This window comes from Setaria italica, chromosome VI (genome assembly GCF_000263155.2).
Source record: "Setaria italica strain Yugu1 chromosome VI, Setaria_italica_v2.0, whole genome shotgun sequence".
In the NCBI taxonomy this organism is placed as follows: Eukaryota; Viridiplantae; Streptophyta; class Magnoliopsida; order Poales; family Poaceae; genus Setaria; species Setaria italica.
In genome coordinates this window covers 35,339,922-35,441,364 of record NC_028455.1, presented here as the reverse complement: position 1 = coordinate 35,441,364, position 101,443 = coordinate 35,339,922, and the positions used below count along the sequence as shown (strand labels likewise).

At 46.3% G+C, this 101,443-nt stretch overlaps 15 protein-coding genes and 1 non-coding gene across 18 annotated transcripts; 9 read left to right on the top strand and 7 right to left on the bottom strand.

Moving 5' to 3' along the window:
• Positions 1-3,939: 3,939 nt before the first annotated feature.
• LOC101753733 (zinc finger protein GIS3) lies at positions 3,940-4,620 on the bottom strand. The gene has a single exon (XM_022827811.1). The coding sequence runs from the start codon at positions 4,618-4,620 to the stop codon at positions 4,126-4,128; it is 495 nt and encodes a 164-aa protein (XP_022683546.1). The 3' UTR covers positions 3,940-4,125.
• A 5,828-nt stretch (positions 4,621-10,448) lies between these two features.
• On the bottom strand, positions 10,449-11,383 carry LOC101753322 (probable E3 ubiquitin-protein ligase ARI8). The gene is made up of 2 exons (XM_004974864.1): positions 10,773-11,383; positions 10,449-10,719 (listed from the first exon to the last, which is right to left on the bottom strand). The coding sequence occupies exons 1-2, from the start codon at positions 11,381-11,383 to the stop codon at positions 10,449-10,451; spliced, it is 882 nt and encodes a 293-aa protein (XP_004974921.1).
• Positions 11,384-12,426: 1,043 nt separating this feature from the next.
• Positions 12,427-13,895, bottom strand: LOC101752912 (probable E3 ubiquitin-protein ligase ARI5). Its single transcript, XM_004974863.1, has 2 exons — positions 13,092-13,895; positions 12,427-12,984 (listed from the first exon to the last, which is right to left on the bottom strand). Exons 1-2 carry the CDS (start codon positions 13,893-13,895, stop codon positions 12,427-12,429), a joined length of 1,362 nt encoding a protein of 453 aa, XP_004974920.1.
• A 1,611-nt stretch (positions 13,896-15,506) lies between these two features.
• LOC101766555 lies at positions 15,507-21,319 on the bottom strand. Its single transcript, XM_004974116.3, has 9 exons — positions 21,027-21,319; positions 19,844-19,917; positions 19,574-19,751; positions 18,495-18,571; positions 18,116-18,422; positions 17,905-18,023; positions 16,950-17,468; positions 16,626-16,838; positions 15,507-16,386 (listed from the first exon to the last, which is right to left on the bottom strand). The coding sequence occupies exons 2-9, from the start codon at positions 19,910-19,912 to the stop codon at positions 16,045-16,047; spliced, it is 1,824 nt and encodes a 607-aa protein (XP_004974173.1). The 5' UTR covers positions 19,913-19,917; positions 21,027-21,319; the 3' UTR covers positions 15,507-16,044.
• A 1,083-nt stretch (positions 21,320-22,402) lies between these two features.
• TRNAE-CUC lies at positions 22,403-22,475 on the top strand. Its single transcript has one exon. It is a non-coding gene; the product is annotated as a tRNA-Glu (tRNA).
• A 93-nt stretch (positions 22,476-22,568) lies between these two features.
• LOC101767252 (dihydroneopterin aldolase 1) lies at positions 22,569-24,070 on the top strand. The gene is made up of 2 exons (XM_004974118.2): positions 22,569-23,034; positions 23,660-24,070. Exons 1-2 carry the CDS (start codon positions 22,823-22,825, stop codon positions 23,853-23,855), a joined length of 408 nt encoding a protein of 135 aa, XP_004974175.1. The 5' UTR covers positions 22,569-22,822; the 3' UTR covers positions 23,856-24,070.
• LOC101752501 lies at positions 23,924-29,199 on the bottom strand. The gene is made up of 3 exons (XM_022827842.1): positions 29,047-29,199; positions 28,575-28,671; positions 23,924-28,088 (listed from the first exon to the last, which is right to left on the bottom strand). Exons 2-3 carry the CDS (start codon positions 28,625-28,627, stop codon positions 24,629-24,631), a joined length of 3,513 nt encoding a protein of 1,170 aa, XP_022683577.1. The 5' UTR covers positions 28,628-28,671; positions 29,047-29,199; the 3' UTR covers positions 23,924-24,628.
• Positions 29,200-34,815: 5,616 nt separating this feature from the next.
• On the top strand, positions 34,816-39,478 carry LOC101767645 (probable protein S-acyltransferase 19). The gene is made up of 9 exons (XM_004974119.4): positions 34,816-35,081; positions 36,043-36,156; positions 36,251-36,649; positions 36,807-36,875; positions 36,947-37,018; positions 37,127-37,252; positions 37,456-37,536; positions 37,623-37,817; positions 37,941-39,478. Exons 1-9 carry the CDS (start codon positions 35,037-35,039, stop codon positions 38,955-38,957), a joined length of 2,118 nt encoding a protein of 705 aa, XP_004974176.1. The 5' UTR covers positions 34,816-35,036; the 3' UTR covers positions 38,958-39,478.
• A 555-nt stretch (positions 39,479-40,033) lies between these two features.
• On the top strand, positions 40,034-47,055 carry LOC101768044 (peroxisome biogenesis protein 1). Of its 2 annotated transcripts, XM_004974120.3 has the most exons (18): positions 40,036-40,437; positions 40,875-41,048; positions 41,149-41,248; positions 41,392-41,841; positions 42,007-42,651; positions 42,770-42,861; positions 43,010-43,083; positions 43,189-43,411; positions 43,563-43,656; positions 43,743-43,897; positions 44,121-44,351; positions 44,488-44,688; positions 44,900-45,025; positions 45,136-45,197; positions 45,494-45,611; positions 45,908-46,192; positions 46,279-46,355; positions 46,493-47,055. In XM_004974120.3, the coding sequence occupies exons 1-17, from the start codon at positions 40,225-40,227 to the stop codon at positions 46,315-46,317; spliced, it is 3,282 nt and encodes a 1,093-aa protein (XP_004974177.1). In that variant the 5' UTR covers positions 40,036-40,224; the 3' UTR covers positions 46,318-46,355; positions 46,493-47,055. The 2 variants fall into 2 exon arrangements, 1 of the variants encoding a protein (XP_004974177.1); XR_002678121.1 differs by lacking the exons at positions 46,279-46,355; positions 46,493-47,055 and having other exon boundaries at positions 40,034-40,437; positions 45,191-45,197; positions 45,908-46,050.
• Positions 47,056-47,560: 505 nt separating this feature from the next.
• LOC101768444 (NADH dehydrogenase [ubiquinone] iron-sulfur protein 5-B) lies at positions 47,561-49,280 on the top strand. The gene is made up of 2 exons (XM_004974121.2): positions 47,561-47,867; positions 48,832-49,280. The coding sequence occupies exons 1-2, from the start codon at positions 47,718-47,720 to the stop codon at positions 48,940-48,942; spliced, it is 261 nt and encodes an 86-aa protein (XP_004974178.1). The 5' UTR covers positions 47,561-47,717; the 3' UTR covers positions 48,943-49,280.
• An 815-nt stretch (positions 49,281-50,095) lies between these two features.
• LOC101768844 (phosphatidylinositol-3-phosphatase myotubularin-1) lies at positions 50,096-60,727 on the bottom strand. Its single transcript, XM_004974122.4, has 19 exons — positions 60,551-60,727; positions 60,119-60,202; positions 58,973-59,047; positions 58,661-58,729; positions 58,447-58,516; positions 58,077-58,120; positions 57,687-57,967; positions 57,518-57,591; positions 56,578-56,641; positions 56,428-56,493; positions 55,930-56,029; positions 55,680-55,811; positions 54,566-54,729; positions 53,376-53,460; positions 52,800-53,027; positions 52,216-52,275; positions 52,075-52,139; positions 51,337-51,616; positions 50,096-51,187 (listed from the first exon to the last, which is right to left on the bottom strand). Exons 1-19 carry the CDS (start codon positions 60,596-60,598, stop codon positions 50,696-50,698), a joined length of 2,481 nt encoding a protein of 826 aa, XP_004974179.1. The 5' UTR covers positions 60,599-60,727; the 3' UTR covers positions 50,096-50,695.
• A 594-nt stretch (positions 60,728-61,321) lies between these two features.
• Positions 61,322-62,629, top strand: LOC101786648. Its single transcript, XM_012846906.1, has one exon. It carries the CDS (start codon positions 61,322-61,324, stop codon positions 62,627-62,629), a length of 1,308 nt encoding a protein of 435 aa, XP_012702360.1.
• Positions 62,630-72,800: 10,171 nt separating this feature from the next.
• LOC101769259 (vignain) lies at positions 72,801-74,400 on the top strand. Its single transcript, XM_004974123.4, has 2 exons — positions 72,801-73,380; positions 73,476-74,400. The coding sequence occupies exons 1-2, from the start codon at positions 72,921-72,923 to the stop codon at positions 74,114-74,116; spliced, it is 1,101 nt and encodes a 366-aa protein (XP_004974180.1). The 5' UTR covers positions 72,801-72,920; the 3' UTR covers positions 74,117-74,400.
• Positions 74,401-74,772: 372 nt separating this feature from the next.
• Positions 74,773-77,329, top strand: LOC101769662 (protein-L-isoaspartate O-methyltransferase 1). Of its 2 annotated transcripts, none has more exons than XM_004974125.3 (4): positions 74,773-74,929; positions 75,455-75,728; positions 76,301-76,465; positions 76,895-77,329. In XM_004974125.3, the coding sequence occupies exons 1-4, from the start codon at positions 74,924-74,926 to the stop codon at positions 77,143-77,145; spliced, it is 696 nt and encodes a 231-aa protein (XP_004974182.1). In that variant the 5' UTR covers positions 74,773-74,923; the 3' UTR covers positions 77,146-77,329. The 2 variants fall into 2 exon arrangements, with proteins under 2 accessions (XP_004974182.1, XP_014660872.2); XM_014805386.2 differs by having other exon boundaries at positions 74,801-75,007.
• Positions 77,330-77,982: 653 nt separating this feature from the next.
• Positions 77,983-80,025, bottom strand: LOC101770348 (28 kDa ribonucleoprotein, chloroplastic). Its single transcript, XM_004974126.4, has 4 exons — positions 79,517-80,025; positions 79,002-79,103; positions 78,344-78,625; positions 77,983-78,186 (listed from the first exon to the last, which is right to left on the bottom strand). Exons 1-4 carry the CDS (start codon positions 79,958-79,960, stop codon positions 78,124-78,126), a joined length of 891 nt encoding a protein of 296 aa, XP_004974183.1. The 5' UTR covers positions 79,961-80,025; the 3' UTR covers positions 77,983-78,123.
• A 7,188-nt stretch (positions 80,026-87,213) lies between these two features.
• LOC111257593 lies at positions 87,214-92,319 on the top strand. The gene is made up of 3 exons (XM_022827447.1): positions 87,214-87,368; positions 88,010-88,106; positions 88,587-92,319. Exons 2-3 carry the CDS (start codon positions 88,054-88,056, stop codon positions 92,017-92,019), a joined length of 3,486 nt encoding a protein of 1,161 aa, XP_022683182.1. The 5' UTR covers positions 87,214-87,368; positions 88,010-88,053; the 3' UTR covers positions 92,020-92,319.
• The last annotated feature ends 9,124 nt before the right edge of the window (positions 92,320-101,443 follow it).

Sequence of the window (101,443 nt, the reverse complement as noted above, 5' to 3'; positions counted from 1 at the left end):
TGCATGTGCGTGTTGTATCCGCTTGGAAATGGGAGAGTACTTCTCTCAGCTTGGACCACGTCATCACCTTAGGAGTCTGTTTTCTGTTACCTTTTGGCATGCATGTTGCTGTCACTGTTTCTGTATCTTGTGAGACCGGAAGAAATTTACAAGAAGCATGTCTGGAGGGCTTTTAGTCAACAATTAACACTCCCTTGAGACATGTGATCTCATCTTTGTGGCCAACTACATGATGACTTTCTAGAATTAACTAGGGTTGCAAATAGATTTTCCCACACCTTGTGTAACTGGGAGAATAGAGCAATCTGGGACTGGGATCTGTACTTGCTCGATTTATATATCTGATTAATGTTCAGGAGGTATCGCGACACCATTTATTTTTTGGCCAACATTTTTGAGCTGACAAGCTTTCATTCAGAATACCGATGAAGTTCTGCTACATCAGAGCCTAAATCTGTTTTTCCTCTTCTTGGAAGTAGAAGATATCTCAATTCTTTAGTTTGAAGAGCGTTAACAAGGTCCGTAATTCTCTGAAATCTAGATCCATTGCTGTTGCAGTAACATGCTAGATGACAAATGTAAATGGAAGATCGGGGAGAGTTTGATCATGCTCAAAGAACATAAAGTTTTAGAAATGAAAAGCCTAAATACCCCAAGAATGCTTTCATGATGATCATTTTGGGAAAGAATGTGCTTGCACTCTTCACCCTAAGACAAGGTGACAACCCCTGGCCAGCTTAGCTGCCAAACCAGTGCTTGAGTAGTTACACCACCTTTTTAAGTCAGCAACTATCATATCTTCATGTCTCCACCTGCATAACAACAACTAACATTGAAGAAGGTACTGGTAATCAATTATCTCAGGCTCTTCCATGACTTTATCTTGGCTAAGCTCAACTGTCCTCTTCGTCCATTGACAAGCCCTTATGCCTGATCAATGCAAGGTCCTTTTCGTGGAGATCAATCCCATGCAGAGTCGTCCTTGTGTCCTCCCCGATTCATAAGTGACGTGCATCACTGTTTCATAGTCCGAATCTGGCATTCAGCTTTCTTCCTCGACGGTGAAAGATCTGAATCCAGGTTTGCTATGATGTAGCCTTCCTACCTCTTAACATGAATGACCTGAATGGGTGCACACTACTTGTAGGCTTGAAGGTTAATTCGCTACCGATGATTAGCTGTGCTAACTGGGTGATTGAGTAGTGAAACTATTCCAAGGTTCAATACCGCCATGTCTTCATCAGATTGCCCTTGACGAACTCGCCGGAGTGATAGAGGCAGTTTACGTACTAATCCTAAGAGCAATTCACATTGATTAAGGGCTTGTTTGGTTAATCTTAATCTCCTCCCATGGGGATTGGAGGGGGATTGAGACGGATTTTGACTTGTAAGGGATTTAGTCCCGCTTGACGCCATCCAATCATCTTCAGTTCCCCGTCGAACCGTCGAACCGAACAAGCCCTAAAGATTGATGTTTTGGATATTAAATTGATTATTTTGTTTTATCAAGAAGTATATATTTGTAAAATTTACAAAAATTTCTGGATGTTCATGGTGTTGGATTGAGTGGGTTGCTAAAGGCAAGCGCTAATTTGTCCATTTGCCATATACGAAGGCGACACCATGTGGTCCCTGGATGTCTTAGGGCCCTTTAATTTGCATGAAGCAACATGAATATATAAAAGTTGCAGGCATTCAGATAGAAGGGGGTTGTGCACAACCTTGTGTAGCAGTGCAAGTGTCACCTACGAGAAGAGGAAGAGAGGAGGCCACAGATTCACACGCACAAAACCCTTTTTGTTTCTGATGTTATTTGTGGTGTGCGTGCAGGTGTTTAGTTGGCGTGCCGTACGTTGGCTGCACACGTCAAGATGCGAACACACAAGACCGATGGGTGTGAGATGAGATGAAATGTTGAGCTATGCTCATCGGCGACAAGGAACCAACCGGACTTTTGCTCAAAGCAGTTGCTTTAGGGCAAGGGCAATGGTTGTGGCTCAAATTAACCTTAGGTGTGGGGTCCATGTCAGATAGCTGTAACAATTGCTAATGGGCACAATGGCTTGGCATTAAGATGGGGCCCATGTTTTAGTAAAAAAAAACCCATCTGGAGTGGGAATAGCCAGGAGGCCAACGGAATATGAGGTGAGAGAGAGGATGGGATGGAGAGGAGAGATAAACAATAATTCTTTATTTCCTTAAGGTGCACTCCAAGCTTGAGGTGCACCATAAGCTTTTCTTCTCTAAGGTGCATTCTCACAATGTTTGATGCTAACCTTTAGAAAGCAATCATTGCCTTAAGGTCACCTTTTTGCTACATTGTGGCTGCCCTTAGTTAGTAGGCCATGCATGCATGGACCTTCATTTCTTGCATTATTTTTGTCTATAGAGCCACATGCCACATCCTTCATCAATGCAATGAGCAACGTTTGGGGAAAAAAAATTATAGTCACATGCATGATATATAGGATTATGGTTGAGCAAAGAAGATGGAGGCGAAAAGAGAGCAGGTTTGCCTCTTTGTTGCTTGATGATGGAAGAGAACCATTCTCTTCATTGTCAATTGAAAGCTAGATGATGAGTAAGATTACTTGCTACCGCCAAACTAGGTATCCATGGTGTGTATTCACAACTAATTAAGCTAAGTGCGAATTAATTAATCGTAATCGCATACATGGAACTTGCAATCCAGTAACAAATTGTGATAGCCGGATGCCATATATGCAGTTGCAAGAAGACAGGATCGGAGGGTGTAATGAACGTGCCTCTGTTCACAGGTGCTTGGAATAGCTTGGCAGGAGGAGGTGCAGTGCAGTGTCCAGGAGCACGCACAGCTGCACAAGTGTACGTCCATCAGTGGATCTTTATGGTTGCGCATACATCACTTTAAAAAGCAATGACGGTAGTGCCTGCCAAGGAAGGATCACATGCAGAGATGCAGATGGAGGCATCCCATGAGGTCAGCTACCACCTGTATCGTGCCATTTTTCGTCAAGTTTTTATTTTACCTGTTATATATGTATATTACTAGCTTACCATATACTTGTTAAGAGTAAAAGCAGATGTTGCCACGCTTGTTACTTTTTATATTGGGCACTTAAAAGTATTAAAAGGAAAGTTTATTTTTTGTTCAGGGAAAAATTAAAAGTTTAAAAGTTGCATACTTGTTAAGAGTAAAAGCAGATGTTGCCACGCTTGAGTACAAGTTTAAAAGTTTATTTTCACATGACATTATGCCATATACTGCCTTAATTCAGGCGTGCAGTGTAATAGTAAGCATCTGATGCAAACTACGTATATATTCTCGTATAGCTGGTCTAATGCATTTGGTTTGATGCGTGCGATGCGTTAGCATCTCGCCCGTTTCTAAAAAATGGCATTGCAACATGTATCGATCGTTCGTGATGTGAGAGTACTTGCTAATTCTCTTACTTAGCATTTTAGAGAGCAATTAGTTAGCTTGGCTTGTCCTGATCACAGCTTGTTGCTTTGCTTGCCATAGCCCGGTCATGGCATGCAAAACAAGCTTCTTTGCTCTAGCTTGTTGCTAGCTAGTTGAATAATGGTATCAAAGGTTGTTAGAGCTAGTACGTATTCACCTGCGACGAATCACGGTTTGAATAACTTTGTACATATACTACTTCAGTTTACATGTTTAATTCCTACTCATTTAGCTTTGATTACATTGTTCATGTTCATTAAAAAAACTTCAAACTAAAAAACAACACCGAAGCTACAAGATATGCATAAACCGATCGAGTAACAGAAGTACGCATCATTAGGCAACACTACAGCAATCGATCTTATACTATTGTTCTTTCGCTTGTCTTTCTTTGCATGTGTAATTAGCACTGCACAAGCACACAGTTACTCATGCATGTCTCATCGATCGATCAAGATCGATCCATGATGCTTGCAGATGTAGATCTGACATGAACTGATGCAATTAATTAATCAACCTATGTTACTGTACTGGAACAACTGATCAATCGGATAACAAGCAAACGAGCTGCAAGAACACTAAAGCAGTTCACAAGATCAAAAGCAAGCTTGCGAGTTGGATGGCGATGCTTGAACGAGCGTGCGTCGTCGCTCGTGCCAGGCGCGCATTGATTAGCTACCAGCTTACAGCTTGAGCGAGAGGTCGATATCGTCGGCGTCTCCGGCGGCGGCTTGCACGCGGTGGTACGCGTGCCGGCGCCCGCCGTCGGCGATCCAGCTGACGACGGCCGCGGCGGCGGCGGCCTGGTCCCCCGCGCCCCGGGCGTGCGCCGCCGGGTACCAGCTGCCGAGCTCGGAGGCCGCCGCTGCGCCCACGGAGGAGGAGGAGGAGATGGCCGCGCCGGCGGCGACGGCGCCGGAGAGCTCGCGGCTGCGCTTGGCGAGGCTGCGCTCCAGCTTGTGCGCGTTCTGGTGGCCGCCTAGAGCCTGGGAGCTGAAGAACTTGCGCCGGCAGTAGGTGCACGAGAAGGTGCGGTCGGGGTCGGCGGCGGCCGCCGCCGCAGGGGGCAGGTCGCGGTGCCTGCCGCCCACGCCGCGGGACGCCGCCGCCGCCGATGGGTGGATGAGGCGCAGGTCCAGGTTGACGACGTCGTCGCCGGCCGGTTGCTGCTTCTCCATGAGAGCTTTCTTTCTTGGTGGCGAACTGGCGATCGAGCTGAGTGATCAGCGAGCTGAGGTTGCTTAGCCTTTGGAGCGTGGCATTATAAAGCAGCGATGGTAGATAGAGTCAGCTGCCTGCACGACTCATGTCTTTGGTTTGGCTTTTTCTCATGTCGGCCGTCAGAATTCCTAAAAGAATTTCTTACTCTCTTCTTTAGCGAAATTACAGTGAGAATCTTAATTACGCTCGATCTAAATGGATTAATTTTCCATTCATACCTAACCTTTGTCTTGCATAACTAATCCATCAAAACTTGATGCTACTAAAAGCCTTTGATCCTGTAGCTAATTTGCAGACAATTCTGCAGCCATATGTAGTTGAGATGATCTCAGCCCTGCATCTCTGATGATTCTGCAAAAAAGTTGTAGCTAGGTTCCCCTGAATTCCAGCATACCATGTGCATTTGATTGTTCTCGAAGCAGGGTCTACTAGCTGATGCATGTATTAGGGTAAATAAGTTAAAAGGAACATATATTTTCGTTCAAAAAAAAGAGAGAGAGAGAAAGGGTCATGTATGTGTGTGATGGTGACAGGAGATGAGCAGAGGACAAATCCAACAAAGAGCTAGCTTGGCTACTGGCCATCAGGATAGATCCACGAAATGGACTTCATGTGCAAGTGCAATGGCGGCCGACGTTGCTGAGGTGATGCAAGCTAAAGCCAGTGGTAAGCCACAAGTAGCAGGGCGGCGCCTAGCTACTAGCGTGCGTGGAAAAGAAAGAGAGCTAACCTTAGCCATCATCTAACCCTAGCAAAGCAAGTTTTTTTCCTTCCCTGCATCGCTAAACCGATCCTAAGGCAAGCTAATGATTTGGAAGTTTGCTAGAGTTTGGAATTTAATCTAGGGAATTCCATAGCGACGAACTTGCTGCCGTCTTCTGAGTTGCATCCAGTCAACAATTTCAAAGTTTGCTTGCAAATTGCCTTTTGGAAAAATCTACACACGTATATATGTAACGGACTTAAGTTGAGCTACTAATTCTTGAATTTTATGTGTCGAGTTTGAATACTAAAAATGATACCCATATACGTATTATAGTTTCATATAAATTCGATTTTGTTACGGGTGTTTCGTAAATGATAGCGGCTGTTTAGTTTTGCGAATCTGTTCGAGCATCTCGCTGCGTACTAGGCAATCTCTCTGCTGGCGTGTCATGCAAATCCAGTACTCGTGGAACAATGCAATGCAAGTACAGATGCTCAGAGAGATGCCTGCCTGTGCTGACGTAACGTGAAACCGTGATGGATGTGAGAGAGGTGAAGTGAGTCGTTTTGGACTTGATCGATTGACAGGCCAAGTGACTGATACACACGTACGTGTTCACGTATGCTGCTGAAGACCTGAAGTGAACCAGCTCCTCTTGACGCTTGAAAGGTGTGGTATATTTTCAGAAGGAGCTACTGCACTGAATGATGATGATCAATATCAGAAGAAGGGTACATTTCTATCGGCCTGTTCGCTTCAGCTTATTCAGCCGGCTTATCAACCACCAAACAGTATTTTTCTCTCACAACAAATCAGCCGTTTCAGCTTTTCAGCCGGCTTATAAGCTGAAGCGAACAGGTCTTATATGGTTTCACAAAAATGGTATATTTTCATCACATCTTGCTTCTTCATGTTTTTAATGTACTAAATGCATCTGTCATTGTTCGATTATTTGATTATAAGTTCGGATATCTTAGATATGCTGAGTTGCTGCCAACATTATAATTAACGTGTGGGACTGTGGTTTGTTCATTTTATTTGGCTGTTCAAATAAAGGAGGAAAGAACAGTATTACATAGCGTCTTCTTTTTTCCCATTATGAGGCAGGTACATGAGCTACGTGTACCATGCTCCATGGATGGCTGAATGAATGTACTGCACTGTAGTCCATGCTAGAATAACGGATGGTACTGACCGATGTGTTGATACTACTGTTCAAAGATGGCAGGAACCAGCCATGCTTACATATATCTTTCTGACATATACTTCCATGTTTTTTTACAGCAGTAGCTTGCACATATCCTAAAATAAACGTACTTATCGCTTCTCGAGAAGTTAAATATTTTTAAATTTAACTAAGAATATAGAAAATAGCATCAGCATTATATCTTCAAATAAATTTATTAGGGAAGTATACCAATGCTCATACTGAAATAATAGTATGTTTTTTATAAATTTTGGTCAAATTTTGACTCCTCGAGAAATGTGCTCAGAGTAATGCTCTACAGAAACTACTGTGGACGCATGCATCCATCAGTACCCTGACACTAGCCACCTACAGGGCGGCCAGAGCAAGTACATCATGCACGCACGGTGACTTGGACGTGTACTGATGAGAAAACTAACCGCATTATTGAGCGACTACAGCTACCAACTAATATAAAAAAAAAATCAGTAATGATGCATGCAAAGCCGGCCTATAAGCTAGAAAAAATAACTGACAAGCCATGAGTTTATTGAAATGAGTAGATATCTGTTTGGATACGAGGTGCTAAACTTTAACAGTGTCACATCGGATGTTCGGATGCTAATTAGAAGGACTAAACATGAGCTAATTATAAAACTAATTGCAGAACCTTGTGCTAATTCGCGAGACGAATCTATTAAGCCTAATTAATCCATCATTAGCAAATGGTTACTGTAGCACCACATTATCAAATCATGGACTAATTAGGCTCAATAGATTCGTCTCGCGAATTATTCTCCGTCTGTGCAATTAGTTTGTAATTAGCTTATGTTTACTACTCCGCAATTAGCATCCGAACATCCGATGTGACAGGTGTTAAACTTTAATAGGGTGTTCCCAAACACCCCCTAATGCATGCCACCATCTGGCTATGCCTATCCTCCTGTTGTCAATCACACGGCCCCTCAATCAGTCGGGGTGAGAGGAGGCTAGGCTATATATAGGCAGCAGCTGCATGCCAGGATTGTACCGGCCGGGCATGGGGGAGTTGCAGGGCTAGATGTCCAGAATATCCAATACCATCACTTGCACAGTGAGATGAGATGACATGCTCACATGCATGCTAGTCCAATCATCTCTACCTACTGTACTGTAGCTGCTGGTGACTCCTGTAGATCTTCCATTGATCTACCAAAGCAGTCCTAGAGAAGAGAACTTTACAGAGGTGTGCATGCTGATGACGTCTCTTATGAACGTAAGTGTACGTGTATATACAGGGGCCAAATGTCTCCGGTCGGTCGATTCGCATGCCATGCAATGAGATGAGACGATCAGAGTTCACAAAGAGAAGCATGCAGCGTAGACGTTGCACAGTGCACTTTGAGCTTGCACGTCATGCAGTGAGATGGGACTGCAGATAGATGCAACCTGTCAGGACGACGCATGCGTGATTGGGAGTAAAGTAGATGGTCAGTTGGATTGTCCATCGGTCTGGATGGAAGCCAGCTGGTTGGATGGGATCCATGGACTTTCGCATCGTCCACTACAGTTCCTTCTCTGATGACACTACTATTGATGCATTCAGAAAAAAGATGGACCATATCGGAGCAGATCGATTAGACATGCAGAGGAACTCCATGCATGGCCATGAGGTCGTCGTCGATGGGAACTCTACTCCAAGACCGGGCGCTGGCTGGTGCGATGGTACTATGTGGCTGTGGGAGAATCTGACAGAGATTTGGCCGGCAGCAGCCACCAGGAATTATTATTCATGCTCATGCTGTCATGGAGATCAGACGTCGGCACGGCATGGCTGTGAATGCATCATCCGTCTACAGCTTCGAGGCTGCCTGATAGATGCCATAAACTATCACAACACATCACTTCACTCTCGACTGAGTTTTTTATTCTCTAATTTCTTCCATGCTAGATATTTGTATTCAAGTGCAGTGGAGGCATGGGGCAGATAAAGCTAGGGGTTGGCTCATTAGCACAACGATCAGAGCTAGCTCATTTAGCTCGCAAGCCAAGAGCCATTAAGGTGATAGCGAAAAAGATACAGGTGCAAAGCATGCAACAAAATATAATAATGTAAAATCATTGCAGTTTAAAAAGATCGGTTATGCAAGTGGTACAATGCATCATATGGACTGATTTGGAGCTAAAGACTGGTTCACACCGTGTACCGCAACAAGATTAATGGAGTTTTACATGGGCTGGACCTGGGATGCAGCACCTCTAGCCTGGGCCCCTGCTTAAAAGATCGGTTATATATGCAAGTGAACTGCGGAAGACCAGTTGAACCTCCCGGTTTTCTAGAGGGGACAAGCGGGCGAAATCCGTGTGCAGAGGGAGGGGAGCGGTGGGAAATGGCCAAAACCAAAGAAACAAGGGGCTGAGGATAGCCTTCGGATGTGATAAATTTCACCATCGGACAATAGCTACGCTTGTGGTTTATTTACATGTAATTTATTTGTATTTGAACCGTGTTGAACCAAACAAACCATATATATGACATGAGCTCTCGTTGTCTGATCTGGTCCTCATGACTATGGGCTCCTTTGGCAAGGCTCCAACTCCGATTTCTCTTGCGGCTCCGGCTGAAGCCTTATCAAACATGTATGTAAAAACGGCTCTACACTTAGAGGAGCCGGAGCCATTTTGTATTGAGAAGTCGGAGTTGAAAATAGTGGTTCCTCCCCATTTTAGGAGGAGCCAGAGCCTTGTCAAAGGGATCCTGAGACAAAGACAGAAAATGTCAAGAGCACATAGACATGTTTAAGGCTCTATTTGGATCCTAGGCCTTGTTTAGTTGGCCAATTTGGGAGATGCAAAATCACTGTGCCAGCACTGTAGCACACTGTAGCGTTTCGTTTGTATTTGTGAATTATTGTCCAAATATTGACTAATTAGGCTCAAAAGATTCGTCTCGCAAAGTACAACAAAACTGTGCAATTAATTTTTAATTTCGTCTACATTTAGTACTCCATGCATGTACCGCAAGTTTGATGTGATGGGGAATCTTCTTTTTGCATAGTGTCAAAGTTGGGAGTTGGGGGTAACTAAACATGGCCCTACATGGATTATTAGAATCCGGATAGTAGATAGTGATTATGAGAATTCAGATTTTGAATAGTAATAATCTAGTTTGTTTGGATTCTAGGATTATGATTTAGATAGAGGGTTGGTTGAAAAGCTCAATTGTCTATAATGCCCTTAGTTTGGATAGAGAATAAGGATTGAAATAGGGGTACAGTCATCATTTTCCAACCTATAATCTCTAAATAGCTAGGTTGAAGGAGATAGTGAGATCATTAAAATCTAGATTGGTAGATTCTTATAATCCATCCTAAAATCCAATCCGTTTGGATCCATTAGTGATTATTTTTTACCAAATGGGCCCTAAGATTTGAACAATTGTGGTCTGTTTGGCCAACAGACATGTTAAGATTTGAACAGTTGTGGTCTGATGATACTCTGATTGGCCATCTAGGGGCAGCCTTTGGGTGTGGTTGTTGCCTGTTGATGCTGAGCTGTTCTATCTGCTCTGGCTTGTTTAGCTCATGAAGAGATGAGCGAGTTGGTTCGTTATCTAAAGTTGAAACCGTAGCTCGGCTGAGCTGAGCCTGCCAAGAACTACAAGCATTGTTGTGTCCGTGCTAGATGGTGCCAGTGCCAGCAGCAGTTTCAGCACTGGCGTGAGTGCGTTACCTTTTAAGTACCAATGGGCCAAAGCATTTCGGCCTAGCATCACTATTGCCAATCACAATCGGCCCAGCTATCAATGTGTTCAGAAACTGTAAGATCAAATCGAAGGGTACAAATTTCATACAAGCAATTGTGTTTATACACAGTTTTAAATATATAATGCTTATGCGCGTACTCCGGCCGGCCTAGTGATCATCCTCCACATCTCCCGAGCCAGTCCTGCTGCTCGACGCCGGCTCGCCGACCTCGCCGCTCGCCACCGCCTTGCCGAAGTTCTCAACGAAGCGCCGCGTCGCACACACGGCGAAGTCCTTCCTCTCCGGCCCCACCTCGACGCAACACTGCAGCCGCAACAGCATGGCGCCCGCCTGGCCGAGCTGGAAGTCGAGCAGGTCCCACTGCGCCCGGTGCCCGTCGTCGTCGTCTTCCTCCTCCTCCTGATCCCTCAACCGCAGCCTCCGCCCGAGCACGCACACATTCCCCAACACAGGTCGTTGTGGCGCAGGGACCCCTCCAGCGCCCGCCCCGCGCGCTCCCGCCGCCGCTCGTGCGCCTTCCGGGACTCCTCGTCGTCCTCCGCCTCCTGCTCCGGCGCGTAGAGCTCCGGGCAGTCGTAGTGGCTGATGCGGGGGCGGTAGGGGTCGCCCATCGGGCAGAGGCAGCGCCAGCAGAAGCGGTACGAGCACGGCGGCGCGCACACGATGCTCCCGCAGCCGCCGTGGCAGAAGCGGAGCGCGCACCCCGCCGAGGCCATCGCCGCCGCGGGGCGGGCCTCCAGGCATATCCCGCACGCTACGGTCGTCTCCTTGTCCTCCTCGTCGTCGCGGTCCGGGGCGGTGTCGCCGGCGCCGGGGAGGCCGACGGCGTCGCGCACGGCGGCCTGGTCAGATTCCCAGTCGTGCTGCAGATCGTAGGCGCGCCACCGGTAGTGGAAGAGGAGGGCCAGGGCCCAGTCCTCCGGGACCGAGAGCTCCTCGGCCGTCATGGCTGCTTCTAGGCTTAGTTTTTGGCGTATCTTCTGTTCAGTTAGGACGGCGTAGCGGCGGCCGCAACAACCCGCGCCGTCGAAGTCGATGATAATCGTTTCGTCGTCGCTGCCGCTCGAGTACTCGTCATCCATGGCCTACATTCTCGTCATTCATGGTCATCCATGCTCCGGCCCTCCACCACCTCCTCCCCCGCCTCCGCCACGAAGTCCGCCTCCCTCGGCACCAACGCCGGCAAGGGCGCCAACGCGTCGCGGTGCCGGCGCAGCTCGCGCTCGGCGTCCCGCCGCTTGCGGGGCTCGGCATCCACAGGTCCTGGTAGTGCAGGAACCGGCGGCGAGGGCTCTTCTCTACAAGCAAACGCTCCAGATGTGCACCTGACCTGGGCCTTAGGCGTCCGCCATGGCGCTGGCGCCATCCACCTCCCGCCGTCCCGCGCGCGCGCCTGCCTGACGATCGATCTGGGCCGCGCGGGCCCGATCCAACGGCCAGGCAGCACCCAGGGTCGTCCACCCCTGGTCGTCATGCCAGGCAGCCCGTGTTTCAAGTACCGTCCACCCCTGGTCGTCATGCCGTGGCTCGCCGCCGACCTTCAAGTTACCCGTGCGCATCTACGAACGACATCAACCCGCAGGTGCTGTCGGCGTTCGCGGACACGGGCGTCGAGCTCATCGTCACGCCACGCTCTACGACGACCTCTAGTCCCGGGCATGGCCGCCAGCCCGCCCCAGGCGCTGCAGTGGCTGACCGCCGGCTTCGCCGTAGGCAACACGAGATGTTTACGGGTGAGGACGAGCAGCTCAGGGACAAGGTAACTCGTCCCCCGTCATGCGCAACCTGCACGCGGCGTTGGCGCAGCTCGGGATGGACGGCCCTCGCCGTGCTCGCCACCTCGTACCCGCCGGCGGCAAGGACGACGAGGTCGACCCACCGGCTAGTCGCGTCACCAAAGATTGTTCTCTTCTTAGTTCATGGGCTAAACGAACAGCTGTTCCAACATTGTTCTCTCAACATGAAGCAATGATGCAGCGAGTTTTTAGAAGATTGTTTTTGGAAGAGCACAAAATATACGGAAAAAAAACAAAACATTTCAAATTCCCTCACAAGTTTAAATGTTCCCTACACAATGCTTGTAGATGCCACGTACGGTACGTCGGTACGGCGGGGGTAAAACCCATCACCCTGAGCCACTCTCACCGCACGACACCGGCGCGCACAGCTCCGGCGTCCCCTCCTCCACCGCCTTGGCGAAGTTCTCGATGCACTGCCTCGTCACTCCTGTCAGCTTGGCGAGCTCAGCACCGAACCCCACCAAGTCCTCCTGCTGCGGCCACTTGATGGCGCGGAGCCTCAGCCGCTCCAGCGCCTCGTCGGCCTCGCCGCGCTGGTACTCGAACAGCTCCCGCGCCGCGGGGTCCGCCGCCGCCCGCAGGCTCTGCCCGTGCGCGCACGCGTTGCCCAGCACCCGCCGCCCCTCCGCCACCTGCTCCCACGCCGCCGCCACGGCCTCAAGGTACCCCCTCACCGCCGGCCCACCCGCGCGCGGCAGCCTCTCGTCGCGCAGCCGGCGCAGCTCGCGCTCGGCGTCGCGCCGCCGGCGCAGGTACGCCATCCACAGGTCCTGGTAGTACAGGAACCGGTCCAGTGCCTGCTCGGCGCGCACCTCCTCCCCCGTCGCCGTCCACTCCTCGTCCTTGCCGCACATGTCGTGCTCGCCCATGCGGCTGACGGCCGTCTGGCCGAGGCAGCCCCAGCAGAAGAAGTAGCCGCACGGCTTCGCGCAGACCATCCTGTTGCAGCCGCCGGGGCGCGGTAGATGCGGCGGCGGCACCGTGGGCACGCCTTCGTGTTCAGCAGGATCCAGTCGGCGCTCGCCTCGTCCGCCTCCCGCGCCCACCGCGCCACGGCCGCGCAGCTCGCCGGCCAGTGCGGCGAGCCGCCGCACCGCCAGCAGAAGGCGTTGCCGCACCGGCACGCGAGGTCGCCGTCCCCGCCGCTCCGGGAGATCTCGATGGCGCAGCCGCAGCCTGGCGCCGTGCACGGCTTGAACCACAGGTGCCGCGCCTCGACGTACGCGCGCGCCAGCGCCCGGGCGTACGCGTCCCTGCCGGCGCCCGTGGCGAACCGCTCCGCCATCCCGCGGAGCACCGCGCGGGAGCACGACGCGTCGGGGCACCGCAACACGAGGCAGCGTGCGCCGTCGTCCAGCGCGGCGGCGACGTAGCCGCGCCAGCAGTCGTGGCAGTAGTAGTGCGCGCACCCCGCGGAGGCCATCTCCTCCACGGGCTTGCCCTCCGTGCATACGGCGCACGTCATGAGCTCCTCGCCGCCGGCGCCGGGGACGGATCCCACGGCGGCGTCGCCAAGGCCGACGGCGTCGCGGACGCGGTCCTGATCGGCGAACCACTCGTCCTGCAGCCGGAGAGGGTTCCACCGGTAGTGGCCGAGGAGGGCCAAGGCCCAGTCCGCCGGTACGGAGAATAGCTCGGCCGTGGCGGCCACTTCCTGGCTGAGGCGCTGGCCGATCTCTTGTTCGGTCAGGACGGCGTACGGGACAACGACCTCGTCGTCGCTGAGGCTATCGCCGTCACTTTCGCTGCAGTCGTCGTCGCTGCTCGCGTCGGAGAACTCGACGTCCGTATCCATGGTTTCCGGATCCGTAAGGTAAATCTACGCGGCCGATGGAGTTGCTAACCTAATATATGTCGATCGTGCGGGTCGTGGGAATCCCATCCAAAATCGCATTTGAGTTCCAACCCCTAACAAGAAACCTATCAACGGTTTTGGTGAGATTCGCTTGATTACCTTGGACTCTTAACTAAATTAGTAAAATTGATTTGTCAGCCTTAATTACCTTGCGAGCAATGATTTACTTTTTAGTATAAAAATCGAAAACTAATCACGTCTAGATAGTAGTTTTTTGGCTAATTAATAAGGGTACCAAAAGGACAACAATACTAACCTCTAGAAAAGCTATAATTAAATTATTCATATAATAAATGAACTATATAATAATAAAATAGGGCAAACTGTCTACATTAGGGAAAATAAAATCAAGGAAATAAACAACCAAAACAAAACAACTCAAATTAAATCTCCCACTTCACGTTTTTCAAAATGCACAAATCATATCCGTTATAAATTGGAAGACTCCAAATTAGGACAAAAATTGTAAAATATCTCGTCTGAATCAAACATTCTATATTCTTACGACTGGCATGTTGCGGGCTAATATCTCGTATGAATCAAACATTCTACATTCTTACAACTGGCATGCCGCGGGCTAATATCTCGTCTAAATCAAATGTAAAAATAACATATTAGGATAGAGGTACAAAATAAAATATAGATCCATCTATGTCCATTGCCTCACCTAAAGGCAGGCAAGCACCTCGCTTGCAAACACTCGCACCGCCGACTTACATACGCAATGCACCCACAACCACTCCCACTATTGGAGTAACATGTGACATTTTTGTTAAGATTGGGACATAAATGTTGTGTATTGTCAATTATCTTGTAATGTATGATCAATTGTTGTCGAACCAAGTTACCGAACATGCACATAATTTTAACTAGTTAATGGTAATTTTTCAAGTTTGGGCTTTTTAATCCTATATATAATACGCCCTATTTTAAAATGAATGGAGTAACTGATAGAACAACATACATTTTGATAAGACAACATGTAAGATGATACGATGATATCAACGGAAAACATGGATGGTATGTATCAAATAATTACGATTAAATACGAAATAATAACATTAGAGCTAATTAGTTCACTTTCTAGCTGAATAAAGCCTTTATTTTCAACGCGGGGATATGTTGTGCCTCTAATTTCAACTTAGTACAAATCTTGCAACATTAGGGATATGTTGTGCAGCTGTTGAACGGGGGTGGAGTGGACGGGTAGGCTATGACGGAGACAGAGTAGGAGTAGGACGGGACCAGGCACTCGCTACGCCATCCACTGCCTTATTCACTGATTTATTTTCCTTTTTCGGACGGTATATCTGGTCGATGGAAGCCGTTCGATTGGGCCTGGTGCTGATCTTTTCGCTGGGCTGCAGCTGCTGTTGGGACACTATGAACCCGGACGTTCTTAGAGCTAATGACCTTAGTATTTGCCCAAAACCGTGATTTTCATAATCTGGTAAAATATAGCGAGTTCAAATATCAAATCCTCATGAGAGCTGACAAAAATTTGGTAATATAAACCTCGAAACCATAATAAATTAACAGAGTACATGACAATTTGCCCCTCCCAACAAACATGCATAATCATACAGTTACTACAGTAATTACCACAACCAGGTCACCTGGATAGTGTTTATTTTTGCTTACATGGGATGTGACAGAGAGGTCTTGTTCAGACATTACCAAAAAAAAAAGGGTGAAACAGTCACAGAACAGCAGATAAGCGGGATTTTTACTTGAAAGTAAGCAAAATGACCTTATTCATATGCGATCGAACAGGGAAACTTACAGAGGCTTGCACAAAAACTGCAGCTCTTCTTAAGGCTAGCCACTAAGGAATCATCATATGATGCAGAGAGAAGGTGAGAAATACTACGGAAGGATGGAGGGAAGGAGAAACTATTTATAAGAAACTAAGCTTCCATCAAGGCTGGCAAAGATCTATCCTAGTGTACATGAATGCTTGACCAAACGCGCAAGAAGCCATCTTCACGGATGTCTTAGTTTTCAGTAACATCCATCTGCATATTCTGTCCCAACATTTAGACCAGGAATGATACTTCGAGTACAGCCCAATCGCATCGATCAAGAGCTCCTATGATAGACCACTCTGCTTAACTTCGACTGGCTTCACAGGAACAGATGAATCGCCCCCAGACACTTTCTCAGCCGAAGGGCTTACGGCCTTGGCCTCACCAAGCCGCACAGCCTGAGCAAAACTCTTGGTGATATGGCCAACAAGGTCAGTGGGCACAGTCAAGGGTTTCTTGGGTTCAATAGCAATAGAACTGGGTATATGCTGCTGATGAAGGCGTGCCTTATTTTCCTGCAGGGCTTTCTCACGCTCCTCATAAAAGTAAAAATCATCAAGGATTGATGCATCATCATCATGGTTCTTAAAGATCTTCAGCATCTCCAGACCTTGCTCTAGTTTCACCTACAATAAGCTCAAATAAGCACAGGTGTCATACTAAACAGGCACTGCATTAGTACTGTCAAACGAGTAAAATGGAAAGCAAAGGCACAAAACAGTTACAGCTGAAAAGGAAGTAGGAATGCCACATCCTAGCTAGTATTCCGTAGGTGCTTTCTCATGAAAAAGGAGAGCTATGTGCAACAAGAATTCAGATGCAAATTAAGCAAATGGAGATAAGAGAGAGAAACAAGTCCAAGTACCTCCTGTGTGTCTCGGCTATTTGTTACAGGTTTATTGTCGTTGTTTTCAAGAATTATATGGCGGAAGAGGTTATTGGGGACATCCTTCACAATGTGCCACTTAACAGGGAACTGACCAGTCCACTTATCTTGCTGCCAGTAATCCACACTTTTCTCAAAATCCACTGGTCCAATCATCTCAGCAACACCACAAAATTGTGCGCTAGCATTCACCTGCATATATTGTTCCAATTTTTTTAATTATTAGAAATGACAAGATGGGAAGTAAAAAGGACTGACTGTCTCAAACAAAATAATAAGAAAGTGAGATGAGGCTTTAAATACCGAAAACAACAGGAAAATGGGGCACTGCTCTTCCTTCTCCTTAGCTTCGCGATAAGCCGAGTCCAGTTTCTTGTTTCCATTTGTGGTACTCGCCCAAACACCATATTTGACACTCTTGTGCACATTATCTTCACTGTACGATTTTATTATGAAAAATCTGGCATTTGTGTACTCTATAACAAAGTCAGGCTTGTTGTATAACTCGCGACCAACTCCTGCAGAAGGCTTCTCATCCTTACTGTCACCCTCTGGTTGCTTCTTAGGTTTAGTAGCACGCGGGCCCCGACTTTGCTCATTGAGAAAGTCGAGCGGACCATTGCAGCTGCAAATAAGAGCATTACCCCTTCCTCTCCTGCGCCCTTTCTCGATGGAAATGGAACTTCTACCATTAAGGCCAAAGCTAGGGAAGGATCCCCCATAATTACTGGCCTGTGGGAACATCCCACCATGAGAGAAACCTCGTCCAAAGGAGTCAGATGGGGATCCAAAACCGTAGAAGGGCTTCTGGTGAGGCGATGGCTGAAATTGAGGGAACCGAATAAATATCAAATGGCAGATCCACGAGCAAATTCAACTGATCGCATACATCCCTGTCTTTTAGAATTGATTTTCCAGTCCTTTTGACATATTATATGCATCAGCATAAAAACAGCAACTTGGAATTCCAAGTGAATGGTGAGCAGTGGCAGATGGATGCAGGCAAGAGCAGAGTTTGAATCGCAGCTGGTGGCAACAATCAAATCTGAGTTTAAATATCAACTACATGCATTTTTGGCAACGAATATCAAAAAGCATTAGTTACTATATACCAAAGGGTAGGTTTTACATTGTTCTTCTTGGATAATGTTAAGCTAGATTTGTTTCTGAAGTGAACGAGCAACCACAAGATTCCCATGACACTCATGAACTCTTAAATCTTATTTGAGGGGAGAGAAACACAGTGTGAACAGAATACCATTCCTGAAGCCATTGGAAAGTTGCTTTGGCCAATGGCCCCTGAAACACCACCAGCAGGTTGAGGTGAAGCTGCAGGTGATGGAAATGACCCAGCTCCTTCTGAAGATCTGAACCACTCTGAAAGATATCATCAAAAGGCACAAAGTTAAGGTCTCACCTAAAACACAAGACCTAAATCAACTGAACAAAGCACAAAGTTAGATAATAACCAGGTCTTGGGCCAAAAAGGAAGCTGTTCGGACTCAGAGTATCAGCAATAAAACCTCCTTGTGTTGGGTCAGTCGGTATCATTGTCTCACCCTGTGATATTGGAGTAGGAGAGCTTAAATATGGCATGCCAGGTGGTACTGACTGCTGGTAGTAAGGAGCCGAGAAGGAGAACTGCTGAGGGGAGTAGAGCTGACCATCTCCACTAACAGCAGTCGGTACAGGTGTTGTAATAGGAGAATAATGAGCATATGGATCATAGCCATAGCCACCATGGAACATCAATGAAGGGTCCTCATTGTATACAACCTTCAAGAAAAGAAAAATTTAGAGGAGTGCCCTATGGAGAATTTGTAACAAAGGTAAACTTTTTCTACTTACTGTTGGACCCACTTCCAATCCTTCAACACTCATGTAAGGAGGGTATGTATCCCATTCTTGTGGAGGGTTTTCGTATCCTGCTTATAGAGGGTGAACTATGTTAAGGATCCAACAAGAACGTTCATCAATTGAGATGAAAGCTACAAAATCTACAATATTGAACAAAACAAAATAAGTGAGTCTTACAAATCGACCGCAAAAAAGAGTTTACATTCATATATATTCTATGGAAAATGCTTATTTCCAAACATTCATCTGCATCATTCGATGTGCATATCTCATGTTCGGTATGGAAATTTCAACGTACTAAGTCATGTGCTACAGCCACCCGTGCATGCAGTTGCATCCATGTGAAAAGTACAAGACAATATCACAGCCGTCACCTCAAGTGAAGAACTTTTCGAACTTTAAAACCATAATGTTCAAACATAGTATCTAAATTAAAATGCAACTGCACCGGTATTTTATTATTATTATTATTTCCGTTTGGATTTTTAATTTTGATGGAAGTAATTTTGTGCTGACCAAAATTTCAAACAAAATACAAGCAATATGGTTCATGTCTTATTGACAAAAATGTAGGATTATAGTGGTGCAAACGGATCATGAATCAGATAGTCGGTTTAGAAATTGCAAGCATTTCAAGATAGTTAAATGTACTTTTTTCACGTGTTCACACATGTAGTCCTCACCATTTATGTCTCTGTAGGCATGCATGCCAAAGGTGCATGCAAATTTTAACCGTTTTTGGATACTCCGTACTTACTCCGTACACCAACAACGTTGCCCTTTTCTATTTTTGGGATGTGCACGCATGCATGACCAGAATTTAGTAGAGTCCATATTCTATTAATTTATTCCTGGTAAGCCATAGGTAATTTCATAGATAAGGATGTCAAGGACCTCCTAATACAACTTTTAATATCACTGCTTCTTTATGTTTCAGTAGGTTAATATTTCATGAGATCAACTATATAGGACAATGCATAAATCCATGCTCTGTAACAAAGAATGGAGAGGGAAAGCAAACTATTATGCAAAGTGTGAAGACTGAAATTCAGGCATATAAGCAAGCTGACCTTGGTAATAGAATGGCTGTGCCTGAGAAGCATAGAAGTTGTGTGGATATGCAGCATTATGGTCCCCATCTATGTTTGATGTACCAGCTTGGGTTTGGCCTTCACTTGGTAGATCAATAGCATTTGAATCAACTGAAATTGGGGGCAGAGTTGCTTTATCATCCTTACTGGGAACAGGCTGAAGTAGATGTTTAATACAGTCAGCAAATAATGTAAACATAGTGTCAAAATAATGTATAAAAATCTCTTAAATGGTAATAAAGTAATGACCTGCTCTGTAGGCTTCTCAGTGAGACCAATCTTTTGTTCAACATCAGCTATTGGCTCCTGCTTCTCCATGGAGCCTAAAACAGCAAGGTTCAACAATCAATATCATGTTGAGGTTCAACGAGTGAGGCTATCCAATGCTAGTTCGAGTAAATAACATTGATGCTACATAGGTACGCTTTGGTCTGGTCCTACCAATTCAATTAACCAAAGATCTATATGAAGTAAGCTAAACTTGAACGCGTGACCTTAAGTAGCGAAAAAGGATAGTTGTTTCCACAACATATTTACATCGAGATATGATTGGGATCCTACCATCCAGTACATGTGATACACACTATAGTTAATTTCTAAGAAAGGATGCTAATCACTGACAAAAGCATGCACAAGAAGAAGTAATCACTGGCACTCGAAATTCCCGTACTTACTTGGCCAATTACTGCAGCCTAAATGATTATGAAGGAAACTAACATGCAGAATAAAGGTAGGTTGCTACACGACTCAGGCATCCTATGCTTCAGTCAAAACTGATCACAACTGTTGTCTCTACAGGAAATCTAGCCTCATGACACGGATGGACATCCTGCCACAGCCCACAACCCTCTGCTTTAGCACAGTCTGCACCAACCATTAACACGGCGTACACTCCTGACATGCCTAATTGCACCTGAAGCCCGTTCAGACATCTAAAACCATGTCCGTGCCACCTAAATTGACTGTCCATCGCTATGGAAAGCACATACACGTGACAATTTCAACATGACTCACAGCAATTAATCGATACCCGTACACTAACACTGATACACTAGACCGAGGGAAAAAAAAACTCGCAATGCGTTAAGCTGAGGCTTGGGCTAGTCCACCGAGCCTTCGCTGCTCGAATCATCCGGGTACACCATGCGAATGAGCAAGCCTGATCAACCCGACTGCGGACCCCTGATTCTAACCCAACCTATTCAATAGTATCTCGAAATCACAACATTGGTAACGCCTGAATTCGCATAAGATCTTACCCACAGTGAGACGGGGCAGACGCAACGTGGGAGGCAGCAAACAAATCGGATGGATCGGAGACGAAGAAGGATTTGGATTCGAAGGCTCCAATCGAATCATAGCAAACGATCGTTGCGAAACGAAAACGGGAAAAAAAAATCGATGAAGGCGACGCTACAGCTCCCGTACATACCGGCAATAATAAGAAGGAATCGATCAGTCCGGGGGCTGGGAGGGATCTCCGCTCCAGTGAGCGACGGGGGCGCGCGCCTGCTACGATAGGGAGGGGAAGAGGAGCGGTGGGAGGACGCCCGGATCGGCGCGGAGGCCGGCGGATCTGGCGATCGGATCGGGCTCGATCGGGATCCCACACCTGTCTGTGGCTTGGCTGGCTCGTGATCTGATGAGGAGAGGAGAGGAGAGAAAGGAGGCGTGGTGGTGCCTTGGTGGGGCGACTGCTTGCTTGCTGCTCCCTCCCCTTTTTCTGTCGGAGTTCGCGGTTTTTTTTTTATTCCTGGTTATTATATATGTATATAGGCGGTGGCGTCGGATTTTGGATTTTGAAAAGAGAGGCAGAAGAACAAGCATTTTATAATAGGAAAAAAAGTCCATTTTACTTCGCAATAAACCACAACTTCAACTTTACCGTTTCACAAGATATATTCAACCTCTACTGTTACCCGAGAAAATCAAAACATGTTCTTTAGGTAATGTTTTATGTATCGATATGACAATTTCAACACACGCACTACATACAATTCACAAATCCAACCGTACTACCGAGCAATAGAGAGGTGCGGATCACACAGGTTGAACGATGAGTGCATACAATATAGTGTAGATTTATTGTTCAAAACTATCACCCTAATATTTTCTCCTGAACAATATTAAGTTGGATAATGACTTGGGGATTCGATGAAATTTACTAGGAAATTGCCGATAACATATGTAGCGCGTGTCGCTAACCGGGCAGGTAGAGTGTACAACCGTGCAGGTCAAGTCAAGATCTATCCAAGAAGAAGACAGGCTAGATGCAATTAATGTTGAGTAACCTTATCTCGCCGTCCTTAATCCAGATTTAGATCCCATCCAATTGATCTACTTATTTAATTAATCCAGGTTGGTCGCAGATCTAACATCTAGGCTTAAAAGCTTCTTAATTCCAATTAACTCCAGAGGTTAAGAAATGGATGCCTTAACATACACATGTGCTGATTAATAGTAGTGTACTAACTCAACTATCCATGGCAAGGGGTCATAAGTTCCAGATTCTAAGATCATGATTTTGATTTTGTAGCCTGGCACTTCAATGCCAAACAGAGTACTCCCTCCGTCCCTAAATATTTGTTGTTGTTAGTTTCCATACCGAAAGTTTAATTTAATTTGTAGAAAATACGTGCAACATTTGTATCTCCAAATAAATTTATTAAAAAATAGATTCAAATAATATTAATTATGTACCATAAATATTAATTTTTATTTAAAGTTGTTTCTCAAGAAGTGAAAACTAAAGTACGCAGGAAGAGAAATGTTTGATCATATATTTCAGCACAATAACTTGCTCAGAAATCCGTTGTAGTCTAGCTGGTTAGGATACTCGGCTCTCACCCGAGAGACCCGGGTTCGAGTCCCGGCAACGGAATATTTTTTTTAATCTACTCGTGGGCCGCCGAACAAGCACCAAATCCCCGAAAGAAGAAGCCTCACGGATTCGAGGGGCCCAGGAGGCCCAAATTATCATTTATCACTGCCATCCCAATCCCATCCCTCCGTCGTCAGGCGTCAGCTCTCCTCAGCCGCCACCGCGCCAGCCATGCCGCCGCGCTAGCTTGGCTGGCTACCCACGCCCCCTCCACCCAGCGACTCCGCGTGCTCGTCCTACCCACCTTCCACCACCTCCCTTATTTAATCGCTCCTCGTTTCCCGCGTGTTGTTGCGTGAGCCGAGGCGAGTCGCGGCGCGGCCATTCCATCCCATTCCCATCCATCCATGGCGGAGGAGGAGGCGGCGGCGGCGATGGGTCCCGGCGGCGACAAGCTCATCCTGCGCGGCCTGCAGTTCCACGGCTTCCACGGCGTCAAGCAGGAGGAGCAGACGCTGGGCCAGAAGTTCGTCGTCGACATCGACGCCTGGATGGACCTCACCGCCGCCGGCGAGTCCGACAGCATCGCCGACACCGTCAGCTACACCGACATCTACGGGTTAGGCTCCCCCTCTCGCACGGCTGAACCGCTCTTGTTAATCCGCATCAATTCGTGCTTGGATCACAGTGTTTGCTTTCGCAGCTGAACTGGGGATTGGATTTATCTATGATTTCTTTTAGCCTCGCCGTACACCATACTAAGAGCTCAGCTTGTTCTAACCTGCCGTAATGCCGTTTATGATTCAAGGACAGGGGGAGATTGTTGCTCTTTATTTGGACATCTTTTCATTCTTTTGCGAATTCAGAAATCTCTTCTTTCCATGGCAGTAGCAGTATTACTCAATCATATGGGACCTGTGATTCTGATGGTAGGGGCTTCAACTGATTAAAAAAGAAGTCCATGTTACAGATGGCCCATGCATCTCTGAATGATTCTTTCGAAGTTATTACTTGGAGCCTTGCACTTTCTGGTTGTCACTGCAGCACTTGAGCGCACCTCCAATGATTGATTTTATTCTTATGAAAAAAAAGGATTCATTTTACTGTTCAATATCCCCTTCTGAAAAGGAAGATGTGATTGTTAGACTGAACTGTTATGTGTCATATGCTCATGTGTTCTCTAGCTGCTAGATTTTACTTGTTGCCACAGCATCTTCTGAAAGGAAACCAAGTATCTTCTGCAGGATCGCTAAGGATGTTGTCCAAGGCTCGCCGCACAACCTCTTGGAGTCGGTGGCTCACTCGATCGCGGTGGCCACGCTGGTCAAGTTCCCTCAGATCTCCGCCGTCCGTGTGAAGGTCGGCAAGCCTCATGTCGCGGTGCAAGGCGTTCTGGACTATCTGGGTGTGGAGATAATGAGGCGCAGAAAGAAAGCATGAGACGAACAACAACCTGCTGCTGGTCTCACTACTGTATCCAACACAATTGCTGTTCCCATCATGTTTGATGCACATGATTTGGCCGTGCAAACTATGTGTTGGCAAAAGCTGAGAGGGATGCTGTCGTGTGAAGTGAAACGGGAATAATGTCGCCTGCTTTTCAGGCTTTCATACATTCATTTCCAGCTTAGCTCCAATTGATGTGTGTATGCATATTTTCTTGTAAAAGGCTGCCCCCCTGAGGTTGAGGAGCGTGTGATCTTGCCACAGAATACAGATGCCGCAGCGCTGGTGCTTGGTTCTCCATGGCAGTGGCAGAGACGCTGCACACAGCCTCGCTGGGGCTCCAGGGAGAGGTCGAGGTCGAGGTCGGAACGTACTCGGCACACAAGACAAGAGTGAGCTCACAAGACAAGTACAACGATACGTTGACAGAGTACATTAACCGTTGCAAATCACAAACAGATTTCAGTTCACCCTCACCTCACACAATGCAAACATACAAGCCATGTTACATGACGACAACCCAACTTGCATTTTCATGCATGCATAAAAGCACAACGATTGTAGTTGAATGGACAAAACAAAATCCAAACAAACAGCAAACCCCCACAAAGATTACATGTCTGATTTCCCTTTGGAAAGCAATATTATTATTACAAGAAACACACAACACACTTGCACAGAGCGCAGGACACACTCATGCTGCAACCAGGGCATGTCGTAAAACTCACAGAAACAAATAGAGAGTGTGGAGCAGACGGCCTTGAGACTCACCGAAGGTAGCTTTTGATGATGACTTTTTTCTTGCGGGATGCGAACTCCGGTGGTGGAGGAACCTGCAGGTAGTATTTGCCTTGCTCTGGCAGGCTCAGCTGCAGCCTGTCCCACCAGTCACGCTCTCCGCTGACCTTCACCTTCGACATCGGATGTTCCCTCAGGAATGGGAGGCGACGAAGTGATCGGCAGCTGCGGACCAAGAGAGTCTCCCACTTTGGTGTTGCGAAACGGAACATGGCATCCTCATGGATGTGCTGCAGTTGTGGTAGCTCCTGAAGGTAGATGCTTTCGATATTCGGAAGTGGACAAGGTGCATCTTCATGTGTTTTGTAGAAAATTGTCTTGAGGCTGGGGCAGAAGAGAATGACCAGAGTTTCCAGTGCAGGTAATGACAAACGGGATGGGAAAATTTTCTCCAGACGAGGGCAGTGCTCAAGGTGAATGCGTTTTAGCAGCTTCAGCTTCAGAGTCCAGATCAAGTGATGGACCTCAAAAGGTTCGAAAGTGTTGGTCTCCAAAAAGCAAACTAGGTTATTTAGATTGGAGGCCTGCAATATCTTCAGGGCTGGAAATACTGAAACCACTGTGGATGACCCTTCCGTAGCCGCATCATATACCGTTGGCCCCGTGCGATCAGACAGCATTCCGAATACAACAGACATTTTGTGGCAGTGTTGGAGCTGGCATACTTCTAGCGACATGAGATTACAATTCAGGTCAGTGACACATCTGATAGAAGCATCGTCTGTAATGAATAGTGAGTTTGTGACAGGGAGAATCCTTAAGCCATTTGGGTGCTGATTCATCGCAGATATCTCAACATGGCGCCTTCTTGGCTCAAGTTTCATCATGGGCACAATGGTGGCAACCTCAGAACAACTGACATCAAGATAAGGTAATTGTCTTTGAATCACCGTACATGGTTTGTCCCGTGGCTCCTTACCTCTCACGCTACAAGGTTTTATCTGGACATTAAAAGACTGAAAAAATTGTCCTTTCTCGACTAACTTGTTGGCAGCATCCTCATTGAAGCTATGAAAGATCCTGGAATCATTTATGTTGATTTGAGCAATATTGTCAGTTTCCTTCTGGCGAAACATCTGAGAAAGGTGATTACCATCATCTGAACAGTTATCCAAACAGAAAACCTTTGGAAAACGGACCAACCGATGCCAAGGGAATCTCTTAAAACAAGGGACATTAAGAAGGAGTAGTCTCCTGAGTTGGGGCAGATTTGGAAGGCTGTGAGGGACCTCCTCAATAGCTGTTCCAGAAAGATCAACATCCTCCAAGGCTATAAGATCGTCACTGATGTTCACAATCCTGAGCTTGCTGCACCCACGCAAGGACAGACACCTAATCCACGGTCCAGAGACTAAGAAGGTTCTCAGATTAGGGTGCCCATGGATTTTGATATCTTCCAAGGCCTCCCATGTTTGTATGTAAAGATCTTCAAGGCCTGGTACTAGTTCCCAGAGAAATTGAAGCCTTAATCTTTTGCAATTATTAATATGCAGCTCTCTGAGGCCATTGGCTTTAGATAGTGACGTTGGGAGTGACATGAGGGCCATGTTGTCGATGAGCTTGAGTGTATGAAGCCTTTGCATTTCTTCAAATGTATCCTCTGGAAAAGAAATAATCTGAGTCCCCTCCAGATGAAGGATCAACAGATTGGACAATTGGGCCAGGGAGGGAGGCAGTTCTTTGAGATGGATGCAATTACCAAGCATTAGCTCCTCAAGACTTGACATTTCAGAGAAGAATTCAGAAGGCAGAATGGTGATTCTCGAACCTGACAGATCAAGGAAGTGCAGATTGCTCTTGTTGCTGCAATCTTGTTGGGTTAGCTCGAGCAAGGGAACCCCGCTCATGTCAAGGGTTTCGAGGCTTCCTAGATAGGAAAGAGGTCGAGTTTCTTTCTCACAAGTATGTTGTGGTGAAGACAAGGTCTCGAGCTTGGAGCAGCCTCTGAGTGAGAACAACCGAAGATTGGATAGCTGTGAGAGAGATGTTGGAAGTGAATTTATGGGTGTATAGGATAGATCAAGAACATGCAGGTGGTGGTCTAATACTCTATCAAAAGGAAAGCCCAATAAGTTTGAGCAGCCTCTTAGGATAAGGGTGCTAAGCCTTTCCCCTGGAAAGCTCCGGTCCCAGTCAACCGGCCAATTCTCCCTCCAATCCCAACTTACATGCCTACCATCATCATTCATAAATGAGACCCATCTCAGTTTGTCAATCTTCTCATGATAGAAAAGTTCCTCCTCCTTGAGTCGGGGAACACCCCTTGCTAGCACTGAGACTCCAGTGACCGCATCACTCCATCCCGAGCTAGCTTCCTCCCTTGAACAAGTGTTTGACGGCGGGCTTGGCAGCAACGAATATTCTTGCAAGGCTTGAATTGCAACTTTTCCTGCTTCTAACGCAGACCTGTAGTTTCTGTCGGTGGTCATCTGCGGAGTACCAGTGATGGTTGTTATTGGAGAAAGCAGGTCCTCGGCCACCCAACAGCGAACCAGCTCACCGGAGGTAATGTCATGTCTAGCAGCAGCTCCTTGCATTGGACAGTAGAGGATGCCGTAATACAGGCACTTCTGAGCTACGTGGAGCCAAAACTTGTCTTCCTGTTGCTCATGGATCAGCGTGCTATGGATTGATCCGGCTGCATCCTTTAAGGCCTCTTTAATCAACACGATCCAATCTTGCCCTCGGAGATCATCGAAAGGAAGGGTATGGTAATATTCCTGACCCCATCTAAAATGAGATGAAAGCCCATGTTCTCTGCTTGAAAGCCCATGTTCTCTGCTTTGGTTGCAGACATCCTTGGAAGTAGTTGAGATGACCCACCCATTTGGCATAAAGAATAAGTTGTGTACTGGCCGAATAAGTTGTGTACTGAGAAACAGCACATCGATTCGAACAGGGACCTGCAGGTTTTCAACAAGCAGAAGACGCCTCTTCCCCTGCAACATTTCCCTTATCATTCCAGGTATCCGGGACCGAAGGTTGCTACGGGGAAGGTGGCTTCCAAACAACAGTTTTATCAGATACCAATGGTAATCCTCATGGTAATCCGGTCCGAAAGCCTTGAGCACCAGTATATCAGAGACCATGCCGTAACCATAGTAGCTCTCTTCCGCAGCAAGTTGATTGACCTCCTTAAGGTCGTCGTCGTCAAGGTTGAGATTTCTTGCCGTTGCCATGAGGACATCCAATGCCACCCGCCGATAGCAGGCGATCCTGCCTTCTATCGCAGCCATAGGTGACAGCCTTGCAGTTATTACGTGGTTGTAGGCATATACGTCCTTGGTGTGCTTGAATAGAAGCCTGGTCAGGGTCGGCACGAATGAAGCTGCCGGTCCGATTCCTCCATTCCATACCACCGGGTGCTCCTTGATCCACTCCGTCATTTTTTCTTCAAACTCAGAGTTGAACAACTCCGCATAGGACGTCCTGAGAAAATTAGGGGCCCCCGTTGGGGTGATCAGTAGCCATGACGTTATAAATCGTAATATAAACTAACTTGTAATTTTGCAGAATGTGTTGTCTAGTGAACAACTGAAATAACAGTATTGCTTATCTTTTTTAAAAAAATGGTGAAGTAGCTTTATTGAATTTTTTTCCTTCTCTTCTCTCAAATTAGACGCTTCTATACTTTTAGGACGTGCGTGCAAGGAGATCACATCGAACTGCTCTTGAAGTTTCTACATGTGAATAAATGAGACTGTACTCTCGTCACGTGAGAATTTTGGAATTTCTTTTTCATGTTCACTAAATTACATAGCACATATCATGTGTGAAAATTCCAACGTCATGTGCATACCAGTGATGGTAGATTGGTAGGATTAGTGATTTTAACAGATTTGGACAACCAAAAAGTTTTGAAGAACTGCATCATCATAGCGTATTGTATTTATGCATAGAAGTATTGAGTATTACTCTGAGGTATGTAGTAGTTCATCGATCCATTCGAAAACTCTTGACACCTCCATTTCTGGCCAGTTCTATTTGGTTAGGTGTTGATGCTTAATCCCACCTGGAAAAAAAAAGGAGAAAGCTGGAGTGAGTAGCAAAATATGAATGCTATTTGCAAGGACAGAAAAATAACAAAAAGATAAATTAATAATACGTGGTATATGTACAAGTGGAAAAGCTACTCCTATATCCTTGAAAATAAACCTCCTTAATTTCTATCTCGTTTTCTTGGTGATCTACTATCTCCGTCCACAAATGCTTAGGAGCCAACCGAGAGCTCACCTTGTGAATGAACACTCAGCTAATTCCAGATACACAAAGACCATACATACAGAGCGCCTCTATCATTGTTTCTAGTTGAATCAAAACACCAACAAAACAACCATCTAGCCAGAATACTATAAATTTAACAAAGTTTTATGCATGGAAACAGTACCTGGTTTCCGATGAATCGTACTGGCAGTGCTGTTGATATAGCGATGAGATAATCTTGAGAGATTAGAAACTGAACAAGCGTGAGAGGATAAACCGATGCAGCAAATTTGAAACTACGAACCACGGTCATGGAGAGTGTATATGCCCCCCGAAGAGTCCAGGACATAGCTTTGAATTCTTTTTCTTTGCCAAAGGCAGCTGGATGCCCATGGGCAAGTAAAGAATGTATTCCCTGTCGGATCCAGGGTTTGCTTAGCAAGGAACACACTGTCTTTTTTGTTGGAGAAGGAAAGTAAAAGACAGTGCTCAAGCAAGATGCGAAGTGTCAGATTGAAAGAACATGTAGAACAGGAAAGAAGAAGGACACGCATTTGATGAGGGGTAGGGGAAGAATTTTCATATCATAAGACAATCAGAAAAAGTAAAGAAATTGATGCCAAAGAGTACCTCTCCTCGAAGCTTTCCAAAAGAGATAGGGGGTCAACAAAGCAACGAGTTTTCCCAAGGAAAAGGGTGGGAGTAATCAGAGCACATCACACGGCCCAAAAAAAAAACAACTCAAAACCTCCTCCTGTCACGCTTGTTAGGGACCTCTCCTTTAATTTGAGCACATACTCAAATCACAAGGCCTAGGAATGAAGGAAGAAGGATGGCAAATCACAAGGCCTAGGAATGATGATCTTGAGGAGCCAGCGTCGACGAGGTTCTCGTCGTCGGTTAAATGTCGGTGCTAAATGTCTCGTGGAAAAGGGTAGGAGTAATCACACAGCCAAAAAAATAAAAACAACTCAAAACCTCATCCTGTCACGCTGGTACATCACGAACGAGTTTTCAAAAGAGGACGATACGAAAGATCTAGAAGCAAAGTCAAGCAACCAAACCGGCAAACGTAACGTGATTGGACTGTGACGTGAATGCGTTAACAACTTAATAACGTGTTTAACGGGAGCTCATATGCATGTGAAAACTAGTTAAGGCTCGTAACTTTAAAATCCATTTAATTCAAAGTAAAAGTCTAAGTCAACTTTTGAACACACTACATTCAACATTTTCTAAAACCTACGCTAACATTGAAAAAATTAAAAATATTAGATTCAATATTTTCTAAATTGTCGATCAACATTTTGTAAAATATATTATATTCAATATTTTTCAATGTCTATTTCAACATTTTCGGTCAAAAAATGTCTATTTCAATGTCTCGACAAAAATTGATTCACCATTTTTAAAATAAAAATCAATATTTTAAATACTATTTTTTATCTTCTTCTTCGGCAAGACGGTAGATGGCACAAGGCATGGGGTACCACGGCTGGTGAACAGGGGTGCAGCAGTGGGGCCGCACATGGGGGGATGGTGGCTAGCGCACAGGGGGTGCAACGGCGGCGGTCGATGAGCGTGAGGGTAGTAGCGGGGGGCGCGCACAAGGAAGGTGGTGGTTGGCGTGCGTGGGTGAGGAAGGGGATACGTGCGGGCGTGGCGGCATGCGAGCAACAACAAAGCAAACAAAAGGAGGAGGGGAGGCGGCTCCATTGTATATGGTATTAGGGTAGAGGAAGGTGGAGCAACATCCATCAAATGATGTTGCATGCACGGATCTCCAACACAGAAAGTCCATTACTAAATGGATTTGAGCAATATTCTGACCGGGCCTAAAAGACTATTACTTTTGATTTCAAAATCCGTGCCTACGATCATCACAAATAAAAAACTTGTTTTTTCAAGTCTACCATGAGCTTCCCTTTTTAGAAAATAAATAAAACTATTTATATGGAGTAGATCAATTATTTCTAGCCTTATGTTCCACGCTCAAATGAATAGTACCACTGGCCAGGCCAAACCTGTAGATTCAGGTCAGGGTGAAAATGCTGAGGTGCAGTTAACCCTAACAAAAATATTAGGGCAGTACCAACCCTCCACCTAGGATAATTTTTATATTATTAATTCCATTGCCATATAGATATAGGACTTTTAGCCTTACATGGTACTATATTTATCGGTGTTTAGTACGCCAACTAGTAATTTGCATTGCGTGTCCCTGACTCTCAATGGCAAGCACTCAGACTCGATACTGGTTCGGACGAATGCCCTACATCCAGTCAGAGGTCGGAGTTTGTGTTCCTCAAGCTCAAGAGCTCAGCGCTTGCAAGCATGAGAACAATGGTGGAGGGGGGGGGGCAAGAATTTTTAACACCCCTGCTGTAGTTTACGTGATCTTGGACCAAAATATTGCTTAGGCAGGCTTAAATGAATTGTTAGCGTGAGGGCCCTTCAGTTCTTCGCTAGCTGCAGCCTGGAGAACCTGGAGACAATCGATCGCTCCGAGGGGGAAAAAAAAAAGAACGCAAAAGGTCATGGCAAACTTGCAGTTTCAGTTCGCCGCCCCCCTCGTTTCCCCAATTTCCAAATACCTAACCCTACCTCACATCCATATCCATGGCAGCACAGGGCGACCAAAAAGGGAGATGAAGCGACTGATTGCACCAGCCACGCGAGACATCTAGCTTTTATTATCAGTAAGAGAAATGATGACCATTAAGAGAAATGAGGACCTGCATAACAATTAAGTTGCTGAAATGAAGCATCTAATTGAGTTTAACGAGCTTGACACTGGAATTGGTGCCAACCAAATGGGACCTTGCATCGTCCCGGTGATACTAGGTGGAGCTCGCACTATGATTCAGTTTGCAGCCTTTTGAAACTTTACAAGCCTACATACCTGGTACTGAAAGATATTGCTACAAGTAAAGGTTCAGGAACTACAGCTTATGGACAAACAAAGGCTGCTGGTGTTGTTACATTAATGATGTCATTTGACTTTGTTTTTATTTTGCATATTGTGAAAGAACTCATAGGTATCACAGATCTACTTTGCAAAAAGCTACAACAAAAATATCAGGGTATTGTCAACGCTATAGATGATATTGCCACTACCAAAAAGTTGCTCCAGAATTTAAGAGATAATGGTTGGAGATCCTGCGAGGAAGATCCACGTCGGAGTTCAGGATCTATTATACGCAATCTATTCCTTCGTATCACGAACTTAAGGTTTTTCGGATCCTACGCCACACCTTCCGCTGCCCACCGGGGCGCCCCCGGGGAGATCGATCTCCGCCGGGGGCTGCGCCCTCCGCGGCTGCTGTGCCGCCCCGTCATCCCGTCGTCGAGCAGCAAAGCAGATAGGAGACATTGCCATCGGGTCATGCACCGCGGGGTCGGGCTACGTGGCCTCCGCCGTCAGGGGCCGCAAGCCTGGGCGATGCTCACTCGTGAGGCTCGCTTTGGACCTCCGGTGCCTGCATGGTGGGCGGTGCCGACCAGGACGTGCCTCCACGGCCGTCCGTCTCCCCTTCTCTAATCCTTTTTCTTTGCGGCAGCCCGTCCCGTGCGTCAACGCATGAAGAAGAAAAAAAGCAGGTGGAGGTAAAGGCTAGGTGCACCCCGAGATGTACACCAGATTTATTACTGCTGCTGTGTCTTCTTCTTATGCCCGAGATCGGGATTGCGTCGCCCATCGCCCATCGACCTCTACTTTGACATCGGCATCAACTTCACCAACTCCTGCCCCGTCTCCGACTGTATGGCTTGGCGAGATGGATGGCGCCATAGGGGACGTCCGTGTACACCTCCCTCCTCGCTTCTTTATCCGCATGTCGACCTCTGCCGACTTGTCATCGCCTCCACCGATCGGGACGCCTTCGCCAACTTCGCCCATTGTCGTCTCGCCTTGCACATACTCGGTCTGATCAGCCGATGTGCGTGATCCACCCGGCTCCCGTGGCGTTCGTCCTCATATTGCGCGTCTCTTCTTCGAGTATAGAGGGCTACCGCTGCATCGCCTCTTTGTCTCCTTCGTCGTTGCATTCTCACCGCAGCCAACCACATCAATAACCTCGTTGTTGACTATGAGTCGCTGCGCCTTGCGCGCATGGTCTTCACCAGGCTGTTCGAGTTCTTTGGCATCTCCTTCAAGCTCTGCCGCCGCGTCATCCGAATCATCAGGCCTTGCATCAGATCGTCCGTGTCTACCTTCTCGCTTCATCCAGCACCACCTCGTCGCCAGTGTCTCCATCTGTTCTCCACCTCGTTCGTCTAATCCAGCAATCGCGGGCTGCATCAGTATCTTCTACCTCGCCGTTCTTCTGCGCCTGCTACCATCATGGAGGCCTTCTCTGCTGGTCCCACAGACAACAACGCCTGGTTGTGCACTCTCCCTTGCACGTTCGGTATTGGCAACACCAGTGCATGCCATCATCCCCGATGCGTTCCCGGGCCTAGCAAACCCGGGAATGTCTCGCTCGATGGTTAGATTGCATCGACTTCAGCATCGACCCCCCTCTACGATTGCCTTGACGCATCACCGTCTTCATCTTTGGTGTCTTCCCCTACGCGCCATCATCCTCATAGTGCCTCCTCGTGCGCTCACGGCTTCATGTGCGGCTCCCTCATCTTTGGCAACCTCGACAGCTACGTCGACCACAGCTACTCTACGCATGGCATCCTCGACCACAGCTACTCATCCTCATGCTCAGCTACCTCAACATCAGCACAAAGGGCTATCATCTGCATGAGTTACTCACCGATTTTCTCTCCAGCCGCATCATCCGCACCGCACCGACGTTATCACTGCGGGGGGATGTCAGTCCGTCGGCTTTTGCCTTCGGCTTCTTCTACAGCCTTACCGTCTCCTGTGCTCTTGCTGTGACTGCGGGGGATGTTAGAGTATATTTAGTAGTTGTAGATATACGTATCGTAGACTGCTATATATATATATCCGGGGGAGCTTTGGCCCCCAGGTCTCTGTATTCTATATATACCGGCCGAGATCTCAATGCAATACAGTCCATCTATTATATGCAATCTATTTCCTCCTACAAGTATGGACCTACGGTGAATAACTTTACAAGTTTATGAACTTAAAAATGCATTTTTGGTGTTTGTGGACCTAAATGACACCTCCTTACAAGTCAATGAACCTTCGATGCATTTTACTAAAAAAAATAGCATACCAAAAGAGAAGAAGAAACACAAAATCCATGTTGGATGGATACGAAAAAGGCCGCCAGTGCCTTTTAAAAAAGCAACCCATGGGAGTGGTTGAGGGCTTTGCAAGTTTGCAGTGCAATGCATCGTTGTAGTTGATCGCCGCTCTCAACTCCTCCCCACTAATCATTCATTCCCTCTCGCATTCATTCGTCCTCTGTTCAAGTCTACCTGTACTGTACAAAGCTCCCAGCACTACACGTAACATACTACTCAGCTCAATTATTCCACCTCCTGCACGTATTGCTTGGTTGGATTGGCTTCTAATGATTCTTTAATCACTTTACTCCTCGCATTACACACTTGGGCTCATCAGGGATGGTTGTTTATGTGTTGGATTGGAGCGCCTCGGAGAGCATGATTCCCTGCACGCTTTATGGTCAAGCAACAACATATAGTATACTAGAATATTATAGACATGCTCCTACTATTACTTAAAGCAGTTCAGTTCACACTTTCACTGTCACGACATTACCACGGAATATTTCAAGAAGCATTATCTTAAAAAAAATGCAAATTCAACATAATTCAGTTAGTTAATACAGTTCCGACGTTAAACTTGGCAGCATTTCCCAAAAGAAATTTCAGACAGTAGCAAGATCGGCCGTAATCCTCCGTTTCAAACTCTCGACCTTTTCTTGGTTGGTTGATCCCCAACTAACCTGCACCAAAACGGCAGCGAAAACCGGTGCGGTCAAAAAAGGAAAAACAACCACCACGAAAGAAGCGAAAAAGAGAGAGAGAGAGAGGAGAGGGAGTGTGTGCTCCTCGGGTCTTTGATTGACTCTTGAACTGCTCCCGAAAAAGTAGGCGAAAGGCCTCCCCCTCTGACCCCTCTGGTGCGGTGGTGCCAGAGAGAGAGAGAGACTGGAGAACGAGGAGGAGAGGAGAAAAGTGAAGCGGAAGGAAGGAGTACCGGAGTAGCGGCGAGCGCAAGGCGAAGGGGCCATGGCGCGGAAGAATGGGTGGCAGCTCCCCGCGCACACGCTCCAGGTGCAGTGCAATCCCCCTCCCCTCCTCTTCCATCTTCCTTGGGAATTTTACCGCAGGAATTGTCTGTCTCAAAAAAAAAAACAATCCAACTTATTCAGTCTCTTCAGTTTCGAGATTTTATTTGCTAGTGGTTTTCACTCACCCGCGTAATCCGTCACAAATTCAGTTCTTTTGTGCTACGGAGAGAGATACGCCTAATGCGGTGTTATGAATTTTACATACATGCGGGGTGCGATACTCAAAGAATGCTGCTGGCTGCTGCTATTGTTTCCCCACCAAGAAGATGAAGTCATGAACAGTGATTCACTGATTCTGGCCTCTATCGTTAGGACTTTGACTTCTACTGAAACAACTGGTCTTCAGATATAGTAGTAGCAGAGAGCAAGCTACTGTTAGCTGTAATGGCCTGTTTACGTCGTCGTTAGTTTGGAGATTATGCTGTTGCCTGTTGCCTCAACAAGGCCTAGGTCATGTCTTACCCGGTGACGGTGAACTTTTTGTATATTCAACGATTATGGAACCATTGTGCTCTGATGGGCAACTCTATATCTACAGTTTTATACAATTATTAAAAATTCTCAATGCTGCGATTGCATTTATGCTGCTTACAAATCTTCAGACTGTTAATTTTCCAAGCAGCAACCTGGCAGAAAATAAAACGAGGAATGGAATTACTAATTTATTCCCCAAAGGCCTTATCATCATGCAACAAAGTTACAACTATGCACATATGTTGAATAGCCTACCGTGTTCCCTTAAATTAACTATGTACTGCCCATTCAAAAAAAAAATTAATCTTGCACAGTTACTTTCACCTCTACAGAAACATTATGTTCTCTGCCCACCTTTTTTTTTGGGATCATTGTACTCTGATAAAAAAAGATCCCAAAGCTGTCCAAGATATTCCAATTTCATTTTTTCAACAGTGGAATGACAAATTTCCTAATATATCATGGAACAGATTGTTGCAATAACAGTTTTCTTCCTTCTGGTGGTTGCATTTTATGCATTCTTTGCACCATTTCTAGGAAATCAAGTCCTAGAATATGTCGCAATTGGTACCTACACTTCCGTGGTAAGCCAGCCGAGCTGCACTTTCATCGTATTTGTTTGTGATTTAAAGGATTAGTGTCTTTGGCATAAACTTCTACTTGCGTGAACTCTGTCAGGCACTCGCTGTTTCCATCCTGTACATCCGGTGTACTAGTATAAACCCCGCAGATCCTGGGATCATGTTATGGTTCGAGGATGGCTTCATTGATGCACCTGGAAGTACTGCCAACATACAGGGCACGCATTTGCCAGAAAAACCTGATATTGCATCTGGAACAAACTCCCCAACATCTGCTTGTAGGAGCTCTCTAGATGGCCGTCCTAACCGTGGTGGTTTAGCTGCTGGAGACACAAATGTAGATCTAAGGTCCCAACCACCAAAAAGGTCAAGGGGCTGCTTACTTTTAGGGCTTGTTTGTGCTTTGTTTCTCAAGGAGGATTGTAGGAAGTTTGATGACTCAGAGAATCAAGTTGATGGTGAAGATGCCCTGTTTTGCACATTGTGCAATGCTGAGGTATGTTCATGTGTAGTTGTTCAATGTTTCAACCACACAGAAGCTTTTGTTTTATCCTTAGTCAACATGTTCCATCTGTCTTAGTGCCACACAACTTGGGTCGAAAGTGAAAGGTTGTGTAGTCTGGTCTTGCTGATTTACAAATAAAAGTTTTCAGGTTCGCAAATTCAGCAAACATTGCAGGAGTTGTGACAAGTGTGTGGACGGATTTGATCATCACTGCCGGGTATTTGTTACACAGAAAATGCACATACCTTCTATTCTTGATTCTGAATCTCATGTCTGGATCCTCGGCAGTGGTTAAATAACTGTGTTGGACGGAAGAACTATTTCACGTTTCTTGCTCTGATGACTACCAGTCTCCTCTGGGTATGTAAATTGACTTTTACCCAATCCCCATTCTACAAACGTCATGTATTATTTAATCTCTACTAATTCAAGTGCTTGCTAAACTATCTGTTATCTTTTGCATTGCAGCTTGCTATTGAAATTGGAGTAGGTATTGCTGTTCTTGTGATATGCTTCACCAACAATAATTCAGAGAGAATTATTCAAGATAGGCTTGGGAATGGCTTTCCTCGTCCTGCTTTTGCTACCATTGTAGTAAGTTGTAGCAGAAATTATCGATACATTAATAGCATAATTTAGTTCTGCCTATAAATTGTCAACTGTAAGAATAGATTTCTAGAACTGCATACTTCTTTAAAGATAGGGCAATTGTTATAGTTGTCGTTTCCTGTTTCCATGACTTTGTTAGAGTAAGACTTTGCCTATTGGCTGACTGAATGTAAACTTCTTATGTGCAGATCATTTTTACTCTTCTTTCTCTAGTTGCTTGTGTACCTTTAGGGGAACTTTTCTTCTTCCATATGATCTTGATCAGAAAGGTTTGTCTCGTAATCTTCACCAGGCACAATATGCATGAAAAAGCCATGATGTTTCTTACTATACTGCTTTTTATTTTTCTACTTAGGGAATCACAACTTATGAATATGTTGTCGCAATGAGAGCTATGAGTGAAGAACCTCAAGAGGAAGAGGACCAGGAGGGGGTAAACATTGTTTACTCCCCAACAAATTCAGCCACTACTGGGTTCAGTGGTGCTACTTCACTTAGTCTTCACTACAAGGGTTCATGGTGCACACCTCCAAGGATTTTTGTTGATCAGGTAACTTTGAATGGTTCAGACTGCTTTCAAATTTTGGGTGGTCCTGCTAAAAAGTAGCATACTGTTTCTTGAACAATGATGGGTAACCCAAGAGGCGTTTCTGTACTTCCAACTCTGAAACAGGATGAGGTGATCCCACATTTGGAGCCAGGCATGGTACCATCAACTGTTGACCCTGATGCTGCTGGACATACTGAAAGAGCAATCAAAACCAAGAAGCAAGTCAAGATCAGTGCCTGGAAGCTTGCAAAGCTGGATAGCAATGAGGCAATGAGAGCTGCAGCAAAAGCTCGGGCATCGTCCTCCGTCCTCCGACCTTTAGATGCCCGGCGGGGTCCAGGGTCTAGCCTTAGCTCTAGTGGCAATGCCAGCATGAGAAGCAGCATGAGTGCTGATTACAGTGCCAGTGCCACCAAGGAAAAATGGGCTGATAATAAGTTGTCGTCTCTTCATAGCTCCTCGTATCCTCAAAGCCTCGCAAGCCAGGACGACTATGAATCAGGCACGCAGAGTGCTAGCAGCGTAAGCAGCCCGGTCCACATTCACAAGCCAGTGCCTCATACTCAGATTAGTGTGCCACCTCGTGCGCCTCCACCACCTCCAAGGCCTGCACCAGTGGTACCGAGGCCACCGCCTGTTCCAACCACACAGATATCCAACCCGGTGTTCCAGTCAGCAACATCTTATGTCCGGGAGAACAGAAAAGTGTCCGTTGTTTGGGATCAAGAGGCCGGTCGTTATGTCTCGGTAGCACCTGCACCCACTAGACCAGGAGCTGCTGGTGGTGATCAAGCAGCATGGGCACCTCGTTTCTTGGCAAACCCAGGTGGTGAGCCAAGCAATCGCAGAAATCTTGCGCCTGTGAACGCCTCTTCCTCAGCATTGCCATCTGGGCAGCCGTCTGAGAGGTTGGCATACACTGGGCAGTCGATATTCTTTGGCGGACCACTTCTAGGTGCTGCTGCTGCTGCTGGCCCTCGGAGGAGTGATGACGCAGGCACAAGAGCACGACTGGAGGAAAGTTGGGAGCTCACTGCCCGCCAAAATGACGCTGGTGGAGACAGGAGGCGAACCACGGAGTCCTTACCAGTGTTTGCTCCAGGAACGTTTCAGAAGAACCCACCGCCATTCAACAGGTGAGCTCATGTCATGGTACTCTTTTGCTGACAAATCACTACCGCGACAATGGGGATAAGATGACCACTACAGGGTGACATGGTAAGAGTTCTGAATATCTGATGGCTTACTTCTCCGATCGTTGTATTCATCACCAAAGACTTGCCAGCAGAGCAGCATCTGTGCGGGAACCATCGGAAAGGATCAGGGACTGATCATTACAGTGAAGCTTGATCAGAATGAGAACTGGAAGCATGACAGTTAGAGGAACCAATCCATTGCGATGTAAATTCTTTGCTCATTAGTTACAAGTAGCATTTTTGTCCAACTTAGTGCTTCGATGACTGGAATTCATACCATTCCATGAAAATCCACAGAATTATTGCTGGGGTAAATTAAATGTTTGTAGTCACAGACTCACAGTTTATAGAGAATGCAATACAGCTTATACAAAGCTTTAGGGATTCTTATAGTTCGTTGGCATTGAGCCCCAGGTCTGTACTTGGATTGCTTTTAATATAATTCTCCTGAGTATTCGTGAACAATTGTGGGATTCGAACGAATTGATCTGAGCAGAATTGTTCCAGAAATTCTCTCATCTGCCAAGATTTAAACTTGATATACCTATATACCGCTCGCTGCTCCTAGGCCCTTTTTCTACATTGTTGTAGATTAATTAATCATATGAATTCTCTGTTTTCATTCGGGAACTTCAATTCTAATACGTGTTGCAAATCGCTCGCACGCGGACAGGAGGACATAAACAAAAATCAGCATGTGCTCTGTACAATATTGTCAATCATAACCCCATACAGTATTGTCAATCATAGCCAAAGAAGGGAAAACATATACCATTTATTTTCTATAATTAGTAGAGAAATTTCACTTCATATGATTAATTAAATCTAGTGAGTTGTTCAAAAAAATGATTGAATTTTAATTACATAGATCATAACCCTAAATATAAGCACTCCAGGAATTTTTTAAACTTTTTTTTTTCACTTCCAGTCAAGTTGACTTTTGTTTGACCAAATGGAGCATCAGCATGAGGAGGCAAGCCGCTGGTAAGAGTCCCAGGTAACCAAGCGAATCTCACCAAAACCGTCGATAGGTTTCTTGTTTGGAGTTGGAACTCAAATGCGATTTTGGATGGGATTCCCACGACCCGCACGATTGACAAACCGTTTGGGTGGGATTATGGGCTTATTTTCGCCGGTAATCGAGAAATAATCGGAACCAAACAGGCCAAGGGAGGGCGGGGGGCAGTTAGCGAGCGAGGCAGCAGGCAGCCATGAGCGGCGGCGGGATGGAGGTGGAGGTCCGCGTGGTGGGCGGCGCGCGGAGCTGCTTCGTCGCGCTCCCGCTCCACCTCATCCACGCCCTCGAGCGCACCTCGGCTTCCGGCGACCTCCCGCCCGTCCTCGCGCTCGACCTCCGCGGCCCCGCCGGTGGCCGCTGGTCCCTCGCCTGGTCCGGCGCCGCGTCCCGATCCCGCGCCATCGAGGTGAGCGGCCCCCAACCAGCCCCGCTGTCTCAGCCGTCACGGCGGCCGTAGCTTTGTCTCTTCGAGTCTCGATGTCCGGAAGTCAAGAATTTTCAGTAAATCCTCTGTTGAATCGATGCTTCCTGTCGGGAAATTGGGAACTGAGGATGTCGAATTCATCGAAGCCCGCCACGATGTTGTGCGGAGTAAGTTTGGTCTCGAGCGTGGACAGAGTGATGCAGTGGTCTTAGCAGAATTTGACGTGCCATCGATCTCTTTCCTATTTCCTTGTCAGTTTTGTGCTGCTTTCGACATCTCTGCATGTAGAATTGTGAACACCCTCTCTTGTTTGTCCTCAATTTGGCTATCTCAAACACCCTCCTGTGGATGTACATTATGCTGCAGAAGCGCATCCTAGATGTCTGCAGTATTACAAAATCAAATGGTGTGTCTTGCAGGTTGCACAAGAGTTGGCAGAATGCATTTCCCTACCTGACGGAACTATAGCACAGTTGAGCGTAACCCGTTCTCTTGCCAAAGCTGACTCGGTCAGTATAGAACCCTACAGTGAGGATGACTGGGAGATACTGGAGAGCCGTGCTGATTTGGCTGAAGAAACAATCTTGAAGCAGGTGGTTTTTTATTTCTCAAAATAAATTTTCTGTTGGTAAATCCTTCATGTTGCCATTTTTATTTTTGGTGCAGAAATTTATTTATTTATCTTGAAATCAGGTCGGCATTGTTTATGAGGGTATGAAATTCCCATTGTGGTTGGATGGCCATAATATTGTGAAGTTTGTTGTGGTGTCATCATACCCAGAGAAGTCAGTTGGTATACTTCTTTTGCTTCATTTGCTACCTTTGATACAGTCATAGTAGACAATCTATTCATTAAATGTTTCTACTTTTAAAATTGTCAATTTTAATTTCTTCTTATCTATTGCTAAGGATCCACTGCATTTTTCTTTCTTTTAGTTCAACTTGTGCCAGGAACTGAAGTTGCCGTTGCACCCAAAAATCGCAAAGAGCCTTCTCAGGATGTGAAAAAGCAAAGTGCACTGGACGAACAAGTTAAAACAAAGGCACTCCTGCGTGTTCAACCGGCTGATGGGAAGTATACACATACGTTCAAATATAAAGGTGTTGACATAGGGGTGGTTCTCAGCTATGCTGTGCTAATACACCCTGATACAGCTACAAGTATTTCGGTTGGGAATCTCCAGTTGGTCACTGTTTCACCTAAATCATCAAAGAAAGGAATCACCCAAAATAGCAAAGAAGTTGCACAAAAGAAGGGAATTTCAGTAGCTAAAAAAAGGACCCATGAAGCTGCCGTTTATATCTTACTCTCAGAATCAGTTGCCAAAGGACATGTTATGCTCCCCTACTCTATTCGTCACTTCATTAGTGCTGATGTACACTCATGTGAGTAGACGTCTTTCTTCCATTTAGCTAGAAACAATCAACTTATAGTCCTTGAATTCAGATTTGAGGACAAAGCATCTCCTAATAATTATTTTGTCTGTGTACTGTTGCATCTTTTCTGATCTTTACTTTACAATACTCTGAAAAGGTTTTTGCTGATCCTAGGGGTATATATTAAGACATACTCAGCTAATATAACGAAGGATGAGCCTGTAGTGACAATATCTTCTTTGAGGTTCAAGATGCATGTGAAAGATGCCCATGATAACAGTGAATTAGTCAGTCAGGAAACGGACACTTCGAGGATAACCAGGATTCCTCCAGAAAATGATGACTTCTTCCAGGAAGCTCATTATGGTGAAAGCAAAAGCCTTCAGGATGCAGATATCGAGAGCATTTCTGAATCTGTATCAAAGCATAAGTTTTTTATTAAACATTGGCTTATCGGACAACTTAAAGAAATGGGTTTACATGCTGGCCACACCGAGATAAGTTCAATAATTTTACCAGCCAATGTTGTGCTCCATTTTGAGGCGACATACCAAAAACCAAACAGAGGAGTTGAATTACTGTACCTTCTCACATTTACTTCTGAAAATTCTACTTTTGACAATACACAACTCAAGGTTGAGACTGCTTGGAGTGCTCCAATCGGCAATCCAGAAAATGTGGAACTGCATTTCAGGAAGTTGGAGTTGGGAGAGCCTGTATCTTTTGGTTCCGTAATGGATAGTAGTTCCACTGATGGCTTCAAGCTGACACAATCTTCTTTGGGCTGGATGGAGAATGCAATGTCAGATGTGATAAAAAGTAATACTCTTTAACCAGATAGCCAAACAGCTTCTTTTCTGCATCAATTTATTTTTTGGCTACTGCCTCTTTCTGTTGACTACCTGACTTGATATTTTGGATGCTTTCCTTTCTGAAGGATTATCTGTGCTCTTATCGTCAACAAGCCTGAGGTTATTTAACAGACTAAAGTTCCCCTTTCCTGGACATGTTCTTGTCTATGGGCCTCGAGTAAGTAACTCCATCCAGTTTATGTTGTGAATCTTGACGTCATCTTTGTGTTTCCAGTTTTCAGTAGGTCATCATAACTTTAAATGTTACTTGACTGTAGGGTATAGCTTGTTATCTACAGCTTTGCATGGCTAACTTTCTATTTCAGGGTTCTGGGAAAACTGCTTTGACCAGGGCTTCTGCAAAATACTTTGAAGATCATAAAGAGATTTTGGCACACGTGTAAGACACTCTGTGCAATCTTATTGTTCCACGTTATGTTATATTTTTTCTTTCGCAAGAAAGCTCATTGCGACTTAATTATATCATTTATTTTTCAAAGAGCAGAATATACAGAGATTGTTCCAAACTTGCCCTTGGCAAGGCTAAGGAGACAAGGCAAGCAATTGAAGACAGCATTTCTGAAGCGCTGCTTCATTCACCTTCGATCATCATATTTGATGATCTGGACAGTGTAATTACAGTCTCTTCAGATCCTCAAGTGTCTCAATCATCCAGTTCTTCTGATTCTCTAGTAAGGTATTTGGCTGACATTATGGATGAATACAAGGTGAGGAGATGCCATGGCAGTTTTCCTTATTCACATTGTTGAAAAATTATAAGAAATATGCATTGATTGTGGTTGTCTCATATTTTCTTTTCCGAGTGTTTCCCTGTGAGTAGTTATTTATTTACTTTTGCTTGGCATGACCACTTTCTAGGATAAGACTCAAAATACATGCGGGTATGGACCTATTGCGTTTATGGCTTCAGTTCAATCACTTCAGAGTCTTCCTCAAGACTTAACCTCTTCTGGTTATTTCCTTTTCTACAGTTCGTCAAAGTTGGCTGGTCAAGTCAATTACTTCAAACGCACTAATAAGAATGTTTTTGCCCCACAGGGAGATTTGATTTCCACATTGAGCTTCCTGCTCTTGCAGCCCCTGAGCGCACAGCACTACTAAAACATCAAGTTGAGGAGCATGAGTTGCAGTGTTCTGGGGAAGTTCTATCTGAGATAGCATCAAAATGTGAAGGTTATGATGCGTATGACTTGGTAATGCAGCTCTTTTTTCCCTCAAACCAGCAGGAGAGCAATGCTTTTTATCATTTTGTGATGATAATTATGGAAAATTCTTTTAACAAGCAAAAAGGGTGAAAAAAGGTTTCTTAGGCAAACATCACAAATATTCGCAATGTTCCAGAATACAAATAGTTTTTTAAAATGGATTATGGTGGGTAAAGAATGTTCATCCTATATGTATACTATTGTGTTGTAGGAAATTTTGGTTGATAGGGCTGTGCATGCTGCTGCTTCTCGCTTTGTTCTGCTTTCTAATGCCTCTCGGAACTCTCTGAAACCAACTTTGGTGATGGAAGATTTCTCAAAAGCAATGCATGGCTTCCTTCCAGTCGCCATGCGTGATCTTAGAAAATATGCTCCTGATGATAAAGATGGTGGTTGGGAAGATGTTGGAGGTTTAAATGAAGCAGTAACTATTATTAAAGAGGTGCACATTTCTTACTTTCTTGTTTTAAGGGTCTTCATCTCATCAGTGTGCTCCTGAAAAGCTAACCCTTTGTAGACACCTTTCATTTGGTTACCTGTGTAGATGTTCCTACTTATATTTGTATTCCTTCTTGTAGACTCTTGAATTGCCATCCAAATACCCAAATATCTTTACCAGGGCACCTGTACGGTTGCGATCAAACATTCTCCTGTATGGACCACCTGGATGTGGCAAAACTCATATTGTGAGAGCTGCAGCCGCAGCTTGTTCTTTGCGATTCATTTCAGTCAAGGGTCCAGAGTTATTGAATAAGTACATTGGTTCATCTGAGCAATCTGTAAGGACCTTTCGTTCCCTTGAGCATTACATGAATGTTCCATGTCTTTTCCCTTTTTCTTACACTAAAGATATTTGAAGGTGTAGGATATTTCGTTGCCACTTGTTTTATTCTACCCTGACCCTGTTCTCCAGTTTTGAATATGCTGTTGATCAGAATTAAAAAAGACACCCAGTTCATCTTATTTTCTAATGTTGATAAAAAATTCCAGGTTCGTGACTTTTTTGCAAAGGCAGTTGCAGCAGCACCTTGCCTGCTATTCTTTGATGAATTTGACTCCATTGCACCCCAGCGAGGAACCCATAGTGCTGGAGTTTCTGATCGTGTTGTTAATCAGGTAGCTAACTGTCTCCTTGCCTCTGATATGATACAATCACTATTCTCTAGGCTGATTGTTATTTCCAGAAACAAGAACATCCAAATGTCTATTTGATTGTTTGTATGCAGTTCTTGACAGAACTAGATGGTGTGGAAACCTTGACTGGAGTATTTGTATTTGCAGCTACCAGGTTAGCTCTGTGCAAACATGATAAATGTTATAGTTTCTGCAGACCTAGTCTTGAGCTCTTCTATTATGTACTTCTACAAAGGGATGAAATGTTCTGGAGAGTTTGTTTTCTTTTATTCTTGTGAACTATATTGACCAACCACTGAATGTTTTGCTTAAGAGCTTCAGTTTCCATAGGCAAAAATGCTGTGGAGTTTTTATTTCTGGTTAATGTTAGGGAATTTGTTACTAAATAGCTTGCTTGTATAGTTAATTCATGTTGCATCTTTTTATGGGATGGCTTATTATTTTGTGCAGCAAGCCACAACTAATTGATGCTGCTCTCCTGCGACCTGGAAGGTTTGATCGTCTAATCTTTTGTGATTTCCCTCAATGGGATGAACGTTTGGAAATTCTGAAGGTTCATTCTAGGACGGTGAGTCTTCTCCTGGAAACCTGTGGCTGTTGCTTCTGTCATGCTTTCTCTTGTGTTTAATTATCATGATTGAGAGATTTCATATCATACATGTTTAGAGCAGTGCTAGCTTTTATCTTAACCAGTTTTAAGCTTCTCTTAATTGGGTTTCATTTATATTTTTACTTTAATTTTCTGAAAGACTTTAAGCTGATAAGGTTAATGTACATATGCATTTCATAGATAACAGTGTTTTTTTTGCTATCAAGGTATTACATTGTTCTCAATGCTTGCTTTATGTCTTTTGTTGGTATCAGGTTTCACTTGCAAGTGATGCCAGTCTGGAAGATGTTGCTTCTCTGACTGAAGGATTTACTGGTGCTGATCTCGCCGCTATTCTAACGGATGCTGGGTTGGCAGCAGTTCATGAACTTTTGGACAACCGGGAGAACGGGGTCCCAGAAAGCGAACCGTGCATCAGCAAAGAACTTCTTATGTCTGTCGCTAGGAAGGCTAGACCTTCTACACCTGCAGACGAGAAGAGGCGGTATGATAGGGAGTTTGGTGAATTTGTGTCATCCAGGAAGTCTGTTTCCACAAAGGTGCACCTCATATTCAATTTCACACCATCAAGCCATTGATAGCTGTATTGGATTCCTTGAATAACTAGTGGACGCATTCTGTGCAGGCAAGAGAGTCGAAAGGCAAAAAGGTCACACTAGCCTGAGTCTCTTCAACACATCAACGTGTTGCTAAATCGAACAGGTAAGGCCATGCTATTTATTCTCTCAATTGGTTATCGAAAGTCCATGAAATATGAATTTCTTGAGCATTTTGAGGAACTTCTTTCAATAACAAAAATGCTTATTCATGTTACTCTTGTCTTATGTTCAATGTTGCAGATCAAGAAGATTGCGAAGCACCGTGGTTGTCAAGCAGGAGATTTGTGCTTAACTTGTCATCCGAAAGGAACAACATATATGAAGACAACTAACCAAGGTTCACTTGTGCTGCGTGCCGCGGTGGCAAGGAGGACAGCCATTGAAGGAATCAATGGCCAACGGTGCTGCTACCAGATGTTGATAGCATTGTCACAATTTTTTGTACGATGGCTTATAGTATAGTACATAGAAATGCTAACAGAAAAACAATGGCTCTTCTGTAAAGAACGTTGTGATACAGAGCCAGAGGGAAAATGTTGTTCCTCTACCGGTGGGCCTGGTTGATTCAGCTGTTCTTTGCGCGCGGAATCACGTGCTCAGCTCAGCTCAGCTCAGTGTGGGCTTGAACCATGGCTACAGGGATAAGCAAGGGTTTTGCTAGGATTGTGTTGATTTTGGGGAATAAGTGTGATTTGTAGTGCTGCCACTTAGCTCTGCTGAATAAGCACCAGTCTTGTTCACATTGTACTCCTTCCGTTCTTAAATATATGATGTCGTATGATGTCATTGACTTTTTTTATTTATTTGACTATTCGTCTTTTCTACAGATATTTTTGCAAATAGATAAACCTACAAGTTACATTTCACAGTAGACATAATGATACACATTTTACTTTAGTTAACAAACTCGTTCAATAGATATTGGTGGTCAAAGTTGAAGTAAAAAGCCAACGGCTATTTAAGAACGGAGGGAGTAATAATTTTGGATAGCAGCACTGGTTGGTGATGGCCTTTTCTTGTTTCTATCAGATTGTTTTTTTTCCCTGAGGAATCTATCAGATTGGTTTTTCTTGTGGTTGCCGCGGAAAAGAAAAAAAAATCCAGGAATTGTTACATGCTGCTCCACACACATGCATGACACAAGCCTTGCCTGCCTCCATGAATTTTTATGCGGAAATCTGCGCGAAGGGAAGGCGTGGGCCCAATTGCCATGCGGGCCGGATTTTCGCCTCAATGATTTGGAGAGAGCCAGCCCAAGAACGCAAGCGCACGGCCGGCCGGCCAGCACCCCTGAGGTAGCGGGCGGGGCCCGCGGTGTCAGTGGGCAGCCAAGAGGAGGAGGGAGGCGAGCGAGCCGAACCCGACCGCGACCGGCGTGGAGAGAGAAAGAGGAGCAGCGGCCAGCCAAGGGTAGGGGGAGGGAGAGGGAGAGATCAACCAGGCGAGGGAGGAGGGCTCGTCGGCGATGGCGTCCGGGTGGGGCATCAACGGGAACAAGGGCCGCTGCTACGACTTCTGGCTGGAGTTCAGCGAGTGCATGAGCCGCTGCCGCCAGCCCTCCGACTGCGGCCTCCTCCGCGAGGACTACATCGAGTGCCTCCACCACTCCAAGGAGGTGAGCCGCCCCTTCCATCCATCCATCTCTCTCTCTCTCCCACGCCCCTCTGCTGCCCACCATTTCGTTCGATTCGTCGCCTCCGACTCCGAACCCTAGCGTCAGATCCCCACCGACCTCGTGTTACTTGTATTCGACTGCCTGGACTAGATCTGCTTTGTTCTTCGGCTCCCTTCCATTCCAGGCTCTAATTTTCCGGGCTTGGCCTCTGCTGTCATCATCTCTGTGAATGGTAGTATCGGGAAATGGTTGAGGCGTTTTCCCCTGATTTTGTAGCGGAATTTGTTAACGCAATCTGATGTTGGAGGGTTGACTTCATGCCCATTGTATTGAAAATCCATTCTAAACGGACATCCTTAGGGTATGGGGTGGAGGGAACTATATGATTAATTGGGTTTTGAGTCCATTATAGGCTTTAATTGGACATATTAGATCGAGGGTTCTTTGTTGCAATTGCTCATTTGCATAGATAGACTTGATGGTAGTGAAAAACTCATGAAATGAAGACATCGCGCTATATTTCCTGTAATTTCTGGAGTGGTACTGTTCTGGCCCAAATGTTCTAATATACAGTAGTACTTTGCTTCCTTTCTCTACGTATAACTATGTAAGTTGGTAATTTCTTATAACTACCATAGCAGCTTCTTGCTTCTTGTGATTGGATAACTAATTCCAATGATAATATGACTACAAGATGGAAAGACACAGAAGTAGAAATACTCTTCTCAGCATGTCCACTGAGAACATAAAAATGGATAAACCCCCCGATTTCACACACTGTTGAACTCTTCCAATTACGAGACAATTCAACCAGAATCAGGATACAACCTACTTGTGTGAATCCTGTTGTTGCATGCTTCTGGTTTATAACTTTGGGGTTTTAATATTCTCGTGAGAATTTTTTGGGAAACAGATAACCATGAGCTGATTTCAGAACATTGACTTTGTGGTTCTTCTTCTGCAGTTCCAGCGCAGGAACAGGATCTACAAGGAGGAGCAACGTCAGATCAGAGCTGCTGCGCGCAAGGCCAAGGAGGAAGCTGAGGGAGCCCCTGCAGTTGCAGCTCACCATTAGTCTGCCTGTCAATTTTTCTGCGTGTTGTTGTTTTCTGTCAACTTGGTTCGGCTATGATGCTAAGAGCAAAGCAATAATCCTCCATCTTTCTGTTGGACTACACAGAATTTTTTTTTCCTCCCTGACTTGTTCTATATCAAGACTTCAGTAAAACAGTCATGGTCATGAAGTTTGCTTGTTTGGGATATTGGGCGATGATGATGTTTGATTCAAGCGTCATACATTTGCACGTGCACAGCGATCTCTGATGTCTCTTTATTTTTCCTGTGGCATTGGAAGAGGAACATTGGAACATTGTGCTTTTACTGGATTTGATAGTTGATCTTGGTGGGATGGTTTCTGGTTATTGTGTTGCACGCCCATCCCAATATTTGTTCGCTGCCCTGAATAATATCCTTAGTTCATCAATGGGGTTCTGAACTTTGAATTGTGATTGAAAATGGTGACAATTGCTTGGTGGTTCGTCAGAAATGTGCTGTGATCAGCACATCATGCTGTTGGATAAAATAATCGCATATTTATGCCATTTTTGTGTTTCAGTTGTCCTGACATTTGCCATCGGTTCACCTGATGGTGTGTTAAATTATGATCATGGCTGCTAGACAAACAGATTTGGCAGCACAGCCGTTGCAATTGAGACATTTAGTGGCTGAACTTTAAGGGGGTGTTTGGTTCCTTGAGCTAAAGTTTAGTCTATGTCACATCGAATATTCAGAGGCTAATTAGGAAGACTAAACATGAGTTAATTATAAAACTAATTACACAGATGGAGGTTAAACGGTGACACGAATCTATTAAGGCTAATTAATCCATCATTAGCAAATGGTTACTGTAGCAGCACCTTGTCAAATCATGGACTAATTAGGCTTAATAGATTCATCTTGCCGTTTAGCCTCCATCTGTGCAATTGATTTTGTAAAAAGTCTATATTTAATACTCCTAATTAGTATCTAAATGTTCTACGTGATTTAAGACGTCAAATACAATTAATAAAAAAAGACGTTGAATACAATTATCAAAACTGAACTGCTAGAATATTTTGTAATACTTATACATGTTGATTGGCTAGCATCCGCAGTTCTTATTAGTATTTAGCAATGCCACAAATTTTGCGAAAGAAAAGGAAAAGGTATACGTCATTGCAAGTGTCAGGGACTCTGAAACAATGGTGCAAACATTCCACACGTCCGTATTTTCATGTACAGCATTTCTTTTCAAGCAGGATGCGCATTGTCCTTATTCTCGCTAACCTATACAAGACATGTACTGTAAAAAGTTAGTGAAAAGAACTAGTATTCTTCTCTTCCACATTTCGCATTATTTTGCTTATGTATGAATCAATTGCCAAACTATATACAGCACAAGGACTAATTTTCAGTCCCAGTGGTTCCTAGCCAGTTGCTAACTCCTAATGTACAAGGCCGAATTTCCCCAGAGAAATTTAGCTGAAACCCACAAAGACTATATGAACACCATTGAAGTCGACTGTGAATGGATATCAACTTTGCATCCTCTATTTGCTTCCAATGGTTTATTTTGCTGTTGATGCAGATTCGGAGTAGCCAGACACTAAAGACAAAATCATTGAATGAAGGAATTTGTGAATGCGGGCATGCAGGTCAAATGTGGATCATGGAGTTGCTTTCCACGCATCCTTTTACTGTTGATGCAGACCTGGAGGTGCCAACCACAAAAAAATTCCATTGGCAACTGCCAAGTGCATCTAACACCAACAAGAACAGCTCATGGTCAACTACTCTGGACCAAAATAGCAGTCTTGTATCGATAACCGATCAAAAGCATCAAAATTTGCTTTCAAACCAACAAACTGGCTTCCAAGCTGTGCACATGGAGCATCTGGCCATCTGCACCCATCTCTTGTTCGGAAGGGGCACAGTGACTCGCAAAAATGGTCCCCTGGTGCTTCTGAGACCAAGCTGTCCTCAATTGCAGAGATTGATACAGAGAAGTCACCATTTTCATCTTCTTGACCCCTAGCATCTGTGCCTCTTCGCAATGAACATGACAGCACTTCAGTTCTATCCTCCTGGTTTTCACTCGTCGAAAATTTGATTGTACAGCCTATAGATTCAATCGCCTTTTTAATGGCAGCATTCTCCCTTTGAGCACTTTGAGCCGTGGCTGAGGCTGTGTTACTTGCATGTCTCTCCCTTTGCAAGTCTTGTTTTACAGATTCCATTTTCATTTTGATATCTTTTGCTCTCCATTCAGCGATGTCCTTTGCCTGTTCATTCCATCAGAAGACAAAACATCAGGGAAAAGATATATGGCACATAATAAGCTATTTTTGAACGGAACATCATAATACTTCTCTGTTAGTTAACCTACCGCAATAAAACAGACAGAATAAAATAAAAGGCTGTATATAATTACCTTCATTGCTTCTGCATATTTTTTATTCATAGCATGCCACTGAGATTCAAGATCACCACCTTGTGATTCATTGGGGCATGTCCATCTCAGATAAAACTGGGGCCAAAGGGTTGGAGCAAGTGCTGCAGCAGGGGGCAATAGTGCACCATTATGCTTTACTGGGTCATAGAATGGATTATAGTGCTCATGGAAGCTGCCGCCAGAAGCTCTTAGATCAGCCAAATACGACCACATGCAACGACAAGAGTTTGTGACACCAGATTGCTCCCTTTCCCGCTCACTTTCATTGCAAATCAGAAATTAGCTATGCAGAATATTATACAATAAACAAAAATCAAGCAGTGCAGGTGAAAAAAAGGAATCAAACACTGTTATTGCCAAGATATATGCACGTATGAAACAAAAGAACAACATGCTATGGACTTCTGGGAACACAATTCAGTAAGAGTTAAATGCTATGGGTTACACAATTTGAAAATGGACAAATGATGGCTTCTAAACTTAGGATAGAACTCTATTGCTGGCCAAGCTAGGACGATCTATAGAACATGCTGCCTATCAACTCCCCCTAATTAAGTAAAGAACACAGATATATGCTACATGGCATCATAGAAAACAGTGAGCATCAGAAAAAAATAATTCAAAATGGGAAATCATGTCTCATTACAGAGGAAGGGTATGTCAGGAACAAAAAGAATAAGCTCAAGTCACAAATCAGCCAAGATGGGAAATATTTACCTGTTGCATAAGAAGTTTCCAAAGCGGCATGACAACACACAATCCATAAAATCAACTAGGAATTTCTGCAAAAAGAAATCAGTTTAAAGATTATAAATGTTCATGGAGAAAAGAAGACTTACAGAAGAAAAGAAGACTTACAGAAGAGAATTGAAATGCAGATGGGTACAGACGTAACAACTGCGAGATACAATCGAGCCACTGAAAAACAATATACGTATTACAAGCCAGATCAAAAGAAAACAATGGATGTATCCAAAACATCTAATAATGTAGGAATAACATAATAGATACACTAAATGTAGAAAAGAGGGTGTTTATTCATAATGAAGCACAGCACTAATTCCACTAAAATGCCAGCACTAATGCTGTTTTCTCCATTGGTAATTCTGTAGAAGATTAGTGTTTGGCATGCTGCTAAGTGCTAACTAATGTAGTTTCTAAAACAGAAACCTTCCGAAGTGCATGGTTTGATCTGCAATCCAGTACTAAAAAGCTGAGAAGCGTTCATCCATGCTATGAACAATCCATACCGCAGAAGAACATGCCTTAAAGGCAATAAAATAAAACAAGTTGTAATCACTGAATCAGAAGTTCAGAATGATGAATTGGCTATCAACACATCAGAAGATATAAGTTATTCATTAAGATGCAAGGAAAACGATTATTGACAAAGTACAGAAGTAAAAGATAATGGAAAAAACAAAACAGCATTGGCAAGCTACCTGTAACAATATCGGTGAAGAGTTGTTTGATGTCTGGGATTGAACTGAAGCATTGGAGGATGGTCCTGATGGCCCTAAAGGGGTCCTGCTTGGTGAACTGCTTAAGTTCCCAAGGGAAGGTTGCCTTAGTAGCTCATATTGCGATCCTCCGTTCTCAGCTACTGTTGGAACTCCCATTCTCTCTGCAAATGGATGACCAAATGCTAACCAATCCTTTTCCACAAGGGCCTAAAGCAGAGTTGGAAGTGTGTTATCAGTAATAAGAAAGGGAGTAGTGCTGATGGAATAGCTGAAGCAAAAAAAAAATCAAAATTAAGATAGCAGTTATCAAGTATTGAGCACTACCAAACATGAATGTTCTTCAAGGCAGATTTATACATTATGAAATGCAAGCATATCAACACAAGCAGCAACAAAGGGAAATAAAACTTGGCATTCCTTTTCCATTTTGATGACAAAAATAGATACATTTGGATGAAACACTCCAAACATAACTAAAAGTTACCATAGAAGGGTAAATGCAAGAATAATTATTATGCCACAATGAGTTTACAGCAAACTATTTACAACTGGTACCTGGAATCCACTGAAAGTTCGATAATAGGGATCAAGCAATAAACAAGCTAGTGCCACCAACTGGGTTGTACGGTCCCATCCATCACTGCAGAAATAAAGTAGCAAAAAAAAAAAGAAGAAATCCAATTAGATGCTACAAAGAGTCAAAGACAAAGGAACAAAGCTATAGCGATCACACAGGATCCTAAGATGGCATTCAAAGCTTCATTCATTTCAAAAATACACTAAGGATTGTCAAGGCAAACTGCTGGTTACGAGCACATCCTAGTAGGGGGCAGAGTTTGGATAACTGTCTGTTCTGCCAAAGTAAAATTTGATAATATTAATCCAGGGTCTTTAAATTTCCAGGGGCCTTTTTAACCTGAAGTGAACTTACAGCCAGCTTGCAAAAAGGTGGGCAAACTGTCATACAACAACTACACCTACTGATTCGTCATACATCAGTCTCTATAGCGGTAGAGCTATGGCTTATGTCATCTACACCAAACTAAAAGATTTTTCAGTGAAGGTTCTCTTTATGGCATATCCAAAAGGCAAAAGATAAAAAACAAAACTCGTGACAAATAGATGCAAATGCGAGTATTTCAGCTTACTATCTTGTTTGTCAAACATGCAGTTAGATGAGATTTGGATACAGTAACAAGTAATAACCAAGGAGGTGCAGTGGCCACATGATGCAGATTTTAGGAATAACCCTATGATAGATCAATAAATAATTTATAAGTGTTCTAAACGCTTATTTAAACAACTGTTATAGATCAATAAATCTAATCCATAGGAATCTCACCTAAGCTCACAATGATATGGGTTTGCAGTAGATACTCAAATTACAACAGCAACAAAGCCTTTTAGCGCAAGCCATAGATACTCAGATTCCTAACTAATAATGCTTACGGAATCTAGAGTGCAAAAACAATCCAACGAAGTAGGTCATGGGATATTCAGAATGCAGCTAGGTTTTCTGTTTCACAGATTATTATGTGAACATTAGGACAAGGCTCTTTGTTTCACAGAATTGATGCAGATTTGTAGGGTAACCATGTCACACAGAGGAACAGTTCTTACATACCCACACACATAGCAAGCATGCCAGGTCAACACAAGCAAGGAACAAAAAATCATGGCAATTTCCTCCACTTACCACAGCAAGTAAATTAGTGCAAGATAAAGATACTGAAGGAGATAAAAACCTGCAATGGACAAGAACTGATGCTGCTTCTTCCGCAATTTGTGCAGCAATCCATGAAGCACCAACCAGAATATTTTGGATATGGTTTAGCCATTCCCCTAGCGTTGAAGAAAATGATGTCATGCTATTTAGATTGCCTCCACCCCAAGTTGATCCACGATTCCTCTGCCAAAATATAATTAAAAAATTCAGCATGTCCTGTTCTGTATTGTACTTGATGAGCTTGCAGACAATTTAGTAAAATAAGTCGAGTCCTTGATATCTGTTACGATAACCCGACAAAGTGTCTCGGTAGTTTCAACTTTTAAGCAAAAGTTTAGATTGTCTAATTTGTTTGGCACAGATACAACAGATGAGAATATGAAACATGTACAGAAGTTAAGTAGTAACAGTTTCAAGTGGCTAAGAAGTACATCTCACAAGATAGTAAAAAAATCTATATAAATTTTATAATAATTCTGTCCAACACTTTGGTGCCATATGGCATTGGTCATCTTTCAAATGGCTGAGCATATTGCAGTTACATGCCTAGGATTAGGTGAAACCTCGAATGCACATTGCACTTGTGTTGCTTCACAAATAAATCCACTACTGCATAGAACAGAAAAAAGTAACCTAGGCTTGGCCGCCTGGGAAGAAAGAAAGAATCTGGTACAGAGGGAACAACTAGAATGGAAACCATGCATGGATAACCGTGAACCAGACCACATGCAAGCCCAATTGTCCAGGAGGCATAGACCAAGCCTGTAAGTCATGGTCCGATCAAAGTACTGTAAACGATTGAAGATATCACTAGAAAAGGTGGCTGCAATCGGGATTGAGATGCCAAAGTGATAACGTTACTTAATAAATGAACCCGCACCTCTCAGAGAATTACCCCCTTTATGCACAATGAATGTGTTATATGTATCGTCCAATCAGGAAAAATTCCATGCATGGTGATAGGCTGCTAGCTTGCAGCAGTTGTTCTATATTCAGAACATCCATTTGCAGCAATGGGCGTGAACAGGCATGCTACCACATTCCCAACAAAGTTTTTGTATGAATTATGGGAACAACAGACGCCAGCCTCAAAAGGGTTTACATTATATCAGCAAGGCAAACCATCAACTTACCCGATCTCCAACAACAGATACAGCTGAAGGGGTTCCATTTGACGAAATTGAGCCATGAGCATCCACATAGTCCCTAAGGCGAGAAAGACTATCTCTCATTGTGTGGATGTTTTGTATACCTAGAAAAAGAACCTGGTCCCAGATCCAGTGAATTAAAGAGCATAAATAATTTCTTCGACTGTTGATGGAAGAGAAAAAACTAGTGCAAAGCTATAGCTGCATGCTAGACAGCTATCACGTCTAACATTACCTCAGATCTGGGGTAGTTAGAGGATGACTCTGAACCCCCTCCCTTTGCCCCATTTGCTAAAGCATTTGCTCTTGGCCGGGCATCGATTATGTACAATTTCCTGTTTTACAGCATGAGCAAAACACTATTTAAGCTGTTCATATATCTCCAAAGAAGTCAAAAGGTATAAGGACATTCAGAGAGTGCATCAAAGAAAAACGGCACAAGAGTTAGTTCGCATCTGTTCTGATTACTGAACTGATTCCCCATTGTTAAAAGACAAAATTAGGTAAAATACACACATCCCTTAGCTCCTTTAGCTCAGTACATGCCTCAGTTCTAGTGCTTAGTGCCATAAAAGAAAGAGGGAAAGAAAGCAACACTTAGAAGGTCGATATTATCTTTTACATATTCTGAAAGTCCCTTTCCAAAAAAAAATATGGATAAAAACATCTATGAGGTGAAAGAATAAATAGAGGTAAGAGAACAGATATAGCATGAAATGCATACTATGATTACCTTGGAGATACTTTATCATTGGTGGTTCTGCTGCTAAGAGCACAGACAAGCTTCTCATCGGCATTGCTGCAGAAATATCCTACATTAGACCAATTAAATGCAAGAATAGACAGCATATGTTCCAGACAAATTAGATAGATATAAACTCACTTCCTAAAGTTCATCATCAACCCAACCATTGGCTGAGCTGACCTTGCCAGAACAGCTCCAGTCCCTGTGATGTAAGCAAGTTCAGTTTTTTCTCATGCCTCCTTCACAATACCTTTTTAACCATTATAAATTGCCCGATTTACCCCAAAAAACAGTGATAATATAGGTTCATCAAGAACATGAAAGGATCCCTTGAAGGTTCTTCAAGAAAATCCATTTAAGAAAACACAAATCAGATTTTTCTAAATAGGCTTGAATAATATACTAATACCAATCATCCTTTATGAACATAAGCCCTACAAAAATCTAACTTCTCGTTCAAACTGGAAATAAGTTGATTAAGTATCAGGATTTTCTATTCAAAGTAGCTACTTTGAGTGTTGCTATCAGTTTAGTGTCCAAACCAAAAAGAATCCCAGGAGTACTAGGATGGATATGATTGCAAGCTACAACAACGAAAACACTAATGATGGTGGCTGCGGTAGTGGCTCCCAAGAAAGTAATACTACCATCAGGCACAAATACATTTCATTCTAGAAATAGAAACACTATGCTGTCAAAGTCAAACTTTAAAAACATTACATATTGATATCTTTCCAAATATTTCTACTACAAACACAAAAATTAAATGTGTAGATCGCCTTGAAAAGTTATATTATAAATTTATAATATTGATGGTTTTAAATATATTATGATGAAAATGAAGGATCCGGATAACATTTGGAGATTGTGTCGATGTTCAAAACAATGTGACCCAAAGGGGATAATTTTCAACAATAACAGGCAGTATTTCTCAATGATGCTAACTTTCCAACAAACTTGACACATGAACATGAGAATATTGGCCCTCAACAGGTCTATGGGAGTAGGGATCTTAAGGTAAGAGATAGAAAAGGATATATCAACTAAGGAAGAATTTTAAAAAAAAGAGTATGCATACCAGGGTCACACCATGAAATAACAGGCAAGCGTTTGCCTGATCGAAAAGTAGAAGCTTGAAATAAATCTTCATCACTAACGTAATAGACAAATGGTAGCATCAATGACTTATAAATGTGTTTATAAGAGAATAGTACTACCACATAATATTATCAAGGGCATGAAAATACCTTATGCCCCTTGGTACAATCAGTTCAGAGGGGTAAGTTGAACACAATGCATAACTAGAATTAACTCTAGTTAGCCTCCACCAATCATTTGACAAAGAAACTTCCTCAACTCCCCGTAACTGAGGTAAACTTTTCCTAAAAAGACGAAAGTATTCTCTCAACAGCCGCCACTTTGGCTCAGAATCATTCTTGATGGTGGATGGATCGCAAGAAAATGCATATAGGTCCCACAAATTAGCAGGTTTAGTGCATCTTCTTAAAGCATCAAACACTTCCTTTTTCTGGAAAAAAGAAAGCCAAGAATCAAAAGAAAACCTCGAGATTCAGAATGCATGGCAAAACAATATGCTGAAAGAAATTATAACTCCACATGCAATCAAATCAAGATACCTGCTTGGGCAGAAAAGCGAACACAATGATTCTCATGTCTTTGCCTGAACAAAAGTAGATCAAGTAAAAGACGAAGATCAGTACAAGATCATTCAACAAATGTCGTAAAATAGTAAAGCTAATGTGATCATTAGAAGAAATATCTGCTGATCCACCCAAACCAATAGAAACAAACTAATCCAAATCAAAAGGTTTGATGAATGTAATTACAATATGATACCCAACATGGTCCCTTGATATCACTTATATTATCTCAAGGGACAACCTTCATTTTTTTCCCACAAAAATCTACTCGAATTAGCGAAAGGTATGGTTGCAGTTGGAGATATAATTATGCTCAAAGGTGACTCAGTGCAGACTACAAACTTACCAATGACTTGGAGAAGTTCAAGGGGACGGCTCTTATCAGAGAGGTGGGGAAGGGGTTGAAGCTTCACATCCTGCAACAGAAATGATTCAGTCAATAATTTATAAGAACAGTTTGCATGAGTCGTGGTAGCACAACTTACATAACTATAATCCTGGGCTGATAATGCAAACATGGGAAGAATAAAGAGGCCCAACACAGATTACTTAAGACTTACATCGTTTAGCCTCTCGATTGTCGTCAGCGGAATGGTACCCAACTCCATTACACATTTTCTTGCTTGGCTCTGCAAAATAGTCACATGATTAAAATAAGAAAGGGGGAAGGGTGACTGCATGATCAGAACAACCATTGAAGAGATAAGAAAAATGGAAGATGTGAAGAATGAACAGAGCTGGCAGGAAAAAAGCCAGAAGAAAATTATCTCTGGATAAAAATCAATGTTGCATGGCAAAATGGTATTGTATTGAAGTGCAGAAGACATCCGACCACATAAAACTATTATAAGTTCCATGATATGATTGCTTACCACAAAGAGAAGTCGGAAATTTGTCACTGAAAGTGTACCAGGCTCGCGGTTGTTTAATAGAACAACTCCATGGCCCTAAGTAAGGAAGGTGAGAGAAATCAAAATTCAAGATGGACATATATGCAAGTAAAAACAGTGAAATCAATCAGCTCTGTTTGAGGTTTACTTCAGGAATTAAATACGCCATATTTTATGAACTTGAGGCACAAAAATAAGTTACAGATTTTCTCAAGGAGGAAAAAGTAACTCGGTTACCCCCCAAACTCGGTATGACTTGGCACATTATCATGAACAGGCAGTTACATCCAGATGTTCCATAAGAAGCTCTTTACAGTAGGCAAATGTAGCAAAGCATGCTGCACCTGCTATCGCTGTAACATGGTATATGACAAGCTTTTGCAAAACACCATTAATGCTGATTTCAAGTATGTACCAGAAAGAAATTCTCAAGGATGGTATATTCACTAAAAAATCTTACATTCACTAAAACCTCGTTCAAATTGTTTATGGTACATTTGCTCACATGAACCATTTAGTTGTTGATCTGGATTTTGATAATTGGACTAGTAGTTTTCCGTGTCATCCTGGGCAAAGACATCCTCATCCATACTCGCACCTTACAGTTAGCTTTGGAGGATCCATTAGTGCCATATGAAAGTTTTCCCTTTTGAAATAAAAATTTAAGTTAGGTATGTCATTGCTCTGTTAACTCAAAGAGAATCCTCAGACCCCTTGAGGCTGAGAAAGCCACTAGATGTCTTGAACAATGATGTTTTGTTTCATTTTCATTTTTTCTGCCTAAAATGACACATAGTACAATGCATGCCATTCAGATCTATTGCTCCAAAGATAACAATCTCTGCTATTACGTGATGATTTGACATGTGCACTTGCGTACAATGCATCGACGTTACACGGATCAAAATTTGCAGACGACAGAACCCATGATGCTACTATGATGTCATTGCGATGAGGCTAGCTTGGCAAGTGATTCCCATCAACGGCCAACATGCATCATGAGCTCACCCGAGGACAGGACAACCCGGAGGTGGACAATTGTGGTTACAGAGCACCCACCAATTGATTCATCATCAGAGCATCCGAAAGAAATTTTGTAAGCTATAGGTAGGTCAGAATTGCGGTTACCTGGGCGATAACCTCCTCGTCCTCGAGCAGGAAGTCGTCCATGCTCTCCTTGACGCTCTGAACCAACCTCCGCGGCCTCGGATCCTTTGAACGAAAGCGAGAAACGTCAGCGACACACCATCAAGACATCTCAAACACCACCCGCAAACTTATCCCTAGCGTCTACCGCCCGTACGCCCGCGGCCGGCCACGCATGCAGCCGCGGGGGGAGGGGGCGGTGCGCGCTCGTGGCGTCGGCCCCCGGTGCCCCCCCGGGCCGTACCGAATTCCGAGCCCCAGACCCCGCCTCCCCGCAGAAGCCGACGCGCAGAGAGGCGCAGGCATCGCGGGAGCGCAACCGCGCTGGGCCGCCAGTGGCGGGGCGTGCGAGCGAGCGGAGCGGAGCAGGGGCAGCGGGGAGGGAGGGAAGGGGAGGGGGTAGGCGTACCGCACCTCGATTTGGTTCCAGTCGATGGCGTCCCAGCTGCCGGAGCCGTCCATCTCCGGCGGAGCGGCTGCGGCGGCGGCGGGTCCCCGTTCCGTGCGCCCGCGGCGCCTCGCGGTCGCGGTCGCGGAGAGAGAGAGAGAGGGGAGGAGGGCGAGCGGTGGGGACGAACGGAACGGAACCGAACAGGGGGAAAGAAAGAAACGTGTTTGCTTGCCTGTTGGGCTGGTCTGGTCTTGTTTGGGTTGGGCTGGGTTGGCTTGCTGCGGAGGGAATCGACCCGCCCGACCGTGTCGTGCCCGACGCGACCTGGCTGTGGGGGGTGGGGGGTGGGGGTAGCGTGACGCGGGCAGGAGTTTGGTTCCACCAATCTTGGGCGTTGCCCTATTCAAAGATGCAGAGCAGTGCGAAAAAAGTGGCTGGCACCTCGATCACCCCTTGCCGACTCAAGAGCTGTGCGTAACAGAATGTCCGCGTTCCCGGTTCGGCGATTTTGGCGAATCGGCAGGCGATCCCACCCCCGACCTCGATCTAGATCGCCATCGCCGGCGATCCTGATCCTGCTACGCCGCCGGTCACCGCGACCACGGCGTCCACGCCCCGTTTCCATCGTGCAGTGTGGATCCGGCCACCGCAAATCGTTGGTTAGCCGATAAGGCGCCCTCGACGCACGACACCGCTAGGGTTTTGCCGCTTAGGTACTCTAGGTCGGTCTTGATCTGCGGCTGCGTTTGATCTACTTACGCAGGCCGCTTTGTGGTGCCATCCTGCCGTCATCCATGGCGACCGGAAGTGGCGGCTCGGGGGGGAAGGGGAATACCCTAAACCCCAATGTGACGGATCTTCTCCAAAAGCTCAAGTTGACTGAGGAGGAGGATGCCGTTCTGGATTTCAGCGATGCTGAGGAAGAAGAAACGCTCGCGCCAGTGGAGTTCGCCCTCTATGGGAAGATCCTGTCCCCGGTGCCGGTGCATGTGTCCACGGTACGTTCGGCGATGAAACCAGCTTGGGGTAATCCGGTTGGTCTCAAACTGCGAGCGATCGGTGAGAAGAAGGACAATCTGTTCGTGGCGGAGTTCGGCAGCCAGCGGGATATGGAACGGATTCTGGCCGGCGCGCCTTGGATGGTGGGGAAGTACTCGATCTTGCTGCAGGAGTACGATGGAAAACTCACTGCAACAGATGTCAAGTTTGAAAGGGTGGAGCTCTGGGCTCGTCTCCTGAATCTCCCTATTGGGTGGATGAACCGAGCTAGAGGCTCACGTGCAATGGATATGATCGGGAAAGTTATCCAGATGGATGTGGATCGAGATGGGAAGGCTAGCGGGGCGTTCCTTAGGGCACGTGTTGCTATTCAGATTGATAAGCCTGTTCGTCGTGGGATCCGGCTCAGGGTCAATAAGAACGAAGAACCCAGATGGTTTCAAATCCAATATGAGCGGCTTCCATATATCTGTTTTCACTGTGGTTTCATGGGCCACTCTGATTTAGAATGTGAAACACCGGCAGAGCGAGGAGAAGATGGGAAACTGCCGTATGATGTTAATTTGCGTGCTCCAGAAGAGAAAAAGAAGAAGCTGCAGTCCTTTGCTGCAGCGGCTGCTGCTTCGTATGGTAGTGGCTCCTCTTCTGGTTTTAAGCAGACATCGTCGAATAGATCAGGGGCGCGTGGGTCGAGACATGCTAATAGCTCGCGCCATTCTGAGAGTCAAGTGGGGGACTCGGAGGAGCTTGAGATCGAGTCTCCGATAAAGCATACTGAGCAAGGAGCGCATGCTGATACGTCAGGGGTTAGCAGGAACCTGTTTCAAGCAATGGACGAAGATCAACGGCTTGCACCACGTAAGAGGAAGTCAAAGCCGTCGTCCAGAGGAGTGCACACTCCTGATCTGAACATTCCAATTGAGGGGGGATCCAATGCCATTGTACCCATTGGTCTGGTGAACTCGCGTGTAAGTCAGCTAGATGGTGCTGGTGACAGTAGTGGCAACAGCATGATTGAACAGCTGAAGAAGCAGAAGCGGGGCGAACCAAATGATGCAAGATCGGCGGCGGCTGCGAGCGGCAGTCCCCGCCGGGCACAATGAAAACACTTTGTCTGAACTGCCGGGGCCTGGGGCAGCCCGAGGCAGTTCAAGAGCTATGTAGCTTGATTGAGCTACATCGCCCATGTGTGGTCTTCCTGTCTGAAACAAGATTGTTTGATGACAGAGTGGACGGTTTAGTGCGAATGCTGGGTTTGGCTGGAGGTTATGGAGTAGGCAGCCATGGTAGAGGTGGTGGGCTTGCCCTACTTTGGAACCAAGAGGTGGATGTAAAGTTAGAAAGCTATAATAAGAGTCACATAGATGTCACGGTAACCTTATCACCGGTGGTGCAATGGAGGTTTACTGGATTCTATGGAGAACCGAATAAAGATTTTCGTTTTCAGAGTTGGAATTTGTTGAAGCATCTCAAGTCCAGGAGCAATCTCCCATGGTTGTGCGCTGGGGATTTTAATGAGTGCTTGGATGCGTCTGAACACATTGGTGGGCAGGGACGGCCGGAACGTCAAATGGAAGGCTTCCGAGAGGCAGTGGAGGTCTGTGGCTTCACTGATCTTGGTTATATTGGCCTACCATATACATGGGACAACCGGCAACCAACTGGCCGCAATGTAAAGGTACGGCTGGATAGGGGTTTAGCTGATGAAGGCTTTATGAACCTGTTCAGTAATAACAAGGTGTGGCACATTCAAACTACGGAGTCTGATCACTGCTGCTTAGTCCTTGAATGCTCTCAAGTTTGGCATAGAGGGCGAAGACGCAAACGACGATTCCGCTACGAGAACATGTGGAGAAGGGACGCAACATATGTTCAGATGGTCGAGGAGGCCTGGCACGCTGCTGACAGACCGACTACTATGGACCAGCTGGCTGTGAATATTGACCAAGTGTCGACCAAAATGCAGGAATGGGGGCGCTCCATTTTTGGATCAGTCCGGCAGGAACTGGCCGCTTTGCGCATTGAACTGGAGACCGTGAGGCGTAACAACCTACACAGTGGGCCATCGAGACAGGAACGCCACCTAATGGCAAAAATCGCTGAACTTCTTGCTAAAGAGGAATGTATGGAACAACAACGATCGCGCATACAATGGCTTAAAGAGGGTGACCGTAATACGGCTTTCTTCCAAGCAAAGTCAAGAGAGAGAGCAAAAAATAACAGAATACATGCACTGAAAAGGGAAGATGGATCGTTGGCCTCCACACAAGAAGAGCTGGAGGTGACGGCAATGGAGTTTTACACAAAACTCTTTACAAGACAGGAGGTGTTAGACCCTGGACCGGTGATTGATTGTGTACCCACCAGGGTTACAACAGAGATGAATGAGTTTCTGACGAAACCATTCACTCCAGAAGAGGTGAAAGCAGCGTTGTTCATGATGGGCCCAAACAAAGCTCCGGGGCCTGATGGTTTGACGGCAGGGTTCTTCCAATTCCATTGGGAAGCGGTGGGCCAAAACGTTATGGATGCAGTTCTCCATTTCCTCAATGGAGGAAGGATGCCAGAGTCTGTTAACAGCACTACTTTGGTACTGATCCCGAAAGTGAAACACCCACAGGAGATGAAGCAGTTTAGACCAATCTCCTTGTGCAATGTGATCTACAAAATATGCTCCAAAATCTTGGCTAATAGATTAAGGGGCTGTTTGGATGAAATTATCTCTGAGGAGCAGAGTGCCTTTGTGCCAGGTAGACTGATCACAGATAATGTGTTGGTTGCATATGAATGCACTCACTATTTGAAGAGGAAGAAAGGCAAAATGGGTGCTTGTGCTGTAAAACTTGATATGGCTAAAGCATACGATCGGGTGGAATGGGAGTATCTGAAGTTAATCATGCTTCGATTGGGCTTTCATGAAAACTTTGTCTCACTGATCATGAAGTGTGTTTCTTCAGTGTCCTTCTCAGTAAGAGTGAATGGAAGCTTGTCTTCGGTGTTCAAACCAACAAGGGGGATTAGGCAGGGGGATCCAATATCACCCTATCTATTTCTCTTGTGTGCTGAAGGATTGTCCTGCCTCCTAAAGTCAGTGGGCCCAATGCATCTTGCCAGGGGTGCCCGAGTGGGAATCCATGCCCCCTGGATTTCGCATCTTCTCTTTGCGGATGATTGTATCGTCTTCTCAGAAGCATCGCAGAGAGGGGCAGCTCGACTACAGGAAATATTGGTGACCTACAGCAGAGGATCGGGACAGATGATTAACAAGGATAAGTCAGCAGTGTTTTTCAGCTCCAACTGTGATGACCAGATGAAGGAGATGGTCAGACAGGAGCTGCACATCGACACTGAAGCTCTGTGTGATAAATACCTAGGATTGCCGACTGCTTTGGGGAGATCCACAGCCGGTGCCTTTGATTTTATGGCTACAAGAATCAGGAATTTGGTTGGGACTTGGAGTGGTAGAGAAGCAAGCTATGCAGGCAGGGAGGTGCTCCTAAAATCTGTTGCGCAAGCTGTTCCTACTTATTCTATGAGTTGCTTTCTGTTATCTAAGACAACTTGTAAGAAGATGCGATCATCGATCTCCAACTACTGGTGGGGAGGATCAGCAACGAGCAGGCACATGCACTGGTTAAGGTGGGATCGCATGACTGACCACAAATCAACTGGAGGGATGGGCTTCCGAGACCTGCATCTTTTCAACAAATCAATGTTGGGCAAGCAGGGCTGGAGATTGGTGACGCGGCCTGAGAGTTTGTGTGCCCGAGTGTTGAAGGGAAGGTATTACCATGATGGAGAGTTCATGACCGGTACAAGAAAGAAGCATGCTAGCCATACATGGTGTGCAATACTGACCGGCAAGGATGCTCTGAAGGAGGGGCTGATAAGAAGGATAGGCAATGGCACGCTGACAAACATCTGGAGGGATAGATGGATACCGGCTCATTTCAATGGCCAACCTATTACTCCAGAAGATGGACAGGGTGTCACCATGGTCTCAGATCTGTTGACAGAGGAAGGGGAGTGGGATGAACAGCTTATCAGGGACATCTTTGTGCCAGTAGATGCCAATGCCATTCTCAGCATACCGAGAAGGCAACAGGATGAGGACCGATGGGCTTGGGAGCCTGAAAGACATGGAGTTTATTCAGTTAAGTCTGCATACAGGAAACTGTATGAATCGAGAGGCCGACAAGAGGAGAGTGTGCCGGGAGGATCAGGAGATGTTTCATGGAACAAAATTTGGAAACTCTTGGTTCCTCCCAAGGTGAAAGTTTTTTGGTGGAGAGTATTGCATGAATTTCTCCCCGCAAAAGAAATCCTCCACCGGAGACACATTGAACCAACATGTTTCTGTGAAGTGTGTGGCAACGATGTGGAATCAATCAGGCACATTTTAATGGAGTGCACGGTAGCAAAAAGTTTCTGGAGAGAAGTCAAGATTCTCAATGGAACAAAACTGCCGTCAATGCCCCCAGCTACTTGGGAGCGTGACTTGCTTTCGTCTGAGGTTTGTAATGAAAGAGAAAGAAGTATCATTATTATAGGAATGTATGCTCTGTGGACACAGCGGAACCAAAGAAGACATGATGATTCAAGCAAACCCATTAACATCTTGGTTCGATGGTGTGTGGATACGGCCTTTGATCTATGGAACATACAGGCTACTGTAAGACAAGTGGAGGTGCGTCAGCAGGTGAATCGGTGGAAGCCACCGCCTACGGGCTGGACCAAATGCAACACCGATGGAGCTTTTAACCCTGACAGAGGCGAAGGAGCAACTGGGGTAGTCCTCCGAGATGCGTCTGGCCAGTTTGTGGGCGCCAAAGCGGTATGGTATCCTCACGGTTTTGATGCTTTGACTCTGGAGGCATTGGCGTGTCGAGACGGTGTCCTGCTCGCCCGGGACAAAGGGGTCACCAACCTCATTGTGGAAACTGACTGTCAAGAACTAGTGAAGCTCTGGCAAATGTCTACAGATCAGCGCTCGGTCATCGCTCCGATCATCAGGGAAACTCGTTTGATTAGCTCTTGTTTTGAGAATTTTGATGTAACTTTTGTAAGCCGATCTTGTAATCGAGTAGCTCATCAGTTAGCAAAGGAAGTCTCAGGTGACATTAGGTTGGGAATGTGGCATTTAGCCCCATCCTGTGTAGCACACCTGCTGATTTCAGACTGTAACCCTGATTGATCTATGAATGAAACCCATGTCAAAAAAAAAACAATCTTGGGCGTTGCGACAAGTTTTCCTTCTCCGTTTTCTTTTCCGTACGACAACTTCAGTTTGGACTCTCTGTCTCAGTCTCAGGCTTTTCCTCCGTTCCAATCCCAACTTCCAACCAACTCTATTCCTTTTCAAAAAAAAAAAAATCCAACTCCATTTTGTTTAAATCAGCTTACCAGCATCGAGTGACAACGAAATTAATTTATTGCATCAGAAAAGTGAAAACGAATTTACTACTGGGCTATGGCAGAAGTCTGATTTAAAAAATCGGACAGGGTGTCAAAACCGGGCAAATTTAGACCTTTGGTAGTTTCAAGGTAATTTACACGGTTTTAATCATTGGATGACCCTCCATATCCGGTTTTGTAGTTGCGGGTTGAAAATCAGACTTGTGCTATAGTTGAAGAGTGAAAATTATATTTTTTCCTTTTTTTTAACTAGTGGTCGGCGTTTTGGCGAGTGCGATGAGGCATTATTTGATGCTGATGAAATGACACTGATGATGATGTGATCTGGGGCGTTCTGTGTTGTGGTGAGAGTTTTAAATATGGTTTTGTGGATGGTTGACATTCCAAAAGGCGGGGACGCTAGGATGAACATGCTGTGTTATCTATCCGTTTGACTTTGTGACGAATCAACGTGTGCCACAAACTTAGGTTATTCGCACATATATTGAGGCATAGAGATATAATATACTTGCAAGATGGCTAGGGGGATGAGAAATTGAGAGGCGTATGTCAATGTGAAGATGCACCGTGGGCCGCGCAAGGATTATAATAACATACCCTCAACAAAAAAAGATAATAATAATAATAATAAAGAAAATGTGTGTAAAAAAGAATAAAAACGTGGAAATCAAAAAAGAATACAGATATCAACCGACCACGATGGGACTCGAACGACCCACAATCTCCCGCTCCGGATGCGAGCACCTTATCCATTAGGCCACGCGGTCGTTGAAGAATAAAATTATATATTATTTTATCAAGATCAACTGCTAATGAGCTTAGCACTTTGTTTCGTATTTAGTGATGGGCCTGAAGCGAGACTTCTTTTTTATCAAGAGGCCTGAACTACCGCCTTCAGGGGTGTCTCGCTAAGTTTAAGCAAATGGGATATGTATAGAACAGTCGGGTGTTTTCAGTTGAAAACGCTCTAGCTGGACGTCCAGTACCGGTCAGCAACCTCTTCTAGTACCGGTTGCCTAATTGAAAGGGATATTTAAGTACTGCTTCAAATAATCAGATACCCGTTGGAGATATCAACCACTACTAAAAAGCTTCCCACATCGCATGGGGCCGCCCTTATTAGTACCGATTGGTATCCCCAACCGGTACTAATGTGTTTTTTCTTTCTTTTTTTATTTTGTGTTCCTTTATTGTATATCCGTATTCCATATTTATTTTTTTACTTATACTAGTTCTAATACGCTAATATATGTAAAGTTCTATTTATCTTTAATATAACATTTGAGATAATATTATATATATATACATATTGTGCATGCGCGTATATGAATAATATTACACATTGCGTACACATATCGTATTTACTATTCTGAACCCGAGGCCAGTTTGTGCACTAACGGAGATCCGTCATGGTAAAACTCCCCCGAAGGATTTGTGACCTCCTCCAGAAGAAATCCACATAATTGTTCTTGTATTGCCCTGAAAATTTTTGTATCGACGAGTCTTGCCATCGTGGTCATCATCTGTGTCATTAGCAAATGAATTAGAAATACTTAATCTAAATTTTTTGAACAATTGAAACTTTTTTGAAGTACAAGCAAATGAATTAAAATACTTAATCTAATTTTTCTAAGTATATACACTTAGATTAGTTTTTTGAAGTATAAGCAAATAAATTGAAATCCTTAATCGAATTTTTCTAAGTATATACACATGGAATGGTTTTTGAAGTATAAGCGTATGAATTGAAATACTTGATCTAATTTCTCTAAGTATATACACATGGAATAGTTTTCGAAGTATAATCATATGAATTGAAATACTTAATCTAATTTTTCTAAGAATATACATACGGTTAATTGGTGTTCGCTGATATGGCCGGCCGGACCGATCGAGTTGTGGATGTTGTCACAAACGTAGTATCTGCATAAATTAGTACCCTTCGTCTGTCTCGAACACTGTATATATGGAAATAAAAGTTATGTAAGATTTGTTGTGTTATAGGAAGTGTCACGAGATGTCAAAATTCAACACATACGGGAAATCTGTCTTCCAATCACATTTCTCCTTGAAAACAGTTATTTTTGGACTACTACTTGTTTCATTACTTTTCAAGAGAACAGCTTACATGTATGAAGCCATTTATGGTGCTATGTTGATGATAATATGGAATCATGCACTATATAATCACTCGTATCGCATGATACATTTCAAATCTCCGTGTCATACTAGCTCCTGATTCATGCACTAACCAAAGATGGAGTCTAGTACAAAAATGAAAACAATACTATGAATATAATCCAACACTCGATGAGAAGTAGCATTAAAACTCAAACAATACCATGAAATCCATATCACCCAGTCAAACATTACATTTTAGTCGCACATGCTACCTCGAGGCTGACTCCTAAGCCTTGGAGGTCTCGCATACACCAGCGATCTAAGTACATCGTGAGAGCTCTAAAAAAGGGTGGCATCTAATCATGGGAAAACATGGTACTCATGACTCATCAAGTGCCGGAACATGCTCTCGGCTGACATGAAACATCTCATAGAAACTACTATCTCACAACTACCTCATACAGGATATCCCAGGTCCCGTACAATTTTGACTACTTCTAGGCACAAACGGGGGCATTGCTTCGTTATAATATTGTCCACACCTTGAGTCGCAAGCTCATGCTCATGGGTGTAACTACCACTCACAAACAGGACATACTGATACTGACCAGACTTGTATCCAGACAGACCTTTGTTTTTACGGTTATTATCCATCTCAGTTAAGAGTCCGTTATGATCATTCTGATTCCAGTTATCAGGGATGAAAAGCAGTGCTTCAACACTTTGTTTAAACTCATCATTGTGCAAGACATCTAGGATGTCATAAATAAAGAATGAGGCCTTTCTATCTTCATTCCAAAAGAAGACATAGGCCAGCACATGTTCCTTGACCAATATCAGTGGAATGAAACTGGACTGCGATAAATTCTTCAATGCGTGTGCCAAATCATCTAGCACCATATAGTCTTGAGTGAAATGATGATGCTTCTATATTGTTGAAATCTCTTCGACCCCATTGCCTACCGCATTCCAATCAGCAAAATTGTGCATGTTCCTTTCCCATACCATCTAAAATGCAATTCATATAGCATGTCATTAAGTTATTAAACCAATAAAGTGAGCTATGACTATACGTAGGACAGTCTGGTTTACCTCTTGAGTGAAATTGTGCTAATTTGATGAGTTTGGAACTCTTGTCGAAATATGTAGTTTTGAGACTGAAATTGCCATGATGCAACCCATTCAATATCAGCTCATGAATGCCTTCAGCTATTTGACTATTCAAATTTTGAAATTATTTGCATTGATATTATAGAAGCACAAGAATAATGTTTGATAAACAATAGTACCTTACTAAATTTTGGATCTTAGTAACATTCGGTCCTATCGTTCTCACATAATTTTCAAGACTATATGTGTATGCATCAACACATATCTTAATCGAGTTGCCACTTTCACCTATAATTGAATGTAGGTGAATGATATTTGGATGATAAATTTCCCTCAGGATTCTTAAGGAAACTACATTATTTTTATCTGTTAAATCCAGGCACACTTCACGCGCCCATTTCAGGGCACAAGGCACACTTGTTGGCTTGTCAAGGGTAAGGTAGCTAATAGGCAGGCTGGTTGTTTCTTTGGGTAAGTTTTGAAATTTTGAGTAAATATTTATTTGAATTAAATTTACAATCCTAGTTTTAATCCTATTGCAGAAAATGGCTAGTCGTGCTCAAAAGCTAAGGAAGGTGTTTAGCGAGCTGTGCACTAAAAAATATCTGATGAGTTGCTAGAGACGGAAGTCACGCCATTGCTTGATAGACAACGTCTTAATCTATTCCTATATCAATATAAGATGAACAAGATTGAATCTCCTATGACTGTTGTTGTGAAAAAGAGAACCGAGCAAGAGAAGATTACACCACATATGTACAAAAATTTTCTTGGATTTAGCTATCAGTTGCTGCTTCCAGCAATAAATTATTACAAAAAAAGACATGGAGTGCTTGTTCTAGCAAATGTGAGTGGATCCCTGGTAATGGCTCCACCGATATGGAGGCTACTTAATGTTTGCAGAACAGGGATTGAGAGAAGATTTTTCCAAGAAGATTTTTCCAACCTTGTGTGCACTGATAATGTGAGTAACCTTGTATTAATTAGAGGTCCACCCGTGGAAGAGCAAATGGGCTCCAAGCTGATCAAGCGGATTGTGACAACGGCCCTACTGATTATCTATCTTTTTTTTTCCTTTTGTGGAAAAGCCCAGCCCATTGCAGACCGCTAAGAATTCAGGAATTCGCACAGCACAGCCAAGCATGCGTGCCTCTTGCGCCAAGGGCAGTAGGAGGAGGATTAGGAACATGTTGCATCGCCAAACGGCCAAACCCTTTGCATTATCTTCTGCAACGCCGCATGTTGGGTCATGTGCACCCACCCATCTTCTCTCGATCGATCCATCAGAGTGCCAAGATTTCCTGATCCATGAGGTGGTCCAGCTCGATGGGAGCTACTAGTATGATATCTGCTTGACGACTCGTAGCTAGTAGCATGGATGAGATGCATCGTAGTTAGGCTGTGCTTGATGGATAGCATAGGATGTTAGGCTGTGTTGGATGAATAACATAGGATGTTTGGCGACGAGATCGAAACCTTGAATGTCTGGCGTTTGGAGATATGAGATGTGCACTTGACATCGTCTTTCAGACTTTCAGAGATAGTGTAACTCATGGTAGTAACTTTTGTTGGCATCCGGATGGAAAACCGCGGACGTTTCGTACATGCAGATTCATGGTGGGTTCACAGCAGCTGGTTGAAGGTTCTCTAGCTCCTCCATCCTGCCGGCTTGCCTGCCTGTTTTCACTCCGGGATCCGAAACGTCTGCCCTTCTACTTGGATGGCGCCGCGCCGCGTTTGTCGTCGTGAACGTGTCAAGGAAGCAAGGGTAAGTCCTCCAATCCCTGCGTGACAACGGCGGTGCCCGATCGAGCTTGTCGATGCTTCCAAACTTCAACTTGCCATTGCTTGAGAGCCTCATTCAGCTGCCCGCCCGCCCGGTTTTAGCTACAAGTACTGTACCTGAATTGATGCGCACATTCTAGCCACCTGGGCGTTATTGGAAGCGGTTCGTTCATGCGTAAATGTTGCCGCAAACTAATAGGAACACGCTTGCTGTTTCTTGTTGCCAACACACATCCCTGAGATGAAAAGGAAGCGAAAGCGACCATCGTTCATACTGTGTACTACCCCCCTCTCCTCCATCATCTCTGCATCTGCGTTTCCTTCTTCTTCCTCTGCCCCTGCAATCCCGGGCAGTGGTGACCCGTCTCTGTATCCATCTATCTGCGGCAAATGCAGGCCAGTTTCGGCGATAGGATGAAACGGCTCTGAAACTAAAAAAGCTTCAATTATTGGCGTCCTCCAAGTACGTAGATAGGCTTGGTTGGCAGTCAGATCTGTACATGCCCGTCGATCGCGTAAACGCCTCGCTAATCCCTCATCTCCTTGTTTGGTTCGATCGGCCACGCATTAATCTCATCTCCTTGTTTGGTCGTCCAGTCTGGCCTTAGCTTGCCACCGAATTACGCATCAAGTACTGTATGTACGTTCATCTCATGCTCCTCCTTACTGTTAGTCGTTGCATCCGGCTGATCGATCGATCCATCGATTTCTTCTACATGAAACCACTCATTCACTGATCCAAATCCGGTACCAAGCTGTTGCCCGCAAGCAACGTCATCACCGTCGTCTTGCTGCTAGCCATCGCGGCGTCCAGGCTATATAAGGACCCCCCTCGTCGCCATGGGAACCGCACCTCACTGCAACAGAAGCCAGCAACCGATCAGCCAGCAGCACTGTTCCATCGCCACCATTTCTCGATCGAGTCGCTAGTGTCGAGCCAGCAGTCAGTACCAGCAACTAGCGATGGCGAGAGCGCCGGCGGCCGCCGCGTTGCTGGCGGCGGCGGTGCTGCTGCTGGCGTCGGCCCCTGCGCCGGCGTCCGCGGTGGACTTCGGCGCGGAGGACCTGGCGTCGGAGGATGCGCTGTGGGCGCTGTACGAGCGGTGGCGCGGCGTGCACGCGGTGGCGCGGGACCTGGGCGACAAGGCCCGCCGCTTCAACGTCTTCAGGGAGAACGCGCGCCTCGTCCACGACTTCAACCAGCGGGACGAGCCGTACAAGCTCCGCCTCAACCGCTTCGCCGACATGACCGCCGACGAGTTCCGCCGCCACTACGCCGGGTCCAGGGTCGCCCACCACCGCATGTTCCGCGGCGACCGCCGCCAGGGCGGGTTCATGTACGCCGGCGCCCGCGACCTCCCGGCCTCCGTCGACTGGCGCCAGAAGGGCGCCGTCACCGACGTCAAGGACCAGGGCCAGTGCGGTGAGCGCCTTGCTATCTACTGTTTGTTCATAGCGTTCTCCTTCTCTAGCTGACTGATGTCTCCACTACACTGCCATGAACAACTAACAACGCAGGAAGCTGCTGGGCGTTCTCGACGATCGCCGCCGTTGAGGGCATCAACGCGATCAAGACGAAGAACCTGACGTCTCTGTCGGAGCAGCAGCTGGTGGACTGCGACACCAAGGCCAACGCCGGCTGCAACGGCGGCCTCATGGACTACGCCTTCCAGTACATCGCCAAGCACGGCGGGGTCGCCGGCGAGGACGCCTACCCCTACAAGGCCCGTCAAGCCTCCTGCAAGAAGTCCCCATCCCCGATCGTCACCATCGACGGGTACGAGGACGTGCCGGCCAACGACGAGTCGGCGCTGCGGAAGGCGGTGGCGCACCAGCCGGTGTCGGTGGCCATCGAGGCCAGCGGGTCCCACTTCCAGTTCTACTCGGAGGGCGTGTTCGCGGGGAAGTGCGGGACGGAGCTGGACCACGGCGTGGCGGCGGTCGGGTACGGGGTCGCCGCCGACGGGACCAAGTACTGGGTGGTGAAGAACTCGTGGGGCCCCGAGTGGGGGGAGAAGGGGTACATCCGCATGGCCCGGGATGTGGACGCCAAGGAGGGGCTCTGCGGCATCGCCATGGAGGCGTCGTACCCCGTCAAGACCTCGCCCAACCCCAAGGCCGTCGTCGCTGCTGCCGGCGACGAACACGACGAGCTCTGAATATTATCGGTCGTCCTGCGAGCATCTGATGACATGAATTACCCAGTGACTGATGAATAAGCAGCATATCATACTCTAGTTATTGATGATCGATGTATGCACGGACAGACAAGATCACGCCATGGACTGTGAATTGGCATACGTAACATGTTATACCCCAGCAGTAATTTCTATGATTAATGCAATTCTATGATTAATGTAATTCATGTGAATTGCATTCAGTATGTAATGTAATTCATTAAGACTTTGAAACATCAACAATTATATGATTATAGCACTGCAAAGATGGCTGCTCACTGGAATAACTAGTATAAATGCCCGTGCGTTACTACGGTTTCTTACCTGCTCCCAAGTTGTCATCCGCTCCTAAGTTGTCATCCGCTAAGGGACATGTGAATTGCATTCAGTATGTAATGTAATTCATTAAGACTTTGAAGCATCAACAATTCTATGATTATAGCACTGCAAAGATGGCTGATGATTGGTTCACTAGAATAATTGGACCTTGTTGTTGCTTGGAAGAAAGAAGCATCATGCCTGCGTCATGGGAGGAGTGTTTGACAAATAATTCCTTGGAAGAGGGCAACCAACCGAGGATGGGCCGTGTTGGGCTGGTATGGGCCGTGATTTCCCCACCAGCACCAGGCCACCACGGCTGCGCTGCGCTGAGCCATCTGGAATCCTCCCTCTCCCTCCCCGTCTTCTCCGGCCGATTCCTCCTGCCTGCACCCACCCCACAACCGCCGGCCGCCCCGAACCCCAGAGAAGAATCGAGGAGGCACCAATCTCTCGACGCGCCCCGTCCACATGGAGGTACTCCGCTCCATCCTCTCTTGCTTCTCCTCCCGCTCCGGCTCCGGCCCCCGCCCCCGCACTGGCGCCCAATCCGTAGTAAGTTTCGATCGATCGGTCCTTGTCGTAGCACCGTCAAATCATACTTCCTGGATCGCGTCACCACCGCCCCCGTTTGATTTGTTCCTGTGACCGACGAACCCTAGCCTGACCCTGGCTGGCCACAGGTGGGGTTTGGGTCTCAACTCCCAACCCCGACTGCTTCCAGTAGTTGGAGCAGAATTGCGCTGCCTACTGATATTGCAAATTGTCTGACATGGAGTTGCACTCACTCCCACTCCTGGTGGATTGGCTCCACTTGCTAGCCCTCCTGACTCTGCACAGCAAAAGATTTAAGAGGATTCTGATACGCAGTGATTTTTCAGTGTTCAGTTCACCTGCCAACCGTAGAGTCTGTCTTGTTTGCCCCACTTTGTTGCTCTTTCGTTGAGAATGCACAAGAGGGTCGGTTTGATCTCGTTCCTCCTCCTCCTGCTCCTGGTGCAGCACGGGCTGTGGTCGAGCGGCGCCAGCGACAAGAACAAGACAATGGTCGAGCAGCTGCAGAGGTACGGGATCATCCGGTCGAGCAAGGTCGCCGAGGTGATGCAGGCCGTCGACAGGGGGCTGTTCGTGCCATCCGGCGGCTCGCCATACTTCGATAGCCCCATGCCGATCGGGTACAACGCCACGATATCGGCACCGCACATGCATGCGGCATGCCTGGAGCTCCTGGAGAAGAATCTTCAGCCGGGGATGCGTGCTCTCGATGTTGGCTCAGGTAACAAATTTATAATGCATCCAATCTAGTTTGACTATGCACTGCTAATGCTGTTTCTCAAATCTCAAGGCAGTATTATGTTCCCTCCCATATCAGCTAGTATGTTAAGACTCTCAGCACTGTGGTCGAAACTCGATTAGAAAAGACAGTCAATTCTAGCTATAATTTGGTCCCTCAGCTGAGACTTCTAATAACTAGCTCCTCGTTTCAAGAAAAATAGTAATTTATTGGTTTCACAGTGTTACTTGTGTCTGTAAATCGACCTCGCTAGTAATCTGGTTCAGCAAGTTCTTGGAATTTGTCTTTCGACAAGTCCTTCGCAATGATCACAACCTTCACACACTTCGAAGCTGGAAGATGCAGATCTGTGTGTCGAGCATACATGATAGGAGAACTCACTGTACTTGACCTCTATCACAGTTTATATAATACTTTGTTTATGCCAAACTGATATATGGATATAGGTGATGATGCTACCATCTTGTTTTAGCGGATGAAATGCCTAATTCCTTGAGATGCATATGTCTGCTGCTGAACCCACAATGGTTGTTTGTTTCTGAGAATTCTTTCAGGTACTGGGTACCTAACTGCTTGCTTCGCACTGATGGTTGGATCAGAAGGGCGAGCAGTCGGTGTTGAACATATTCCAGAGTTGGTTGCTACTTCTATTGAAAATATCAAGAAAAGTGCAGCAGCCCCACAGCTAAATGATGGATCTCTTAGTATACACATTGCTGGTAAGTATCGCTTGCTTCGTGCTAGCATAAAACTCAAACATGTTGAAGTGGCAACCAACGTGTTCCAATGCAGACTTCAGTATATAACGACCTAGCTGTTGAGACTTAAGAACTGAGTTCAGGTGAAAATATCATTTGCAAAGCAATGTCTCATTTTCTCTTATTGAATGAAGAAACCTGCTTCAGCTAAATGAGGCAGTCCTACTAGCAAGGATTTTTTTTTTCTTTTCTTTTGCTGTTTGTAATACCATGAAATGGATCTTCTCCGATTGTGAGGTGCTGCTCCTTAGATTATGAACTTTGCAGCAGCTGTGAATTGTAGTAATATTCCTGCGTTTGGCACTCTGGTTTCATGTGCATTCAGCATTGTTGGTTGTTCTATATACCATCAAGACCTGATGCACTAACAGATGTCTAAAACTGATGCAGATGGCAGGGAAGGTTGGCCAGAGCTGGCACCCTATGATGCCATCCATGTTGGAGCTGCAGCGCCACAGATCCCAGAGGCGCTGATCGAGCAGTTGAAGCCCGGTGGCAGGATGGTAATCCCGGTAGGGACAGTCTTCCAGGAGCTCAAGGTGGTGGACAAGAAGCTGGATGGCACAGTCAGCATAAGAGACGAGACATCTGTGCGCTATGTGCCGCTTACCAGCAAGGAAGCGCAATTGCACGCAAACTGATTGCACCAAATGCACCTTGTCAGCTCAGGCGCAAACTGATTGCACCAAATGTACCTTGTCAGCTCAGGCCTTCGATGATTCGAGATCGAATCACTATTGTTGTACATAAATTGATCCTACCGTGTTCGGTTTGGAAATAATGTAAACAGCTATCTCGTTACGAAGTATATGCTTGTTTCTCTCAGCTTCCTCTCAGTTTATATTTGTGCAGCTTGTTTCTTCAGAGCCACTGCTAACAATGAAACTTTTGTTGTGTTGCCAATTTGGTTGCAACTGAACTGAGAAGAGTGCATCTACGGGCATGGTTACATACGCATACGGTGAACAAACTCGGCTTGCTCAAATGTTTCACCAGCAAACCTTCAGGATGTTGCCAGGAGATCGTTTAGACCATCAGGATGTAGCCTATTTGAACAATTTAACTCATGATGTCGACAAGAATATTAAGACATTAACATAACATCAGCTGCAAAGAGAAGCATCAAAAGCTGTGTGGCAAGAACCACACATCAGGAAACTAGGGTGTTTGGATACGAGGTGCTAAACTTTAACAGTGTCACATCGGATGTTCGGATGCTAATTAGGAGGACTAAACATGAGCTAATTATAAAACTAATTGCAGAACCCTGTCCTAATTCGCGAGACGAATCTATTAAGCCTAATTAATTCATCATTAGCAAATGGTTACTGTAGCACCACACTGTCAAATCATGGACTAATTAGGCTTAATAGATTCGTCTCGCGAATTATACTCCATCTGTGCAATTAGTTTTGTAATTAGCCTATGTTTAATACTCCTAATTAGCATCTAAACATCCGATGTGACAGGTGTTAAACTTTAACAGGGTGTTGCCAAACACCCCCTTAAGGGAATATCTAGCAACTTGTGACAGTTCAGTTCCCGCAAAAGCATCCCATTGCTCCTCTGTTGTCTTTCCGTGCTCATTACAAACAAGCAACATCTCTCATAGTGCAGCATCAAAAGCCCCTCTGTGGCCGCTCTGCTGCAACATTCACTCGGAGTGGGCGGCCATCCAATTCCTACAGTTCAAGGAATGAGATAATTATCATTAGCCTCAGAGATGGTATGTTAGCCTTGCACACTGATATCTGACTGCTTGAGAGAGAACATGTGCTTCTTCATTTAGTATTTTCTGTGTTTGGTTTGTGTATCATATAGAACTGATACTGTCCTCACCTGCCCATCAAGAGCGGAAATAGCATCGTCGAGTTCCTCCTTTGACGCCATCGTCACAAAGCCAAATCCTCGTGAGCGCCCAGTTTCTCTATCATAGACAACTGAAGCATTAACAACTTCTCCATGCTCGCTGAACACTTGCACCAGCCTAGAGTCATCGACTTGCCATGGCAGGTTGCCAACATAAGCTCTGAATGCAGATGCAAATTGTCTAGGAGGTCTCTCCATGCGGGTGCCCCTAGGAGATGCCCTGTTTACATTCAGAAGCCTCCCACTAATGTCCTGTAAAAAAACATTTGGTTAATCAACTTTCAGCATAATATGCAACTTATATATGCTGTTCTATTAGGTGAAGAAATAGAACTTGAAGTGTACTGTATTGATGGTCAAAACCTCGAATTTATATAGTCTACAGGCTTAAGTGGTAAACATATGTGCCCCATTGATCTAAGGTACATATTAAAAAAAAAAGATGTTACAACAGGAGTGCCTCTTTTTCACCAGAAGTGGACGGTCATCTCAAATTCTCACCCTCAAGACAATTGTATTTTCATGTGTAAACTTGAAGGTGTGCGAAGCGCGGAGTTGCAACATCGGGTAGATTAATAGTTTAATTCCAGAAAGGAACTAAAGAATGAGGGGATAGAAATGAGCTTACATAGCGGTTGAACATTTCAATGGCCTTGTCAGCTTCTTCAATGGTGCTCATGGTAACGAAGCCAAACCCACGGCTCTGGCCAGTCTCCCTGTTGTAGATGACCTAAAATTGCACAAAGCAATATAATGCTTCCAATCTCATTGGAACAATTTTGACCAACTCAATGAATGTTTACTAAAAATAATGTTAGCCTAAAGAAATTCCTAGGACATTAGCAGCTTGGGGCTGAAAGGCTTCGATGTTGTTGTATTAGCAGCATAAACATCATGACTCTTTAACTCTTACGGTACTTTCTCGCAATTGCAAAGACACAAGACAGCAACATATTGGGAGTTAAGGTATTTCACACTGAAGCGAAGAGCAGCAACACAAGTGCATTCCCATACTGTACCATATAAAACCATCAGAAATGTACAGTTGTAAACATATTTCTGTAATTCTAATTCTAGCTCTGCACAAGCACAGAAACCTATTATATTATAACCAACTGAACTTGGATGCGGCAGTGGGCTCACCTCGGCGACCTCGACGACACCCGCCTGGTCGAAGAGCTGCGCGAGGCCCTCGCTGTCGAGGTCGTAAGGGAGGTTCCCGACGTAGACCTTGGCCTCCTCGGGCGGCTCCACCGCGGTGTACCCCCCCTCGACGTCCCCACCGTCCTCCTCCTCGTCGCCCGAGGCCACCACCTCCTCCTCAGCCTCATCGAAAGCCTCTCCCGCCTCCTCCTCCTCCTCCTCGTCGGCCCACTCGACGCCCGCCTCGACGGCGTCGGAGGAGGCGACGAGGGGCGCGAGCGGCAGGCGGCGGCTGGCGCGGAGGAAGAGGAGCGGCGCGGCGCGGGTGGTGGAGGAGGAGGAGAGGAGCGGGAGGGAGACGGCGGGGAGGAGCTTGTGCGCCGGCGGGAGCGCGGCGTCGGCCATGGCCATGGCGAGGCAGCGGAGGGACATGGTGGTGGCCATGGGAGGAGCGAAAGGGAAAGGAAGGCTGGAAGGGGATAAGGAAGGAAGAGGGAGGGACGGATTGGATGGAGCCTGAGGTTTTTGGTTGCTCGACCATTTATACGCGCGTTTGGGCTTTTCTGTTGGGCCTGCCTGTAATGGGCTTTTCTCTGGACCGACCAGTCTCTTTGGAGCTATGGGCTTGGTCCAACGAATTTCGCAGGAGACCTTGCTGCATCTTGCCCCATCGTCCACGACACGACGAGCAGCGCAGGGCGGTCGCCGAGGGGCTCCTCTCCTCCGGTACCGGAGAGAGCTGGAGTGGCCGGCGGAGGACATCCTGCGCGAGCGCAGGGCCTCCAATCCCAGCGCGGTGCGGAAGCTGGTGGCCTTCGGCGGCGAGGAAGCCGCCCGCTACCTTGCAATCCTGGATGGGATCGAGCCCCATCTCGAGATCGCCCACCCCCCCGGAGTCGCCTCCCTCGTGCTCCGCGCGTGTCCGCCGGAGGACGCGACGCCTTCAACGAGTTCCACACCGGCGCATCCATAGCTGGCGCCGACCGCAACATCATCGCCATGTACGCCGGGCCGTACCGGCCCACGCTCCCTCCGCCGGGCACTAGTAGAGGATTGGGCTTTAGTTCCGGTTGGTAGTGTGCAAATATCCTGAAAATCTATCCGGGATAAACCAACCGGGACAAAAGTGGGGTCTTTTATCCCAGGTCACTCAACCGGGACAAAAGACCCCCTTTTATCCCGGTTGGTATTACAAACTGAGATAAAAGGGTTCGAGGATTTAATCCTCTTCCAGTCACCTTCCAGTCACCTCGTTGGGGACCCTTTTATCCCGGTTTGAAACACCAACCGGGATAAATGACCCAAACCGGGATAAAAGGCTCACCAACCGGGATAAAAGGGGGTCTTTTATCCCGGTTAGTGTTTCAAACCGGGATAAAAGGCCTCTCAGAGTCTTTTTTTCCCACTAGCCTTTGCAACCGGGATAAAAGGTCTCGGTTGGTGAGCCCCCCACCAGTGACCGAGGTTTAGTCCCGGTTGGTGAACCTTTTGTCCCGGGCCAACTTTAAACCGGGACAAAAGGGAGCGCATGAAAAGTCAATTCTCTACTAGTGGGGGTTCTACCTGGTCTGCGACTCCCTGGCCAACTCCCTTGCCGCCGTCCCGCCGCTGCCGCCCTCCTCCGCCTCGCAGTTCACCAACCACGGCGTCGGATCCGGCGCCGGCGTCCTCCGCCACCACGACCCACCCAGCGAGTACGTGCTCGCCGAGCTCCTCTACCACCGCAACTCGTGCACGATGGCGACTCTGTTCACGTGGTGTTCCTCCGGCGCCGTCGCAGGCAGGTGGATCAACAAGGAGGTTGCACTCCCCTCCCGTCTGACCCTGCTGACATTTTTCGTGCTGACATCGTGTTCGCGCTGGGAGATAGTTCTATATGCCGGGTGGATCTCCTTAAGGGCATTCTGATCTGCGACAAAGTTATGGATGGTCTTCCCAAGTTCCGGTTCATATCCTTGCCGGAGGGATGCTCCCAAGGGACTTCAGCTCCATGTGCAGTGTTCGCGGCGACACTGTCAGGTTCGTTCACATGGATCCAGCCGGCGACATTGACGACCTGATCACCCTCAGGACGTGGACTCTCTGCATCTCGAACTCGGAGTGGACGAAAGGCGGATCCTTCCGTATCGTTGATGTGTGGGCTGATCCAACCTACGAAGGGCGGAAGCTGCCCAAGAAGGTGCCCCGTTCTTAGCCTCCTTGATGAAGAGGACGGCGTTGTCTACCTCACTGTGGCTGAGGACAACTGCCAGTATGTGTTCTCTGTTCGATGTGGAACGTGGGAATGTGGGATGGTAGTTTCTGGCATCAAGGTTGCCTCCTGGAAGCCGACGTTTTAACCGCATAATGGCAGTTGAGGCTACCATGCAGTCGAACGAGGTAGATGTACAGGTCCTATTTGGAGGGTTTATTTTGGTTTCAATTTAACCTGTTTTGCGCAAAATAAGGTAATGTAGCGTGAAGCCATTTTATGAGCCGAGATTAAAATGAACTTGAAGCCGGATGAAGCCACTATTTTTAACTTTACCGGCTTTGGCATCTGGTGAAACCATTTTGAGAGAAGTCCTCCCAAACATACCCATAATTTCATCTCCTATAAATTTTATTGATGCTCGTAGTAATTTTGGAAACCTTTTAAAGAGCGCTCACTGCTGTGGTTGCTATTGCTGACTAGTCATGATAAACTTAGGAGGAAGGGTAAAGGTTCGGGTGTGTCTGCCTCACAGAGCATCAATGCAGTCGGATTTACATTTTTCATCTATGGATGCTATTTTCATCGCTTGTATGACATTATTATGCCGTATTTCATGCTATTTTGCAATATAGTTTAAAATACAACACATATGCAAATATGGGGTTATTTCATATGTCAAGTGGCGGGTTAGTATAAGATTTAATTCAAAAATACCACTTAAATAACAAGCAATAACGAGCGCCAAACACAGCGCCAGGCATACCTCCCACGAATCGCGTGACAAGACTGCAGCATGGTCTGCTCTGACCCGCGGGGACGTAGGGCCCCCTCCGTTCCTTTCCTTTTTTAAAGCTGGCCCCAACATATATAAGGGGAGCTGGCTTCTCTGTCTCTATCGACACCTGTACTCACACCCGCACACACCATCTTCTCGTTCTTCTCATGCAGTGGTGTAGCCAGGAATTCAACAAATGGACCAATTGATTGTTACCACTGGAATGTCAAGAAATATGTAGATTGATTGTATACTCCACTAAATAATAGGTGGATTTATATAAAAATTAATGATTACAATACCGAAGAGCAATATCATAGAAGTCTCTGACTAACTAATGATTCCATTAAATATGCAGATCTCATTACACTATTAAAAAATAATTTGTAGAGGTATCCTATTTTTTCAAGGGCGACGAAAAGGTTAGCCGCCACTGCTAACAGGGGCAGCTACTGTAGCATTTGGTCACCCTACAAATGCATTAATTTCCAGGGGCGGACGACCCGGTCTACCGACTCTAGAAATCAATCAAACGCACCAAGCGGGAGGCGCAGCCGGGACACTGAAAAATTTCCCTCAACCTTATCCCTCTGTTCCACTCCTCTCATTTCCTTGTTCCTTATCCCTTCCTCTTCATGACTTCCTCTCCTGACCTTATTCTTTCCCTCTTCTCTCTCCCTTTCTTTGCCTGCAGCGTGTGAGGCGGCCGGGGGAGAGGCAAGAGGCTTCTCGGCACGGCCAGCGGGGGCGCGGCTCCTTGGGGCGGCCAGCAGGCCCCAGCGGGGGTGCAGCTCCTCGGCACGGAGCTGCAGGTAGGGCAGCCAACGTGGCTGGCGGATCTGACCCTGAGGCGTTCCTCACAGGCGGCCCCGGCCCCTCCCAAGACACTTGCAAGCAAGCGCGGATGGTGGTGTAGCGAGGAGGTAGCGGCGGCAGGGCCCCGGTCTACTGGGCCTGGCGAGTGGCACGACTCCGGCGATGGCGGTGGTTGCCCCTCGCGCGTGGGCTACTGATGGAGGATCTGGCATGATGCTAGGGGGGCGAGCGGGGGCGGTAGGGGGAGCTAGCATGGCGCGACGACGGGAGACGCGCGGGAGCGGCAGGGGGAGCTGGCCCGGCGGCCAGCGAGCGGCTTTTTTCTTTTTTTCTTTTTCTTTTTTTGTTTTTTAAATTGGTTTCTGTTGATGGCAGTTAGCATACCAATTGTGAACTGCAAGCGCACGGATCGGTTGTAGCCCTTCCCTCAGAGTATTCCTCTAAGGTTTATCAATTCAAGAAACTTATAATACAAGATCTATTTTAACTAGCATTGTTAGCATGAACTCTATGCTGATGGTGATTCAGATCTAATCTAGCATATACAGATGGATAACAGATAAGCAGAGGTAATCAATCTAAAGCAATCTAGACTATGCATATGTTGTGATTCCGAGCAAAGGTAGCAAAGCAACACAGATATGATCTCAGCAAAAAGCCTCTTTAAATCTACACCTCCGATTTGGCTCCCGAAAACCTCCACCTTACAAAAGAAAGATCCTATCACGATTACCTCTATCAATGCAGGTAGTCTAAGGGCACGATCATAAGAACATATTATACTCATCGGTAGATCAGGTATGCAAATCTAGTCACCACAACTACAAGAACACCCTATGCAATCTATCATTGATCGTAGATTAAAAAATAAGTAAACCCGATAAAGTATAAAACTATGGAAGGAGGCACTTAGATCGCTAAGAATAAGAACAGACCTATTGCTTCACCATGAATGATTGTACATCATCAGATCTCCACCAGGATCCTACCTTGATCTTGATGACCCTAGCTCCTGAACTCCGACGTGGATCTTCCTCGCAGGATCTCCAACCATTATCTCTTAAATTCTGGAGCAACTTTTTGGTAGTGGCAATATCATCCATAGCGTTGACAATACCCTGATATTTTTGTTGTAGCTTTTTGCAAAGTAGATCTGTGATACCTATGAGTTCTTTCACAATATGCAAAATAAAAACAAAGTCAAATGACATCATTAATGTAACAACACCAGCAGCCTTTGTTTATCCATAAGCTGTAGTTCCTGAACCTTTACTTGTAGCAATATCTTTCAGTACCAGGTATGTAGGCTTGTAAAGTTTCAAAAGGCTGCAAACTGAATCATAGTGCGAGCTCCACCTAGTATCACCGGGACGATGCAAGGTCCCATTTGGTTGGCACCAATTCCAGTGTCAAGCTCGTTAAACTCAATTAGATGCTTCATTTCAGCAACTTAATTGTTATGCAGGTCCTCATTTCTCTTAATGGTCATCATTTCTCTTACTGATAATAAAAGCTAGATGTCTCGCGTGGCTGGTGCAATCAGTCGCTTCATCTCCCTTTTTGGTCGCCCTGTGCTGCCATGGATATGGATGTGAGGTAGGGTTAGGTATTTGGAAATTGGGGAAACGAGGGGGGCGGCGAACTGAAACTGCAAGTTTGCCATGACCTTTTGCGTTCTTTTTTTTTCCCCTCGGAGCGATCGATTGTCTCCAGGTTCTCCAGGTTCTCCAGGCTGCAGCTAGCGAAGAACTGAAGGGCCCTCACGCTAACAATTCATTTAAGCCTGCCTAAGCAATATTTTGGTCCAAGATCACGTAAACTACAGCAGGGGTGTTAAAAATTCTTGCCCCCCCCCCCCGCCCCCCCTCCACCATTGTTCTCATGCTTGCAAGCGCTGAGCTCTTGAGCTTGAGGAACACAAACTCCGACCTCTGACTGGATGTAGGGCATTCGTCCGAACCAGTATCGAGTCTGAGTGCTTGCCATCGAGAGTCAGGGACACGCAATGCAAATTACTAGTTGGCGTACTAAACACCGATAAATATAGTACCATGTAAGGCTAAAAGTCCTATATCTATATGGCAATGGAATTAATAATATAAACATTATCCTAGGTGGAGGGTTGGTACTGCCCTAATATTTTTGTTAGGGTTAACTGCACGTCAGCATTTTCACCCTGACCTGAATCTACAGGTTTGGCCTGGCCAGTGGTACTATTCATTTGAGCGTGGAACATAAGGCTAGAAATAATTGATCTACTCCATATAAATAGTTTTATTTATTTTCTAAAAAGGGAAGCTCATGGTAGACTTGAAAAAACAAGTTTTTTATTTGTGATGATCGTAGGCACGGATTTTGAAATCAAAAGTAATAGTCTTTTAGGCCCGGTCAGAATATTGCTCAAATCCATTTAGTAATGGACTTTCTGTGTTGGAGATCCGTGCATGCAACATCATTTGATGGATGTTGCTCCACCTTCCTCTACCCTAATACCATATACAATGGAGCCGCCTCCCCTCCTCCTTTTGTTTGCTTTGCTGTTGCTCGCATGCCGCCACGCCCGCGCGTATCCCCTTCCTCACCCACGCACGCCAACCACCACCTTCCTTGTGCGCGCCCCCCGCTACTACCCTCACGCTCATCGGCCGTTGCACCCCCTGTGCGCTAGCCACCATCCCCCCATGTGCGGCCCCACTGTTGCACCCCTGTTCACCAGCCGTGGTACCCCATGCCTTGTGCCATCTACCGTCTTGCCGAAGAAGAAGATAAAAATAGTATTTAAAATATTGATTTTTATTTTAAAATGGTGAATCGATTTTTGTCGAGACATTGAAATAGACATTTTTTGACCGAAAATGTTGAAATAGACATTGAAAAATATTGAATATAATATATTTTACAAAATGTTGATCGACAATTTAGAAAATATTGAATCTAATATTTTTAATTTTTTCAATGTTAGCGTAGGTTTTAGAAAATGTTGAATGTAGTGTGTTCAAAAGTTGACTTAGACTTTTACTTTGAATTAAATGGATTTTAAAGTTACGAGCCTTAACTAGTTTTCACATGCATATGAGCTCCCGTTAAACACGTTATTAAGTTGTTAACGCATTCACGTCACAGTCCAATCACGTTACGTTTGCCGGTTTGGTTGCTTGACTTTGCTTCTAGATCTTTCGTATCGTCCTCTTTTGAAAACTCGTTCGTGATGTACCAGCGTGACAGGATGAGGTTTTGAGTTGTTTTTATTTTTTTGGCTGTGTGATTACTCCTACCCTTTTCCACGAGACATTTAGCACCGACATTTAACCGACGACGAGAACCTCGTCGACGCTGGCTCCTCAAGATCATCATTCCTAGGCCTTGTGATTTGCCATCCTTCTTCCTTCATTCCTAGGCCTTGTGATTTGAGTATGTGCTCAAATTAAAGGAGAGGTCCCTAACAAGCGTGACAGGAGGAGGTTTTGAGTTGTTTTTTTTTTGGGCCGTGTGATGTGCTCTGATTACTCCCACCCTTTTCCTTTGGAAAACTCGTTGCTTTGTTGACCCCCTATCTCTTTTGGAAAGCTTCGAGGAGAGGTACTCTTTGGCATCAATTTCTTTACTTTTTCTGATTGTCTTATGATATGAAAATTCTTCCCCTACCCCTCATCAAATGCGTGTTCTTCTTCTTTCCTGTTCTACCTGTTCTTTCAATCTGACACTTCGCATCTTGCTTGAGCACTGTCTTTTACTTTCCTTCTCCAACAAAAAAGACAGTGTGTTCCTTGCTTGTCGTATCATTGCCTCAGCAAAGGCAATATTGGGCCTGGAAAAGCAAACCCTGGATCCGACAGGGAATACATTCTTTACTTGCCCATGGGCATCCAGCTGCCTTTGGCAACGAAAAAGAATTCAAAGCTATGTCCTGGACTCTTGGGGGGGCATATACACTCTCCATGACCGTGATTCGTAGTTTCAAATTTGCTGCATCGGTTTATCCTCTCACGGTTGTTCAGTTTCTAATCTCTCAAGATTATCTCATCGCTATATCAACAGCACTGCCAGTACGATTCATCGGAAACCAGGTACTGTTTCCATGCATAAAACTCTGTTCAATTTATAGTATTCTGGCTAGATGGTTGTTTTGTTGGTGTTTTGATTCAACTAGAAACAATGATAGAGGCGCTCTGTATGTATGGTCTTTGTGTATCTGGAATTAGCTGAGTGTTCATTCACAAGGTGAGCTCTCGGTTGGCTCCTAAGCATTTGTGGACGGAGCTGAGATAGTAGATCACCAAGAAAACGAGATACTCCCTCCGTTCCAAATTATAAGTCATTCCAACTTTCTTGGAGAGTCAAAGCATCTCAAGTTTGACCAAAATTATACAATAAAGTGCTAACATTCATGATATCAAATAGGTACCATTAGTTTCTTCATTAAATATATTTTCATAATATATCTATTCGATGCCATAAAATTTTGTGATTTTCTCTATAATTTTAGTCAAACATAAAAATGTTTGACTCTCCAAGGAAGTTGGAATGCCTTATAATTTGGAACGGAGGGAGTAGAAATTAAGGAGGTTTATTTTCAAGGATATAGGAGTAGCTTTTCCACTTGTACATATACCACGTATTATTAATTTATCTTTTTGTTATTTTTCTGTCCTTGCAAATAGCATTCATATTTTGCTACTCACTCCAGCTTTCTCCTTTTTTTTTCCAGGTGGGATTAAGCATCAACACCTAACCAAATAGAACTGGCCAGAAATGGAGGTGTCAAGAGTTTTCGAATGGATCGATGAACTACTACATACCTCAGAGTAATACTCAATACTTCTATGCATAAATACAATATGCTATGATGATGCAGTTCTTCAAAACTTTTTGGTTGTCCAAATCTGTTAAAATCACTAATCCTACCAATCTACCATCACTGGTATGCACATGACGTTGGAATTTTCACACATGATATGTGCTATGTAATTTAGTGAACATGAAAAAGAAATTCCAAAATTCTCACGTGACGAGAGTACAGTCTCATTTATTCACATGTAGAAACTTCAAGAGCAGTTCGATGTGATCTCCTTGCACGCACGTCCTAAAAGTATAGAAGCGTCTAATTTGAGAGAAGAGAAGGAAAAAAATTCAATAAAGCTACTTCACCATTTTTTAAAAAAAGATAAGCAATACTGTTATTTCAGTTGTTCACTAGACAACACATTCTGCAAAATTACAAGTTAGTTTATATTACGATTTATAACGTCATGGCTACTGATCACCCCAACTCTGAGTTTTCTCAGGACGTCCTATGCGGAGTTGTTCAACTCTGAGTTTGAAGAAAAAATGACGGAGTGGATCAAGGAGCACCCGGTGGTATGGAATGGAGGAATCGGACCGGCAGCTTCATTCGTGCCGACCCTGACCAGGCTTCTATTCAAGCACACCAAGGACGGGTATGGGTACTACAACCACGTAATAACTGCAAGGCTGTCACCTATGGCTGCGATAGAAGGCAGGATCGCCTGCTATCGGCGGGTGGCATTGGATGTCCTCATGGCTACGGCAAGAAGTCTCAACCTTGACGACGACGACCTTAAGGAGGTCAATCAACTTGCTGCGGAAGAGAGCTACTACGGCTACGACATGGTCTCTGATATACTGGTGTTCAAGGCTTTCATGATGGGTTACAATTGGGATTACTATTTGGCTTGTGTACAGCGCTTGTTATTTGGAGGACACCTTCGCTATAGCAACATTCGGTCCCGGATACCTGAAATGATAAGGTTGCAGGGGAAGAGGCGTCTTCTGCTTGTTGAAAACCTGCAAGTCCCTGTTCCAATGGAAGTGTTGTTTCTCAGTACACAATTTATGCCATTAGGACTCTTGCAGCCAAATGGGTGGATCATCTCAACTACTTCCAAGGATGTCTGCAACCAAAGCAGAGAATATGGGTTTTCATATGGTTCTAGATCGGGTCTGGAATATTACCATACCCTTCATTTCGATGATCTCCAAGGGCAACATTGGACCGTGTTGATTAAAGAGGCCTTAAAGGATGCAGCCGGATCAATCCATAGCAGGCTGATCCATGAGCAACAGGAAGACAAGTTTTGGCTCCACGTAGCTGAGAAGTGCCTGTATTACGGCATCCTCTACTGTCCAATGCAAGGAGCTGCTGCTAGACATGACATAACCTCCGATGAGCTGGTTCGCTGTTGGGTGGCCGAGGACCTGCTTACTCCGCAGAGGACCACCGACAGAAACTACAGGTCTGCGTTAGAAGCAGGAAAAGTTGTAATTCAAGCCTTGCAAGAATATTCGTTGCTGCCAAACCCGCCGTCAAACACTTGTTCAAGGGAGGAAGCTAGCTTCGGATGGAGTGATGCGGTCACTGGAGTTTCAGTGCTAGCAATGGGTGTTCCCCGACTCAAGGAGGAGGAACTTTTCTATCATGAGAAGATTGACCGACTGAGATGGGTCTCATTTATGAATGATGATGGTAGGCATGTAAGTTGGGACTGGAGGGAGACTTGGGACGATGATACCAGAGGATATTTAGAGTGGGACCGGAGCTTTCCAGGGGAAAGGATTAGCACCCTTATCCTAAGAGGCTGCTCAAACATATCAGGCTTTCCTTTTGATAGAGTGTTAGACCACCACCTGCATGTTCTTGATCTGTCCTATACACCCATAAATTCACTTCCACCATCTCTCTCACGGCTATCCAATCTTCGCTTGTTCTCACTCAGAGGCTGCTCCAAGCTCGAGACCTTGTCTTCACCACAACATACCTTTTTTGAAGAGTATGAGGAAGAAACTCGACCTCTTTCCTGTCTGGGAAGCCTCGAAACCCTTGATATGAACGGGGTTCCCTTGCTCGAGCTAACCCAACAAGATTGCAGCAACAAGAGCAATCTGCACTTCCTTGATCTGTCAGGTTCGAGAATCACCATTCTGCCTTCTGAATTCTTCTCTGAAATGTCAAGTCTTGAGGAGCTAATGCTTGGTAATTGCATCCATCTCAAAGAACTGCCTCCCTCCCTGGCCCAACTGTCCAATCTGTTGATCCTTCGTCTGGAGGGGACTCAGATTATTTCTTTTCCAGAGGATACATTTCAAGCAATGCAAAGGCTTCATACACTCAAGCTCATCCACAACATGGCCCTCATGTCACTCCCAACGTCACTATCTAAAGCCAATGGCCTCAGAGAGCTACATATTAATAATTGCAAAAGATTAAGGCTTCAATTTCTCTGGGAAGTAGTACCAGGCCTTGAAGATCTTTACATACAAACATGGGAGGCCTTGGAAGATATCAAAATCCATGGGCACCCTAATCTGAGAACCTTCTCAGTCTCTGGACCGTGGATTAGTTGTCTGTCCTTGCGTGGGTGCAGCAAGCTCAAGATTGTCAACATCAGTGATGATCTTACGGCCTTGGAGGATGTTGATCTTTCCAGAACAGCTATTGAGGAGGTCCCTCACAGCCTTCCAAATCTGCCCCAACTCAGGATGCTACTCCTTCTTAATGTCCCTTGTTTTAAGAGATTTCCTTGGCATCGGTTGGTCCGTTTTCCGAAGGTTTTCTATTTGAATAACTGTTCAGATGATGGTAATCACCTTTCGCAGATGTTTCACCAGAAGAAAACTGACAATATTGCTCAAATCAATATAAATGATTCTAGGATCTTTCATAGCTTCAATGAGGATGCTGCCAACAAGTTAGTCAAGGAAGGACAGTTTTTTCAGTCTTTCAATGTCCAGATAACACCTTGCAGCGTGAGAGGTAAGGAGCCACGGGACAAACCATGTACCGGGATTCAAAGACAATTACCTTATCTTGATGTCAGTTGTTCTGAGGCTGCCACCATTGTGCCCATGATGAAACTTGAGCCAAGAAGGCGTCATGTTGAGATATCTGCAATGAATCAGCACCCAAATGGCTTAAGGATTCTCCCTGTCACAAACTCATTATTCATTACAGATGATGCTTCTATCAGATGTATCAATGACCTGAATTGTAATCTCATGTCGCTAGAAGTATGCCAGCTCCAACACTGCCACAAAATGACCGTTGTATTCAGAATGGAGTCTGATCGCACGGGGCCATTGGTATACGATGATGAGGCTGGGTATTCCACAGCGATTTCAGTATTTCCAGCCCTGAAGATATTGCAGGCCTCCAATCTTAATAACCTAGTATGCTTTTTGGAGACCAGCGCTTTGGCATATCTTGAGGACCGGGGCACGAGCTGGACTCTGAAGCTGAAGCTGCTAACACGCATTCACCTTGAGCACTGCCCTCGTCTGGAGAAAATTTTCCCATCCCGTTTGTCATTACCTGCACTGGAAACTCTGGTCATTCTCTTCTGCCCCAGCCTCAAGACAATTTTCTATAGAGATGGGGTGGTAGCACCTCGTCAACTTCCGAATATCGAAAGCATCTACCTTCAGGAGCTACCACAACTGCAGCACATCCATGAGGAAGCCATGCTCCGTTTCGCAACACCAAATTTGGAGACTCTCTTTGTCCGTGGCTGCCGATCACTTCGTCGCCTCCCATTCCTGAAGGAACATCCGAAGTCGAAGGTGAAGGTCAGCGGAGAGCGTGACTGGTGGGACAGGCTGCAGCTGAGCCTGCCCGAGCAAGGCAACTACTACCAGCAGGTTCCTCCACCACCGGAGTTCGCATCCCGCAAGAAAAAAGTCATCATCAAAAGCTACCTTCGGTGAGTCTCTATTTGCAGCATGAGTGTGTCCTGCACTCTGTGCAAGTGTGTTGTGTGTTTCTTGTAATAATAATATTGCTTTCCAAAGGGACATGAGACATGTAATGTTTGTGGGGGTTTGCTGTTTGTTTGGATTTTGTTTTGTCCATTCAAATACGATCGTTGTGCTTTTATGCATGGCAATGCAAGTTGGGTTGTCGTCATGTAACAAAACTTGCATGTTTGGATTGTGTGGTGGTGTGGGTGAACTGAAAGCTGTTTGTGATTTGCAACGGTTAATGTAATCTGTCAGCGTATCGTTGTACTTGTCTTGTGAGCTCACTCTCGTTACTGCTGAAGTGCCTGTTCTTATTTTCTCGGTGGAGAGCTCGTGCCATGCCATCGTGAAATTGAAAGCATCGGCATCATCTCGAGGTCGTCCCTTTTGAAAGCCTGGTCGCGCCGGCCGCCAAACTGCGAGGCGGCACGGCAACCTTCTCCGCGCGCGACGGTGGATTTGGCTAGCCGAGCGCTCCGTCCAGCGTGGGCTTGCTGACGCTGAGCACCACCGACTCCATAGCTCTACTCCACTGCGTGTCCCTGTCAAGCTGAAGCTCCAAGCCTCCAGCTGAGTTGACCGCTCTGCCTTTTGGATTGCCCTTTGAGCCCACGCAGGCCACCTCAGATTGCCGGATCAGCCAGGTATACCGTTGGATCAACTTTGTGCGGTCCAGATTAATCGGAGCAAAATAAAAGGAGACAGATATCAGATCGTCCCGGTGGCTATTGCGGCAGGCCGGCGGCGGTCGCTGTCGAGGGGACGGGGAGGAAGCGACGGCCGACGGAGAGGTACGCGGACATGCTGGGCGCGTGGTGGAACTGGAAAAAGGAGAAGCGGCAGGGGATTCCGGGGGTGCTCCAAAGGGGGGCGGCGCGAGGCGGTAGGGACAATGATCTCGCAGTCGCTGTCGTGCATACCTAAGGTGAGGCGCGCTCCTCCTTCCTTCATACTACCTTCCTTGTCCTTGGGATGGTTCGATTCCCACATTGCCGGTGGCTCAGCGTCCCCCCATTGTGTCAGCAAGGTTGGAGATCATGGGCAAGCAACTGATTCCGACTTAACCAATACCGAGTTAGTTTGGCCACCCTGTGACAGTTCAGCACTTTCGTGGGCTGGGATCCGAAGGAAATTCCTTTTTTTTAAGAACTTATTAGGGCCTGTTTGGGAAGGGGGTGTTAAAGTTTAACACCCCCTTTTTAACAGATTTTAACACTTTTGGTTGCCAAACACAAGTGTTAAAGATGAAGTGTTAAAATTTAACACCCCTCTTTTCATAAACACATGGAGGGGGTGTTAAAATGTGCTAAAGGTGTTAAAAGTGGTCCCCCTCCCCACTTATTCCCTGGTTGCCCCCCTCTCTCTCCTCTTCTCTCTCCTCCACTGCCCTCATCTTCCTTCCCCGATCCGCACGTCGCGCACCGCCGCCAGTCCGCCCGTCGCGCCGCCGCTGGTCCGCCCATCGCGCGCCACCGCCGGTCCGCGCCGCTCCTGCGCCGGGATGCCGCGCTGGGCAGCACGCGGCGGGCTCGCGCGGGCAGCCTCGCGCGGGCGGCGGGCGGCGGCCAGCGCGGGCGGCCTCGCGCGGGCGGCGGGCGGCGCAGGTGGTGGCGGTGGGGGCTTGGGCGGGCGCGGTGGTGGCGTTGGGGGCTCGGGCGGGCGCGGCCGCTAGCGCCGCGGTAGGGGACGCCGGCGGCGGGGCGGGGCCGGAGGCGGCAGGCGCAGGGGAGGGGCCGACGGGGCGGCCGGCAGCGCCGACGCCGACGCTGGCGCCGGGCACGGCGTGGACCGAGCAGGGGTGGGGCCGGAGGCGCCAGGCGCAGGAAAGGAGGAAGAAGGAAGGAGGAGGAAGGAGAAGAAGGAAGAAGGGGTATTTGGCTGCCATTGAGAGGAGTGATGAGGGGTAAAGTTGTCAATTACAACCTAAGATGTTAAATTTTAACAGATCATCCAAACACCTCAAGATACTAAAGTTTAACACCTTTATTTGAGGGTGTTAAAGTTTAACACCCTGTTAAATTTTAACACGCCCTTCCCAAACAGGGCCTTAATCACTTTGCACAAGTTATTAACTGATGGCAATATTTTGATTTACTAGTGTTGTTTCTTCGTTACGTGGAATGGTGTTAAGAAAAAGGACAGTCGCTAATCTCTAGAGCGCTACGGCATAGCAAAATCTGATTTTTCTTTGCCAACATCATTGAATCATAATTTACACACGATCTATCAACAATACTTTGTTGTTTCAAGGACGAGCTTCGTCGGGCGATGGGTCGCAGAGCTCCCAGCTGTCCTCTAGAGCTTGAGGATGACCCCAAACCGGTTGACTGGGTTCACCTCCTTCTTCCTGGTATATGGCGCTGAGGTGGTGCTGCCATTCGACCTTGACTATGGCGCCCTGAGAGTAAAGGCGTTCGACCCAGACCGGGCCGCGGAGGCTCAACAGGACGTTGTTGACCTACTTGAGGAGGCGCACGAGATGGCCCTCATTCGCTCTGCCCGTTACCAGCAAACCCTCAGCAGGTACCACGAGAGGAAGATTCGAGGAAGGACCCTCGAGGTCGGCGACCTAGTACTTCGGAGGACCCAAACGACCAAGGATGAGCACAAGCTTTCCCCACCATGGGAAGGACCATACACGGTGGTCGAGGTGATCCGCCCAGGCACCTACCGACTGAAGGACGATGACAGCAACATACTCACCAACACTTGGAACATCGAGCAGTTATGTCGCTTCTTTCCCTAATTCGGTTCGTTACAAGTCCTTTCCTTTTCAACACTTGCTCCTACAGCACCCCAGCCCGAGCACTCTCGGCCTGGGTCGCTCGGGGGCTACACGGGGGTGTAACGCCACGTGCACCCTCCTTCACTTTTCGCGTAATCACGCACCTCGCCCAAGCGAAAGGGCGCACTCGAGTGAAAGGGCATCCCGTCCTCCGAGCTACCCTGAGTAATTTATGCTTTAGCTCAGACCGATCAGACCCCACCGCGACTGCGGTTACGAGCAGCTGAGCCTCGCGGGCCACGCCCCGGTTCTTAAGCTTGCAACCTACAGTCAACGGGCAGGTTTGAAAGGAAAAGGGTGAAAAGCATAAGTTACTTAAGGGCACAAATGAGGACGGGTGGGACCAGCTTTCCCACACGAATAAAAACGTCGAACTTAAAATTGTTCACTCGAGGGCCGCAGTCCCCCGCAAAACTTTTTCATACACAAAGAACTAATTACTTTCTACGCAAATCCTACAACCGACCCCCGGTTGGATCGGTTGGTGGCGCCGCTGACACGGACGAAGGATCTTCAGTCACGATCGGGTCGACGCTCGGGTCAGTCGCTGTCGGGACAGTGCTCGACTCCGTCCTGGTCTCCACCTCTTCGCCAGGATCAGCGACACCCTCCTGGTTCGCACGTGTGGCCTCCCACACGTGACGGGCCTTGATGACCCACTGCGTGGTAACGTGCGCGGCAACTACATGCGCGCGGGGGGCCAAGCTTTGACCCAACATTTGGATCCCCTCCATGCTCCATCCGGTGGCGTACTCCCCGCAGATTGCCTCGAACTCTAGGGCGGGGTAGTGAGTCACCACAGACGTCAACACCCCTAACGCCCCGTGGAATACACCGTCGGAGATCAGCGTCTGAACCATGTCCAAAATCTCCGCGAGGTGGATGGTGGGAGTGTTGGTACCCGGGCCTAGCCCGAGCACCTTAGCGACCACCGCCTGCGCCATGTTGCGGAGTTGGTTGAGCTCACCCTTGAGGGTGGACCGCTCTGCCAAGGACCGGGCGAACACCTCCGCGCTTCGACTGACCGTCGCCTACAGGACTGCACAAGAGACCAAGTCAGCGGAGGACAAGAAAACGGGTACGACCCCAACTCAAGGACACGAGACTCACCCTCTTTCACGGCGACGGTTGCGACGCGGCCTTCCTCCGACTACTGCAGCTCTTGCCGCAGAAAGGCGATCTTCTCACCCAACTCCTGACTAGTGTTCTCAAGGATAGGGAGCCCTTCATCCTGCTAGGTCACCTGCTCCTGAAGTTGGGCGGCCTCCCACTCAGCTCGTGCCAGGGCCTCCTGCGAAGCTGCCTCGACCTCTACCAAATGGGCCTGCGCTGCGGCAAACGCCTCCTGCGAAGCCGCCTCGACCTCCACCAAACGGGCCTGCACTGCGGCAAGCACATGCTCGGCATCTGACGCCCGCTCAAGAGCACTGCGCTCCGCCTCCTGGCGCTCTCTGGCTGCCATCACAGCCTCCACCAGGCGGGCTTCTATCGCGGCAAGCTCTTGCTCAGCAGCAGTCGCGCGCTTCTGGACTCTGGCCACCAGTGCCGCCTGATCCTGGGACTCGCGACGGGTAGCTTCTAGTTCACGAGCAAGCTCACCGAGCTGCCACGACGCTGCCGTGTCTCGATCTTGTCGGCCATGCTCCTCCTGAAGGAACTGGGATTTGCGAGTCGATGACTCCTCCAAGCTCTGTAAGACCGGAGCGCGCGTGTTGAGGCGACCACGCAACATCCAGAAGTAAGAAATGAGACCGGGACACAGAGAGCCTACCTTGGTGACACGGGGCAAGTCGACGAACACAGGCTCATGGGCGAGCTCGGCCCTCTCAAGGATCTCCTTGAGCCTTTCCATGACAAAGGCGAGGTCGGACCGCACTGACAGCCCGCTCTGCCCGAGCAAGTTCCAGAGCCCAGCCTGCTCCTTGTCACGGAGCACAAACCGTGCCTTTCCTGGCTCGTCTACCTTGAGCCACACTAGGTCGCCAGCCACCTCTGATTCGCTGGAAGCCCCGACCGCCGCAACATTGTGTGACGCAGGGGCCAATGCCTGCTCCATGGGTGGCAAGATGCATGAGTCTGCCACTTCGGCGCCCTCCTCGTCATCGGAAGGGAGGATCACCACAGGAATATTGCACCCCGCTAGAAATGGCACTTCCTCCGACCCGGTCATCTCCAACACACCGCCCCTAGGCAGGCTCGGTAAGGTGCCCACCCGGGCATTAGCGTGGGCCAGCTTGGGGGATGGATTGACTTCTACCCCCATGACGACAATCTCGGCTGCAGACACCACGGCCACCTCCAACTCGGACCAAGCGGCCGAGTCGTGTGACCCCCCACCCAGTGAGGTAGGGAGCGTGGTGTTCTCTCTCACCTCCTCCGCAATCGGCAGGAAAGAGAGCGCCACAGTCACCGAATCCGTAGGACCCACCGTCACCGCGGGGATCACTGGCGTTGAAGTTGCCGCTGCTCCCATGACTGATGGGGAAGAAGTAAACCCCATCAAGGCGGGTTAGCCTGTCACCAGCCTGCTCCCCTCTTCACTCGTCATGACTTGCCGTAGGCTGGGCGTCCACTCCGTGTGTATGGGGGGCGAGATGACCAGGGGGGCTGATGACGTGCCGTTGCAAAGGGAGATGCTCCAAACATCTTAATTACGCCCAAAAAAGCCCGAACACATGGGCAAGCAAGACGACAACCACATACCCGACCGGAGGAACCAAGAAGCCAACCAAGCTAGAATTGCTTGGGGGCTGCCGCCTGCGTGCCCCCGGGACGACTGAGGAAGGGGGCAACCCGACCGGACCCCGATCGGCCTATGAGCAACTGCGACCACTGGATTGTGGCGGCACCACCGGAGCGGTCGGGAGAGAGTCCCTTTGCTGGGGACCAGGAGCATCCGCTGGCTCCAAAGGCTTTACAATATCACGCAAGGTGTGTGAGTAACCTAGGGACTAACCTGTAACTCGAGACCAAAAGAAACAAAACGAGCACAATAAATAGGAAGCTGCACTCGGAACCTCTCTCGTCAACCCGTCCTCACCGATTCTTCTTCGATCTCCTCTCTCCGAGCGAGAGGAACCAGGGGCCGAGGAAGATGAAAGAACTCAGGGAGCGCAGGAGTGCTACCCCCAAAGTTTTCTCCTCCGACTGGGACAACTTGGATAAAGAAAAAAAAGAAGGCATGGAGGAAGTACGACAACTGCATCCCGGACACCTGGGTAAACTAGCTCAAAGCCGCATGCGGCCATCGATGCCTACATATCTTTGTTGTGCATGTGGCAGGTCGAGACAATGACCCCCGACGACCGGTGGCCCACGGTATGCTTCCCCTTCCTCCCGAGGCGGCGCCCTTGTCCTCTCATCCAGCACCCGTTGGACGGAGGATCCATGTTACAAGAGTTCTTCTCGCATCATGGCTCCCGGACATGCCGCAAGAAGCTGCAAGGGAGACGAGGAACACCTATTACGAGAGGTCTTCTAGCATCATGAGGAGCGGCTTAGGCCGCCCATGGTGAAAAGCAGGAGCCTTAAACCTACTGAATCTACAATCTGAGCCATCAAAACCCTTGACGTGGATGTCTCCCTATTTATAGCTGGCCGGATGGTCGCGATCCGGGAACGGTTACTATATGCGTCCATGAATGCGCAGTAAAAGCGCCTGGTGTCGAGGCAACAGTTCAGCAGGACGTGCATCAAAGGCGTCAGGCCCTGAGATGATGTTTCGACTGCCGCGCCATATGGATGCACAAAATCGAGATGAAGGTACCGGATCACGAAATGTCGGTACACCTCCCACGTGGGCTTCGTCCTTATCGTATTGGATACGGGGCCATACCCCTCGATGCGGCCCGACTGCTTCACGAACAAGACAAAAATATATAGCACCACCGTGTGATTGTTTTCCCCGCGATGAAACATTCCGACTGACAGCCCCTTCGCGGCTTCGACGAAGCCCCAAAGAGGCTCGGGGGCTCTTGACGGGTCCATGGACCCAGGGTCCCCAATGGGGCTGCCTTCCCACAGCACTCGGTCCAGCAAGAAGCACGACGATAACGTGCATCTGGGCCGGCCCAGCTATGCTATGTTAGGCTGAGACCAAGATCTGGCCACCGACCGACTCCTCCGACTAGGCGAGCTGGTCGGCACCTCGACCAGAATAGCCCAGTCAGAGGTGGGATCAACGTCCAACCCCGACCGAGTTCTCCCGACCAGGGATGTGCTGTACCAACCGACCGCTCCTCCCGACTGGCACATTCGGGGGAAGACTGGAACAACCGACCGGGGACACCCACTCGATGTGGACCTAAGGAGCAGGTGGAACGGATAACAAGGCAGCACCTAAGTCAACTGGTGTACAAGGAATAGTACCGCACCACGCCCTGCGCACACCCAGCATAGTGCCGCCGCTACCTACCCACCACGACGGAGTGTCCTGACGAGGTGAACAGGGACCAAGGATAGCGACCATACCATACTCGGCGACGTGGGTCTCGACAAGACTAGGAGACATCCGCGCACACTCTCTCTTATCCTCCTCAAACTGTAAGGCTGTCCCCTTGAACTATAAAAAGGGATGGACCCCTTCTTCCACAAGACACTTACATGACACATGCGTACTCCCCCGTAGGCATAGCATACGCACTCACTCAGGATATAGCGTAACTCGCACTCCTCTTACTCACTCAACACTTAGCACGCGCCCGGGCTCCTGTCACTCCCTTTCACCGAGAAGGGAACAAGGCCATGACTCGAGCGCACCATCTCTTCCTCCTGTCATTTGTACCCCCACTACAAGCTTTGAGCGCTTGAGCTCAGGAATAAAGTCGACCGATCGACCCCAACTGGACGTAGGGCACGTTGCCCGAACTAGTATAAATCCTGTGTCATTGAGCGCTAGGCCATATCCAATCTAACGCGCGGCAAAACTACAAATCTTTACTTATCGGCGGCCGGATTTCGCACTGACACTGTCTTTCTTCCGGTAAAAAGAATCGAGTGTCTTCCTCTTTAGTACTATGATTATCCTTCAAAGAAAATAATTGATCAGTTATCATCTACAAGCTGCTGACTGCACAAACCAAATCAAAGTGAAATTAACCAAACAAAATGATTCAACGAAGTGTCACTACTCACTAGTTACCTTGGCAGCGTAGATTGCAAGCAAAGGGAAGGAAATCTAAGTTCTTTTTTTTTGAAAGCGAAATTTAAGTTCTTGATTAGTTGATCTCGAGAACCTGACGGCCGAGAGACGACGTCTTGAGATTTCCCCGATGTCTCGCGCGGCTGGTGCAATCAGTCGCTTGATCTCCCTTTTTTTTTGCCCTGTGCTGCCATGGATATGCATATGGATGTGAGGTAGGGTTAGATATTTGGAAACTGGGGAAACGAGGAGGGCGACGAACTGAGACTGCGAGTTTGCCATGACCTTTCGCGTTCTTTTTTTCCTCGGAGCGATCGATTGTCTCCAGGTCTCCAGCTTCTCCAGGCTGCAGCTAGCAAAGAACAGAAGGGCCCTCACGCAAACAATTTATTTAAGCCTGCCTAAGCAATATTTTGGTCCAAGATCACGTAAACTACAGCAGGGATGTTAAAAAATTCTTGGCCCCCTGCCTCCGCCATCGTTCTCATGCTTCACGTTGTAAGTGCTGAGCTCTTGACGTCGAGGAACACAAACTTCAACCTCTAACTGGACGTAGGGCATTCCCGAACCGGTATAATGACTCAAGTCTGAGTGCTTGTCATCGAGAGCCAGGGACACGCAATGCAAATTACTAGTTGGCGATACTAAACACCAATAAATATTGTACCACATAAGGCTAAAAGTCCTACATGGCAATAGAATTAATAATATAGAAACTATCCTAGGTGGAGGGTTGGTACTGCCCTAATATTTTTGTTAGGGTTAACTGGACCTGAGCATTTTCACCCCGACCTAAATCCACAGGTTTGGCCTAGCCAGTGGTACTATTCATTTGGGCATGGAACATAAGGTTAGAAAATTTTGATCTACTCCGTATAAATAGTTTTATTTATTTTCTAAAAAGGAAGCTCATGGTAGACTTGAAAAAACAAGTTTTTCATTTGTGATGATCGTGGGCACGGATTTTGAAATTAAAAGTAATAGTCTTTCGGGCCAGTCAGAATATTGCTTAAGTCCATTTGGTACTGAACTTTCTGTGTTGGAGATCTGTACATGCAACATCATTTCGATGGATGTTGCTCCACCTTCCTCAACCCTAATACCATATACAATCGAGCCGCCTCCCCTCCTCCTCCTTTTGTTTGCTTTGCTGCTGCTCGGACGCCACCACGCCCGCGCGTATCCTCTTCCTCACCCACGCACGGCAATCGCCGTCTTCCATGTGTGTGGCCCCCACTACTACCCTCGCGCTCATTGGCTGCCGCCGTGGCACCCCCTGTGCACTAGTCACCGTCCCCCCATGTGCGGCTCCATTGTTGCACCCCTGTTCACCAGCCGCCGTACCCCCTGCCCTGCGCAGGCTGCCGTCTTGCCAAAGAAGAAGATAAAAAATAGTATTTTAATATTGATTTTTATTTAAAAAATCGTGAATCATTTTTTCTCGAGAGGTTGAAATAGACATTGAA

Excerpts from the sequence above, each read along its gene's own strand:
- LOC101753733 (XM_022827811.1), bottom strand. The coding sequence starts at position 4,620 with ATGGAGAAGCAGCAACCGGCCGGCGACGACGTCGTCAACCTGGACCTG.
- LOC101766555 (XM_004974116.3), bottom strand. The coding sequence starts at position 19,912 with ATGGAGAAGCAGGAGCCAATAGCTGATGTTGAACAAAAGATTGGTCTC. Across the intron at positions 17,469-17,904 it reads TTCCAATGGCTTCAGGAATG|CCATCGCCTCACCAGAAGCC; the intron begins GTATTCTGTTCA and ends CCTCAATTTCAG. Across the intron at positions 16,839-16,949 it reads CCATTTTCCTGTTGTTTTCG|GTGAATGCTAGCGCACAATT; the intron begins GTATTTAAAGCC and ends CAATATATGCAG.
- LOC101752501 (XM_022827842.1), bottom strand. The coding sequence starts at position 28,627 with ATGGAGGTGTCAAGAGTTTTCGAATGGATCGATGAACTACTACATACC. Across the intron at positions 28,089-28,574 it reads GAACTACTACATACCTCAGA|GACGTCCTATGCGGAGTTGT; the intron begins GTAATACTCAAT and ends TAATTTTCTCAG.
- LOC101786648 (XM_012846906.1), top strand. The coding sequence starts at position 61,322 with ATGGCGACCGGAAGTGGCGGCTCGGGGGGGAAGGGGAATACCCTAAAC.
- LOC101768044 (XM_004974120.3), top strand. The coding sequence starts at position 40,225 with ATGAGCGGCGGCGGGATGGAGGTGGAGGTCCGCGTGGTGGGCGGCGCG. Across the intron at positions 42,652-42,769 it reads AATGTCAGATGTGATAAAAA|GATTATCTGTGCTCTTATCG; the intron begins GTAATACTCTTT and ends TCCTTTCTGAAG. Across the intron at positions 43,084-43,188 it reads AAAGAGATTTTGGCACACGT|AATATACAGAGATTGTTCCA; the intron begins GTAAGACACTCT and ends TTCAAAGAGCAG.
- LOC101767645 (XM_004974119.4), top strand. The coding sequence starts at position 35,037 with ATGGCGCGGAAGAATGGGTGGCAGCTCCCCGCGCACACGCTCCAG. Across the intron at positions 36,157-36,250 it reads TTGGTACCTACACTTCCGTG|GCACTCGCTGTTTCCATCCT; the intron begins GTAAGCCAGCCG and ends GAACTCTGTCAG. Across the intron at positions 37,818-37,940 it reads CAAGGATTTTTGTTGATCAG|GATGAGGTGATCCCACATTT; the intron begins GTAACTTTGAAT and ends ACTCTGAAACAG.
- LOC111257593 (XM_022827447.1), top strand. The coding sequence starts at position 88,054 with ATGGAGGTGTCAAGAGTTTTCGAATGGATCGATGAACTACTACATACC. Across the intron at positions 88,107-88,586 it reads GAACTACTACATACCTCAGA|GACGTCCTATGCGGAGTTGT; the intron begins GTAATACTCAAT and ends GAGTTTTCTCAG.
- LOC101753322 (XM_004974864.1), bottom strand. The coding sequence starts at position 11,383 with ATGGATGACGAGTACTCGAGCGGCAGCGACGACGAAACGATTATCATC. Across the intron at positions 10,720-10,772 it reads GCGGGGCGGGCGCTGGAGGG|GCTGCGGTTGAGGGATCAGG; the intron begins GTCCCTGCGCCA and ends GCTCGGGCGGAG.
- LOC101768444 (XM_004974121.2), top strand. The coding sequence starts at position 47,718 with ATGGCGTCCGGGTGGGGCATCAACGGGAACAAGGGCCGCTGCTACGAC. Across the intron at positions 47,868-48,831 it reads GCCTCCACCACTCCAAGGAG|TTCCAGCGCAGGAACAGGAT; the intron begins GTGAGCCGCCCC and ends CTTCTTCTGCAG.
- LOC101769259 (XM_004974123.4), top strand. The coding sequence starts at position 72,921 with ATGGCGAGAGCGCCGGCGGCCGCCGCGTTGCTGGCGGCGGCGGTGCTG. Across the intron at positions 73,381-73,475 it reads CAAGGACCAGGGCCAGTGCG|GAAGCTGCTGGGCGTTCTCG; the intron begins GTGAGCGCCTTG and ends CTAACAACGCAG.
- LOC101752912 (XM_004974863.1), bottom strand. The coding sequence starts at position 13,895 with ATGGATACGGACGTCGAGTTCTCCGACGCGAGCAGCGACGACGACTGC. Across the intron at positions 12,985-13,091 it reads GGATCCTGCTGAACACGAAG|ACGGCCGTCAGCCGCATGGG; the intron begins GCGTGCCCACGG and ends TGCCTCGGCCAG.
- LOC101767252 (XM_004974118.2), top strand. The coding sequence starts at position 22,823 with ATGGCGGAGGAGGAGGCGGCGGCGGCGATGGGTCCCGGCGGCGACAAG. Across the intron at positions 23,035-23,659 it reads AGCTACACCGACATCTACGG|GATCGCTAAGGATGTTGTCC; the intron begins GTTAGGCTCCCC and ends TATCTTCTGCAG.
- LOC101769662 (XM_014805386.2), top strand. The coding sequence starts at position 74,924 with ATGGAGGTACTCCGCTCCATCCTCTCTTGCTTCTCCTCCCGCTCCGGC. Across the intron at positions 75,729-76,300 it reads TGCTCTCGATGTTGGCTCAG|GTACTGGGTACCTAACTGCT; the intron begins GTAACAAATTTA and ends GAATTCTTTCAG. Across the intron at positions 76,466-76,894 it reads TCTTAGTATACACATTGCTG|ATGGCAGGGAAGGTTGGCCA; the intron begins GTAAGTATCGCT and ends AAACTGATGCAG.
- LOC101770348 (XM_004974126.4), bottom strand. The coding sequence starts at position 79,960 with ATGGCCACCACCATGTCCCTCCGCTGCCTCGCCATGGCCATGGCCGAC. Across the intron at positions 78,626-79,001 it reads TTGAAATGTTCAACCGCTAT|GACATTAGTGGGAGGCTTCT; the intron begins GTAAGCTCATTT and ends GTTTTTTTACAG. Across the intron at positions 78,187-78,343 it reads TTTCCGCTCTTGATGGGCAG|GAATTGGATGGCCGCCCACT; the intron begins GTGAGGACAGTA and ends CTTGAACTGTAG.
- LOC101768844 (XM_004974122.4), bottom strand. The coding sequence starts at position 60,598 with ATGGACGGCTCCGGCAGCTGGGACGCCATCGACTGGAACCAAATCGAG. Across the intron at positions 57,968-58,076 it reads TCGCTTTTCTGCCCAAGCAG|AAAAAGGAAGTGTTTGATGC; the intron begins GTATCTTGATTT and ends TCTTTTTTCCAG. Across the intron at positions 56,030-56,427 it reads AATGATAAAGTATCTCCAAG|GAAATTGTACATAATCGATG; the intron begins GTAATCATAGTA and ends GCTGTAAAACAG.